The 121237-nt window shown below is 44.2% G+C and overlaps 1 protein-coding gene across 1 annotated transcript; it reads right to left on the reverse strand.

Moving 5' to 3' along the window:
• Nucleotides 1–4966: 4966 nt before the first annotated feature.
• On the reverse strand, nucleotides 4967–119384 carry LOC141106501 (NACHT, LRR and PYD domains-containing protein 3-like). The gene is made up of 14 exons (XM_073597314.1): nucleotides 118913–119384; nucleotides 113637–113947; nucleotides 85905–85945; nucleotides 84232–84519; nucleotides 82288–82329; nucleotides 66619–68323; nucleotides 62719–62826; nucleotides 57255–57425; nucleotides 48567–48734; nucleotides 29955–30122; nucleotides 23993–24163; nucleotides 21746–21910; nucleotides 7163–7224; nucleotides 4967–5981 (listed from the first exon to the last, which is right to left on the reverse strand). The coding sequence occupies exons 2-13, from the start codon at nucleotides 113762–113764 to the stop codon at nucleotides 7185–7187; spliced, it is 3195 nt and encodes a 1064-aa protein (XP_073453415.1). The 5' UTR covers nucleotides 113765–113947; nucleotides 118913–119384; the 3' UTR covers nucleotides 4967–5981; nucleotides 7163–7184.
• Between the last annotated feature and the right edge of the window lie 1853 nt (nucleotides 119385–121237).

Here is a 121237-nt window from a genome sequence, read left to right on the forward strand (position 1 = left end):
GGGCACTGCAAGCCAGCAGTGCTGATCAACCATTGTGTGTTAGCCTCTATGTGTTCTTGCTGTATTTCCTACATCTGATTCCTGTTACCGACTTTGGCGTGTTCCCGACCATCCCTGTTTGCCTGTGACCCTGAACCTTGGCATGTACTCTGTTGTCCTCATCTGCTTGTGGCCCCGACCTTGGCTTGTCCCTTACTTTCTTTGTTGTTCCAGCCTGCTGCCTCCTTCCTCTTCTCCTGTAGTCTACCGTGAGCGTGAGCTGTGAGACCCTGGGGGCCGCGACCTGGAGCCAGACTGCAGCGCAGTCCATCCTTACCATTAAAGGCTCTGGTGAACACCAGCTGGCTCTTAGACTCCGTGCCCTGGGGAATCTATGCTCTAGCTCCCAGTGGGATCTGTGTCAGTGATCCAGTAGACCTGCTTCCTGAACCTCCCAGGGTTCAATCCGCAGCAGTCAGCCGTAGTGTCCACTACCTTGCGGTGCACTCCTGATCCCAACGGTGTGCATCTGTCACCCAGCCTCTAGGTGACCTGACACTACACATATTATAACCAACAGAGATTTGTAAATTACACTAAAGATGCCCTCCAGGGAATTGCTGACCAGTTAGCCCCCACTTCCTACATGACATTCCGGGACCGGATGGCCTTAAACATGGTGCTAGCTGGGAAAGGAGATGTTTTGTAAAATCATAGGAAAAAACGGGAACCTGTTGTACATACATTCCTGATAATACTGGCCCAAATGGTAAGGTTACTTTAGCTATAAAGAAATTAGAAGATCTGTCATTGGAGTTGAAGAAGAACTCAGGTATCACAGACCCATGGGATCAATACTTTAGCTGGATGAGTGGGTGGCAGAAGGTGCTCGCCCAGATACAGGTAACGGTATTAATAATCCTGGTTCTTTTAGCCCTGATTGTATGCTGTATTCTACCTTTCGTAAAAAGTTAATGAGCAAGGCTGTAGACAATAGCACACCTACATTTCTCCACCAAGAAGAAGAGGACCCCCTTATGATGGAAGATGATAAACCCTTCACTCCCTGTCCAAAATCTCACAATCCTATAGGGTTATAGGGATAGATAGCACCTGACTGCACCTCTCCAGCTGTATTGAGGAGGGAAGTTAACAGTTGCTGCCCAATTCTATATACAGCCTAAAAGAGTTGTTGAGGAGAAGGGCCAGGCCAAAGTGGGACCTTTAGTATTAGGGACAGAAAAGAGAAAATAGTCATTTTAGGGGGGATTGTGAAGGAATGTGATGTAGATAATAATAATAATAATCTGAAAATGTCTATTTTCTTATGTGCATACATATTTTTCTCCTTACTCATTATATAAGTATACAGATTTGCTCTGTTCCTATATTTTCTCAAAATGGCGGGTACCCCCTACATCCCACACATCAGAAGAATGCGGAACTGAAGATAAAACCAAGGACAGCCAAACCTTGTTATGAAGATTCTCCATCTTCTTTTCTATCTTAACCAATGAGATGTACCTATTAGACTAACATAGCAATGACGTATTTGTGTGTATAAAACATTAGCACCGCCTTGAATAAATCAGAAGTGTAAAAAGTAACGGTGCTGAGCTTGTCTCAGAGTGTTTACTTTTATATGCATGCATATCCACACTTTCCAATTAGAGACAGCAGCAGGTTATCTGTACTCACTAAATGTCCAGGGACAGCTGGTTGCCTCCTTCCAACTTCTAAGCAACGCTATGCCAGATCTTGGATTGACAGCCCCTTCAGCCAGCTCTTTGTAGAACCAGGGTCACTCTCTCTGACTTCAGGCCCTCAGGTCGCCCACCTGAAACCGCATGGCAGCAGGTGCCTGGGAAAGGCAACGTGCCCCCCTCCCAGACTGGAACTCTCCTCTCCAGGAGAGACCCCGTGCTCAGTGTTATCAAAGAATAAATACCCTCTCCCAGCATCCATCAGGGCCACCCACCCTGGGATTGGCTGGAGTGGCATTGATATTCATGCTGTGTTCTGCAAAGCGTCCATCTATTCCCCCATAAATTCCTCTGGTTAGTCAGAGGTAAAACCAAATATCAGCTGAGCAGCCTACACTAATCAATTGCAGCTTCTCTGTTAAGCAAAGAGTTAAGTAAATTTCCCTAGCAGTTCTCCTGTTAAGCAGGGGAACAAAACTACATTATATTGCCAAAAGTATTGGGACGCCTGCCTTTGCACGCACCTGAACTTTAATGGCATCCCAGTCTTAGTCTGTAGGGTTCAATATTGAGTTGGCCCACCCTTTGTAGCTATACCAGCTTCATCTCTCCTGGGAAGGCTGTCCACAAGGTTTGGGAGTGTGTCTATGGGAATGTTTGACCATTCTTCCAGAAGTACATTTGTGAGGTCAGGCACTGATGTGGACGAGAAGGCCTGGCTCGCAGTCTCCTCTCTAATTCATCCCAAAGGTGTTCTATTGGGTTGAGGCCAGGACTCTGTGCAGGCCAGTCAAGTTCCTTCACCCCAAACTCGCTCATTCATGTCTTTATGGACCTTGCTTTGTGCAGTGGTGCGCAGTCATGTTGGAACAGGAAGGGGCCATCCCCAAACTGTTCTCACAAAGTTGGGAGCATGAAATTGTCCAAAATGTCTTGGTATGCTGACGCCTTAAGAGTTCCCTTCACTGGAACAAAGGGGCCAAGCCAAACCCCTGAAAACAACCCCACACAATAACCCCCCCCTCCACCAAATTATTTGGAGGGGTGGCTCAATACTTTTGGCAATATAGTGTGGATGAGCGAGTTTGGGGTGGAGGAATTTGACTGACCCCAACCTGATAGAACAACTTTGGGACGAATTTGAGCGGAAACTGTGGGCATTCCTCCAGCACTGAATGTATGTAATGACAAGGGGTGCAGGGTGTACTGGAAAGTCTATTGATGATGACTGCTAAAGGGGTTTATTGTTGCTGGGGGTATCTGTTGTTCAGAGAGGGGTCTATTGTTGCTAAGGGGGGTCTTCTGTTGCTGGGGGGCCAATTGTTACTGGGAGGGATTTACTGTTGAATGAAGGATCTATTGTTGCTGGGTGTTAGGAGATCAATTGTTGCTAGGGGTCTATTGTTCCTGGGGTAGATCTATTGCTGCTGTGGGATCTTTGTCACTGGAAGGGTCTATTGTCGCTGCAGGGGGTCTATTGTCACTGAGGAGTATTGTTGCTGGGGAGGAGTCTATGTTTGCTAGGGGGGGGGGGTAGCGCTTTGTCTGCGGAAAATCCGATCATGTGTACGAGGCTTTAGTTAGGCCTTGCTAGTTAATTACTTTTAAAAAAGGCATTGAACTCTGGTGCTCTTTGATCTCCCTCATGTTCAGTTAAATCTCCACTTCTTAAGCTGACCATAGACGGTTCTAATCTCAGCCAGTTCAGCAGGGATCGACCCAGATTTGAACCATGTATGGGCAGGTTGCCTGTACCCAAGTTGATCGGTCAAACAACTTGGGTGCAACTAGCCTGTCAGCTTTTTCATGTGATAATCACTGTGTGTTCTCCCGGCAGGGATGGGTCCCCCCACCAGTAGAACACAATGGCTCAATGGGAGGGATTCCCTCATCAACACTGACTCTATGGATTGGGGAATGAAGCGATTTTCTTTCCTGCAACCCGTGCAAAAATTGCTCCTTGCTGCAAAGGCTAGTTAAAGGTTGAGGTGGTTGCCATTTGTTTGTACAGTTGGTGAGATGGTGCTGGGGCACACTGGATACCATTAGCTGCCATTGTGCCCTCTCTGTGTTTCCCGTGCGTCCCTGTACCTTTAGGGAGTGGGTGGGCTTCCTCCAGGAAACCCTGACCCTAATCTATCTATTGTTATGTGCTCCAACTTGGGAGACTCTTAAAAGTATAGAGTTAGGACTGCAGTACACGGGGGGGCCTTGACGTGGCCACTACAGCTTACACATATGTTTGCAAATGTGTGCAACAAAACCCCTTGTTTTTAACATGAACTGTTAGACAGGGTAAATTTGGTTTTGTTGCAGCTGGGAATTTTTGTATGTTTTTGAAAATCATACCGACTTTAAGGCTTGGTTCACAACTAAGACAGATCTGTCTCACAGCAGGAGTCCGGTGGGTGCTGGTTCATCGTTTCAGGTCCGATTTCAGGCCAAATTTTTGGGCTGAATTCGCACCTGAAATGGACCAAAAGACGCACAGCGTTTTTCTGCAAAACGCACTGGACCTGCTGCAGAGATATGTGAACCGGCTCCATAGAGAGCCAGTCAAAATCTCCTGCTATTGCGAATTGGATGCGGAGATCCCACATCCAGTTCGCAATGGTGTGAACCCAGCCTAAAGGTTGCCTACCCCTGCCCTTTATCTTTCTTCCATTACAATATATAAAATAGGGAATCGGTAGTGTTACTCCCAAGTACTGATATGGATATTAAAGACAAAGTGTACCTTTGGCTAGTGGGTCAATACAACAGACAATTTCAAAGGGAGCGAGTGTCAAAGGTGAGTCTGTGTTAGTCAATGTCAATTTTATAAACCAAAAAATGTGTGAGAAGTGGGATTTTAAAGGTACCCCTAATATAAGAAAGAGCACTATCAACTAAAAATATACCAAATATTTATTAATACAGTTTTACAAAAAAGAGCGGTAAAATGTGAGAACAGTTTTACATTCATAGTCAAAGGTATACATCCTCAACCTAATATTGACAATGAAGGAACTGTGGTCACAAAGGGTTCAAATCATAACCACGTCCACAAAATTTCAACATGTTTCGCCAGGAAGGCTTCATCAGGAAAATGGATAAGGCTTTTCAATTATTCAACAACAATATTCACGATAAAAACAACCTCTCTATAGAGTTCTGGGGAAGTCACAGGATCCGAAGCGTCAACTGAGAGAAGGGGGGAGGAGGGGTACCCCCAGAGTTGACTCCCCCCTGTGGTCCAGATGGATGCCTGATCACCCGTAGGGAGGGATTTATGTTCTTATGGATGAAGACCATCACAGGCAAAAAGAGTGATTACAGTATCAACCCCCCGAGGAGTAGAGGAGTATTTGTATTGGGAGCTCATGAGGACTGATGGGACAATATCAATTATAAAAGAGCACCTGTACAAGAGAGGACAGGGCTACTCCATAGTTTCTTGAAAAAGTATCACATCGTTAGTATCCCCCAGCAGTCTGGGAGCTCATGCTAAACATGGACGCCGGCACCAGGAAGTGATTACCCTTTGTGGCCCATCACCTTAGGGTGTCTCTTCAGTAGCACCAATAGAAACGTGACGTAGCTTTCTACATAACGATGTGATACTTTTGTTAGAAACTATGGAGTTTGGATGTTTGGAAATACTGATCTCTACCCACTTAGCTTGTCAATTTTATAAAGTGCATATTAAAACAACATTTTAAACAATCTGAAATCAAATTGGATTTTGGTATTTTTTTTTCCTTGATGGAGAGGAAGCTGTCCCTGAAGATCTGCAGTGCAAAGATCTCCCTGCTTCATCCATTCTGTGGATATGAGCTTCCTTCACCTCTTGTGCTGCTTCTTGCATATTACCCCACCCGTCATCAGATCACCAGTCATGGGGGGGAGGCAGCTCACATGAGAAAGCAAAGTTCTGCTTTTGCAAAGATGTCCGCCACCCCAAAGAGAAAAAGCATGGAGCGAGGCATGGTCCTGGGGAAAGGTCAACTGCAAGGAGCCTACCAACGAAACTACTGACTAGTCCTTGACCCTCTCCTCCACTTTTTTAGGCATTGCTTTGACAACTTATAACCACAAAAAAGAAATTCATAACTCTGGGAGAATCCTGTGTCCATATTCTGAGCCTATATTAAGCACAAAGGCTTTTCTTTGTGAGACCGAACAGAGCTGAAACTCTGACACCAACTTCAATGCAATATATCAACTTTATGTACAAAATAATCTGCCTGAGAAAGGCTTCATTTCTTGATACAAGTCCACACAGTCAAGCAGTGATACATTTTCTTCCAGGCAGTGTATCTAAAAATGTAAATCAAACACAAGAAAGTCAATTTTTAATTTAAAAATTTATAAGCAATTTTTGTTTTGTGTGTATGTCTTTTAAAGTTCATCTCTGGTTTTGTGCAAATCTACTCAGCGGGACGAAGACATCAATAAAAAGACTTCCCCATTCGTTCCTCACATGGACAACCCCCCCCCCCCCAAAAAAAAGACTTTCCCACATCATTCAAGTTTACTTGAGTGGAAATTTTGATTTTTATGTCAAATTCTGATGGGCTGTCTTTAATTTAAAGCTGGGTTCCAGCCTGTATTAATACAAAATTAGAAGTCAGCAGCTACAAATACTGTAGCTGCTGACTCTGAATATAAGGACACGTACCTGTCCAGGGAGCCCACGATGTTGGCACCCGAAACCAACCCATCCATGAGCTTCGGGTGCAGGCACCAGCATCCTTACTAGGAAGTGAAGCCTTGTGGCTTCGCAGTTGGTTTCCTACTGCGCATGTGCGAGTCACGCTGCGCTTTCTGAATGGTCCCGCTGTGTTCTGGGATCTGTGTGTGTGTCTCTCAGAAGGCAGCGGGGGGGAAGGAGAAGGGTCCGTAAATCACGTAGGTCGCCGCAGCACCCTAACACGGAAGTGGGAGTGAGTACCTGTTTTTGACCCCGAAAGGTGCCAAATGTGGCACCGGAGGGGGGGGGCAGATAAGCGGAACTTTCACTTTTGGGTGGAACTCCGCTTTAAGGAGTAATGAGACAGAATATGACCACCACCCTTCATTCAGAGGAGATGAGAAGTGTCCCAGACGCCGCACACCTCACCCGGGCTGTATGGTTAGCAGATAAAAGCAACCTCAGCTCACTCCATCAAAACTACTCACCCAAAGCGTTTTTGCCACGTTGTCGGTCCTGCACATCACATAGAGGGGCTGGGGCTTTGCAGTAACGTAATTGCTTTGAAAACCAGGCAAAAAAAAAAAAGGAAAAAAGGAAAAAGCGATTTGTGCTTAATAGTATGCAACATGATGGAGGGCATCAAGTAGGCGTTGTAGAGCCTAAACTTCTACTTTAACATAATTTTTTTTTTATTGAATGAAATGATACGCTACTGGGGGTATTGTTTAGGGAAGGTTGGGGGGGCTGTCTTGGCCTTAAAAAATACCTCATAATAATAAAATGGTCTAATAGGTAATTTATTTACCATATCAATGGACTTTGCATCTTCACTGTGAAAAAATTATGGTTTCCGGTCCAAAATTAACTCTGAAAAAAAAACAGAAGATAACGTTTGAACATAAATGCACTAAAAAATAGTACCTTCTCTAGACTTCAGCTTTAGCATCTATGTTACAAAGAGCTAAATACCCAATTTGATATAAATATACACTGTATGTGGAAATTGTTTAACAAGACAAAGGATATGTAGTTCTGTACAGCCAGGCTTGCAATTCACACACCCCTGCTGAACATCACAGCCAGGTGACCTCCACTACAGTTACACAATACAGCTTAATCTCTGACCCCAGCCTGTTGACTGGACATTAAAGAAACATCATCGCCAAAATGATCTGGTCATTGATTTTCCCACTCCTCCTGTGAGCTCAATTCCAGAGTAAATCTGACTACATCGTGCTAAGCACCAGAGCCTCACTGGCCTACTTTACCTCTAATGCCGCGTACACACGACCGGCTTTGCCGTCGGAATAAACTCCGAAGGTTTCTCCGACGGGACTCCGACGGAATTCCGCTCAAGCGGTCTTGCATACACACGGTCAAGTCCGACCGTCCAGAACGAGGTGATGTACAACACGTACGACGGGGCTAGAAAAAGGAAGTTCAAAAGCCAGTAGCCAATAGCTTCCATCTCTTACTTGCTTCAGAGTATGCGTTGTTTTTGGTCCTTTGGAACAGCATACAGACAAGTGGTTTTCCCCATAGGAATTGGTTCAGTCGGAAATATTTAGAACATGTTCCATTTCTAGGTCCGTCAGAATGTTCGAAGAGAAAAGTCTGATGGAGGCATACACACGATCGGAATAGACGATGAAAAGCTTCCGTCTGACTTTTTCTGTCGGACATTCCGCTCGTGTGTACGCGGCTTTACAGTCTGAATAATGCTGTGGAGGACCTTTTCCTTGCGTTTTCTGTAGGTACAGCAGCCCATTCAAGGAAACCAATAAAATGTGAAGCTAACCTTAAAGTGGATGTAAAAGACATTCATGAAATCTCACCTAGGCACATATACAGTGCATCCGGAAAGTGTTCACAGCGCTTCACTTTTTCCACATTTTGTTATCTTACAGCCTTATTCCAAAATAAATTAAATTCATTATTTTCCTCAAAATTCTACAAACAATACCTCATAATGACAAAATGAAAGAAGTTTGTTTGAAATCTTTGCAAATTTATTAAAAATTAAAAAGGAAAAATATCCCATGTACATAAGTATTCACAGCCTTTGCTCAATACTTTGGCACCAATTACAGCCTCAAGTTTTTTTGAGTATGATGCTACAAGCTTGGCACACCTATTTTTGGGCAGTTTCTCCCATTCTTCTTTGCAGGACCTCACAAGCTCCATCAGGTTGGATGGGGAGCGTCGGTGCACAGCCATTTTCAGATCTCCCCTGAGATGTTCTATCGGGTTTAGGTCTGGGATCTGGCTGGGCCATTCGAGGACATTCACAGAGTTGTCCCTTAGCCACTCCTTTGTTATCTTGGCTGTGTGTTTAGGGTTGTTGTCCTGTTGGAAGATGAACCTTTGCCCCAGTCTGAGGTCCAGAGTGCTCTGGAGCAGGTTTTCATGATGCATGTCTCTGAACATTGCTGCATTCATCTTTCTCTCGATCCTGACTTGTCTCCCAGTTTCTGCCACCACCATGCTTCACTGTAGGGATGGTATTGGCCAGGTGATGAACGGTGCCTGGTTTTCTCAAGACATGACACTTGCCATTCAGGCAAAAGAGTTCAATCTTTATTTCATCAGACCAGAGAATTTTGTATCTCATGGTCTGAGAGTCATTCAGGTGCCTTTTGGCAAACTCCAGGCGGGCTGTCATGTGCCTTTTACTGAGGAGTGGCTTCCGTCTGGCCACTCTACCATACAGGCCTGATTGGTGGAGTGCTGCAGAGATGGTTGTTCTTCTTCTTGCTCTAGGAAGAGTCCTGGTGGTTCCAAACTTCTTCCATTTACGGATGATGGAGGCCACTGTGCTCATTGGGACCTTCAATGCTGCAGACATTTTTCTGTTCCCTTCCCCAGATCTGTGCCTCAATACAATCCTGTCTCGGAGGTCTACAGATAATTCCTTGGACTTCATGGCTTGGTTCATGCTCTGACATGCACTGTTAACTGTGGGACCTTATATAGACAGGTGTGTGTCTTTCCAAATCATGTCCAATCAACTGAATTTACCACAGGTGGACTCCAATCAAGTTGTGGAAACATATCAAGGATGATCAGTGGAAACAGGATGCACCTGAGCCCAGTTTTGAGTGTCATGGCAAAGGCTGTAAATACTTACGTACATGTGATTTGTTTTATTTTTAATAAATTTGCAAATATTTCAAACAAACTTCTTTCAGGTTGTCTTTATGGGGTATTGTTTGTATAATTTTGAGGAAAATAATGAATTTAATCCATTTTGGAATAAGGCTGTAACATAACAAAATGTGGAAAAAGTGAAGCGCTGTAAATACTTTCCGGATGCACATATATCTGTAGTGTTTACTTATCTCTCTCCAAAGCCCGTGTCTTTCTGCTGCTCCTTTCTTCTGTCAGCATGATAACTTCTGACAAGCTTTCAGACACAGGAGATAAAAGCAGCATGAAATTTGTGTCGGGAAGGGAGCTTAGAGACAGATAAGCAGAGAGCTTGTCTATTCACAGCACAGCTCTGCAAGTTTCTTTGTTCCTCTGCCTATGTGCAGAGGGGGGTGTGCCTTTCCTCCAATCAGCTCTCACACTGTGTAAGCCCAGACTCCCCTCGCACTGCTGAAACAGGACGAAACATTTCTAACTGGATGTGCACTTTCTAAAGAGTGTAGAAAGCTGAAGACAGCAGATATGGATGTAAAACCTATGTAGGGAGATTTGTTTCATCTCTGTGTATCATCTGAGGCTGTTCACTTCACTGGGTATAGGAGAGGGTTCACATTCACTTTAAGGTACAAGTTAAGGAAAAAACATTTTTTTTTTACATTTTGGATAGAGTGGAGATGGATTAGATGGATTAGAACACCTGTCAGGTTTTTATTAGGGCTGTGGAATCGAGGAATTAATCGTTCATTTTTTTGATTGATCAAAATTCTTTTGATCGGTACTCACCTCTCCACCGGCTTCCGGGTCTTCAGGGAGTTCCGTCGGAGATCCGGTGACGTCACGGACATCGACGTCACCGGACTCCTCCCCCCTTCCCCAAGTTCCTCCATCTGCTAACGAAGGCCTGACAAACCAGAGCTGGTTTGTCAGGACCTGAGGCAGGTGTCCTACCTGGAGAAACAGTTGAAGTCACGAGCCGTGGCTCTACATTCTGCAGCGAGAGCGATCTAGAGCTCCGGGTGGAGTGTGGACAAGGAGATGAAGGTCCAAGTCCAGGAGGTGGAGGAGAGGTGAGCAAGGTCTAACGTTGTACGGTGCTAAAAATGATTCAGGGATCTTATCCATGTACAGTTATCTTAATGCAGCAACATTTGACCCTTCAATAATCCCATGGTCATCTTAAAGTGTATCTAAAGCCCAAATAGTTGGATCCTCTTGGTGGGGAAATCAACAAAGAAAAAGGAGGAGATGGCTAAATACTTTTAAAAAGGAGACAGAATCTTTTTTAGGCTTATATGTGATGGATGGAAAAAATACCATGGCATCACTAACATAAAAACTGGGTACAACACTTGTGGGGCGGTGCAGCGGCAGTAAACACTTAGCTTCCAGTTACAGTAGCAGAACTGTATTGAAGTTGATTGAAGTTCAATAAAACACAACTACCCAATGAAACTAACTAGTGTCAGGTGATTGTATATAGTGTATACCATATTTACCACTGACTAATGCAGAGTTGCAATGCAAGGAGATCAGCTAATAGTAGTTAGGTCTGTATGTGCGTTATAATTAATCGAAATTAGTCGATTAATCGATTAAAAAAACAAAAAAACGATTAATCGAACATGAAAATTTTAATCAGTAACAGCCCTAGTTTTTATTGCTGTCCCCATTAAGGAGATTCACCCTCTCAATTTGTCCTGTTTACCATTATCATTGAAAGTGAAAGTAAAAGAAATTACCGATTTTTGGGTTGTCCCCAGGAAAGTAATAGAGGGGAAATCTTTCAATGGGGACACTAGTTCTGGTGGCCTGGGGATTCCCTTAATTTTCAGGGATTTCATCTCACTTCCTGTTTTGGCTATGGGACAGGAAGTGAAGGGAATCCTCCCCAATGGGACATATATGGCAAAAAAAAAACCCAACAGGGGTTATAACCCTTCCTTACTCTATCCAAAATGAAAAAAATAACGTTTTGCCTATAGTTCTACTTTAACTGCTTCAGCCCCGGAATATTTGGCTGCTGAATGACCGGGCCATTTTTTGTGATTCGGCACTGCGTCGCTTTGAATAACATCGTGCGACGTTGTACCCAAACAAAATTGACGTCCTTTTTTCCCACAAATAGAGCTTTCTTTTGGTGGTATTTGATCATCCCTGCAGTTTTTATTTTTTGCGCTATAAACAAAAAAAGAGCGACAATTTTGAAAAAAAAAACACAATATTTTGTACTTTTTGCTATAATAAATATCCCCATTTTTTTTTAAAAAGGCAAATTTTTCCTCAGTTAAGGGCGATATGTATTCTTCTACATATTTTTGGTAATAAAAAATCACAATAATGCGGCGCACACACGAGCGGACTTTACGACATACTTTGTCCGGCGGACTTTTCGACGAACTTCCGACGGACTTTCCGAATGAACGGACTTGCCTACACACGATCAACCAAAGTCCGAGGGATTCGTACTTGATGACGTACGACTGGACTAAAACAAGGAAGTTTATAGCCAGTAGCCAATAGCTGCCCTAGCCTCGGTTTTTGTCCGTCGGACTAGCATACAGACGAGCGGACTTTTCGACTGGACTCGAGTCCGTCGGATAGATTTGAAACATGTTTCAAATCTAAGTCCGTCAAACTTTTGATAAAACAAAGTCCGCTGGAGCCCACACACGATCGAATTGTCCAACGAAATCCGGTACGCCGGACCAAGTATGCCGTAAAGTCTGATCGTGTGTACGCGGCATAAGCGTATATTGATTGGTTTGCGTAAAAGTTATAGCGTCTACAAAATAAGGCATAGATTTATAGCATTTTTATTATTTTTTTTTTTTAACTAGTAATGGCGGCGATCTGCGATCTTTATCGTGACTGCAACATTATGGCGGACACATCGGACAATTTTGTCACATTTTTGGGACCATTGGCATTTATACAGCGATCGGTGCTATAAAAATGCATTGATTACTGTAAAAATGTCACTGGCAGTGAAGGGGTTAACACTAGGGGACGATCAAGGAGTTAACTGTGTTCCCTAGTGTGTGTTCTAACTGAAGGGGGGATGGTACTTGCTAGGGGAAGAGATAGATCGCTGTTCATACTTTGTATGAACACACGATCAGTCTCTTCTCCCCTCAGAGAACCGGGATCTCTGTGTTTACACACAGAGATCCCGGTTCTCGCCGTGTCACAAGCGTTCGCGGGAGCCCGATGGTCATCGCGACCGCCGGGCTCGGGCGATCGATCGTGACACGGCGAGAACCGGGATCTATGTGTGTAAAAACGAGCGCCCCTAGTGGCCAAAAAGGAAGCAACGTAAGATAACGGCGATTCACACAGCCAAGCCATGTTGCCACAGTACAAGTGCGGCAGCTGGTCGGCAAGTGGTAAAGGTAGAGTGAAAGCATTAGGATAAACTTAAAGGTTAGGTTAAAGCGTACTGCAAAGAAAAGTAAAACAAAGCAAATATAAGCATATATATCCCTTTTAGAGACCATGCAAGTACAGGAAAGATTTAACAAAACACTGTAGTTATTTTGTTTCGTTAAATTCGGTTTAATCGTTCAATTCGTAGTCAGGATTAATTTCATGTCTTTTTCGAATTTACAGGGTTTTTTTCGATTCAAATCGTTGGAATCAATACATTTTGAATCGGTCGAATCAAAAACTTTAGATTTTTTTTTTTTCTAATCCAAAGGGACAAAGTGAACAAACAAAAGAAAAATCTTCAAATTATTACAATGACTCTTTAAATTAGACAAGTGCACTGCCGAAAAATGTGTTCGTTTTCATTTCATTTGTTTTTTTGGGGGGTTTTTTTTTTCGTTTTTTGGGTCATTCGTTATGATCACAATTCGTAAACTCGTAAATTCGAAAATAGGAAAGAAGATCCGAAAATTCGAAAGAATAACTAACTAATATTAACTAACGATTAAATTATAGGTATTGGAATTTCAATTCAAATTTGGAATAATAAAAATACGTTTTTATTATTATCATTGTTATTTATTATTATTAATTCGTTCCGTTCCATTTGTTTAGATGCGACATTCGTTATTTCGTTCACTAACGAATACGAAACAAATATTATTAGTTAGTTATTATTTAAGATTTTTCAAATTTTCGGGTTTTCAGGTTTCCAAATTTCTGAATATTCGGAAAAATTTGTTAAACTTTTTTTTTCGGATATTATCAGATATTATTAATTTGGACATTTCCGAATGAACGAATTTGCCGAAATTCGTTAAAAAATGAATTTGTAATGAAACGACATGTCTACTTTAAACCACTTTTGGCTTAACAAAAAACAGCATTATTTCAAAATGGTACTCCAATAACACACACAGTATTTGATTTCAGAAATATGCTCACAGTTAGAATTCGACTGGAATTCAATGTAAAATTCAATTCAAATTTCAATTTGAATTTCGGAAATTCAGACAATTTCGGAAATTCAGACAAATTTTGTAAATTGGAGAATCCGGTAAATTTTGTTTATGCTATAAAAATGGGTGTGGCCATATTGTTCAGTGGGATGGGCTTAAGACCATGGTTAAACAAAACCCAGGCTTTGTGTATGTGCTGGGGGGTCACTTTGGGAGGTAGAGGACTTGTGTTAGAATGTGGGGGACAGATATATACGGGGAGAGGAGGACTAACAGCACTACAGCACTAACTTACACACTCATCCTTCCCAGAACAAATCCTCTTCCCCCAATCCCCCCTCAGAGCACAAATCCTCTCCATCCCAATCCCCCCCAGCATAAATCCTCTTACTCTTCCGGCTCAACACCCCGCCCCCCCCCCCCCCCACACACACACACACTGATACAGCTTCTGGTATGAATTCCATTCTTCCCCCAAAATCATCCCCACAGCACAAATACTCCCCTAATCTCTCCTTGTAGCACAATTTCTTTACCCCCCCCCACCTAAATTCCCCCCTAGCACAAATCCCTCCCCCCAATCTCCCCTTCCAGTATAAATCTCCCTTCCCTCAAATTCCCCCTTTCAGAAAAAATCCTTAGCCCCATATAACCACTTCCAGCACAAATCCCCCCCCTCTCACCACAAAAATTACCCCTAATCCCCCCCCAGCAAAAATCCCCCTTTTAGCACAAATGGTCACCATCTTATACCCCTCTTCCAACAGAAATCCCCCCCCCTCAGCACAAAATGCCTCCCATATCCCTCTTGCAGCATAAATCCCTCAAACCCCTTCATCTTATACAAATTCTCTTCCCCCCCTAATCATCCCCCATATCTCCCCCCTCCCAGCACAGATCACCCTCCTAGCAAAAATCCCCCTATATCCCTCCTCTCAGCATAAATCCTCCCCAAATCTCTCCTTCTTGCACAAATTATCTTACCCACCCAATCTCCCCTCTGAGCAGAAATCCTCACTCCCCCATATACCCCTTCCAGTATAAATTGCCTCCAAACCTCTCCATACATAAATTCTCATACCCCCCCAAGCCCCCCTTAGCACAAATCTCCTATTAACCCCTTCCCGTCAAATCCCCCTAAAAGCACAATACCCCCCCAAATACAAATGCACTCATCTACAAATTTTTGGAGCCTCTGTTCCCTGCCCCAAGCACAGACTTCAGTTGCACAGCCTCCCAGACAGTTCCCGGGACCTCAGCGCTGGGAGATCTCCTTCCCAGGCTCCTCCTCCTGTCCGGTCAGAACACATGTCATAGCTGAGGAGGAAACTTCCCTGTAAACAAGCAGCTGGCTGGGAGAGCTACTGGCTGCTACAGTGTCGGCGATCACTGTGCTGGAGACCCAGGGACACCCCGCAGGAGATGTAGGCAAATTCTGGGTGCTAGCGATCACCAGCACTCCCACCCCACCTAGTCCCAGCCCTGGTGATACCACACACCGCAATGCAGTATCTATTTTGCAGCCAACATCTCCCCACCGCCTGCCTGTCACAGTAACTTAATGTGACAGGCAACAAGCGATGAGATGTCGGCTGCAATACAGAGACTGGATCACGGTGTGTATTACCCCTTACACCCTACACATGCTGCTAGGCAGAAGGCAACCAGTGCCTATGCTAGTGTGCTCCCACCGGACCAGTCCCTGGAACCAAGTGCCATAACTTGTTCCGGCACTGGGCTCCAGTCCGGGACTCAGCCTCGGGATGCTGGAACTTGCATCAAATCCTGGAACATTCCCAGCGAATCCAGGACGGTTGGGAGGTATGCTTTTGGGTGGACCTTGTTCTGTCTCGGGCTGCTACCTCTCTGATGATCTCTCGGAGAACACTCCGTAGATGGCAAACGTTATTTGTTTTACGTGTCATTAACTATTGCACTAGGTGCTCCTCAATACCCACCCCAGAAATTTCCACATGATGGCACATCTAGTGGTACCTGCTGGGCTTCTAATGCCTATAAAACTTTAAGGGCTTGTTTACACTTGCTTTAAAATGTAGCATTGGACACACTTTTTTAAAGCACTATGAATGCCAATCAAAGCTCCTGTCACTAAATAAAATGTTTATCGAAGGGCTTGTTTACACTTTCTTCAAAACATGGCATCGGACACACTTTTTTAAAGCTCTCTGGATACCAATCAAAGCTCCTGTCACTTAATAAAATGGTTAGCTTACATGTTCCTGTTTACACCTTGCATTTGCTTTGCTTCAAAAATCATACCCAAGGTCCCTTTAATGGTGCTTCAAACAGGACCATTTTTAAGTGGGATACTACAGTGGGATACTGTGAGTGAAGTTGTTGCTATAGGAGACAGCCACTACAAATACCGATCACTGCAATCAGATTAAAGGCCCTTTTTCTGTATTGTTGTCTGCCTAGTTCTATTTTTGTCTGCAGAGTGTGCCAATTTGCTATTGCATTTGCCTAAGGGTGTCCTGTGCCCCAACCCTCTCTCCCACCATTCCTGTTAAGAGAAAAAAACCTCTTTGGTAATTTTTAAAAGTGACTGGCGATCAATTTTTCATCTTGCACTAAACCCAATATGGCTAGCAACCTGCACCCTGAGGAGGAATGTCAGCTCTCCCTGGCTCACCATCAGGCCCTTGGAGGTCGGGGAGACTGCTACATGTATATATATTCTGGGAACGTCTGGTGCAGACGTCACATCTAATGTGCAGTGTGGAGCAGCAGGAAGGTGAGCGGGGCCTGGACTGGAACGGAGCAAATTGCAGACGGTTCACGTGCTGTGTAACATGGGAACACTATAGAAGAAAGTGAGCGGGGATCGGAGAGAGAAGACTGAGTGGCAGAAGAATAGCAGAGCTGGGGGGCTGGAGCAGGAGAAACTAGCAGATGTCACACATGGTGAGCAGTGTGGGAACAATATAGCGGGAAGTAAGCGGGTACCGTGAGGGACCGAGAAAGGAGGATCAGCAAACCAAAAGATCAGCAGAGCTGGGGGTTACTACTGAGCAGTAACTGCCTAGTTTGCCTAGTGGTAGCACCGGCCCTGGGTACTAATAAGCTAGAGATCTGCTTATCAGGTGTATTAATGAGCTACGGATCTGTTAAGTGCGAGTACTACTGAGTGAGTTCTTCTGGACCCCTTTAAAATAAATAGAAAATCAGCACACACACAGGGCATTTACCAAGATTTATCCTAGATTGTAAGCTTTAATGAGCAGGGCCCTCTAATTCGTCCTGTTTTGAATTGCATTGTAACAGTACTCTCTGCCCTCATATTGTAAAGCCCTGCGCAAACTGTTGGCGCTATATAAATCCTGTAGAATAATAATAATTAAAGCTCCAAAAAAAAGCATCAACAGCGCATGAAAAAAGTATGTTGAAGCGGTAGGCGCTTTAATGTGTGTTAAAGTGTTACTAAACCCAGGACCCTGCATTCACTATATCTGGTCTCCCACAGTACACAACACATGGAAATGCAAGTGTCTGGTTACAGCTTGTAGGAGCAGTTTTCATTCTCCTCTGACTGTCCTATGAGGCTGCAGGACCCATGACCCTCTGTCTGGACAGTGCTGATTGGCCCTGTGCTGATCACATGCACCCCCCCCCCAAAAAAAAAAAAACTCTCTAGCAATACACACCAAACTGGGTATGTGCAACTTGTCCCCTAGCCTCTGTCTTATCAGGAGATTGAGTGGGGACTGTGGAAGAAGGGGAGGGTCAGAGAAGACAGGATCAAACAGCCTTTTTACACAATGCAGAGGATTAACCCCTTATGTTCCACAGTGAGTATAACAAGCATGGTTTACTCAGGGTCATCTTTATTATTGATTGGACCCCGGGCAAACATTTTCTTGCCCCCCCCCCCCCATGCAATTTTGCTTCCCACCTGCTCTGATATATATACACAATAAATAGCAGATAGACTCAAAATCAGTTTACTGAATCAGGTCAGACAGCGATTGTGATTGGTTGGCAGAGGTTACAGTATATCATTACCGCTTACTGACTGGTTGCTAGAGGTTACAGCACACATTACGGCTCACTGATTAGTTGCTAGAGGTTACAGCACATTATTTCTGCTTGTTGATTGGGCGCTAGAGATTACTGCACTTCATTACTGCTCACTGATTGGTCGCTAGAGGTTACAGGACATTATCTCCCCACTGCCTGCACACCATGGACTGGGGAGGTGAGGGGACCCATTAATAGACAGAAAACTCCTAGGGATCCTAGAATTCCTGGGATCATTGGCAGTGCTGGGGGGAGGGGAGGGTGTGACCAATGGCAATGCTAATTTTTTTTACCGACTGCCAATATAAAGAGAAGTTTCAACCCTGGCCACCAATAAAATAGGGGTTTACACTGACCACTAATGTAATAGAAGCATTCATAGTAACCACCAATGTAAGGAAGGATTTACACTGACCACCAATGTAAGGGGACATTCACACTGGCCACTAGTGTGAATGAAAGGATTCTACACCAAGCCCCAATGTAATAAAAAGACTTACACTGACCACCAATGTAACTGAGACATTTAGCCTGCGTTCACATTTGTGTGTGTCGGGAATACATGCAAAATTGCTTTCCTGACACCACAGAAACGTGCTGACCTTTAGCAGATACACAGCAGTGCCATCAATTGTTTATGACACCCTCACACATCTGCTGACATGTGCTGTGCAACCATGTGATTTTGAAAAAGCGTTAGGGACTTTCTTCTGCATTTCTAGCGCATAGAGCAGCCCATTGAAATGAATGGGCTGCCCTACACTTTACCCACATCTTTATCCACCCTGTCAGTACACCTAAAACCTCTGCTAACCTCTGCACCCCAAACCTCCCCCATTCTCTCCACTCCAACCCTCCACCCCTTTAACTCTACCTGCCTCCTCTGCTCATATTTGCACCCATCTTCCTTACCTCTATACATCCTCTCCCTGCTCAACTGTGCACCCCAAACTGTAATTCCTTCTCTGCACACCCCAAACTACCCTCCCCCACCAATATGCTTACCTTTGCAGAACAGGCTGATGTTAGGTTTAATGACCACAGTTGCAGGCAGGACTTTCAAGCATGCCCGTTTATCTCCCGAGTGGGCAGCATTCAGTATAGGTGATGGTGGATATGACCTCAGGGCGGTATGATATGCGTATGAATGCTGCCTTTATTTACATATCAATCCCGCCGGCTGTGGCTATTTACATATGAATGCCACTGCTATTTACATATCAATGATGGTTATTTATATATAAACAATAGGGCAGAGCTGGGCAGAATTAGTAGTAGCACTTCACACTGAGATATCGGGACACAGCACAGGACTAAAACTTTAAGGGACGGGGCAGAGGCGTAACTAGAATCTTCAGGGCCCCGATGCAAGAAACCATGAAGGGCCCCCACCAGGGGCGTTGCTGGGTCTACAAAAGATCTCGGGCTAGAGGCCATAGCAGCGAAGTAAAGAAAGTCATACACATGTATATAATATACATGTGTGTGTGTGTGTGTATATATATATATATATATATATATATATATATATATATATATATATATATATAATTGTTACATATCTGGGTGTGGATCCCCCACTTACATCAGGGTCCCCAGAGCCCCCTCATTACATCAGGGTCCCCAGGAAGCCTCTACTTACATAAGGGTCCCCAGAGAGCCTCCCCCTACATTAGGGTCCCCAGAGAGCCTTCCCTTACATCAGGATCCCCAGAGAGCCTCCCCTTACATCAGGGTCCCCAGAGAGCCTCCCTTCTTACATCAAGGTCCCCAGAGAGCCTCCCCTTACATCAGGGTCCCCAAAGAGCCCCCCCTTACACCAGGGTCCCCAGAGAGCCTCACTACTTACATTAGGGTCCTTAGAGCCCTCCTCATTACATCAGGGTCCCCAGAGAGACCCTCCTTACATTAGGGTCCCCAGAGAGCCCCACCTTACATCAGGGTCCCCAGAGAGCCCCTCCTTACATCAAGGTCCCCAGAGAGCCCCTCCTTACATCAGGGTCACCAGAAAGCCTTCCTACTTACATCAGGGTCCCAAGAGAGCCTCCCCTTACATCGGGGTCCCCAGAGTGCCCCTCCTTACATTAGGGTCACCAGAGAGCCCCTCCTTACATCCGGGTCCCCAGAGAGCCCCGCCTTACATTAAGGTCCGCAGAGAGCCCATCCTTACATCAGGGTCCCCAGAGAGCCCCCCTTACATTAGTATCCCCAGAGAGTGCCCCCCTACATTAGTGTCCCCAGAGAGCCCCCTTACATTAGTGTCCCCAGAAAACCTCCCTACTTACATTAGGGTCCCCAGAGAGCCCCTCCTTACATCAAGGTCCCCAGAGAGCCCCCCTTACATTAGTGTCCCCAGAGAGGCCCCCCCTTACATTAATGTCCCCAGAGAGGCCCCCCTTACATTAGTGTCCCCAGAGAGCCCCCCTTACATTAGTGTCCCCAGAGAGCCTCCCCTTACATCAGGGTCCCCAGAGAGCCTCCCCTTACATCAGGGTCCCCAGAGAGCCTCCCTACTTACATCAGGGTCCCCAGAGAGCCTTCCCTTTCATCGCGGTCTCCAGAGAGCCTCCCTAATTACATTAGGGTCCCCAGAGCCCCCCTCATTACATCAGGGTCCCCAGAGAGCCCCTCCTGACATCAAGGTCCCCAGAGAACCCCTACTTACATCAGGGTCCCCAGAGAGCCCCCCCTTACATTAGTGTCCCCAGAGAGGCCCCCCTTAAATTAGTGTCCCCAGAGAGCCCCCCTTACATTAGTGTCCCCAGAGAGGCCCCCCTTACATTAGTGTCCCCAGAGAAGCCCCCCTTACATTAGTGTCCCCAGAGAGCCCCCCTTAAATTAGTGTCCCCAGAGAGCCCCCCCTTACATTAGTGTCCCCAGAGAGCCCCCCCTTACATTAGTGTCCCCAGAGAGCCCCCCTTACATTAGTGTCCCCAGAGGGCACCCCCTTACATTAGTGCCCCCAGAGGACCCCCCCTTACATTAGTGCCCCCAGAGGACCCCCCCTTACATTAGTGTCCCCAGAGAGCCCCCCTTACATTAGTGTCCCCAGAGGGCCCCCTCTTACATCAGGGTCCCCAGACAGCCCTGCCCACTTCCAGGGGTTCCCAGTGTACCTGGCTGGTACCTGGGCTGGGGAGGTGGGAGGCGAAGATCGGCAGCTCTATAGTGTCCACGGGCAGTGGGATCTCCGTGAGGCTAGTAGTTCTCTTCCCCAGTGTATACAGTGGAGAGGGGGGGGAAGCCTCTGACCCGAGCATGTTTTAGTAACAGTGTACACGCAGAGCCAACGCACTTGTACACTGCTGAGTGAAACTGCTAGATGCTCGGGTCAGAGGCCCCTCCCCTCTCCACTGTGTAGACTCAGGAAGAGAAGTACAAGCCTCAGGGAGATCCCGCCGCCAGAGCTGCCGATCTTCGCCTCCCACCTCCCCCTCACTGCATTCTAAATGGACAGCCAGAGGTGCAGGGGGAGATGCCGGGTCTTGGGACCCCTCCACAGCGGCAGCACGGCAGGGCCCAGTCGCAAGTGCGACTACAGCGACCCCTATAGTGCCGCCAGTGGGACGGGGGAATTTAAACCAGGATAGTTTGCAAGTATGCGGCAGCTGCTTTGTGCCCCACAACAATGACAGGGCCCAGGGCAGCTGCCCCTTTTGCCCTGCCATAAAGATGGCCCTGGGTTTACTGCATATACAGACTGATTTTACTGTTGTGTGTTTAGTAACACTTTAAATTGAAAAAGTAAATGAACCCTAAGTTCCTTACTAAGAAATCTTATTCCAAAGTCCTTTGTATATAATTCACAGTGCCATTCTCACCTCAGTTCCAGTGTAGAAGCAGTGGGGCGCTTGAGACCCTGAAATTGCCTTTTCATGTTCCTTAGATTATCAGTGCTCAGGTGCAGCGTGGTCAGATGTAGGTTCGTTGTAATGACAGATTTCAGATCCTCATAGCAGTGTGAGGTCAGGCCACATTGCTCCAACCTGCAAAGAGGATAAAGGTCATCTGCATTGTAAAGAAATTTTCCTAAGAAATTCAGAACAGTTTCCCTAATATTTAATTTGGGTTTTTGTAGCATGTTTTACTCAGTGGCTGATCCCTTTTGGCCCATTGCTATCAAAATGACTTAAAGCCTCATTTTTATTTTTGTCAAATCTGGGAAAGAGTTAACATTTCTATATCTGTTTTATTTGTCTGTGACCCCATTGGGAAGATGTTCCCTCACTTTTGGTTCTGTTGAGAAAGTGGTTGTTACTGTGACGGGATCACAAAAACTTTTGTCGAGTTCTAACCCTTCCCTACTCTACTAAAAACAGTTTTTTTAGGGTAAAACTCCCAACAAGGTCACAGACTGCAATAAAAAAAAATTGACAAAATTCCATCCGCACCATCACCTTTAACACATTGAGGAGGGTGCACAGACAACAGTGACACCATGAGAATTCAAATAGCAGTAATAGTCAGCACGCAAGAAATTTAGAACCTTAAATCTTTACCGAGGTCTTAACTGTAATGACAACATAGCTTGAACATAAACACCGCCAATGTTTTGGAGACACTATGGTCCCCTTTCATCTGTCACCCTGAGAAAAGGGATCATAGTGTCTCTGAAACATTGGTTATTTTTATGTTTTCTTTTGTGCTTTAGCAGGATTTCTCAACCAGGGTTCCATGGATCCCTAGGGTTCCTCCAAAGGTTGCTAGGTGTTCCTTGAGCAATGAGCAATTTCTGCCTCTCAGATTAGTTCCCACTAACTCCATTGATGTTTTTAGTTATCTATAAGGGGGGATTTCTTCCCAATGACCACAAGTATAAGGAGCATTCTTCCTAATGACCATCACACTAATGTATTATGAGTTGTAGATATTGTCATTTTAAGCAGGGGTTCCCTGAGCTTGGAAAGTTATTTCAAGGGTTCCTCTGTGTTGAACAAGTTGGGAAAGGCTGTGCTACAGGATTGTTTAGTATAATTCTCCTTTAAGCTGGCCATACACTTATAGATTTATTTTGTTCAGCTGGCTGGCTGAATGAAAGAAATCTAACACGTTGTTCCATCAACACTAAATAGCTCAGATGGATGGATTTTCCACTTCAGCTGTTAGAATACCCGAATTCTTGTATCTAATTGGATGCTTTTGAAGGAAGCTGGACGGAGAGGTGCTGACAGGGCTGCCCGCTGATCAAAGTTTTGGCTGGTTCATTAGGAGTGGCCAGCTTAAAGCTCAACTCTGGAAAAATTGCAGCCCCACTGCAGGGGTTAATTACTTGTTTTGTTTAGGGTAGAGGAGAAACACCTTTACTTTCCTGATCTTCTGCTCTCTTGGCATATGGTGCTCCCCTGTGCTCTGGTGGTGGACTGTGCCTCAGTGTCAACACGTTAAATGCAGGGATATCAGGATCTTAGACCATGGGGACATGGGGAGAAGATGCTTTGGGGACAAGTCTAGCTGTGTGGAGAAGCAGGTAAGTAAATCTTCTTTTATTATTCCTCTAAATTTAAATGAGCAAATAACCCTTGCAGTGCAGGTGTAGTCCCACTGCAAGGGATACTTTTCTTTTACTTGCCTGGAGTTGGGCTTTAGGCTTTTGCATGCTACAGACCAGTCTTTCTCAACCTGTTTACCCCAAAGCAATCCTTAAAATAATTTTCAGGTCTTGGAGACCTCGGCTAAAACTGGTTCATTGGTGGTCAATGAGAAAATGCCGCTTACATTGGTGGTCAGTTAGAAGAATGCCCCCTTTACAGTGGTGGTCAGCTTGCCATTCTTACAGACAACTAAAAAGATCATTGGTGTCATGCAGTTGGACCCTGAAACTATGCAGGAACCATCAGATAGGAGGTCAGTCAGTCACAGCTCAAGGAACCCTTGGCAAACTCTGTAAGAACCCTAGTGTTCCATGGAACCATGGTTGAGAATAGCTGCTATAGACTTTATGTAAAATCTTCACACAGAATTTTGTTTATGCATAGACTTTTTATGCTTTCTGCAAAAATCCCCAGCCTGAAAGTCCTATTCCTGCAGTGTCCTGCAGCTCATTATGGAGTTTGTAGCAGATCCCTTACCATAGTTCACGCAGGGTGCAGCTTGGAGATCTCAGTTCTTCACATAGCAGTTTTATTCCAGTGTCCATCAAATTATTGAATGACAGGTCCAGCGTGATCAGAGAGTGATTGGCAGCAATAGCAGAGCGAATCTCATAACAACAGGAATAGGTCAGATTACATTTTTTCAATCTGAAGATGGTAAAATGTATAGTATATTTAATATTCACATTTATATGGCACTGCTCTAAGCTACAGCAGCTTACGGGCTGCACCAAAATGATCAGGCAGTAGGTGAAGCTCTGGACTTCTTTTCACATTTGAGACTGTCCTGTACCCCTCTTTGTATGAAGTCTATTGTCTACAAAGCACAATAGTTCAGGCTGAAATTTACAGTGATTAAAGAAGAAGTACAATCAAAGGTATTTTGTTTAGCACCCTGGTTGTAGGCAGGGTTGCTAACAAATTTATTTTGCTAGGTGGTAACTAGCCTGGCTAATTGTTAGGGGGATCCACTGACTTTTCTCTAACTCTGGATTTGATACACCTCTCTCTTCTGTCACTAGGTAGCATCATTGCCGGTGGCATTAGACTGACAAGGGTATAGTGAATTCAGACTAGGACTGGTCTCACTAGGAGTGTCTCAGCCAATTGGCAGGAGTTTCTTTGGCCCCTTGGCCTGCTGAGAGAGCCTACTAATTTGGGAGGAGTCAGGTGATCGGGGTTCTGTGCCACCCGGACAGCTGTTTGGGTGGACGTGTGTTACAAGGCTCCAGATTACTAGGCCAGAAACAAGAGCACCTGGCTGCTAGGCTGTCTGAGGCCTATCCAGGTTTGAGAAAAGCAGCGCGGGGTTGGGGCTTCAGGCCAGAAGACCAAACAAATTGCAGAGGTTCCGCCGGACCTGGAACCGAATTGTTGTCAGCCGTGAGGGAGAAACAGTTGCCATAAGGGACGACCACTCCTGTCGTCAGGGGCAAGTGAGGTTCAAGGCGAGAGGTAAAGGGGAAGCAGTCGCCACCAAGGGACAACCACTCCCGTTATCAGAGGCCAGTGTATGGAAGTCTGAAGAAGTACCAGAGCAGCCTTTTCACCAGCCTGGGACAGTGAAGAAGTGGGAAAGCTTCAGCAGAGTGTCAAGCCAGGGACCCAGCGGGTTAGCAGGGGTGAACCTTGAGGAGTATACAGCGGGTTAGCTGTGTAAGAGCTCAGGGGATCCAGTGTTGACTGGGATCTTGAAGTCTAGTGAGAGACCGGGAGCTCAGTGAGTGAAGATCTACAGTGGGATACTGTGAGATGTGAGAGAAGATCTGTAATGGGTTACCGTGAGTTATGTGTATAGATCTCTATTGACTGTTGAAAGTTCAGTTGCCATAGGAGACAGCAGTTCTACAAATACAGTTGCTGCATCCAGCTTAAAGGCCCTCCACCTGTATAGCTGTCTGCCTATTATTTTTGCCTCAGTGTGCTGTTACAGTAGTTGAGTAAAATAATGCTATGTATAGTCTAGCACTATCCTATTCTGTTTATTATCTGTGTCCCCTCCCACATTATGATGCACTTCCTTTTCCTGTTCCTTCACTGTCATGGGAGAACAGAGATGGCCACTTCTGCATAGGCTGCATGAAATCTGCTCGCATCCTGGAACACATTACCATGTTTTGACCTGCAGATACCGTCTTTCACTCATCTGCCACATTTTGTTGTCTGCTATACCTGCTGCTTGCAATAAAACCCATGCTTATGGAAGAAACGGTGTCTGGTGAGTTCAAGCTATCTGATAAAGACTGTCCACTCTGATTACCGCATATACTCAAGTATAAGCCGAGTTTTTCAGCACATTTCTTTGTGCTGAAAAAGCCCCCCTCGGCTTATACTCGAGTCTCCCTGCCTCACTGTGCCCATCTGCAGCCTCATGCACCTGATCTCCCGGCGCTGTGACATGCAGTCTAGTCGGCGGCCGTCCAGTGTAGCAAAGCCCCACCTTCTCCTCATCCTCATCCGTGATAGGCGGAACACTGACTCACTGCTGGAAATCTAAATCAGTGTTCCGTCACGGACGAAGAGGAGGCGGGACTTTGTTACACTGGACAGCCGCCGACTAGACTGCATGTCACAGCGCCAGTGTTCTGGAGATCAGGTACATGAGGCTGCAGATGGACACAGTGAGGCAGGGAGATGGACACAGTGAGGCAGGGAGATGGACACAGTGAGGCATGCAGATGAGCACAGTGAGGCATGCAGATGGGCACAGTGAGGCATGCAGATGGGCACAGTGAGGCTGCAAATGGGCACAGTGAGGCATGCAGATGGGCACAGTGAGGTTGCAAATGGGCACAGTGAGGCAGGGAGATGGGCACAGTGAGGCATGCGGATGGACACAGTGAGGCATGCAGATGAGCACAGTGAGGCATGCAGATGGGCACAGTGAGGCTGCAAATGGGCACAGTGAGGCTGCAAATGGGCACAGTGAGGCATGCAGATGGGCACAGTGAGGCATGCAGATGGGCACAGTGGGGCTGCAAATGGGCACAGTGAGGCTGCAAATGGGCACAGTGAGGCATGCAGATGAGCCTCACACCCAAGCGGTCCCACAAGTTACTTTGGCACCAAAGAGTGAGAGATCAGACCTGTCTGACTTTGCCAGATATATGATCACGCCGAGCCAGCTCCACCTCTTCTTGAACATGACGAGTGTTGGTATCTGCCTTTCTTTGGAATGTATCATCCACGTAAACCAAAGCAAATGCCTGTAGTGTTTGACTCCAGTGCCAAGCATCAAGGCGTATCCCTGAATGATGTTCTTCTTACAGGTCCTAACCTAACCAACAACCTTGTAGGAGTACTTATGAGGTTCAGAAGAGAGCCAATTGCCATAACTGCTGACATTGAACAAATGTTCCATTGCTTTATAGTAAGGAAAGACCATAGGAACTTCCTAAGGTTTCTGTGGCACAGTGACAACGACATAAACAATGAAGTGATTGAATACCGCATGAAAGTACATGTATTCGGAAACAGTCCCTCACCTGCTGTGTCAACATATGGTTTACAAAGGACTGCTCTTGATGGCAAAAAGGAGTATGGTGCAGATGCTCCACACTTCGTTGAAAGAGACTTCTACGTGGATGACGGACTCAAATCCTTACCCACAGATGAAGAAGCCATAGACCTGCTCCAAAGCACTCAAGGTATGCTTTCTGAGGCCAACCTCAGATTGCCTCAAACAGTGCTACCGTGATGAAAGACTTTCAGCCTGGCGATCATGCCACAGGATTTAAAAATTTAAATCTGATAATGGACGTCTGGGCTTACAGTGGAACTTATTTAAAGTGGATGTAAACCCGAACATTTTTTTTTTTGTTTTTGATATCATAATGTAGAGTATAGGATTTCCTATCATTTGAGCCCAGTCTTTCCAAACAGGAGTTAATCCATATCTGAGCAATCCTCTTTTATTGTTCAGTGAGATAAATCTCGACAAACTGAGAAAAACTTTGTCAAATACTCCCCCTTGCTGTGAGTGACAGGTGATTTACATATCTCGTGCTTCAGCCTAAGACACATGCAGTATTTTTTAATTCCCTCCCACTCCTTTCTTCAGCAGCTCTGCAAGGTTTGGCTGTTCCACACCTCAGCATAATTTGGCATGCTGAAGTAATGTGGTTACTTTCCTGTCTTTTCACTGGATGTTAGAGATCATAGCAGAAGTTCAGTGTTAGAAATACACAGGAGAAAATGCATATTGACAAGGGGAGTGTAGAGGTGGGCGGGGAGTCTACAGACATCACGACTCCACCCACCGAGCTCCAGACAACAGACCCACCCACAGAATCTGCAGTTTTTCGGGTCTAATAACAGACAGAGGGGAGACATTTGACAGGTAAAGATACATGCAGGAGGCATGTATATCCTTATAGATAACCCTGACAACAATCCAGAGATTCGGTTTACTGTCAAGAGTTTTGCCACTGATCTGAACCCTAACCTCTAAATTGGAGAGCTTGTTCTGCTCAAAGACCAGCAAACCCCATGGCCCATGGGGCTCATTGTAAAGACCATTCCTAGTGATGATAGTATGGTACATAAGGTAGAGGTGAAGGTTGCCAGACAAGGAACTGTAAAGACTTTCCTCAGACCTATCACAGAACTTGTTCTACTCTTGCCTTTTGGAGACTGAACATGCTTACCTGGGTTTGTTGGATCCAGTCTCTACCACTAGAAAAATGTGCCTTGAGCTTTAAGTGACACTTCTTGATGCCTTATTGTAGTTATTATTGTTGCATATATTTGCATGTTCTTTTTGTCTTTCAGGTCTTCAAGACAACTGCAAATTGCACCATTGTTTATTTGCATTGCATAACTACCGTTATAATGTAGCATAGTGGTATTTACAATACCAGACGGGAAGTGTGCTGTTACAGTAGATTAGTAAAATAATGCTATGTATAGTCTTGGTAATGTTTATATAAATGGTTATTATACTGCCATTTTGTGGTTATTTTGGTTGTAGCACTATCCCTTTCTGCTTATTATCTGTGTCCCCTCCCACATTATGATGTACTTCCTTTTCCTGTTCCTTCACTGTCTTGGGAGAACAGAGATGGCCACTTCTGTATAGGCCGCATGCAATCTGCTCGCATCCTGGAACACATTACCATGTTTTGACCTGCAGATACCATCTTTCAATTATCTGCCACATTTTGTTGTCTGCTATACCTGCTGCTTGCAATAAAATCCACGCTTATGGAAGAAACGGTGTCTGGTGAGTTCAAGCTATCTGATAAAGACTGTCCACTGTGATTATATCTGCTTATACAGGCCAGGCATAGAGGTCTCAGCAAGGGATAAGTCACTATTACAACAGTTGGAGTCAGAATACTCTGAGTCTCCAATTGCTATTGCATCTGCCTAAGGGTGTCCTGGCCCTAACCCTCTCTCCACCAGTTCTGTTTAAGAGACAATAAATCTCTTTTTCTTGCATTCAAAAAGTGACTGACGCCCATGTTTCCAACTTGTATTACACCCACCATGCCTAATAACCCACACTTCGAGGAAGGATGTCAGCTCTCCCTGATTCTGGAGGTCACCATTAGGCCTTTGGGGGTCGGAGACACCTCTACATTTTGATATACTTCTCCTATGGATCAAAAGAGTTTAGTTTGTTCTGTACTTCTGTGACAGCCTGCTGTCAGATGATGTCACAGAGCTGGTCCAGGCTTGGAAAAGATCCTGACTTTACAGTTGGGATTCACCCAGATGCCTGGACCAGCAGCTGGCTCAGCCTCTCAGCATGCTGCTGAGATCCTGCGCCGGCCCCTTCTGCCCCCTCCACAGCCCAGCACTCCAGTGAGCATTGGGGGGGGCAGAGCAGAAAGCCGGTAATTGACCATCACCGCTCTTTGCTTAGAGCGGAGGGGGAGAACTGACGATCAGCTCTCAGGGTAGGGCTGGTGGGGGACAGCTGCAGCTAGGTCCGGTTCTGCAGCCATCTGGATAAGTGTTTTTTTTTTTGGTATTCCTGAACTTCTCATTTAGTTCAAAGCAGTGACTCCTTTCCCTTCTTTCCTGAGAGCAATGCACCAGGTTTCAATTAGTGACAATATATCTGACTTTTAATTGGATATATACATAGTTTTAAATTGGGCTGATCCAGCCGAATTTCGATCCATCTATCAATCAACTTGTGTACAATCATCAGCTTGTCTGTTTTTTCGCGATCACTGCTACCAGCTAAAATGAATCATGTATTGCAAGCTATTGATATGCAATTGCCCCTTTATCCAGACCAGATCGTATGAACGCTATTTAATAATTGTTGGTGAAGACCCACTAACCTACCAATATGTTCTTGTGCTATAGGAGAAACTCATGTAAACACAAGGATAGTTAATAGAAAGTCAGTGGATATCGGACCTATGTGGAGAATGAAAATTAGGACTTCAGCTTTGTAACTATGCCACTATGTTAGCGTGAACATCACCTGAGCTCCTGTAGGGTACAGTCTGGATTTTTGAGTCCTTCACAGAGACGCCTTATCCCAATGTCCTGTAGATTATTACTTGCTAAGTCCAGGCTGATCAAAGATCGGTTTGTAATAATGGAGCACAGGTCACCGCAAGAGAATGAGGTCAGATCACATTTATTCAGTCTGCAGACATACAAAGGCCAACAATTGTAACGTCATTTTATTCTGACATATAAATAACAAAGGTATCCAACTAATGAGATTTTGGAAAAGGGTTTGCAAAGATGACCAAGATTGTATGGTTACATAGTTAGTCAGGTTAAAAAAGGACACAAATCCATGTAGTTAAACCAAAAAAACAAAAAACAAACAAACAAACATACAATCCCATATAAACAATCCTATACCCACAGTTGATCCAGAGAAAGGCAAAACCCCAGTAGGGATGAGCCGAACACCCCCCGGTTCGGTTCGCACCAAAACACCTCGAACAGGCAAAAAGTTCTAGTGAACATGCGAATCCTATTAAAGTCTATGGGACGCGAACATGAAAAGTCCTAATTTTAAAGACTTATATGCAAGTTATTACCATAAAAAGTGTATGGGGACTCGGGTACTGCCCTAGGGGACATGTATCAATGCAAAAAAATGTTGTTAAAAGATCATTATTTCAGGAGCAGTGATTTTAATGATGCCTAAAGCGAAACAATAAAAATAAAATATTCCTTTATATATCGTGCCTGGGGGATCCCCTTAGTCTGCCTGTAAAGTGGCGCATCTGTGCGATATGTAGAACATCCCGCAGCAATAATGACATTTCTAAAGGAAAAAAAATGTAATGTAAACTTGCTCGTGGCTGTAACGTATTGCCGGCTCCTGGCAATATAGATGAAAAATCAATAAAAACATTTTTAAGAGGAAACTACATGCCACAATTAAAAAATTGGTGTGGGGTCCCCCCAAAATCCATACCAAACCCTTATTATTCGAGAATGCAGCCTGGCAGGTCAGGATGGGGGGGGGGGGGGGGCGAGGGAGTGCTCCCCCCCCCTGAACCATACCAGGCCACATGTCCTCAACATTTCATTTTTATTGTTTCACTTTAAGCATCATCAAAATCACTGCTCCTGAAAAAACTATAGTTTGATATATGTCCCCTAGGGCAGTACCCGGATCCCCATACACTTTTTATGGCAATTACTTGCTTTAAGCCTTTAAAATTAGGACTTTTGATTTTTCATGTTTGTGTCTCATAGACTTTAAAAGGGTTTGCATGTTCACTAGAACTTTTTGCCTGTTCGAGGTGTTCTAGTGCCAACCGAACCGGGGGGGTGTTCGGCTCATCCCTAATAGTCACCAAGAAAACAATTGGTAACACACTACGCTGTGAAGAATTGAAATCTTGCAGCACCCGTAAGATCCCCCTGCTCAAGAAAGCACATGTACAGGCCTGTCTAAAGTTTGATAATGAACATCTGAATGATTCAGAGGAGAACTGGGTGAAAGTGTTGTGATCAGATGAGACCAAAATTGAGCTCTTTGACATCAACTCAACTTGCCATGCTGCCTATGACCCCAAGAACACCATCCCCACCATCAAACATGGAGGTGGAAATGTTATGGGGGTGTTTTTCTGCTAATGGGACAAGACAACTTCACTGCATCAAAGAAAAAATGGACGGGGCCATGTACCGTCAAATCGTGGGTTGTGGATGGATATTCCAGCATAAACACACGGCCAAGGCAACAAAGAAGTGGCTCAAGAAGAAGCATATTAAGGTCCTAGAGTGGCCTAGCCAGTCTCCAGACCTTAATCCCATAGAAAATATGTGGAGGGTGCTGAAGGTTCAAGTTACTAAATGTCAGCCTCGAAACCATAATCACTTGGAGAGGATCTGCAAAGAAGATTGGGACAAAATCCCTCCAGAGATGTGTGCAAACCTGGTGGCCAACTACAAGAAAAGTCTCACCTCTGTGATTGCCAACAAGGGTTTTGCCACCAAATACTAAGTCATGTTTTGTGAAGGGGTCAAATACTTATTTCACTCATTAAAATGCAAATCGATTTATAACTTTTTTGAAATGTGTTTTTCTGGATATTTTTGTTGTTATTATGTCTCTCACTGTAAAATAAATCTACCATTAAAATTATAGACTGATCTTTTCTTTGTCAGTGGGCAAACGTACAAAATCTGCAGGGGATCAAATCATTTTTTTCCCTCACTGTATCCCCCCCCCCTTAATCTCCTCATCTCAAGAGAGAATACATTCAGTTCCTCTAATCCAGGGGTCTACAAACTTTCTAAGGAAAGGCACAGTTTACAGTCCTTCAGACTTGGGGGGCCGGGGGGGAGAAATAGTTAGGGTCAGTGGGAGGAATATTGCCCCAGCATTGGTGTTAGTGGCAGGAATTATGCCTTGTTGTTGGTGTCAGTGGCAGAAAGAATTCCTCAAGGGTCTGACAAAGGCAAGAAAAGGGTTGCATCCATCCCCAGAGCCACAGTTTGGAGACCACTGTTCTAATCTTTCCTTATAGCTGAGCTCCTGCATGCCTCTTATCAGTTTTCCTGCACTTTCTCCAGTTCCCTGATATCCTTTTTGAGAACTGGTGCCCAAAACTGAACTGCATATTCCAGCAGTGGCGGTGCGTCCATGAGGGTGCTGTGCACCGCCCCCTCTCTCCAGCCACCCCCTCTATGACCAATGGATAGATTCATGCATAGCACAAATCTATCCATGGCCGCCGCTGCCACCCACTATTGAGGTGCCTGGCCCCTTTTCGGGCGCCGGGCGCCTGAATTACAGCGGCGGGGTTTTTTTTTTTTAAACACCTGATTAGAGCCAGGTGTGTTAGAACAGTGAATGAATATTCGCTTTTCTAACACTGAACCGCCTCTCCGCCAGTTAGGTGCTTGGGTATGTTACCCATCACCTGATTGGCTGAAACGACAGGCACTGTGATTGGACACCTGACGGGAGGAAAGGATGGGAGGAGATGCATGGATGACACTGCTCGCTGTCAACCGCTGCCCCACTGAGACAATGTAATTCCCGGCATGACGGCGAGCGGGTGGTGAGGTCACAGTGGCGGCATTCGATGGCAAAGTGGCAGCATTTGATGGGAACAGTGGCTGTGTTTGATGGCACAGTGGCAGCATTTGATGGGCACAGTGGCTGCATTTTATAGCACAGTGGCAGCACTTAATGGGCACAGTGGCAGCATTTGACGGGCACAGTGGCTGCATTTGATGGCACAGTGGCAGCATTTGATGGCACAGTGGCAGTATTTGATGGGCACAGTGGCAGCATTTGATGGTACAGTGGCAGCATTTTATGGGCACAGTGGCTGCATTTGATGGGCACCCTTCCTTCATGCCTCCTCCTCTCCATTCTGCCATAGGAAGTTAAGAAATTACCTATAAAAAAATCAAATGTAAAGGTGTTGGCGCTAAAAACATCAAGGTGACTAATACATATTGGGTGTTAAGAAAAAGCAAGTAGTGATTGAAAAAGCAAATAAATATATAAAGTCCAAGGTGACAATCCCAACGCCATAAATAAATAAATGTGAATCTTCTGGTTTGACGTTCCTTCAAAAAGTTTCACCACGAGTGCTCTTAAGTTAGATGGCAACTCACCAAAGGTGTCTGACCACTTTTTACAGTAGGTCAAAATGCACTTTGATTGAATGGACCAGAGGAATCCTAGGTAGGTATCTCTCCGCTGTGTAACCAACTCCAGATGGCGGCTTAGGATAAGGGAACAGACTCCACCAAGGACACACAAAAAGAACTCTTATGGTGTAGTAAGTTTTAATAAAAAATGTTTAAAAAGATTTTGCAGTCACATGTGACTGTGCTATGCTCAGCAGTGCACTAAGATGTCTACAGCATGTGCGGGTGGATATATCAGAAATGCGGCGGCTTGCGATCCGCGCCTCGTTCTGGATATACCAAAAGGATGTCACATAGAGGACCCAGAAGTGACGAGTCCGCGCTTCTATGTACGTTTCATCCTATTGGCGTCATCAGGAAGTGACAAACTGCCATTTCCTGTTTGCTTTTATTTATGCACAAAAGGGTGCGATTGGCTAGGCTCCCCAAACATAGAGATTGAGGACAAAAAAGGAATCTACCTCATTCTCAGATATCATCTGCCCATGCCGCACGCACCTAATAAACAATTGCAACTAACAATGATTGCTATAGATTCATAAAAACTGCTAGTTAAAAATAAAACTAGTTTAAAATGACATAGGTATCTAATATAGCATATCCCCATCACAAACATGGTTTCCTAGATTGGGTATACCATGTGTGGACAAAACACTCTCTGGCTCCCTCAAGCGGGGGAATAAAATACCATAGATTGGATTTGGAAGTAGAAATGGTGATGGTATTACGGTACAATAGAAAACAAAAATGTTTATATATAAAAAAAATTTTCAATTAAATGAAAAATGTATTATAAAAAGGGAAGGGAATAAAGGTGGGATCTAAACCCATATAACCACATAGGGTAATGCTGCAAACCAAAAATGAGGAAATTAGAGATACTGCACATTGGCAAACATATGGCATATCCACGAGGTCCCCCCTCCCACCCTAATTTCCCATTAGGCCCCAACTCGTTTAATAATCTGTGATAAAGCAATTAAAATCTATATCTAAGTTTAAGCCCTGGGGATATAGAGACTGGAGCCTATATATCCACCGGGTCTCCATTTGGGAGACTCCCTTAGTCATATCTTGACACTTCCAATAGGGATAGACTTTGTCTATCCCCCAAAATTTAAGTAGAGATGGGTCTCTATTATGCACTAGTCTGAAGTGGTTGGAGACACTGTACTTTTTAAACCCTTTTTTGATGTTATCTACGTGTTCTCCGACCCTTTTGTCCAAGGACCTGGTAGTTCGACCCATGTATTGAAGATTGCAAGGGCACATGAGAAGATATCTAACATATCTACTGTAGCAGGTGATGAGTTGTTTAATATAATACTTCCTACCTGTGACTAGGGATGAGCCGAACACCCCCCCCTGGTTCGGTTCGCACCAGAACCTGCGAACGGACCGAAAATTCGCACGAACGTTAGAACCCCATTGACGTCTATGGGACTCGAACGTTCGAAATCAAAAGTGCTCATTTTAAAGGCTAATTTGCATGGTATTGTCCTAAAAAGGGTTTGGGGACCCGGGTCCTACCCCAGGGGACTTGTATCGATGCAAAAAAAACTTTTAAAAACGGCCGTTTTTTCGAGAGCAGTGATTTTAATGATGCTTAAAGTTAAAAAAAAAGTGAAATATTCCTTTAAATATCGTACCTGAGGTGTGTCTATAGTATGCCTGTAAAGTGGCGCGTGTTTCCCGTGTTTAGAACAGTCCCTGCACAAAATGTCATTTTTAAAGGAAAAAATCTCATTTAAAACTGCTTGCGGGTTTAATGTAATGTCAGGTCCTGGCAATATGGATGAAAATCAGTGAGACAAACGGCATGGGTACCCCCCAGTCCATTACCAGGCCCTTTGGGTCTTGTATGGATATTAAGGGGAACCCCGCACCCAAATTAAAATAAGGAAAGGTGTGGGGCCACCAGGCCCTATATACTCTGAACAGCAGTATACAGGCGGTGCAAACAAGACAGGGACTGTAGGTTTGTTGTTAAGTAGAATCTGTTTGTAATTTTTAACGGGTACATTTTTAACGTGTTTAGCTTCAGCCAAAAAATCTTTTTTAAGCTTTTTGGAAAACATAGGGAAGGGTTATCACCCCTGTGACATTTGTTTTGCTGTCTTTCCTCCTCTTCAGAAGATTTCACCTCACTTTTTGTCCCAATGACAAATGTTTTTTGAAAATTTGGGGTTTTTTGTGGAACAAGGATTGGAAAACATCAGTGGAAAGGAGAAATGTTTTTCCCATATTAACTCTAATGCCGCGTACACACGGTCGGACTTTTCAGCTACAAAAGTCCAACGGACGCTGACGGACTAAAGCTGGCTGGTAATCCGATCGTGTGTGGGCTTCTCCGGACTTTCAACGTACTTTTTTAGCCTCAAATCCGACGTACTTTAGATTTGAAACATGCTTCAAATCTTTACGTCGTAACTACGACGGACCCCGAAGTCCGCTCGTCTGTATGCTAGTCCTACGGACAAAAACCCACGCTAGGGCAGCTATTGGCTACTGGCTATCAACTTCCTTATTTTAGTCCGGTGTACGTCATCACGTACGAATCCGTCGGACTTTTGTGTGGTCGTGTGTAGGCAAGTCTGTTCGTTAGAAAGTCTGCCGCAAGTCCGCCGCAAGTCCGCCGCAAGTCCGCCGAAAGTCCGCCGAAAGTCTGTCGGACAGGCTGTCGGACTTTTGTAGATGAAAAGTCCGACCGTGTGTACGCGGCATTACAGGAGAGAATTTCCCTTCCTAGGGGTAGATTTTATCTCACTTCCTGTTGTCTCCTTCCGTTTGCAAGTAGGAGTCGTTTGTAAGTTAGATGTTTGAAAGTAGTCACCTGCCCTATATACTCAGCAGAAATTTGGGCCTTAGGTGTTGTTGTGGCCACAAGACTGTAAGCCCTCACAGGGCCCTGCTGTGAAATATTAGATCAGGAATTGTAATTACATGCCCCTGTTGAACAAGGGCAGAAAAATTGGGCCTTTGGTGGTGCCACAACACTGTAAGTCCTCACTCGCTCTTGGTGGGGGCAGAAATGGGCCCTGCTGTGAAATATTAGATCAAGAATTGTAATTACATGCCCCTGTTAAACAGGGGCTGACAAATTGGGCCTTAGGCACTGGTGCCACAACACTGCAACCTCTCACAGATACTCTAGTTGGAACGCAGAAATGAGCCTTGCTGCAAAGTATTGCATCAAAAATTGTAATTACATGCCCCTGTTAAACAGGGGCTGAAAAATTGGGCCTTAGGCACTGGTGCTGGTGCCACAACACTACAACCCCTCACAGATACTCTAGTTGTAACGCAGAAACGAGCCCTGCTGCAAAGTATTGCATCAAAAATTGTAATTACACACCCCTGTTAAACAGGGGCTGAAAAATTGGGCCTTAGGCACTGGTGGTGGCGCCCAGAACCAAAAATGTTCTTACAAGCTATCAGCGTGATGATTGAGGAGGAAGAGGATAATTACTCAGGGATAGTCACTCAGCATCAGCATAGGCAGTCTTTGAAGGGATCTGAGATTTAAAAAAAAATGATTCGGTTACATCAGCATCAGGTGCTTGGTAGCTGGTGGTGATCCAAGACTGATTCATTTTTATGAAGGTCAGTCAATCGACCGAGTCGGTGGACAGACGCACCCTGTGATCTGTTACAAAGCATCCAGCAGCACTGAATGTGCGTTCCGAAAGAACGCTGGATGCAGGACAGGCCAGTAGCTCAATTGCATACTGTGCAAGCTCTGGCCAGTGATCCATCCTCAAGACCCAGTAACCCAGAGGATTTTCGGTGGGAAAGGTGTCCAAGTCAGATCTTGCCCCTAGGTATTCCTGCACCATGTAAAACAGACGCTGGCGATGGTTGCTGGAACCGATCATACCTTGGGGCTGCGGACCAAAAAATTGTCTGAACGCATCGGTCAGACGGCCACCTTCTCCACCGCTCCTTCTTTGACTGACCGAAGCCTCAGCAACACGTTGTCCAGAAACAGGAGTTTGTAACCTCCCAGTCTCTGGGAACGCGTTGCACAGACCTTTCTGCAAGGCCTCCTGAAGATGTTTCATCCTCTGCTCCCTCTGCGATGGCAAGATAAGGTCCGCAACCTTACCCTTGTAATGTGGATCAAGGAGGGTTGCCAGCCAGTATTGGTCCTTCTCCTTGATACCACGAATACGAGGATCCTTACGCAGGCTTTGCAGGATCAGGGAGGCCATGCAGCGTAGGTTTGCTGAGGCATTCGGTCCGGAGTCCTCTGGGTCATTAAGGACGACATGGTCCGCAGCCACCTCATCCCAGCCAAGTCCATGTGTTTCTTGGGACTGATCCCTTAAAGACTGCTGCTGATGCTGAGTGCCAGGCTCCACCTCCATACTGACACAATCTTCCTCCTCCTCCTCCTCCTCCTCCTCTTCCTGTGTGATCGGCGGGCACGCAGGAACACTGTCTGGATAAAGGGGGCCTTGAGAGCTAAGGAAGTCCTCCTCTTCCTGCCTCTGTTCTGCCTCAAGTGCCCTGTCCATTATTCCACGCAGCGTGTGCTCCAACAGGTGGACAAGGGGGACAGTGTCACTGATGCATGCACTGTCACTGCTCACCATCCTCGTGGCCTCCTCAAATGGTGACAGGACAGTGCATGTATCCCTGATCATGGCCCACTGGCGTGGGGAAAAAAACCAAGCTCCCCTGACCCTGTCCTGGTGCCATAGTCACACAGGTACTAATTGATGGCCCTCTGCTGCGTGTGCAGCCGCTGCAGCATGGCCAACGTTAAGTTCCACCTGGTGGGCACGTCACAGATTAGGCGGGTCTTGGGCAGGTTAAACTCCTTTTGGAGGTCCGTCAGCCGAGCACTGGCATTATATGACCGGCGGAAATGCACACAGACTTTCCTGGCCTGCCTCAGGACATCCTGTAAGCCCGGGTACCTGCCCAAGAACCGCTGCACCACCAAGTTAAGGACGTGAGCCAAACAGGGCACATGGGTCATTTGTCCCTGTCGGAGGGCAGAGAGGAGGTTGGTGCCATTGTCACAAACCACCATTCCTGCCTTAAGTTGGCGTGGCGTCAACCACCTCTGAACCTGCCCCTGCAGAGCTGACAGAACCTCTGCCCCAGTGTGGCTCCTGTCCCCCAAGCACACCAGCTCAAGCACCGCATGGCATCTTTTGGCCTGCGTACTCGCGTAGCCCCTTGAACGGCTACGGAGCACCGCTGGTTCCGAGGACAAAGCACAGGAAGAGGCCATGGAGGAAGAAGAAGAGGAGGGGGTGGAGGAGAGAGGTGTGTCACAATCATTAGCATTTTGGAGGCGTGGTGGCGGAACAACCTCCAACACTACTGCACCTTGTCCTGCATCCTTCCCAGCTGCCAGCAGAGTCACCCAATGCACCGTGAAACTTAGGTAACGTCCCTGTCCATGCCTGCTGGACCATGAGTCAGCAGTAATATGCACCTTACCGCTGACCGCCCTGTCCAGCGAGGCATGGACATTGCCTTCCACATGCCGGTAGAGAGCCGGAATCGCCTTCCGTGAGAAAAAGTGGCGTTTGGGTACCTGCCACTGAGGAACCGCACATTCCACAAACTCACGGAAGGGGGCAGAGTCTACCAATTGAAAAGGCAGCAGTTGAAGTGCTAGCAATTTTGCCAAGCTAGCATTCAAAAGCTGGGCACGTGAATGGCTGGGAGCAAACTTCTTTCGGCGGTGCAGCAGCTGGGGCAGGGAAATTTGCCTGGTACAATCTGACGTCGGTGTACCAAAAGCAGATTGCCCACAAGTACTTGGCTGTGACACACCTAATTCTACACCTTCATTCCTCTCAGTGCAGGTCTCAGAGAGGACTGAAGGTATAGTGGGGTTGGAGATCTCAGCTGATGAGGAGCAAGGAGAGGTCCTCTTTGTTCTTTGGTGTGGGTCTTTTAGATACGCTTGCCAACGAACTGCATGGCAGGTCAACATATGTCTGGTCAAGCATGTGGTACCCAAGCGGGAGATGTTTTGGCCACGCGGGATACGCTTGAGACATATGTTGCAAATAGCAGCGGTGCGATCTGATGCACTCGTCTCAAAAAAGGCCCACACCAAAGAACTTTTTGACTAACGCGCAGAGACTGCAGCGCCCTGCACATGTGGAGCTTTGGGGTGTGATGCAGTCAAGGTGGTGCCCTTAGGCTGGCCCCTGGAGGGCATCCTGCCTCGTTGGTGATGTGCCGCCTCCTCCTCCTCTCTCCTATCAGGCACCCACGTTGAGTCAGTGACCTCATCATCCCCTCCCTCCTCATCACTGGAGCAAACCTGGCAGTATGCTGCAGCAGGGGGAGCATGACTGCCAGATTGCTGTCCTTCTTGGGCACCCCCTGTGTACGTGCTCACGTTACTGCCTTCATCGAGCTCAGTATCATCATCAGAGCCTTCCAAACGCTGGGCATCCTCCTGGAGCATGTACCCAACACTGTGGTCAAACAGTTCGAGGGACTCCTCAGGAGGACATGGTGGGGCTAGGGAAGGAGTCACTGATGACATTGAGCCAAGGGAAGAGGCCGCTGCTTTGCCAGACAAAGTACCCTGGGCATGGGTGAGAGAGGATAAGGAGGATGAGGACGGCTTGGTCATCCACTCGACCAAGTCTTCCGCATGTTGCGGCTCAACACGGCCAGCTGCCGAAAAAAAGGCCAAGCGTGTCCCACGGCCACGTGCTGATGAGGATGCACCGTCTCCACGACCAGCACTAGACAAAGAGCCTGCTTGCCCTTTCTTATTGGCTTATGACTGTCTGCCTCTCCTTCTTGGCCTTCCAGACATACTAATGGCCTGTAGCTCCACTAAGCTGAAATATATATATATATATATATATATATACTGATACTGCAGCTAGCAAAATCAACTGCCTGCCTGTAGTATGAGAACACCACCAACCTTCTACAGGTAGCTTTAGCTGAACACTGTGCAGAGCTCGCAAAAAAATAACTTGTAGCTTTTTTAGCTGCCTGCGGTAGTGATAGGATCAGGAAAACACCACCAACCTTCTACAGGTAGCTTTAGCTGAACACTGTGCAGAGCTCGCAAAAAAATAACTTGTAGGTTTAGCTGGACACTGTGAGGAGGACGCACCGCACTAACTTGTAGGTTTAGCTGAACACTGTGAGGTGGACGCACCGCACTAACTTGTAGTTTTAGCTGAACACTGTGAGGTGGACGCACCACACTAACTTGTAGTTTTAGCTGAACACTGTGAGCAGGATGCACAGCACTAACTTGTAGGTTTAGCCGTACACTGTGAGCAGGACGCACTGCACTAACTTGTAGGTTTAGCTGAACACTGTGAGGTGGACGCACCACACTAACTTGTAGGTTTAGCTGAACACTGTGAGCAGGACGCACTGCACTAACTGTAAATAGTCTAGCTGCCTGACTGTGGTAGTAATAGGATCAAAAGAACACCAGCAATTTTCTTCAGGTAGCTGTAAATACTGTAACAAGACAAGCCTGCCTGTCAGTAAGAAGATAACAGGAACGGATCTAGCTGAACACTGTGAGCAGGACGCACTGCACTAACTTGTAGCTTTAGATGAACACTGTGCAGAGGTCTCACTACACTAACTTGTAAGTTTAGCTGAACACTGTGAGCAGGACGCACAGCACTAACTTGTAGTTTTAGCTGAACACTGTGAGCAGGATGCACCGCACTAACTTCTAGGTTTAGCTGAACACTGTGAGGTGGACGCACCACACTAACTTGTAGTTTTAGCTGAACACTGTGAGCAGGACGCACCGCACTAACTTGTAGGTTTAGCTGAACACTGTGAGGTGGACGCACCACACTAACTTGTAGGTTTAGCTGAACACTGTGAGGTGGACGTACCCCACTAACTTGTAGTTTTAGCTGAACACTGTGAGCAGGATGCACTGCACTAACTGTAAATAGTCTAGCTGCCTGACTGTGGTACTAATAGGATCAAAAGAACACCAGCAATTTTCTTCAGGTAGCTGTAAATACTGTAACAAGACAAGCCTGCCTGTCAGTAAGAAGATAACAGGAACGGATCTAGCTAAACTGAATACAGTGTGTATGTATATATATATATATATATATATATATATATATATATATATATATATATATATGCAACACCTGGGGTGCATATATATACACAATACACTGTAAGTGCAGCTAACTGACTGACTGTTCTGCCTAATCTATCAACTCAAATCAAATGACACTGTCTGTCTCTCTCTCTCTCTATCTATGAATGCCGGAACACACACTACACAGGGCCGCTGTGCAGGCGGCCTTATATAGTGTGGGGCGTGTGCTAAATCCCCTGAGCCATAATTGGCCAAAGCCTCCTTGGCTTTGGCCAATTACGGCTCTCTGTTCAGACGGCGCTGTGATTGGCCAAGCATGCGGGTCATAGTGCATGCTTGGCCAATCATCAGCCAGCAATGCACTGCGATGCCGCAGTGAATTATTGGCCGTGACGCGCCACACGAATCTGGCGCGAACGGCCCATATCGTTCGCAATTCGGCGAACAGACGATGTTCGAGTCGAACATGGGTTCGACTCGAACACGAAGCTCATCCCTACCTGTGACCACCGAAGAGAATTTATCTGTTTTCCTGGTTATATCTCTCACTGTTTTACATGCCTTGCACATTCTACATTTATAAAAACCTATACGGTCCAAAAAACTGAAGTTTTTTGGGGGGGGGGATGGGTGATATTTTTGGCCAACATCACCCTAAGTCCCGGTGCTCTTCTGTAAATAAATTTAGGTTTTGGTGGAAGAATTTTTTTCAATAATATAGGCCACCATTTCCGGATGGCTTGTTCTACTTCCCTATGTTGTGGCCACTGATTAGAAAAGATTTTTTCCCACTTGTTCAAAAAGATATTGGCGATACTGGGGGCATATCTAGCCCCAATCGTAACATCTTTAATTTGGTTAAGGAACTTCCCTGAATACCAAAAATAGTTATTCATCATAGCCATTTTTAAAGTTTCCACCAGATAATTTATTTGTGTAGTGGTGAATTTTGAATATTTGTTAAGAGCCCATAGGGTGGCATCCAAAGCATGCTGTTGTTTGATATTTGTGTAGAGGGATTCCACAGCTACTGTAGCCAGCAATGTGTGTTCTCCTACCTCTACATCCTTTATTGCATTGATGAGTTGCCTACTATCTTTTAGATAAGCTTTACCTTGTGTGGAAAAAGGCTGTAAAAAAGTATCTATGTATTCCCCTAATCTGGAATAGAGAGAACCTATCCCACTGACTATGGGCCTACCTGGTGGGGTGTTCTTATTTTTGTAAATCTTTGGGACCTGATAGATCACTGGGATTTTGGGAACTTTTTAGCAGATTTTAGCTTGATAGTGGGATCTCCCGATAATTTTTTGTAAGTGGATGGGTCCTGGAGAATTCTCTGCATTTTTGCAGTATATGCCTCTTGAGTAAGGATCACCAACCCCCCCCCCCCCCCCTTATATGCAGGTCTAATCACTATCCCCTTATTTTGTTCTATTTGCTTGATAGCCTCTCTAATTTGTTTCATATTTCTTTTCTTTTTGAATCTGATATCTTGAATGTCCTCCTGTACCATAACTTTTTTACATTAAGCTTCCTAGCAAATTTTTCCAAATCAATATACGTTTCAAACTTGTCCAGAAATTTAACAGGGGCAAATTTCAAACCTTCACTTAAGACTAAGAGCTCTTCCTGTGAGAAAGAGATCTCAGTAAGGTTGAATATGCCTTTTATTAGATCTCTCTTTTTCTTTTTTTGTCTAGCCCTTCTGCATCCCCTCCTCCGTGTCCTCCTTGAGGGCGGGTAGCAGGTTCGGGGTGTGCATGGCTCCCCCTTCAGTTGGGTTGTTGGTAACCTCCCCTTTGTTGGTAATCCATTGGGGCAATTTTGAATGGTTCCTTCAATTCCCTCCATTCCCCCCCTTGTGAGTGATAAGGTCTATTATAGTGTCTTCCTCTTCCCCTTCCTCTACCTCTAGGGTTTCCCCTAAAATTTCCTCTGGGTGGTCTAAATGGGAATTGGTTCCCATAATGACCTGGTGTGTGCGGGGTCATAGGTGACTGGTCCCTAAGTGGGGCATAACAAATATGAACTGGTATACTATAGCGGGGGGTTCTTGGTGAAGTATCACCCCAAAAAGCCAAAGGGGAGGATCCTCCCTTCTAATAAGATGGGTGTATGGGAATAACCTAATGAAAGGCATATTCTCTTTCTCTTTCTCACAGGAAGAGCTCTTAGTCTTAAGTGAAGGTTTGAAATTTGCCCCTGTTAAATTTCTGGACAAGTTTGAAACGTATATTGATTTGGAAAAATTTGCTAGCTAGCTTTATGTAAAAAAGTTCTTTGAGGAGCATTCAAGTAGAACTGATACAGCTATTCAATCTACTTACTCTCATACAGGACTACAAAATAAATCGGCTTTTAACTCTAAAGGTTCTTCCCACCAGTTTATTGAAGTTTTTAAACATATGGTAAAGGAGGAAAGTCAAGATATCAAATTCAAAAATAAAAGAAATATGAAACAAATTAGAGAGGCTATCAGGCAAATAGAACAAAATAAAGAGATAGTGATTAAACCTGCAGATAAAGGGGGGGGGGGGGGGGGGGATTGGTGATCCTTACTCAAGAGGCATATACTGCAGAAATGCAGAGAATTCTCCAGGACCCATCCACTTACAAATAAATATCGGGGGATCCCACTATCAAGTTAAAATCTGCACTTAGCCAATTGATTGACAAAGAGTCCAAGATAGGAATATTGAAAAAAAAGAGGCCAAATATCTCCTTCCAAAAGCTCCCAAAAATCCCAGTGATCTATCAAGTCCCAAAGATTCACAAAAATAAGAACACCCCACCAGTGAGGCCCATAGTCAGTGGGATAGGTTCTCTCTATTCGAGATTAGGGAGATACATAGATACTTTTTTACAGCCTTTTTCCACACAAGGTAAAGCTTTTCGAAAAGATAGTAGGCAACTCATCAATGCAATAAAGGATGTAGAGGTAGGGGAACACACATTGCTGGCTACAGTAGATGTGGAATTCATCTACACCAATATCAAACAACAGCATGCTTTGGATTCCACGCTATGGGCTCTTAACAAATATTCAAAATTGACAACTACACAAATAAATTATCTGGTGGAAATTTAAAAAATGGCTATGATGAATAACTATTTTTGGTATTCAGGGGAGATCCTTAACCAAATTAAAGGTGTAGGGGCTAGATATGCCCCCAGTATCGCCAATAACTTTTTGAACAAGTGGGAGGAGGAAAAAATCTTTTCTAATCAGTGGCCACAACTTAAAATGTACACAAGGTACATAGATGATATATTTATCATCTGGGAGGGGTCACAGGAGGGACTAGAAGAGTTCCTGATCTATATGAATGCGAACAAGTATAGCATCAAATTCACCAGCTCTTGGCATAAGTCGTTCATACAGTTTCTGGATTTAGACATTTTTAAGTCAGGGAACTCCCTGGGGACTGGTATATTTTTTAAAGAAACTGATCGCAATGGGTACATCTCGACCCGAAGTTGCCATCATCCCAACTGAGTAAGAGCAATACCAAAAGGACAGTTTTTAAGAATAAAACGGAAATAGAGCAGATTATCAAGCCCAAACAGACATGTTGATAGGTAGATCCCTGTAAAAAGGTTATAGCAAAGAACAACTGCTTAACACTAGGGAACAGGTGGGACAGATGGATAGAAACACCCTATTGGCACCAAAGCTAGGGATCAAGGAGGAGATCAGTTTAATCTTGCATTTGTTACAGGATTTAATTCACAGTATTGGGAAGTAGAACAAGCCATCCAGAAATGGTGGCCTATATTATTGAGAGGTCACACTTTAAAAATTCTTCCACCAAAACCTACATTCATTTACAGAAGAGCACCGGGACTTAGGGTGATGTTGGCCAAAAAACGTCACCCATCCCCCCCAAAAAATCCTTACTTTTTTGGACTGCACAGGTTTTTATAAATGTAGAAGTTGCAAAGCATGTAAAACAGTGAGAGATAGAACCAGGAAAACAGATACATTCTCTTCGTTGGTCACAGATAGGGAGTATGATATTAAAGCGGAGTTCCACCCTAAAGTGGAACTTGCACTCATCAGATTCCTCCTCCCCTCCGGTGCCACAATTGGCACCTTTCAGGGGGGAGTGGGCTGCAGATACCTGTATAATACAGGTATCTGCACCTACTTCCGGGAATACCTAGCCGCAAATGCCCGCCCCCCCTCCTGTTGTGTTCTGGGAAACACACAGTTCCCACAACACAATGGGGACCAGTGAAGACGCGCAGCTTGACTCGCGCATGCGCAGAAGGGAACCGGGCAGTGAAGCAGCAATGCTTCACTTCCTGATTCCCTGACCGAGGATGGCAGCCGAGAGATCGATCGGCTTCGGCTGCCGACATCGCTGGACCCTGGGACAGGTAAGTGTCCATTTATTAAAAGTCAGCAGCTGCAGTATTTGTAGTTGCTGGCTTTTAATATTTTTTTTTAAGGTGGAGCTCTGCTTTAAACAACTCATTACCTGTGACAGTAGATATGTCTTATATCTTCTCATGTGCCCTTGCAATCTTCAATAGATAGGTCGAACTACCAGGACCTTGGCCAAAAGGGTCGGAGAACACGTAGATAACATCAAAAAAGGGTTTAAAAAGCACAGGGTCTCCAACCACTTCAGACTAGTGCATAACCGAGACCCCTCTCTACTTAGATTTTGGGGGATAGACAAAGTCCATCACTATTGGAGGGGTCAAGATATGACTAAGGGAGTCTCCCAAATGGAGACCCGGTGGATATAGAGGCTCCAGCCTCTATATCCCCGGGGCCTATCTATAGTATTTTATTCCCCCGCTACAGGGAGCCAGAGAGTGTTTTGTCCACACATGGTATACCCAATCTAGGAAACCATGTTTGTGATGGGGGATATTTTATATTAGATAATTATGTCATTTTAAATTAGTTTTATTTTTAACTAGCGGTTTTTATGAATCTATAGCTATCATTGTTAGTTGCAATTGTTTATTAGGTGTGTGGGGCATAGGCAGATGATTTCCGGGAATGAGGTAGATTCCTTTTTTTGTCCTCAATCTCCATGTTTGGGGAGCCTAGCCAATCGCACCCTTTTGTGCATTATAAAAGCAAACAGAAAATAGCAGTTTGTCACTTCCTGATGACGCCAGTACAGTGAAACATACGTAGAAGAGCAACTCGTCGCTTCAGGGTCCTCTATGTGACATCCTTTTGGTATATCCAGAACAAGGCGCGGATCGCACGCTGCCACGATTCCGATATATCCACCTGCACATGCTGTACACACCTTAGTAATGGGCATAGCACAGTCACACGTGAGTGCAAAATCTTTTGTTATCTTTTTAAACATTTTTTATTAAAACTTACTACACCATAAGAGTTCTTTTTGTGTGTCCTTGGTGGAGTCTGTTCCCTTATCCTCAGCTGCCATCTGGAGGGGGTTACACAGCGGAGAGATACCTACCTAGGATTCCTCTGGTCCATTCAATCAGAGCGCATTTTGACCCACTGTAAAAAGTGATCAGACACCTTTGGTGAGATGCCTTCTACCTCATGAACACTCGTCGTGAAGTTTTTTTAAGGGACGTCAAACCAGAAGATCCACATTTATTTATTTATGGTGTTGGGATTGTCACCTTGGACTTTATATATTTATTGGCTTTCAATCACTACTTGCTTTTTCTTAATACTGTTCACACCAAATTTGTATTATTCACCTTGATGTTTTTAGTGCCAACACCTTTACATTTGATTTTTTATACGGTTTAGTGTTTACACTTTCTTAAAGGGGCAACTATGTTTTAAAATGTTATACTAGGTGCCATTTTCAACCCACTCATTATTACATAAGAAATTACTTAGTACCTTCAGGTATGGAGCAGCATATGACTTCCTTCAAATGACAACCTTGGTGCTTGGTGATTCACTTTAAGATCATCACAGAGGACAAGGGGCACTCTTTACATCTAAAGGAAAAGAGATTTAATCTCCAAATACGTAAAGGTTTCTTCACAGTAAAGCTGTGAAAATGTGGAATTGACTATCTCAAGAGCTACTCAGTAGCTTGCTTTAAAAAAAGGCCTGGAGTCTTTCCTAAATGTGCATAATATAACTGGATAATAACATTTATAGGTAAAGTTGATCCACGGATTATTCAATTGTGTCTTGGGTAATCCGGAAAGAATTTGTTGCAAATTGGATGATGCTTTTCTGGGTTTTTTTGCCTTCCTCTGGATCAACTGTGGGTATAGGATTGTGTATATTGGGTTGTATAATCCCCCCCCCCCTTCTATTAGTTGAACTAGATGGACTTGTGTCTTTTTTTCAACCAGACTAACTACTGTATGTAACTATATATGTGAATTGCTTAGTACTGTCATGGGGCAGACAGAGAGTCCTCATCACTATGCAAGATCCAATTGGAACTACTCAGAGCTTACACAGGGTAGCTTCTTTTTGCTCTCTTGCTCCCTTAAGAGCTGAGGAGAAGCAAAAAGAAAGGTCTTACAAATGTTACCTGAAAGGAAACCAGTAGCCAGAACCTTTAGATGGACTGGATAACAGCAGAGCAGCAGGGTTCAGTGCAGGCAGAAGGATCAGAGTCCAAGCTGAGGTTGGAATCCAGGATACAATCAGTGTAGCAGACAGCCAGTAAGCAGGACAAATGAGACAAGGAAGCTGTGAGTTGGGTGCTAGCCAGAGACAAAGGGCTTTTTTACACTAGTGGTTGTATTAGTGAGCCATGACAAGGAAAATGTAATTCCTCCATCAGTGACAGTGTAATGCTTGGACCAACTAACTTTATTTTGGAATATAAATGTTATACATAGAAACCCCAGTTCATTGGGATCTTCCTGTATGTAACGTAACATAAATCTTACCTTAGATTTTGCAAGCTGCAACGATTATGTCCAAGTGCTCGGCATAGACATTTTATTCCAGGGTCCTGCAGGTCATTACGTGACAGATCCAGGGTGATCAGAGATGGGTTTCTGATAACTGAGCAGAGGTAGCCACAGGAGGAGGATGTGAGACCACATTTCTCCAACCTTAAGAAAATGTAAAGTATATGTGAACCCAAACGAATAACATTTACTGTGCATTCATAAAGCCCTCAGACCCCCTTCACTTTTTCAATTTTGTTATGATGCAGCCTGATGCTACAGTTGTTTAAATTAATTTTTCTCATTAATCTACACTCAGTACCCCATAATGACAAAGTGAAAACAGAATTTTAGAAATGTTTGCAAATGTATCAAAAAGTAAAGACTGAAATATCACATTGGCGTAAGTATTCAGACCCTTTCCAAAAACACTTAAAATGTAGCTCAGGTGCCTCCCATTTCTCTTGATCGTTGCTGAGATGTTTCTACACCTTGATTGGAATCCACCTGTGGTAAATTACATAGATTGATTTGACATGATATGGAAAGGCACACACCTCTCAATAAAACGCCTCACAGCTGACAATGCATACTGTATCAGAGCAAAAGCAATGAGGTCAACTTAACTGCCTGCCGAGGTCAGAGACTATTAGATTATTGCAATGCACAGATCTGGGGAAGGCTACAAGCAAAATCTGCTGCACTGAAGGTTCCCAAGAGTACAGTGGCCTCCAAAATTCCCAAATTGAAGAAGTTTGGCAAAACCAACAATCGGGGGAGAAGGGCCTTAGTAAGAGAGATGACCAAGAACTCGGTGGTCACTGACTGAGCTACAGCGATCCTGTATGGAGATGGGGCAAAGTTCCAGACGGACAACCATCACTGCATCCATCCACTGATCTGGGCTTTATGGCAGAGTGGCTAGATGGAAGCTTCTCAGTGCAAAACACATGAAAGTCTGCTTGGAGTTTGCAAAAAAGCACCTGAAGGACTCAGACTGTGAGAAACAAGACTCTCTGGTCTGATGAAACCCAGATTGATCTGTTTACCCTAATTTCTAAACTTTATATCTGGAGGAAATCAGGCACCGCTCGTCACCTACCCAATACCATCTCAACAGTGAAGCATGGTGGTGGCAGCTTCATGCTGTGGGGGTGTTTTTTAGCAGCAGGGACTGGGAGACTGATCAGAGTTGAGGGATGGCTGAATGGAGCAATGTACAGAGATATTCTCAATGAAAACCTGTTCCACAGTGCTCAGGACCTCAGACTGGGCCGAAGGTTTACCTTCCAACATGACAACGATCCTAAGCACACAGCAAAGACAACATGACTTGAACCCTATTAAACATCTCTGGAGAGACCTGAAATTGGCTGTCCATCAATGGTTCCCATCCAACCTGACTGAGCTTGAGAGGACTTGCAAAGAAGAATCCAGAAATCCTCCAATCCAAGTGTGCAAAGCTTGTCGCGTCATACCCAAAAGTCATAGGCGTGCGCACAGGGTGTGCCAGGTGTGCCTGGGCACACCCTAATCACCTCGTGTGGTGCAGATTCCCCCTGTTTAGACCCCTGATATTTCACCAAAGCCTCCTAATGGGGTTCCTAAAAAATTGTAAAAAGAATTTTAAAAAATTATAAAAACTACTGACACCAAACTATGCCCTACTGACACCATCTATTGCTCTACGGACACCGTCTATTGCTCTACTGACACCGTCTATTGCTCTACTGACACCGTTAGTATATATACACATGCACATGTACACATATGTGTTTGAGCTTTGGGGTGCACACCCTAATGCAATAGGCTGCGCATACCTATGCCAAAAGTACTCAAGGCTGTAATTGCTGTCAAAGGTGCTGCAAGTAGCAGGCTGCAACATAACAAAACTGAAAAAAGTGAAAGGGCTCTGAAAACTTTATGAATGCACTGTACTTTTCTAAAGTATTGTGTTTCATAAACAATTGCTATTTTTTTTATATAAAATACTTGTTTTCATTTTTGTCCTAATTATTCATTGCACTCCAGTGATGGCCGCAGGGCATTTCTCAGTGCAGGTTTCCTAATGGTGACAATGCCTGTATAATATTTGTTTAAAGACAGCTTATGGTATCAATTGCAAGCCATGTGATAGAATGACAACATAGGAGCAAATCTAGGAGAAATGGCAAGAGCATGGTTGTCTGATCAACGACTTTCAATGGCAAAATTAACAGGTATTATTAAAACACCGAGATACCCCTCCCCAAATTTCCCCTTTTCAGTCTACCTCATCCCCCCTCCTTCTCTACCCTGACTTACCCATAGCGTGGAATGGAATGGTCCAGACAAATCACCCCCTTTAAATCACTCTGTCTGAGAACTGAACCCCTAAATCACCTGATTTCCCACACCTACACGCTACTATTTTCTGATCAGAACCCCAAACTTAACTGGGCTAGCCACAAATGGGAACGGGAACTCTCCATTGACCTAACGAACCAAGAATGGGAAAACATATACACATGTATGCACAAGGGAACGGTTAATGTTCACACACAAGAGAACGCCTTCAAAAGATTTTCAAGATGGTATAGGACCCCCCCTTAGATTACAACACATCTACCCCTCCCTCCTCCACATTGCTGGAGATGTGAGACAGACATAGGCTCACTTCTCCATATCTGGTGGACATGTCAGAAACTACAACCTTTCTGGAAGGAGGTCCACCAACTCACCAACCAAATAACCACTTACAAGCTAGACTACTCACCAGCCCAGTTTTTGCTACACCACTCCACAATCCCGAAAATGGCCTACCTCTGCTCCCTAGCCATGCATATGATTAATGCGGCAGAAATGTGCATCCCAGCCAAATGGCACTCCCCAGAACCACTGTCTACGACTGAATGGTTCAGACGAATACAAAAAAACGTGGAAATGGAGGAACTGATACATCAAGCAAAGGACACACCCTCTAAATATTGTAAATCGCGGTCCTGCTGGATACACTTTACTACGACAGATGAATATAAAAGAGCCATATCTTGAATGGTCCCCGAAAGCTGCGGTAGGAAATCGAGAACACCGCGATACCCCTCCCCAAATTTCCCCTTTTCAGTCTACCTCATCCCCCCTCCTTCCCTACCCTGATTTAGCATTAGCATAACACTTCAGTACAGGGACACAGCCAGAGACACCCTTCCAGGATCTCCCGGCACCCACTTTTCTTGCCCCTCCCCCGGCTTATCCACACTTTTTTTTTTTAGCATGCTATACCTAGATGGAGGGTCCCCACACCCGAACTTAGACACCGAATCTATCATCCCTCCACCCTTCCGTGTTATCTATGACCAATAACTGACAGAATACATGCCTAATGATTCCCTATGTACCGTATGCATATTGTCAATCGTAACAGGCCTTGTTATCTCATATAAGTTTTGTACATTTCTCTGCACAAACCTACTATGTAATCTGTTCACTCTGTTTTTTTCTATATACTTGCCACTGCAGCTGCGTCCGTGATTTTGCACTTACCTGTTGTGTTACGCATACTTTCAATAAAAATTTGGTGAAAAAAAGAAATCACACACCGGAACACAGAGAGAATAAAATGACAGTGGTTCTACAGTAACCCATCTTGCCTTTCCAAAAGTGACAAATAAAGATTTGTCTTTATATACACTTTATGTTAAGTTTACATAAATTACATAATCTGGTGTAGTCATAGATCTGATGTAGTCTGGTTTTAACTCATTTAAGTAGTGTTCTCAGGGTTTGTGCTCAAAAATAATCTTATCTTTTATGTCTTCCCTCTGTGTTGCTGTAAAATATAGGGAGGGTTACATTGCTGTTCTCTCCTTCTAAAAATGCAGGTTACCCGACTGTCATGCTGATCCAAAGGCTTCAATAGATTAATTGCCATTAACTCAGAACAGGTCTGCAGTTCAGGGGATTCTGAATTTACTTTGACTTAACCACATCAGCTCCGGAAAGGTTTTACCCCCCCCCCTCATGACCAGGCCATTTTTTGCAATACAGCACTGCGGAAAGGTTTTACCCCCCCCCATGACCAGGCCACTTTTTGCAATACAGCACTGCGCAAATGTAACGGACAATTGCGCGGTCGTGCGACACTGTACCCAAATAAACTTTGTGTCCTTTTTTTCCCACAAATAGAGCTTTCTTTTGGTGGTATTTGATCACCTCTGCGGTTTTTATTTTTTGCGATATAAACAAAAAGAGACAATTTTGGAAAAAAAAACAATATTTCTTACTTTCTGATATATAACATATCCAATAAAATTTTTTTAAAAAATCTAATTTTTTCATCAATTTAGGCCAATATGTCTTCTGTTACATGTTTTTGGTAAAAAAAAAAATCCCAAGAAGCGTATATTGATTGGTTTTTGCAAAAGTTATAGCGTCTACAAACTATGGGATAGATTTATGGATTTTTATTTCTTTTGTTTTGTTTTTGCTGGGGATTTTTAGCGGGACTGCGGTGGACAAATCTGACACTGACACTTTTTGGGGATCAGTGACACCAATACAGTGATCAGTGCTAATAAAAATGCACTGTCACTGTATAAATGACACTGGCAGGGAAGGGGTTAACATCAGGGGCAATCAAAGGGTTATCTGTGTTCCCTGGGTGTGCTTTCTTACTGTGTGGGGGATGGACTGACTGGAGGAAGAGATGCATCCGTGTTCCTGATTAGCAGGAATCACAGATCTCTCTCTCCCTCGCTGACAAAATGATGGTCTGCCTTGTTTACATAGGCAGACTGCCGTTCTGTCATTCCCCTAACCAGCATACGGCAGCAGTCCATTCACAGCGAGAGTGCAGCTCCGACGGCACGTGCGCGCCCCAGAGCTGATCCAAGGAATCACGTACAGGTACGTGATTTTGCACTAAAGGGCCTCCCTGCTGCAGTATATGTACGTGGGGAGGTCCTTAAGCGGTTAAAGTAGAACTTTAGTCAGAAAATTAGGTCCTGCTAGGTGACTTCAGGCTGGCCACTTTTTGCCTTTTTGCAAATAACGGTGTATACTGTTTAAAATCCAGCAATACACTGTCTCACCCCGCTCTGCACATGCTCAGTTGCTCCCAATTTTAGGCATTTTTAGTCACTGCTGAGTTTATTGAGGCCGATCTGCTGACAGCCTTAAGGCAGAATGAAGCCCTCCTATCCTTTATAGCCAAGGAAGCTGCTTCTGTTTGATCTGCAACTGTCATGGTGCTGCACATGTGATCAGTTATGACATCAGCCATTTGCTGGTTTGACAGTTTGGTTGAGGCCACAAGCAAATGTGACAGCTATCAGTCCTGGCATTCCATGAATGTAACTGTTTTTTGAAACTGTTAAATGGATGGGTTTACTTCCGTTTTATGATTTACTGATGTTCAGGAACTCTGGGCTTCAGCAAAATGGCAGCCTTCAGCAAAAAGAAACAGGAGCTATGCTGCAGGCAATTTACTTCATATGTAAGTTTGTGTCTCCGGCGCAAAATTAAATTAACTAGTAAATGAGTGTGTTTGTTTAAATTTGTGTGCTGGGTCTGCCGCAATCATAAATTCCCTACCAATGGTATGGGATGTGCAATACGTTATTTTAGTGGATGACTGCCCCAACCTTTAACCAAATGGCACCCAAAAAATACCAATAACAGTGAATATTAATTTAAAGTGGGACGGAAAGTATTCAGACCCCCTTAAATTTTTCACTCTTTGTTATATTGCAGCCATTTGCTAAAATCATTTAAGTTCATTTTTTTCCCTCATTAATGTACACACAACACCCCATATTGACAGAAAAACACAGAATTGTTGACATTTTTGCAGATTTATTAAAAAAGAAAAACTGAAATATCACATGGTCCTAAGTATTCAGACCCTTTGCTCAGTATTTAGTAGAAGCACCCTTTTGATTTAATACAGCCATGAGTCTTTTTGGGAAAGATGCAACAAGTTTTTCACACCTGGATTTGGGGATCCTCTGCCATTCCTCCTTGCAGATCCTCTCCAGTTCTGTCAGGTTGGATGGTAAACATTGGTGGACGGCCATTTTTAGGTCTCTCAAGAGATGCTCAATTGGGTTTAAGTCAGGGCTCTGGCTGGGCCATTCAAGAACAGTCACGGAGTTGTTGTGAAGCCACTCTTTCATTATTTTAGCTGTGTGCTTAGGGTCATTGTCTTGTTGGAAGGTAAACCTTCGGCCCAGTCTGAGGTCCTGAGCACTCTGAAGAAGGTTTTCGTCCAGGATATCCCTGCACTTGGCCGCATTCATCTTTCCTTTGATAGCAACCAGTCGTCCTGTCCCTGCAGCTGAAAAACACCCCCACAGCATGATGCTGCCACCACCATGCTTCACTGTTGGGACTGTATTGGAAGGTGATGAGCAGTGCCTGTTTTTCTCCATACATACCACTTAGATTTAAGGCCAAAAGTTCTATCTTGGTCTCATCAGACCAGAGAATCTTATTTCTCACCATCTTGGAGTCCTTCGGGTGTTTTTTTAGCAAACTCCATGAGGGCTTTCATGTGTCTTGCACTGAGGAGAGGCTTCCGTCGGGCCACTCTGCCATAAAGCCCCGACTGGTGGAGGGCTGCAGTGATGGTTGACTTTCTACAACTTTCTCCCATCCCCCGAATGCATCTCTGGAGCTCAGCCACAGTGATCTTTGGGTTCTTCTTTACCTCTCCCACCAAGGCTCTTCTCCCCTGATAGCTCAGTTTGGTCAGACGGCCAGCTCTAGGAAGGGTTCTGGTCGTCCCAAACGTCTTCCATTTAAGGATTATGGAGACCACTGTGCTCTCAGGAACCTTAAGTGCAGCAGACGTTTTTTGTAACCTTGGCCAGATCTGTGCCTTGCCACAATTCTGTCTCTGAGCTCTTCAGGCAGTTCCTTTGACCTCATGATTCTCATGCACTGTGAGCTGTTAGGTCTTATATAGACAGGTGTGTGGCTTTCCTAATCAAGTCCAATCGGTATAATCAAACACAGCTGATGATCAGAAGAAATGGACAGCACCTGAGTTAAATATATGAGTGTCACAGCAAAGGGTCTGATATTTCAGTTTTTCTTTTTTAATAAATCTGCAAAAATGTCAACAATTCTGTGTTTTTCTGTCAATATGGGGTGCTGTGTGTACATTAATGAGGAAAAAAATGAACTTAAATGATTTTAGCAAATGGCTACAATATAACAGAGAGTGAAAAATTTAAGGGGTGCTGAATACTTTCCGTCCCCACTGTACATCCTATAGTATGAATTTGGTAAAAATAAAAATAATATAAAATAGAAATTTAAGCCATGAAAAAAACTGTGAACTATATATGCAGAAAAAAACAAAGAACAAAACAGAAGATTCAGTGGATCCAAAAAGTATATATATATATATATATATATATATATATATACAGTAAAGAAAGTCCCCATGCTCTTCTTCAAAAATGGGTGATTAAACCCTCCTGAACAAATCACGATGCCGTGTTTAAACTTCCACCAAATCCGTGACGCACTACCACCTTCCAAAATGGGCACTCACCAGAGATCATTATTAAAAAAGCCTGGATCAGCCACTCCTCATCAGAATTTATCAGAGTATGTCTGGGTTTTCCAACCGGTATCTCAGTATTCATTCCATGATGTTTCCACTTAATGGGTATCTTAAAAACTCATAGGAAACAAACGGCCATAAAGCTTCCTGAAGACGCATGATTGGATGCGAAACGCGTAGAGGCTTCTGGGTACCACCAACGTCACCTCCTGTCCTGGACCCGCATGAGAATGAAGCTTGAAACGCACACTGGTTCCTATACACGGACCGGCGAGCACAGGCCCTAAATAGATCGCTGGAAGTACTCAATGCCGGTCTTTAAGCACCATACTTGTGAGTGCAATATTTTATATATATTTTTAACTAAATAAAGTACAAGAATGTTGCGCAATGAAGGTCGTTTGTTTCCTATGAGTTTTTAAGATACTCATTAAGTGGAAATATCATGGAATGATTACTGAGATACCGGATGCAAAAAATACATTCTGATGAGGAGTGGCTGATCCAGGCTTTTTTAATATTGATCTCTGGTGAGTGCCCATTTTGGAAGGTGGTAGTGCGTCACGGATTTGGTGGAAGTTTAAACACGGCATAGTGATTTGTTCAGGAGGGTTTAATCACCCATTTTTGAAGAAGAGCATGGGGACTTTCTTTACTCTATATATACAGTATATATATTTTCTCTATATACTTTTTGGATACACTGAATCTTTTGTTTTGTTTTTTGTTTTTTCTGTATATATAGTTCACAGTTTTTTCATGGCTTAAATTTCTAGTTTACTATATTATTTTATTATTACTGAATTCATACTATAGGATGTAAATTAATATTCACTGTTATAGGTATTTTTTCGGTAGGATCTGGTTAAAGGTTGTCGCAGTCATCCACTAAAATTAACGTCATTTACTTCATACACTCATTTTGATAATATTTCATAATTATTAATGTGGAATGTATGTTCCTTGCTAAAGAACATTTGTTTTATCAAGTTGTTATGGGTAAAGTTCTGCTTTAACTGTCCATATGCTTGTACTTGGTCTGTGGTTTTGAAAGCACTGACCCCAGAGACAGCAACACAACTACCATGGTCACAATTGCAGCACAGGTTTTGTTTCAGTAACAAAATAATTCTCACTTCAGCTCTTGTATGGTGCAGCTCCGACGTCTCAGTGCCACATACAAAATATTTATTCCAGAGTCAAGTAGGTTATTCCCTGACAGGTCAATTCTGATCAGCGATCGATTTGTGGAGATAACAGAGAGGAGTTCTTCACAACATGATGAGGTCAGACCACATTTCCTCATCCTAAAGAGAAGAAGACAGCCATCGGTGAGCAGATGAACCCAAAAAACAGTGGTATGCAGCAATACAATTACACTTTATTTTTATTAATTAACTTTTTATACATACACTATATCACCAAAAGTACTGGGACACCCGCTTTTACACACACATGAACTTGAATGACATCCCAGTGTTAGTCCATAGGGTTTAATATTGAGTTGGTCCACCCTTTGCAGCTATAACAACTTCAACTCTTCTGGGAAGGCTGTCCACAATGTTTAGGAGTGTGTCTATGGGAATGTTTGACCATTCTTCCAGGAGGACATTTGTGAGGTCAGGCACTGATATTGGACAAGAAGGCCTGGCTCGAAGTCTCCGCTCTAATTCATCCCAAAGGTGTTCTATTGAGTTGAGGTCAGGACTTTGTGCAGACCAGTCAAGTTCCTCCACCCAAACTCGCTCATCCATGTCTTTATGGACCTTGTTTTTTGCACTGGTGTGCAGTCATGTTGGAACAGGAAGGGGCCACCCCCAAACTGTTCCCATGAAGTTGGGAGCATGAAATTGTGAAAAATGTCTTGGTATGCTGACGCCTTAAGAGAGCCATTCACTGGAACTAAGGGGTCAAGCCCAACCCCTGAAAAACAACCCCACACCATAATTCCCCCTCCACAAAATGATTTGGACCAGTGCACAAAGCAAGGTCCATAAAGACATTGATGAGTGAGTTTGGGGTGGAGGAACACTGGGCGCAGGTGGCGCACTCTGTGATCACAGTGTCTGGAGGACACTGCTGATCACAGATTGAGGTAAAGAGCCAATCAGCATCTCTTTACTATGTGGTCAGCTGTGTCCAATCACAGCTGATTACTGATGTAACTAAAAGCCAGTTATCAGCACTCCTTTCCTCATGCTGACAACATGAGGCGAGCAAAAGAGAGCCAATAAATGGCTTCTCTAAAAGGGACATGTACACTGATAATCAGGGCACTGATTATCTGTGTCCTGATTATCAGTGCAGTCCAAATAGTGCTCACCAGTGCTGCCAATAGGTGCCCACCTGTGCTGCTAATGTGTGCCCACCAATGCTGTCAAGCAGTTCCCACCAGTACTGCCAATCAGTGCCCATTAGTGCAGCCCATCAATGCCACCTATCAGTGCCCATCAGTTCCACCTATCAGTGCCTCCTCATTAGTGCCCACCAGTGCTGCCTCATCAGTGCAGCCTATCAGTGCCCATCAGTGCAAACTCATCAGTGCACATAAGTGAAGGAGAAAAATGACATGTTTCCAAAATTTTATAACAAACTACTAAAAAGTTGTTGTTTTTTTATTGATTTAGCAAAAAATGAAAAACCCAATGGTGGGATGGCCCAAATGATATCATCTGTGATTTTCTAAAACATTGCAATGATAACCCGCATGATTTATCTTTTACCCATGTCCTTGATTTTGAAAAACTCGCGTTCCTTGACTTGGAATTATATCACATCAAAGATGACATTCACACCGGAAATTATTATAAACCCACAGCCGGAAATTCGTTATTATATTACAAAAGCTGTCACTATGGAAAATGGACAAACAACATCTCAAAAGGACAGTTTTGCCGACTCCGGCGCAACTGTACGAGACTACCTCTACAGGGCATGTTCCAATGCAAAAAATTACTTTGTAATGCCCCGTACACACGGTCGGACTTTGTTCGAACATTCCGACAACAAAATCCTAGGATTTTTTCCGACGGATGTTGGCTCAAACTTGTCTTGCATACACACGGTCACACAAAGTTGTCGGAAAATCCGATCGTTCTAAACGCGGTGACGTAAAACACGTACGTCGGGACTATAAACGGGGCAGTGGCCAATAGCTTTCATCTCTTTATTTATTCTGAGCATGCGTGGCATTTTGTCCGTTGGATTTGTGTACACACGATCGGAATTTCCGACAACGGATTTTGTTGTCGGAAAATTTTATCTCCTGCTCTCCAACTTTGTGTGTCGGAAAATCCGATGGAAAATGTCAGATGGAGCCCACACACGGTCGGAATTTCCGACAACACGCTGCGATCGGACATTTTCCATCGGAAAATCCGACCGTGTGTACGGGGCATCAGACTTGTGCTTTCATCCAACATAGCAAAAAACATTTTTTCCACGAAGAGAAAATCATATAAGCTTGATGATTTCTATAATTGTTACTCTGACCATGTGGTGTATTGTCTGAGTTGTCCTTGCAGCCTACTTTACGTAGGACGCACCATCCGTCCACTCCGACAAAGATTTGGTGAGCTTTGGAGAAAGGTGGAAGAAGGTAAAGACAAACACAGTGTCCCCCCGCCACTTTTTTGAACACCACAACAAATCCACCACAGGCCTAGAGGTATGGATTATAGAGCAGATGCTTAAAAATCTCTCAGAAGCTGAGAGATTTCATAGACTCTGCAAACGTGAAACTTTCTGGATCTACTCTTTAGATACCCTTTCGCCTGGGGGGATTAACGAAGAATTAGAAGCGTCTACCATTTTATGAGTCTTTGGTTTTTGGCTTTTATATACTTCTCTATTCTTTTCCTCAGGTGGTAATACACATTTCTGTCTGTTCATGATGGAACAAATATATGATGGCTTGGGTGGTGGGCGGTTCCCTCTAGGAGTAAGTAACCACCTAGTCACATTGATAAGTATTCATATTGGACCATATACATTGTAAAACACATATGATTGCCATCTACAGTTTGTTTTATTCCTCATCCACTTTTTCCATACATTTTTTATAATATGCTGTACTATTTATCTAGATCTGAACCTATAGCCGCACAGCTATACCACCTACTTAGGAGCAAATAGGTGTACAGACAGACTGCTCCTATCCTTTCACTATCCTAGCAGCTCTAACTTGTCCGCCCGTTAGTGCCATCCATAGCCCTATCCCTAGCTATACAGCTGAGTTTTTTCAAACTGTTATATATTATAAGATTAATTAAAATATTAAAAATATAAAATATAAAAATAAAAGATATATATATATATATATATATATATATATATATATATATATATATATATATATATATCTTTTATTTTTATATTTTATATTTTTAATATTTTAGTCAATCTTATAATATATAACAGTTTGAAAAAATATATATATATAGTGCTCATAAGTTTACATACCCTGGCAGAATTTATGATTTCTCTGCCATTTTTCAGAGAATATGAATGATAACACAAAAACTTTTCTTTCACTTATGGTTAGTGTTTGGCTGAAGCCATTTGTTATCAATCAACTGTGTTTACTTTTTTAAAATCATAATCCCAACAGAAACTACCCTGATCAAAAGTTTACATACCCCAGTTCTTAAAACCGTGTATTTATCAATGACAGCTTGAAGTCTTTTGTGGTATTTGTGGATGAGGCTCTTTATCTTCTCAGATGGTAAAGCTGCCCATTCCTCTTGGCAAAAAGCCTCCAGTTCCTGTAAATTATTGGGCTATCTTGCATGTACTGCACATTTGAGATCTCCCCAGAGTGGCTCAATGATATTGAGGTCAGGAGACTGAGATGACCACTCCAGAACCTTCACTTTATTCTGCTGTAGCCAATGACAGGTCGATTTGACCTTGTGTTTTGGATCATTGTCATGTTGGAATGTCCAAGTACGTCCCATGCGCAGCTTCCTGGCTGATGAATGCAAATGTTCCTCCGGTATTTTTTTGATAATATACTACATTCATCTTATCATTAATTTTGACCAAATTTCCTGTGCCTTTGTAACTCAAAGCATCAGCTGTCCACCTCCGTGTTTCACAGTAGGAATGGTGTACCTTTCATCATCGGCCTTGTTGACGCCTCTCCAAATGTAGCATTTATGGTTGTGGCCAAAAAACTCAATTTTGGTCTTATCACTCCAAATGACTTTGTGCCAGAAGGTTTGAGGCTTGTCTCTGTGCTGTTTGGCATATTGTAAGCGGGATACTTTGTGGCATTTGCGCAGTAATGGCTTTCTTCTGGTGACTCGACCATGCAGCCCATCTTTCTTCAAGTGCCTCCTTATTGTGCATCTTGAAACAGCCACACCACATGTTTTCAGAGAGAGAGAGAGTCCTGTATTTCACCTGAAGTTATTTGTGGGTTCTTTGTATCCCGAACAATTTTCCTAGCTAAAACCTTAGTTGGTCTACCTGACCGTGGTTTGGTTTCAACAGAACCCCTCATTTTCCACTTCTTGATTAGAGTTTGAACACTGCTGATTGGCATTCTCAATTCATTGGATATCTTTTTATATCCCTTTCCTGTTTTATACAGTTCAACTACCTTTTCCCGCAGATCCTTTGACAATTCTTTTGCTTTCCCCATGACTCAGAATCCAGAAACATCAGTGCAGCACTGGATGAAAGATGCAAGGGTCTGTCAGGAGTCCACAAACTCACTGACCTTTTATACACACACACACACTAATTACAAGCAAACAGATCACAGGTGAGGATGGGTACCTTTAATAGCCATTAAAACCCCTTTGTGTCAACTTGTGTGCATGTTATCAGGCCAAAATCACCAGGGTATGTAAACTTTTGATCAGGGTCATTTGGGTAGTTTCTGTCGTGATTATGATTTATAAAGAGTAAACACAGTTGATTGATAATAATTGGCTTCCAAACACTAACCATGAGTGAAAAAAAATGTTTTTGTGTTATCATTCATATTCTCCGAAAAATGGCCAAGAAATTCTGCCAGGGTATGTAAACTTATGAGCACAACTATATATATATTCACATTTATTATCCAAATTTTTATATCTATTTTTACTCCTATTTATTATTCTATGCATTTGCACTATTTATTTATATTCATATTTATCTCTATATATTGATTAGTTATCATTCTTTATAAAATCTATTTATTCATGATTATGATTGAATTGAATTGCACTAATACGGCTACAATCAAATCAAGTATGATTGAATTAGAAAATTCATATAGTTCTGCATATATATATATATATATATATATATATATATATATATATATATATATATATATATATACACACACACACACACACACACACACACATGTATGTGATTATATATTTTTTAAATTGTATTGTAGAGCATGTTGTATAATGTATTATTGTGTTATAATCTTAATAAGCACTAAAGCATCTAAATGGAGAGATTAGCACTCTCTCCACTAGATGGCAGTGTAATATAAATATATATAAATATATATAGAGTTGCCCTGAGCCAAGTATTCTAAGTACTCTACATAAGAACCTACATCCACCTTTATCCCATGTTCTCCATTATACTTACACAAGTGTTTTTATTCCACAATGGGATGTAAAAAGATTGGAGATGCTGGATTTGTCTCTGCTTTTTTGTTCATTATCCTCTTGGTCAGGAAAGCTGCAATAAATAAACCTTAAAAAAAACATATCTGTAAAAAATTCTGGGAAGAAACATAACAAGCATCACATCATAACAAACAGTACAGCTCATGGCCATCTATCATTGAGACAGTCATAGCATTTTCAATATGGGCGGCACAGTGGTGTAGTGGATAGCACTTTCGCCTAGCAGTAAGAAGGGTCGCTGGTTCGAATCCCAACCACGACACTACCTGCCTGGAGTTTGCATGTTCTCCCTGTGCCTGTGTGGGTTTCCTCCGGGTACTCTGGTTTCCTCGCACACTCCAAAGACATGCTGGTAGGTTAATTGGATTCTGTCTAATTTGTCCCTAGTATGTATGAATGTGAGTTAGGGACCTTAGATTGTAAGCTCCTTGAGGGTAGGGACTGATGTGAATGTACAATGTATATGTAAAGCGCTGCGTAAATTGACAGTGCTATATAAGTACCTGAAATAAATATCCTAGGCTCCAATGTTCCAATAGTAGCAAATAGTCTTGGCACTTGCTTAAAGCGGTAGTAAACCACTGTAATAAAAAACTTTCTGGGGGTAAAACAAAGGCACCACTCTAAGTGCAGTAAGACTCAAAATGTTTAATAAAAAGCGGTACTCACAAGGGTACAATGTAAACAAGCATATTGGCAGAAAACTGCCGGATATCCTGGGAGTGTGTCTGATCTGGTGCTGGATGGAACCTCTTGTATGTCCAGGTTTTTGGTCTACACAGCACCAGCAGTGTTTTTAACATGCCCCCCAATCGGTTTCTCATTGCTTTCACTTCAATACATTTCTTTGATCCTAGTTGTTTGTTTTTTTAGATTGTATTATGCAATTCATCCTTTCTTTGGTATCTGATATTTTAATGTCATGTTTTTAATTGTTGTGCCATGCTATGAGCGATCGCAATACTACCTAATGCATTGAGCGCTTTTTTAACCTATCAGCGCTGTCCACTGGCTGTATAAGCCCTGTCCTATCACAGCCCACGTTAGGCCTGAGGAAGGAGTATAGCTACGCAAACGCGTCGCCTACTCGTTCCTGATTCCGGAAGTGACTTCATCCCCCTGGTTGTCAGCGTGCGTTCCAACGACAGGAAGTGTCGGCATCCATCGGCGCAGCCTGTTCACCGGAGACCACCGCCATCCAGCACCCGGATCAGACACACTCCCAGGTTATCGGGCAGTTTTCTGCCAATATGCTTGTTTACATTGTACCTTTGTGAGTACCGCTTTTACAGCTTTTTATTAAACATTTTAAGTCTTACTGCACTTAGAGTGGCGCCTTTGTTTTATCCCCAGAGTGCCCAGAAGATTCCTTCTTTTTCTTCAACGGGGCTGCCTTCTATAGTTGCTATTTCCCCATGAACTGTATGGACATTATCAGAACCAATATGGACATTATTACAGTCAATGTCTTATATTTTTTACACTTTACCATCCCTTACTATTTACCAACTTGTATACTAGCTCCCCACTGAGAAAAACAGGGCTGGGGGTTTACACTGTGTTGGGCTCAGCGCTCACTCTATTCTTATATAATAAAAAACTTTCCCCTGCAAAATAATATGCATATTATAATATTCATCGCATATTAGCACATTATAAAATACTTACGTTGAAACGAAGCCATCCACTGAGAAGGCTTCCATCTTCCCCTGGTCATCCTTCCGGGTTTGTGGACTCCGGCTGTGTGAGAGGCCGGAGCCATAGTGACATCACTCCCACGCATGCGTGCGGGAGCCCTAGGTTACGGCATGGTGCTCTAAAGGTCCAGCACAGTGTGACGTCACCGGCTACATCCAGGGTGAATATCTCCTAAACGTACACCGTTTAGGAGATATTAATTTTACCTACAGGTAAGACTTATCATTGGCTTACCTGTAGGTAAAAATCACAAAGTGGATTTTACTACCGCTTTAAAAGTAGACAATAACATCAGCTAGAGATGAGTGGAGTGATTTTGCTAAAACTGATTTTACAGCGAAGAAATCACAGGCTATGCTTTATTTCAATGCATTGTTTTGTTTTATGATGGCCAGTGGTGTCACGCTCAACCTTCTGGACCTTTATTGTATTTCTTTTGAGAATTCACTAGAGCAGGCATCATTAAATGATGAACCGAGTGAAAGTTTTATCTGGACCACCAGCCAACCAATCCTGAGCAAAGGTTATACCCTTCCTCTGCAGTAAATGGTTGTTAGGACTGACAGTATTGTAATAATAGTATTATAGTATTGTAATAAGCAATGATATCATGTGCATGCCATATGATGTGCAACCTCACAGGAGAATGGAAGAGGAACATCCTCCATCCAGATCTGCATCTTGCTCTGCTTCCCAGCTCCCGCTCTGCCTGCCTGTCACTAAAAGGTACAAGGGTACTCTGATGGGGACACCTGATGTAAGGGGGCCACTCTTATGGGGACACCTGACTTAATGGGATACCTTATATATTTTGGCACTCTGACGAGAGGGCATTCACATATAAGGACTCGAAGGCTGTTAAAATCTCTACATGTTTCACTTGGAAAGCTTCATTAGGAGTGCACCTAATACGTTGGCAGTAAGAAAACCTATGTTAGAATACATGAATAATCGAATCCAACCGAAAAAACAAACTAATATTTGATACATAGCTATTTACAGCTGGTATATATACTGTATATACAAAAGGTGTAGACTTGTGGTCAGCAAAACGAGGAAGGGGTCAGTATGGCCAAGTCCATCCCACAAACTTTATTTTGTTTTCAGCTGTTGCCTTACTTCACAGTCTAGCCTTTTATTTATCCTGGCATAAATATTTTTGTATATTTTATGTATGCTTTTGCTTCTTTTTCCAGTCCCTGGGCTCTTTATAACCATGCTGATACAATTTTGGAGACATTTGGGTTTCTTCTGAGCACCCTGACAGCAGTAAGATTGCCCTGTTCCCCAGCATTTTGTTTTATATCCTTTTTGGGTCACACAGTGGTTCCCCTATATTCCTACACATATAAAAGTTTTTTTTTTCACAATTGTCTCTTGCTGGTTGCTTCATATGGTGTGTGGGCTCTTTCTACCTTCCTGTATATTGTAGTATAAGAGTATGCTCAATGATTTTACCAGTCTGCTCAATGATTTTATTCTAGATTTATGTCCTGAGTGGGGTAACACCCCTCTTTATACCTGTGCCTACCATCTGTGGTGGTTCGCGGGATGGACTTGGCCATACTGACCCATTCCTTGTTTTGCTGATCACAAGTATCCACCTTTTTACATATACCAGCTGTGAGTAACTATGTATCAAATAATAGTGTGTTTGTTAGGTTGGATTTGACTATTCATGTATTCTAACATATATTTTCTTACTACCGACGCCTAAAGTGTTCTCCTGATGAAGCTTTCCAAGTGAAACACGTAGAGATTTTCACAGCCTTCTAGTCCTCATATGGGGATACTTATGATATTTACTGTATAATATGATGTGGCCTGAAGGCTGCCATACTTGTTTTTAATGATTCTTGCATTTTAACATTCTTCTGATGTTTTGTATGGAATAAAGTTGTAACCTTGTTATAAATACTTTTTTATGATATATATATATTACATTCATGGGGTGTTGAGCACCGTTTAAAATTCCACACTTTATTTTTCTTTCCTCTTTACTATTGGTGATTAAGGGGTGTGGTGCTCTATTTGCCCAGCCAAGCCAATTTTATTCTAATTGAGACCTGATGTAAGTTTGCTTCTCATTTCTTTGGCTTCTGAGAGGTTAAAAACTCATTGACCTTTCTATAGATTTCTAAGTGACATGATAAGTACTCACCAAAGCTTTGAGTATTTCTGAAGAGGTGCAGCTAGAATTGATTGCGCCTTTGGCCTTATCACACATCGAGTAAGTTTAATCTTATGCTTGATTAAGCTGTTTTTTAAACAGTATGATAACGTTCTGTAATCCATATCGCTGAGCCTGTATTCATAGTCACGTGACTTAATGTCAATGTTGGGGAAAAGAGACATAACCCTTTCAACCCAGTTGCCATCTTGTGTTTCATACAAGAGTCTGAATATTTTACAAGAATGAGAAAAGCCAATGTTTCTAAGCCACATTTCTAGAACAGACTTTTCATTGAACGATATCGGACAACCTAGACATTTTCTTGTCAGGTGAATATCACCAGCGAGACCGAACAAGAACTGTACTGTTAGGTCCAGGTGAGGATTTGCTTCTGATGTCTTCAGCAATTGGCTGACAGTGGTACATTTATCGGCAGTACAAACAAGTTGTCTTTCAGAGTCATCAACCAGCACATAGTACAGAGCAGCAAAGAACTCCTGGACGCTCAGATGGATGAAGCTGTAGCAGGTTTTAATATCAACATCCTGGACAAAAATGTTCTGGATCAAAAATGCAGACTCTTCGTCTGATAAAGAAAGCCCATGTCTTTGAACATCTTCTTCTTCAAACAAGATCTTCTGATCCCAAACTCCTTCATTAGCCAATGCACATAACTTTTTGACACAGGTAATTACCTGATTGGATCCTGTAGTGTGATACTTTATTAAACTTTTCAGGTAGAGGAGGTAAATAGATGTAGTTGTATTGCAATTATTTACCACATCAACCCCCTTTTCAATTTTCTGTTTTATTATAGTACATACGATCCAGCATGTTATTGGGACAGCACACATGGTGAAGATGGTGTCATTGTCCATAATAATACTGAGAGCCAAGTTTGCTTGATAGCTGTCTTTAAAGAAATTGTAGCAGAATTTTTGGCGGTCATTCCCTGTGAACCCCAGAATTTCCACATAACGAGGGCGTCTAATAAGTTCCCGAAGATTCATCAGTGAGAATGGTCTTGTGGTGATGATTATTGAACAGTCTCTGAGTACTCTTTTTCTAAGTAAACTGTTTAGAAGGATTTTTATTGGAACCTCTTGGAAAGGATCTTCACAGATCGAAGTTTTCTTCTCTATGGAACATGCCAACTCATCAAAGCCATCAATCACAAACAGAAGTTCTTCAGGCTTTCTGAATATTGACATAACAAGGCCTTGTTCATAATCTAAATGACAAACTTGGCAAAGAAGCTTGGCTAGGCTTATGTTTGTGGTGATGGTGTTAAGTTCTCTACAGTTCAGATAAAACATAAAGTTAAACTTTTCTTTCCACAGATCTCCAGAGGCCCAGTCAAGCATGATCTTATGGGAGGTCATGGTTTTACCAATACCTGCTGGACCTTGCAGAACAACAATCTTGGGGACAACCCTATGTTCATCAGGGGAAAACAAAAGGTTGATATCAGTTGGGGAATACTCATGAGAAGATCTGTTGTCCATTATTTGTAGGTGTCTTCTTCCAGAAGACCGGATTTCATGTTCTCTCGCCACTTCGTTACGATGTTGCTTTATAATCAACAGTCTGGTGTATCTACTCTGTAAACTAACCACCTCTCCTAAGCGAGCATTTCTTTCCTCGAAAGTTGAATAATTATTCTTTAGGAGATGCATATAATCTTCTCTGCATTCTGCATAAGATAAGAATGTTAAAATGTCACACATACAAAGTTAAAGTGAAAGTCCAACCTAAAACTTAAATTCTCCCCTGTAATCATTAACTACTTCAGCCCCGGAAGGTTTTACCCCCTTCATGACCAGGCCAGTTTTCGCGATACAGCACTACGTTACTTTAGCTGACAATTGTGCAGTCACGCAACGCTGTACCCAAATAAAATTCGAAAATCGAATTTCTTCATCAATTTAGGCCAATATTTATTCTGCTACATATTTTTGGTAAAAAAAAACCCCAATAAGCTTATATTGATTGGTTTGCGCAAAAGTTATAGCGTCTACAAAATAGGGGATAGATTTATGGCATTTTTATTTATTTATTTATTTTACTTGTAATGGTGGCAATCAGTGATTTTTAGCGGGACTGGGACATTGTGGCCGACAGATTGGACACCTAACTGACATTTTTGACACATTTTTTTGGGAAACAGTAACATTATTACAGTGATCAGTGCTAAAAATATGCAACTGACATTGTACTAATGACACTGGCAGGGAAGGGGTTAACATCAGGGGCGATCAAGGGGATAAATGTGTTCCCTCTGTGTGTTTCCAACTGTGTGGGGGAAGGGCTGCCTGGGACAACACACAGATCCATCTTCCTGCACAGCAGAAAGACAGGATCTGTGTGTCATCCCCTGTCAGAATGGAGATCTGCCTTGTTTACACGGGCAGATCCCCGTTCTGTCTCTGCGGGTAATGATTGAGGGTGGCCGGAGGACATCGACAGCTCCCCCGCTGGCCAATTGTAGTGCGCGCACCTCCAGCAGAGCGTGCGCCCACGAAAGCTAGTGCACAAATCCCTGAATCCTGCCCGGGGGTGGGGGGGGGGGAGTGGGCTGGAAGGTGCACATATACAGTATAGCTGTGCTGGGCTTTACATGAAGCATGCTCACGGTCTACAATGATCATAGTACAGGCAACCACAATAAGGCTCTGTTTCGACTAGTATGACTTGTCATGCGACTTTGGACACATAAAGTCGCATGACAAGTCACAGCCCATAGATTTTAATGGTACCCATTCCCATCTATGCGTCTTTGAAAATCAGTGACTTTGAAAAGGTACCTGCACTACTTTGATGCAACTTTTAAGTCGCATCAAAGTCACACTCCAAAGTCGCACTTTAGCCTTAGGCTACAGTTTCCACTAGTGCAACTCCAAAGCTGTGCAATTTATAGTGCGACTTTGAGTGCAGCTTTGATCCAACTTTACACTCTGGATCAAAGTCGCATCAAAAGTTGCATCAAAGTAGTGCAGGCACCTTTTCAAAGTTGTTGATTTTCAAAGTCGCATAGATAGGAACATTTGCCATTGAAATCAATGGGCTGTGACTTGTGATGTGACTTTATGTGTCCAAAGTATCATGACAAGTCCCACTAGTGGAAACGAAGCCGTAAACTCATTACTCACATGTAATGAGCAATAGAAATGGATCTGTATCCTTCCAAACTTTCATAAATGATCCTTTGTATCCCATTTCTTTCATATTTCTTCCCCAGCTCCCTCCGCCATTCACAGCAGCTGGTGTGTGCCACACCATGCACACAGTGCCCATCACAGTGTCCATCACAGTGCCACACCATGCACACAGTGCCATCACAGTGTCCATCCCAGTGCCACACCATGCACACAGTGCCATCACAGTGTCCATCCCACTGCCGCACTATGCACACAGTGCCATCACAATGTCCATCACAGTGCCACACCATGCACACAGTGCCATCACAGTGTCCATCACAGTGCCACACCATGCACACAGTGCCCATCAGTGCCATTACAGTGCCACACCATGCACACAGTGCCCATCAGCTCCATCACAGTGCCACACCATGCACACAGTGCCCATTAGTGCCATCACAGTGCCACACCATGCACACAGTGCCCATTAGTGCCATCACAGTGCCACACCATGCACACAGTGCCCATCACACTGCCTCACTATGCACACAGTACCCATCAGTGCCATCACCGTGCCACACCATGCACACAGTGCCCATCAGTGCCATCACAGTGCCACACCATGCACACAGTGCCATCACAGTGCCACACCATGCACATAGTGCCCATCAGTGCCCATCAGTGCCATCACAGTGCCACATCATGCACACAGTGCCCATCAGTGCAATGCAGACACAACCACCTGGTTCTACACTGTAAAAAATCTGCAGCATGTTGCATTGTACTCTACATTACAGTTTCTAACAAACAGAACATACTTCCAAAGCCTGCCCCCCCTTCTCTCTCTCTCTCTCTCTCTCTCTCTCAGGAGAAGCTGCTGGCCAAAACAAGTCTATGAAGACAGGAGGAGATCATGTTCTTTGAAGGATAGTAGGGATGGGGGTGGGGCTGGGCAGGTCTAGGTATGCCTGTCTAAGAACCACCAACAACCTTTTCAGGAAGTGACAGACAGGTTAGAAAATTCAGGTAAAGGGAGAGAGCATTGTTGGTGATGTGGTGTTTTTTTCTAACATCCTAGAGAATAAAATGGCGGTCATTGCAATACTTTCTGTCACACCATATTTGCGCAGCGGTCTTACAAGCGCACTTTTTTTGAAAAAAATACACTTTTTTTGAATAAAAAAAAAAGGACAACAGTAAAGTTAACCCAATTTTTTTTATATTGTGAAAGATAATGTTACGCTGAGTAAAATGATACCCAACATGTCACGCTTCAAAATTGGTGACAAACTTTTACCCTTAAAAATCTTTATAGGCGACGTATGTTGTGGTCGTTCAGGTGCTTATCTAATAGTTTTTTTAAACTATTGATGCCCCCCGCTGAGACCACCGCCTGTGGAAGGGAATTCCACATCCTTGCCGCTCTTACAGTAAAGAACCCTCTACTTAGTTTAAGGTTAAACCTCTTTTCTTCTAATTTTAATGAGTGGCCACGAGTCTTGTTAAACTCCCTTTCGGGGGGGAAAAGTTTTATCCCTATTGTGGGGTCACCAGTACGGTATTTGTAAATTGAAATCATGTCCCTTCTCAAGCGTCTCTTATCCAGAAAGAATAAGTTCAGTGCTTGCAACCTTTCCTCATAACTAATATCCTCCAGACTCTTTATTAGTTGTGTTGCCATTCTCTGTACTCGCTCCATTTCTAGTACATCCTTCCTGAGGACTGGTGCCCAGAACTGGAGAGCATATTCTAGGTGCAGCCAGACCAGAGTCTTGTAGAGCGGGAGAATTATTGTTTTATCTCTGGAGTTGATCCCCTTTTTAATGCATGCCAATATTCTGTTTGCTTTGTTAGCAGCAGCTTGGCATTGCATGCCATTGCTGAGCCTATCATCTACTAGGATCCCCAGGTCTTTTTTCATCCTTGATTCCCCTAGAGCAGGGGTCTCAAACTGGCGGCCCTCCAGCTGTTGTGGAACTACAAGCTATGAGGCATTGGAAGGCTGACAGTTACAAGTATGACTCCCCACAGGCAGAGGCATGATGGGATTTGTAGTTTCACAACAGCTGGAGGGCTGGACAGTTTGAGACCCCTGCCCTACAGGTTCTCCTCCCAGTGAGTAGATTGCATTCATATTTTTGCCACCCAAATGCATTATTTTGCGTTTTTCCACATTAAACTTCATTTGCCATGTAGTTGCCCAGCCCATTAACTTGTTCAGATCTACTTGCAAGGTTTCACACCTTGCGGAGAAGTTATTGCCCTGCTTACCTTAGTATCATCCGCAATTACAGAGATTGAACTGTTTACCCCAACCTCCAGGTCATTTATGAATAAATTAAATAGGATTGGTCCCAGCACAGAACCCTGGGGGACCCCACTTTCCACCCCTGACACTTCTGAGTACTCCCCATTTATCACCACCCTTTGAACTCACCCTTGTAGCCAGTTTTCAATCCATGTACTCACCCTATGGTCCATGCCAACGGACCTTACTTTGTACAGGTAACGTTTATGGGGAACCGTATCAAATGCTTTTGCAAAATCCAGATACACCACGTCTACGGGCCTCCCTTTATCTAGAGGGCAGCTCACCTCCTCATACAAGGTTAATAGATTGGTTTGGCAAGAACGATTCTTCATGAATCCATGCTGATTACTGCTAATGATACAGTTCTCGTTACTAGAATCTTGTATATAGTCCCTTATCATCCCCTCCAAGAGCTTGCATATTATTGATGTTAGGATAACTGGTCTGTAATTCCCAGGGATGTATTCACGAGGACCTGTCATGAGGATACACACTGCAGTTTTGGTTACTGAAGCCCCCCGATTCCCTCGTGAAGACTGAGGAGAAGAATAAATTCAGGCTCTCTGCCTGGGAAACACAGACAACGCTGGTCTGTAAGAGCAAAAAGATGGACATGAGGACGTAAAGTCTGACACGGAGGGAGGGGCCTGAGTGCGTCAGCTGGTGCACAAGCGAGCGCCGTCCTGGGGTGAGCTTTAGCGGACGTAGAGAAGGAGAGGGAGAGGAGAAGCTCTATGGCCGCGGATGACACCCCCAATGACCGTGTCGGAACCCGCACACTCGGACGCCGCACGCTCGCAGGACAGTAGGTGATTCCGCTGGGCTGTATTGAGCGGCGGCATGTGGGGATTGTGACCATCATATTCCCCTCCCCCTAACCCCGTCCTCCCACTTGCCCTTCCCCGACACACGTGGCTCTCCCTGGACCTACGGAGAACAGTAGGCAGATCTTCACTGCATGGAAGTGAAAAGGCTCCGCAACAAAGGCAGGCTGAATCCCCGGAGGGTGCTGGTAAGCGCGGAACCGAAAGGAGAGGTGGGCTACCAAACATTAGGGAGATAAGTACAGCGCTGAGCTAAAATCAGAAAAAACACTAAAATAGCAGCTAACACACCTATAGACTCAAGTTAGGGGATAACAGCAAAAATAAAAGTGTAGCGCTATATATTGTGCAGACATATTAATCAAAAAAATCCATAAGTGTATACAGACAGTAAGTAGAACCTTATCACACCTTATATGACCAAAAATGTGAAATGCAGAGTAAAGTAACACTGTGTTAATCAGCGAAACAGTTAAGGTGAAACATTAAATAGTACATTTAATTAGCAATTATAAGCAATAACTTAAATTTGAAAAAACGTAAAGGTTCGGCAAATCAGCCACCTAATTTACACAAAGAAAAAAGTCCACAATATAATTTTGTAGAAAAAATTGTGAAAGAAAAAAACCACCACCAAAAGTCAATGGGGGTTGCACGCTGAGATGGTTTCTTAACTGTTTCGCTGATTAACACAGTGTTACTTTACTCTGCATTTCACATTTTTGGTCATATAAGGTGTGATAAGGTTCTACTTACTGTCTGTATACACTTATGGATTTTTTTGATTAATATGTCTGCACAATATATAGGGCTACCAAACATTGAAGGGCAGAAAAAGCAGGTACCCCATATGGGACTATAAAGCTAAACTTAAATCAGCTACTGTACATGAAGGTATCCGCTGGCGGCGGTCTGTTTTTTTCTTTTGCATAAGAAGTAACATTTGGTAGAATGACGGGGTATATATGTGTACAGGAAAATTCACTTGCAAAAGCGCATGGAATGTAAGAACAGACTGTTGTAAACTTCAGAGGAGCTGTGAAGTGCCCTGAGCACATAGTTGCTTTTTGAGGATCAAAGTTAATAAGCCCTGCAGAGTTAAGAAACTAAGGACTGTATAGTACATCAAGCAGGGCTTTGTGACTAGTGACTAACACACTTGAGAGATCTATTATTGGAGCATTGATTGATTGGTTAAGAGTTGTGGTGTGTATATATACTACCTCATCCTGTGGATAAATACACAAGATAAGCATACAACACCAGTGCAGTTTATCTCTCTTAAGTTACTATAAGTGAACCTATCAAACATTAACCCCTTCAGAGCCTGTATAGGTTCAGGGAAGGATACAAAATACAAACAATTACCTCTTTGTTGCTATATCTGCTCTGTTAGAGTAGAATCAGAGCATAAAGGCATACTCAATACAGCGTCAGAAAGTTAGAGAAGCCCTGCCAACCCCCCCCCCTTTTTTTTTTCCCTTGTTCCCTCCCCTCATGGCTATCTCCTTTCCTCTTCTGGTTACGAGGAGAAGGGGGGGAGACTGGAACGTAGTAAAACTGGGGAAACAGATAAGAGGGAGAAAGAAAAGAGGTACTATGAGTAAAGCCACAACTAAATCTGTAAGGGAGGGTTCTTAGAACCCCGAAAGACAAAGCAACAGGTAGTTCGATAAAACAGTATATGTCTCAGGGAGCCAGCCCGAAGAACACTGAGCTGGAGAAGCGAGGGCCAGGCAAAGAGGATAAGAAAAGGAAAACAGAGGGAAAAACAGGAGAAACATCAGATCAATCAAGAGATGACCTTACAACAGAGGGTGAAGTGGAAACAAGCAGAGTAGACGAACATAGAATTGATGCCCAGTTGCTCACAAAAGAAGAAATGTTGGGGATGTTTTTGAAGCTAGAAAATTCAATAAAAGCTGATATAAATCTGTTGAGAGTTGACCTGGTAAACCTATTGGCAAGGGTGGAGACGACGGAAGAGAGAACCGACAAACAAGCACAGGAACTTCGTAATTTAAAGGAGCAAATTAAAATAACACAAGGAAACCAGATGAAAATCCTCTATAGACTAGAGGATCAAGAAAACCGAAACAGAAGGCAAAATCTAAGAATTCGTTCGGTCCCAGAGAAAAGAGGAGAAGACTTGAGAAGAATTATTTGTTCAATACTTGGCCCTTTGTTGGATAAAGGGGTAGACGAGTTTCCAAGGATAGAGAGGATTCATCGAGTTGGAAAACCAAACAACACAGAGGCAGACAGACCGCGGGACATAATAGTAAGATTTCGATTTTTTTAAGAAAAAGCTGAGATCTGGATGAAGATGAGAGGAAAAGCTCCTTTACAATACGAAGGTCGTGAATTACAAATTTTTGCTGAACTGGCGCCAGATACACTGACAAGAAGGAGACTCTTGAAACCTTTGCTGGAGCAGATGAGAGCACAGAATATAAAATATAGCTGGGTGTTTCCAGCATGCTTAATAGGCTTTAAAGAAGGAAGATCAGCCAGGCTAAGATTCCCTGAAGAATTGGTGCAATTTTGCAACAAGCTAGATTTACAGGTGCCAGAGCTACCGGGCTGGACTGATGAAGTACCAGAATTATAGTAGAAAGAGGATAATGAATAGGATGATAGCCTAAATTACCGTATTTATCGGCGTATAACACGCGCCGGCGTATAACACGCACCCCAAGTTTAGGAGGGAATTTTAAGGAAAAAAACTTTTAGGAGTAAAGTTTAAGGAAGAAAAACTTACATTAAAATGCCCATCAATGCAGTGTTATTGGTGTCCATCTGCAGCCTTGTCAGTGTCAGTGCAGCCTTGCTCCAGTGTCTATTGCAGCCTTGTCAGTGCAGCTTTGCCCCAGTGCAGAATTGTCAGTGTAGCCTTGTAAGTGCAGCTTTGTCCCAGTGCAGAATTGTCAGTGCAGCCTTGTCAGTGCAGCTTTGCCCCAGTGCAGAATTGTCAGTGCAGCCTTGTCAGTGCAGCTTTGCCCCAGTGCAGAATTGTCAGTGCAGCCTTGCCCCAGTGTCCATTGCAGCCTTGTCAGTGCAGCTTTGCCCCAGTGCAGCCATGTCAGTGCAGCCTTGTCAGTGCAGCCATGTCAGTGCAGCCTTGTCAGTGCAACCATGTCAGTGAAGCTTTGCCCCAGTGCAGCTTTGCCCCAGTGCAGCCTTGCCCCAGTGTAGCCTTGCCCCAGTGCAGCTTTGCCCCAGTGCAGCCTTGTGGGATCGCCGCGATCCCTGCCGACATACACAGCCGTGTGTAAATTCAAATATGGCGCCGAGACTGCAGGGACTCAGCGGAGCCGAGATACACATACCCGAGTATCCTCGGCTTTTCTCTGCACCACTTACAGTCCCGCCCAGTCCCGCCCTATGCTGGACATCACACAGGTCCAATGGTGGGACTGGGTGGGACTGTAAGCGGCGCCGAGAAAAGCCGAGGACTCTCGGGTATGTGTATCTCGGCTCCGCCGAGTCCCTGCAGTCTCGGCGCCATATTTGAATTTACACACGGCTGTGTATATCGGCAGCGATCGCGGCAATTGCCGTGATCGCGCTGATCATACAAAATTGGCGGGGATCGGCCTATAACACGCACCCACAATTTCCCCCTGATTTTCAGGGGAAAAAAGTGCGTGTTATATGCAGATAAATACGGTAATAACAGTAGAAAATATTCGGGGGTTGTTTTGGGGGGGTGGGGGGTGGGGGGAGGGAGCGAGTGGTCGAGGGGGGTCGAGATAGGTCGACCCAGGTTTGGAGCTCACTGAGTGGCCGGTTTCCCACCCCAACACCCCACACTTAAATCTGGTGGGGGGGGAGGGGGAGACGACCCACTCAGAGCCTCACCTCGAGAAAAGAAATTTGATGAAGGTAATGGAATCCAGGACCTTCAGCGATCTAGTGGCCCATTGGGGGTCAGGTAGGGAGGAGGGAGGGGAGGAGGGAGGGGAGGAGGGAGGGAGGTTGCAGGGGGCGAGGGGAGACACCTCATGTAGTATACACAAAAATATAGAAAAATCACATGAAGACAGGAAAAAAGAGATGACAACAATAAATTTTATGACCTATAACGTAAGGGGATTAAACACTCCCACTAAGAGACATAAGATTTTAAAAGAACTAAAGAGGTACGGGGCAGAGGTGGTTTTTCTCCAAGAGACCCATCTATCATATGAATCAATGTGAAACTGCACTCTAATAATTTTCTGACATGGTACTATGGAGATTCAATTACAAAGAGAGCAAGGGGGGTGGCAATAGGGTTCGTGAAAGAAATTAGGTTTAAAATGGAGGGGAGGATGACCAATCCAGAAGGAAGATTCTTCTTCCTAAAAGGCAAATTAAGCGAAATGGAATGCACACTGGCAAACATCTATGCCCCAATAGGAACCCGATAAAATATCTTAGAAATATCCTGGAGAAATTGATGGACTTCAAGAGAGGTCAGGTGATTTTAATGGGAGATCTGAATTTTTGTATGGAACCAGGGGTAGACAGTACGTCCTGGGTACAGGGGACAACGTACAACTTAAAATGATAAAACAAAAATTGTATAAGTGTCAGTTGGTTGACATATGGAGGATTCAACATCCCAAAGTGCAAGACTATACGTTTTACTCCCCTGTACATGGGACTTACTCAAGGATAGACTATATACTGGTTGACCATAGAGCCCTAGAATAGGTAATAGACACTAGCATAGAAATATCTACGTTATTGGACCATGCCCCTGTGAAAATTAAAATGACAGTACCCGGAAATGTTAGACAACCCTTCGCTTGGCGCTTAAATGAAGATCTACTCCGAGATGAGGTAGGATCAGGAATTGTGGAAAAGGAATTAGAAAATTACTTTGCACGGAATGATACAGAAGAGATATCGGGATCTACCCTATGGGAGGCTCATAAAGCCTATATTAGGGGGATCCTGATAGATCTAGGAGCAAGGGAAAAAAAGAAAAGATTAGGGAAAATTAAAAATTTAATTGAAGAAATATCTAGAATCGAACAAGAACATAAAAAACATCAGGGTCACCATTTAGCGTTGTATCAAAGATTACTAAGCAAAAGGGATGAGTTAAAGGATCTCTTGAGACAAGAGACAAAAAAAAACATTTAATAGAATAGCTAAAGAAAGATACCAGTGGGGGAATAAAACTAGTAAATACTTAGCCAGAATGCTGCAAAAGAAAAAATCCATAAATTATATAGAAAAATTCAAACGAAGAGAGGGGAGATGGTCCATACAACAAAAGAAATAGCGGAAACATTTAAAGACTGCTATAAGGAGTTATATTCAGTAGATCAGTGGGGAGGGCAGTTAGGGGAGAAAAGGGAGAAGATAAGCGATTTTTTAAAAAGGGCCAGACTACCAAAGATTACTGAAAATATGAAGGAGTCACTAGAGAACCCTATAACCGAGGAAGAAATAAATAAAGCATAGTCATATTCGGCCCCGGGGAATAGCCTTGGCCCACATGGGTTTACAATGTTTTATTATAAAAAATTTTAAGAAATCTTAACTCCAAAGTTATGTCGATATATGAATGGCCTGGGAATTGAATTCAATATGAGTAGGGAGGCCCTGTCAGCAACAATTACAGTAATCCCAAAGGAGGGGAAGGATGGTATGTTGTGTTCCAGTTATAGGCCAATATCGCTGATAAATGCAGACACAAAACTGTATGCTAAAGTATTGGCAGGACGGATAAAGGGTTTGATGAACACACTGGTTCACCCTGACCAGGTTGGATTCACTCCAAAAAGGGAGGGAAGGGACAAAGGGGTGAGAATGTTGCTCCTTCTCCAGAGGATAAAAGAAAGTGGGCCCCCAGGTCTACTCCTGTCAACGGAAAAGGCTTTCGACAGGGTAGACTGGGGGTACAGACACTAGAAATTATGGGAATTGGGCCTAGAATGATCAGGTGGATTAAAACACTATACCATCACCCTTCCGCAACTATAAAAATAAACGGGACTCCGTTCCTCCCCTTTGAGATGAAAAATAGGACGAGACAGGGCTGCCCCTTGTCCCCCCTATTATTTGTGCTTTCTCTAGAGCCACTACTTGCCACGATATGAAACAACCCGGACATAAGTGGATTTAAGGTGGGAGAGGATGGACATAAACTAGCAGCTTTTGCGGATGATGTTTTATTCTATATAGCTAATCCTAGGATAACAATGCCCAGTGTGTTAAAGATTTTGAAACAATACGGTGAACTATCAAAATTTAAAATAAATTTAGCTAAATCCGAAATCTTAAACATAAATGTAAGTAAGCTAGAAGAACAGATGTTGAAAAAGGAATTCAAATTCTCTTGGAGGAAAGAACTAAAGTACCTGGGAATAAAACTAGCCAATACAATGAATAAGATTTACAAAATAAATTTGATACCCCATTGGATGAAATTAAAACTGAAAGTAAAAGACTTATAAGCAGGCCTCTATCATGGATAGGACGTATCAATACTGTAAAAGTGGTTCTCCTGCCAAAGATAACTTACAAGTTCCAGATGCTGCCAGTGGCATTGCCTCAATCGTACCTTAGAAAGTTAAAATCTATAATCATGAATTTTATATGGAAAAATAAGAAACCTTGAGTCTCCTTTGCAATACTAAAGCAGGAAAAAAAAGAGGAGGGATGGCAGTCCCCGACATTCAAGTTTACTATAAAGCTGTAATACTGTCGAGAGTCACTGAATGGGTTAGGGAAAAAAATGAAAAAAGATGGGTTAACATAGAAAAATCACTCTGTAAAGCACAATTGCGAAAAATAATCTGGAACCCGCCACATTTTAGATCACTTGATGAAAACACCCACATATTGACATGTAATGTTTTAAAAATTTGGGACACGATGTATAAACAACAAGGATAAAACTAGTAAATACCAAAAGGGTAAATCAGCAGAATGTTGGCGAGGATGCAAGACAGTAGGAACAATGGCCCACCTATGGTGGGACTGCCCTAAAATTAAAGAATTCTGGCGAAAGATCTTATTTTTCATAAAAGAAATTACCAAAAAAGAAATAGCTGAAGATCCATGGACAGTATTGCTGCATGGAGGGGAAGGAGGGGTAAAACAATATAAAGAGTCATTAATACCTCACCTATTAAACGCAGCAAAAAAAATGGCAAGAAACAGAAAGCCCACTAATATGGGAATGGATTGACTCAGTAGAAGAAACATATAATATGGAACGTTTGAGATACAGTATAGAAGAGAATAGCGGATGGGCCATAGATAAGTGGGAGTGTTGGAAAGAGTTTAAAAAAACATGGAGCTATGCGGAAGGATTAAGAGCATAAATCTATAGCGGGGATAGGAATAAGATCAAATATAGCAACGGGAAATCTAAAGAAGAACATAGGTGTAAAGGCAGAGGTGGGGAGGGGAGGGGATGAAGTGGGGATATTAAGTTTAAAATTTTGTTTCACAATGATGTATAACTCTTTTTGTAAGATATATTGCATACATTTTATAAGCGTAATAGTTATTTGCTACTATGATGTGAAAATGAGAAGGGACAAAAATGAACTGTAAAAGTGAATTAAGTCTCTCAAAAGAGTTTGCTGAAGTGGCAAGAAAAAAAAAAAAGAATAAATTCAATACCTTCGCTATCTTACCATCCTTTGTAACCAGATTCCCTTCTTCATTCTTTATGGGGCCAATATGGTCTGTCCTCCCTCTTTTACCGTTTATATACTTAAAGAATTTCTTGGGATTTTTTTTGCTCTCCTCTGCTATGTGTCTTTCGTGTTCTATCTTAGCCGCCCTAATTGCACCCTTACATTTCTTGTTGCATTCTTTGTAAAATTTGAATGCGGATGATGATCCCTCAGCCTTGTATTTTTTGAAGGCCTTCTCCTTTGCTTTTATATGCATTTTTACATTGGAGTTAATCCACCCAGGACTTTTATTCGCCCTTTTAAATTTATTTCCCAATGGGATCCACTGGCTAATGCCCTTATTTAATATGCTCTTAAAGCAAACCCATCTCTCCTCCGTGTTCTTTGTTCCTAAGATTTTATCCCAATTAATATCTTCTAACAAGGTTCGTAGTTTAGGGAAGTTGACTCTTTTGAAAATCAGTGTCTTTCTATTCCCCTTATGTTTCCTATAAGGGGAAACCAAAGAGTAATTATATTGTCTGTGACACAATGGTAAGAATTCACTTACTATCTCAGAGACACAACAGCAATTTTGGGCCACCACGTTTACTAATGTAGCACTCCCTAGCATTGCTAGAGTGCTAGAACTAGGGTTTTTTGTACAGAGTAGGTACATTGTTAGGCTGGTATGACTTACAGGCAGCATCTCTGAGAGCTCCCCATACTTCTAGAAACATGCAGAAGCTTCTAGATGGATGGGAGTGGATGGGAGGAGGAGCTGTCTACAGTATTCTGAGGGCCCTGACCAACCCCCAACAGATGGGTTGGCAGGAGGCAGGCCCCCTCAAATACTCTGGGTCAGCCCAGCTGGTGCAGTGGAGTTCAAGTGGAAGATGGAGTTGGAGTGTTAGGCTGCCAGAGGCCTTTGAGAGTAACCCCCTAGTCTGGGGGGGACGGGGGGGACTCAGGTCTGGGCTCGGGTGTGGAAGGGACCCTTCATGACACACAGGGGGATCCTGAGCAGGAGGCATGGGAACAAGTAGAGGACAGCAGGAGAACACTGCCGGGCAAATCTCCAGGGAGAAAGACAGCCAGGCAGGAAGACTGGTGAGTGTTACAGTCCGAGGACTGAGAGGCATGCCTGAAGGGACTGGGTGGAAGCAGTTTGGGATGGATGCAGAGTCAGTCTGTGAGGACTGTGGAGAAGTAGCCAGGAGGGCTAGTCAAAGGGGCAGCTGCAGCCAGGAGGGCTAGTCAAAGGGGCAGCTGCAGCCAGGCGGGCTGGCAGTGCCTGAAGTGGTGGTATTGGGAGCAGTAGCCACAGATAGGACAGCTAAGCACTGAGACCTCTTTTTCTGCTACCCAGCCAAAGGGGCCCACGGTCCCTGCCGCCTGCAAAGGGCATCTGCTACAGATCTGACTGAGCCTGTGTTGGATCATCTTTACAATGCTAGAGGTACTGGTGGTAGAAGAGGAGAAGTGTATATATTGTGGATGTATATAGTTGTGTCCCTGAAGAATTCTATGTTGATCAAGTGGGCATCCCATAAACACCCTATCCCCATTCATTTCAATCCCACTAATAAAACACAAAAACAAAGCTACAGGGACTGATTCCTGACTCCCGTGTGTGGAAAATTTGTGTGCCTGCCCGTGCACGGTAGGAGATACCCATATTCACCAGCGGCTCCTACGGGGGTAGTGTTACACAAAAAATAGGGCTGTACACATAGAAAAAAATGAAATGAATCTCATACCTTTTAAACATTCGTCTGATGATATTCGAAGAAGCTGCATGTCTGAAAAGGTAAAAACATATTCCTGAATCATATGCATCACCCACAGAAAGACTCTAAATAGAATTTATAAATAGTAATCATTTCCTTTACCAGTTCCCAAAAAAACTTTAAAGAAGAAATACCATTAAACATTTTTACTGTTGCCCAGAAACCAAGTGTAGATAACACTTGGTCCAATTCAGAATTTAAGTAGCGTGGGCCCCCCATCCAACAACGCTGCTAGAAAGGAGAGAGATTTGTGATTGATAGTTCTGGTGTCTGACAGCAGAGGTCGCTATGGAGACCAGTGCTGCCAGTCAACAACAAAAAAAGTCGCACAGCCTGCGGCACCATGTGTCTATCAGCTTACCGATGGCAGAGCTGCAGCATTATGTGAATGTTCAGGCTTATAAATGAGTGATTAGCGTAGTTGGACTATGCTATACACTGCACCAATCTTGATCATTCATTCATAAAAGTGAAAGCTCACACAGCCGGTCATGTTGCATGATCCATTGGCTGGGCTGTGTATATGTAAAAGCTGCCACACACAGAGCTGCAGCACTGAGCAATCTATCACTATTAGGAATAAACAAATGCACGCTCAAACATAATGCTAACGGATCAATCAGAGCTGCCGCTTTCTGTAATGTACCTGCAGCTGCTATTACTTCATACACTATATTACCAAAAGTATTGTGACGCCTGCCTTTACACGCACATGAGCTTTAATGCCATCCCAGTCTTAGTCCGTAGGGTTCAATATTGAGTTGTCCCACCCTTTGCAGCTATAACAGCTTTAACTCTTCTGGGAAGGCTGTCCACAAGGTTTAGGAGTGTGTCTATGGGAATGTTGAACCATTCTTCCAGAAGCTCATTTGTGAGGTCAGGCACTGATGTTGGGCAAGAAGGCCTGGCTCGTAGTCTCCAATCAAATTAATCCCAAAGGTGTTCTATTGGGTGCCACGCATGCTCAGAATAAATAAAGAGATGAAAGCTATTGGCCACTGCCCCGTTTATAGTCCCGACATACGTGTTTTACGTCACCGCGTTCAGAATGATCGGATTTTTCGACAACTTTGTGTGACCGTGTGTATGCAAGACAAGTTTGAGCCAACATCCGTCGGAAAAAATCCTAGGATTTTGTTGTCGGAATGTCCGAACAAAGTCCGATCGTGTGTACGGGGCATTACAGTGTTTTTTTTTATGTTTTTTAAACTGTTTTATATTTCACTTTTACAAATAAGCATTTAATGTCAAAGGATCCCCAGAGCACTGTAGGTTATCTAAAGACGTCACAGTGGTAGTTATCTCCTCAATAAGCCTACCCTCTCTTTCCAGGCACATCCAGGAGTTCTAAACCTTCTTTATCTCCTTATGGGTGTAAGCATTTGCCAGGGTAGGCCAAAACCTGCATAAAGAGAAGGTTGCCCCTTGTTTTCATGGTCAACTTCACAACACATCTGACTTTCTTTTTGTCTTTCACCTCCAGTCACTCACTATGACAAATTTTTGGTTGATTCAGTAGCTTCAGTATTTTTAGAGACTATGGCCTGGAGCAAGTATGGAGATTACAAGCCTCAATTTCCCTCTAAACAACCTAATCTGTAACCATGACCGAGGTTAGAGACTCATAAAGTAGTCAACCTGCTAGATCATTATGACAGCCTGTGTACTAGCATTTTCATAAAAATGTCAGGGAGAGGAGCCACCATATTTATCTTATTATAGGTTTCCTTTTAAATGTTCCTTTTATGGCCTCGATGTTGTGTTTCCTGTTGAGTTCTGCAGAAAAATGTTTGAGTAATGGTTGTTCCTAAGAACACTTTTTGAACAGCTGGACTGTGCATGCAGGACTGGTTATGGTCTAATATATGTAGACAGCTTTAGTCTATAATGTGGTTGTAGATTCTATAATCTTACCAGTTTGAACGTGTTCCACTAGTCTGTTTGCAATGCCCTTGAGTCCAATGGCTTTGAGAACTTGTACAGTCACCTCTAGAGCTGTTCTATCTCCATAAAAATCTATGAGAATGTCCTTTACAGCAACACAGTCTTCATGTTCCAGACGTCCACGTGGTACACGCTTTCCACCCTGGTAAGAGAAATCTGATAACTTGTTCTTAAATCGTTTAAAATCTTGATTTGTGAGATCCTCAAGTGTATATACCAGGACATCCCCAGGAGTAGTATCTTCCTGAGCCTCAGAGCCTGAAGAATATCAAAAAGAGTTTGGTACAATGTACAAAAGAGAGATAGTTGGGAGCTACAGATATTTCGAAAAAAAAAAAAAAGTTACCCTCAATAAACGTCAGTTTTGGGCAGGTTGAGTTGACCATTGATCTATTATATCTTTTGGGGCTAAAGGTATATCCAGGATTGTTGTGGCCACTGGAGTCCCAGGTATGCAAGAGGTTAATGGGGATTTACCTCAACAATAATTTCAAAGAACAAATATCTGTACGTGCAATAATTCAAATCTAGAAACCAGTTAATGGCTTGTGTCCAACTATGCCTATCTCTGACCTAGTCGCTGTTCACTCTAGGATACCAAGCTGATACTCCTAGAATTGTGATATTCAGAAGCTAAGGTCCTTTCATGTGTTTTATTTAATTTATTTTTAATAAATACTAAAGACTGGACTAAACTATTGGAAGTTTGAGGTCCTCCCTCTGCACCGGAGGTATGATCGCCTCAGTTTAACATCCTAGATAAGGGGTCTCCAAACTTTCTAAACAAAAAGGGCCAGTGGGAGTGGAAAATGCCACAGACATAGTGCCCCATCATTGGGGTCAGTAGAAAGAATAGTGCCCCATCATTGATATAAGTGGGAGGAATAGTGCCCCATCATTTATATCAGTGGGAGGAATAGTGTCCTGAAATTGGAGTCAGTGGGAGGAATAGTGTCCCAACACTGGTGTCAGTGAAAAAAAAGTGTCCCAACATTGGCATCAATTTTGCCCCAACACTGGTGTCAGTGGGAGGAATGGTGCCCCATCGATGGTATCAGTAGGAGGAAAAATACCCCATCATTAGTGTTAGTGGGAGTAATAATGTTCTATAGTTTATATAAATGGGAGGAACTATGCCCCAATGTTGGTGTTAGTGGAAGGAATGGAGCCTTATTGTTGGTGTTGATGTTAGTGGAAGGAGTAGTGCCTCATATTAGCGGGAGGAATAGTTTCCTAGGGGCCGGAAAAAGACAAATAAAGGAACTGCGGGCTGTTGTTTGGAGACCTGTGTCCTAGAGTGAAGTTTAAAGTATCAATCTTAATAGAGGGTCCCAGAAGAGCCTAAGGGGAGTAGTTGGGTGGAAGGTGTCCAGAGATTGAGCTGAAGCGATATTTGACCATCAGTTTCGAGTTGAGACTTAACAAACATGTATTAACCAGCTCTTAACCAGGTGGTCATTTTATGGTGAGTGGCTGTCCTTTAGTTTTGTAGAGAGTTCTCATTAGAAAATACACTGTGGTCTTATGGTGTAATGTGGCCTCTGCATAGTAGTACTACTATTACTGCTACTTCTTTGAGTGATACTGTATTTAAAACATATCAACATTTTAAAAATAAATTATTCTTATAACAAAATTCTCACCTCCTGGAGCTGAAGCTGCCATGGTCACCACTTCATAGTCACTAAAAGAGATATACCAGTATTTAAAGAATACATTCACTATGAGTCATCTTTCCATGAAAAATCAAACATCTGATAAAAAAGAAGATTGAAAAATAAATCTATATTTGAAGTTGGCTAGTTACTAAAATGGGAGCAGACAGAATCTGGAGCAGTGGTGCATCTTTAGCTTGTTTAGTTAAGCTTTAAAAATGAAAAATAGAAGTTGATTGTTTGCCATATACATTTTTGCTCCAGTTTCTGGCATTTCCAGTCTTGGTAAATTTTACTCTAAGACTCGGTCAACCTATGGTACTGTACTGTACTGATATTTCAATGCACTTACCTAGAACACTGGAGACTTTCGAGCTATGAAACGTTGGAGATAGGCCTGAGTGCCCTAGGGCTGAACTAAACCTGAAGGTAACAGTCTGTAACCGGTTGCTTTGGGGGATCCCCCTACTGACCATCCTTCCATGGTAACTCACCCCCTTCGGCTAGTGTTTGCTCGCCTCCAGCTTCTCTGTAGTGCTATGTTAGAATGCAGGCTGCTGTCCTGCCCAATTTGCTGATTTCTCAGCAGATATATGCCTTGGGACTGGAGCGCTCAGTTCAGCTGCTTACGGGCCTCAGGGGAGTGTCACTGGTTCCCTTCTCTGGATGGACATGAGGGAACGGTAGCTGCTGGTGGGATGCAGCTCTCCTTGCCCTACTTGAGCCTCATGGAACTCTGACGTGCTCGCCCAGACGGGTCCCCTATATGGTGCTATGTTTGATTACCCTGATGCCACTGGGAGATGCGGGATATGTGAGGGGATGGGTACAGGCAGGGCTTTTTTTCAGCAGGAACTTGGGGGAACGCAGTTCCGGCACCTACAGAACTGAATGGCAAGGCGTGTTGGGGTGTGCTGGAGAGTCTATTGATGCTGGCTGTTGAGGAATCTATTTTTGCTGGAGGGGATCTATTTTTGGGGAGGAAGAGGGTCTACTGTTGCTGGGGAGGACTTCTGTTGCTGTTGGGGGATCTATTTTTGCTAGGTGTGAGTCTTATGTTGCAGGGGGGGTCAATTATTGCTGGGAGGAATCTACTGTTGAGGGAGGGGTCTTTGTAGCTGGGTGCTGGAAGGTCTATTGATGCTAGCTGCTGGGGAATCTATTGTTGCTGGATGGAATCTTTTTTTTCAAGGGGGTATATTGTTGCTGATGGGGGATCCATTGTTGCTGGGGGTGGGTCTTATGTTGCAGGGGGTCAATCGTTGCTGGGTGGGATCTACTGTTGTGTGAGGGGGTCTAATGTTGCTGGCTGCTGAAGGGTCAATTGATGCTGGCTGTTGGGTATGCATTGTTGCTGGAGGGGATCTGTCTATCGCTGGGCTAGATCTATTGCTAGATCTATTTTATTGCCTTTCTAGTTATCATTAACATACTCCATATAAAATACTTGGTTCTGTATTCTCTAAAAGGGGCAGTACTGGGAGGTGGGTAAGGGTTGGACCCAAGGAACGAGGTGAGTAGGGGGCAGGGTCAAGGGGTGACTCAGAAGGCGGGGGGGGTGGGGGTTCCTGCACCTTCCCTCTGAGAAAAAAAGCCCTGGGTACAGGGAAGTTCCTAACTAGTTAATACATCTAGTTGTATAGGTGTATCTCTATATATATATTTTTTTTTTCATTATTCTCCATTTATGTTTTATTAAGCACTAGATGTAACTAAGTTTGTGCCTTTAGCATGGTCTAAGTGTACGGAAGTAGAAAACATACAAAGGTATGATGTTCATACTGTGATCCCTCTACTGAATGTTGCCTCCAGGAAATACAAACCGCAGAGCGGTATGCTCCCACTATTAGGAACTGTGTCCTTGGTGTGCTACCTGTTACGCACTGCCCCCATAGGAGACTTTCCTACAGCTTAGATACTTATGTTTATTGTTGGGTTAGGTTTGGGTACTCAAACACTCCATGGTTCTTCGGTTATCGGGGTGTGGGGGGATGGGAGTTATTTTTGCTTTTTTGTTTGTTTATTTTTCCTTTTTCTTCTTTTTTCCTCGGACAAACATATGACAGCAGATGTACTGCTCAGATGTTGGTTATCTATGCTTTGCTGATTAACTTCTTCTTTTCAGGATGGGTTTGTGCTGTTCACATTTTGGCTGGTGTATCATTCCCTCCGGGTCTAAGACATAGGGGCTTCCCCGATACTTATTCCTGCAGTTTCACGTTATGGCTCCGATAAAGGTCCTCTTGTGGAATGTCAGGGGGCTTAATAATATGATCAAACGCTCGTTGGTTTTCGACTATTTAAAGAAATATGTCCCCCATACTCTAGGAGACTCTTCTGATGGGGTGTATGATCATGGGTCTCAAAAAACCCTGGGTGGGCTACCATTACCATGCTACCCATTCGGGCTATGCTCGAGGGGTTAGCATCTTGATCCATAAATCCCTCAGCTTTCGAACTCCTCAATGTTAAATTGAACCCGGAGAGCTTTACGAGTTCCTGGATCGGGTGTAGTTTCCTGTTCTTACCCCTTTGGCATGGGAATGATTGGATGGCCCGATCACATTAGAGGAGGTTCAGCAGGCATTGGTTTCCTTGCAATCAGGTAAGACCACGGGAATAGATGGATTCCCGCACAAATTCTATAAACAATATATGGAGGAGGTGGCACCTAGGATGCACACTATGCTTACAAAAACTTTACAGGAGGGCATTCTCCCCCCCTCCATGGCCCAGGCAATCATAGTTGTTTTTCCCAAGCCCGGAAAAGACCCCCAACTCTGCTCGTCGTACTGACCTATCTCTCTGCTCAATTCCGATGCCAAAGTATTGACTAAGATTCTCGCCAAGCGTCTAACTGAGGTGATACTTACCTTAGTTCACGAAGACCAATCGGGATTCATGCCGGGTAAGGGGACAGACAGTAACCTTCAGGGACTGTATACGGTGTTGACCTCTGGGGATGGGGATGACCGGACCGCGGTGGTGGCCTCCCTGGATGCGGAAAAAGCTTTTGATTCGGTGGAATGGGAATACCTATGGGAGGTCCTCCGCAGATTTGGGTTCGGGTCCGTCTTCATCTCCTGGGTCGAAGCTGTGTACAGATCTCCGACAGCCAGGGTGCATACCGGTACCATTCTCTCCCCTTCCTTTTCTCTTTATAGGGGGACTAGACAGGGGTATCCCCTCTCCCCGGGGCTTTTTGCTCTAGCAGTTGAACCCATGGCCATCCTACTGTGCTCTACACCTGAGGTCCAGGGTATAACTATAGGTCCCCTTCAAGAAAAGGTGTCGTACGCTGACAACACCGTATTATAACTCAGAGAAGACGGGGTCTCCCTACGGGCTGCCCTGTCGATCATCAACAGATTTGGATGGTTCTTGGCAATCTGCATTAACTGGAGGAAGTCCATTCTTTTTCTGCTCCATTTGGGGGATGATCTTCTGCCGCCAGATGTGCAGCTTCGGAGGATCTCACAGTTCAGATACCTAGGGGTTGAAATCCATCGAGACCTAAAGCAATTCATCACCCTTAAATTAAACCCAGTAGTTTCCCAGTTGTCCCAGCGCTGTGGTACCTGGAAGTCTCTTCCCCTCACTCCTGTAGGCCGAGTCAATTTTGTTAAGATGTCAGTCCTGCCTAAGTTTACCTACCTCCTTAGACAGACTCCTGTACCCATACCTAATATATTCTATAAGAGACTGGATAGCATTAATACTTAATTCCTTTGGAATGGGACTGTTCCTAGAATAGCAAAAACGACCCTGCAACTACCTGTCACGTTAGGTAGCCTGGCCCTACCTTGTTTCATCAAATACTACTGGGCAGTGGTCCTAGTTACTGTTAAATGGTGGTTGTCTGAGTTGCCTGCCAACCCTGCTTCTACTCTTGAAGCGGCGCTGCTCGGTTCCTACTATGAATTGAGGAATTGAATCCCCAGGGTCCCCGATGTAACTCACATGTGACCCCCTCCATGCGTGTGACCCTTAAGGTATGGGATGCTCTTCGCCTGAACGTTGAAAAACTGAATACCTGGTCTCCCTGGAAATCCCTGTCTACCTCACTTCCACTCTATCCCAGATCCGGTCCTATGGGCCAGACATGGGATTACGACTTTGGAAGACATAGTGGTTCAGGGACAGTTGACTACCTTTGATGCTCTTAAGAGGGGAATGGCTTTCCAAACCACATGTTCTTTAGATATCTCCAACTACGCCACACTTTTTGCTCTCAGTTTTCTTCCCCTGTACTATTAGAGATGTCTGACTTAGAGGATGTGCTCCGGTCTTCAGAAGGCAGGAGAACACTTTCTACCCTCTATAAAATACTAGCCACTCTCAACACATCTAAGGTCTCTCAACTGTTTACACTTTGGCAGCGGGATATCACAGAATGAGTAGATGATGACTGGGAGGAGGGCATCCAACAGTATCTTCCCCTGATGATTTTGGTAGGAAATATATTTACCCAACTTAAATTTCTACACCGTGCCTATTACTGCTCAGCATGCTTGGCGAGAATCTACCCTAACTGTACAGCGATATGCCCTAAATGTGGCTCGGATGATGCCGATTTCTTCCATGTAGTTTAGTCCTGCCCCAGACTGAAAGAATTTTGGAAGAAGGTACTGGACGACATTAATCTTATTGGGATAATTAAAGTCCTACATAGCCCTATTCCCCTCCTCCTAGGCATATGTAATTTCCTTGAGGCCCCTCAGAGAAAAAAAAACTCTTTGTCTTCTACACAACATTCTACACTAGGAAGGCAGTTCTCCTCCAGTGGAACCAGGCCCAGCCACCTACCAGACAGCTCTGGAAGTCTTTAGTGAATACAGCACTGCTGCTCTACAAACTGACATATCTAGGAAGGAACTGCCCAAAGAAATTCGATAAAATATGGGCCGCATGGGTGGAGGTGAGGCAGCTGACCCTTAAATAGAGTTTGGAGGTTCCCTTACCACTACTATTTACCCCCTAGTTCTATACAAGATTGGTCAAGTTTGAGAGGTGAAAGCGTTCATTATTTACGTATTGGCTACTCTCCTCTCGCAAGGGGGGTAGGATTCTTCTGTTTCCCCACCCCCCTTTTTCTTTAATGCACTCCACTATGCCCTTTATGATATATACCTCCTTGGATATGATATACTAGCCACAGGCTGAAATTTAGCTAACTGATATGTTTGCTGTATTTTTATATATCTGTAATGATTGTAACCCTAATATTCAACATCTGTCTGTATTTTTTTTTGTCTGTTTTGTAAAATCTAAATAAATTTTATGTTTATGTGTAAAAAAAAATGTAATTAATCCGTAAAATCTGATTAAAAATGCCATAAATCTATTCCCTATTTTGTAGACGCTATAACTTTTACGCAAACCAATCAATATACGCTTATTACGATTTTTTTTTAACCAAAAAAATGTAGCAGAATACATATTGGCCTAAACTAATGAAGACATTTTTTTTTGGGGGGGGGGGGGATATTTATTATAGCAAAAAGTAAAAAATATTGTGTTTTTTTTCAAACCTGTCACTCTTTTTTGTTTATAGCGCAAAAAATAAAAACCGCAGAGGTGATCAAATACCACCAAAAGAAAGCTCTATTTGTGGGAAAAAAAGGGCATCAATTTTGTTTGGGTACAGCGTCGCATGACCGCGCAATTGTCAGTTAAAATAACACAGTGCCGTATCGCAAAAAATGGCCTGGTCATTAAGGGGCAAATCTTCCGCTGCTGAAGTGGTTAATCAGGGCTGGGCAAGGCAAGTCCCTCTCAGGCTCCCATGTCTCATACAACTTGTTATGTGTGACAGTGTACTTACTCCTGCAGACAATGCTGCTATGGGGAACTCACTGGTGGCAGAATGGACAGGGTGAGGGTCAATGCCAAACCTCCAGAACATGGACACAGTGGCAGGCAGGCTGCAACACCTCAGGCAGCGGTAGATGCTTTGCAGGTGGACTGTGGACAGCTGCTCAGCTCAAACTCAGGCACAGGCAGCTCTCTTCAGACGTGCTCCCTTCCCTCAGGCTCTGAGCCATGCTGAAGAAGATAAAAGAGGTGGGTTGGTGGAGGTGGAGCCTCTGACTTCAATGGTTGCTAGACGCCGGGCGGCAGGCGATTCTAGCAAACAGTGCAGCGCACAGCCGACCAGGATCGGCCCTGCTCCTGCTGACTGATCTGATCTCCTCCTGACAGGTAGTGTACAGCCGGGCGACTACTAAGGTATGGGCATAGGCGTGCGCAGACTGTTGCTTTAGGGTGTGTACCCCAAAGCTCAAACACACATGCTTGTGTATATATACTATATTGTCAAAAGTATTGGGACGTCTGCCTTTACACGCACGTGAACTTTAATGGCATCCCAGTCTTAATCCGTAGGGTTCAATATTGAGTCGGCTCACCCTTTGCAGCAATAACAGCTTCAACTCTTCTAGGAAGGCTGTCCACAAGGTTTAGGAGTGTGTCTAGGAGAATGTTTGACCATTCTTCTAGAAGCGCATTTGTGAGGTCAGGAACTGATGTTGGATGAGAAGGCCTCGCAGTCTGCACTCTAATTCATCCCAAAGGTGTTGTATCAGGTTGAGGTCAGGGCTCTGTGTAGGCCAGCAAGTTCCTCCACCCCAAACTTGCTCATCCATGTCTTTATGGACCTTGCTTTGTGCACTGGTCCAAATCATTTGGTGGAGGGGGGATTATGGTGTGGGGTTGTTTTTCAGGGGTTGGGGTTGGCCCCTTAGTTCCAGTGAAGGGAACCCTTATGCCGCGTACACACGATCGGACATTCCAACAACAAAACTGTGGATTTTTTTGTATACATGTATACATATATTGTATATATGTACTTGTCTTGCATACACATGGTCGCATAAATGTTGTCAGAAATTCCAAACGTCAAGAACACGTACAAGATGTACGACGAGACGAGAAAAATTAAGTTCAATTGCCAGTGCGGCTCTTCTGCTCGATTCCGAGCATGCATGGAATTTTGTGCGTCGGAATTGTCTACACATGCTCAGAATTTACGACAATGGATTTTGTTGTCGGAAAATTTGAGATCCAGCTCTCAAATTTTTGTTGTCGGAAATTCCGACAGCAAATGTCCGATGTAGCATACACACGGTCGGAATTCCCAACAACAAGCTCACATCGAACATTTGTTCTCGGAAATTCCGAACCTGTGTACGCGGTATTAAGGCGTCAGCATACCAAGACATTTTGGACAATTTCATGCTCCCAAGTTTGTGGGATCAGTTTGGGGAAGGCCCTTTCCTGTTCCAACATGACTGCGCACCAGTGCACAAAGCAAGGTCAATAAAGACATGGACTTAGCAAGGGTGGTGCAAAATGTACTTCAAGTGCAAAAATTCACATTATAATAGTAAATAAAACATATAAAATTAAGTGTAACTATCTAAAAAAATTAAAATTCCAAAGTGCTATAATGGTGTGAACCTCCCAACTAAAAAGTTGTTGCAGTTAAGGTTAATCTGTATAGCCAATATCTATAGGAGGGGTTTCCACCATCCCTGATAAGTTTCATTTTATTCAGTATGTCTTATTTTCAGTTTGTGTATTATATGTGAAGTTGCGTATCAGAGACCGGTGTTGTTGTAATATTGAAGCCTATTGAGATTTCCATACATTAGAGGATTCCACCATTGTTGTTAAGTTATTGATCAGTAAGTTAGTGCTGCACTTTTTTTTTTTTTTTGTGGTATGGGAACAGATAACAGTGCTTAGCGGCAGGCCCTTTACTAACACTTTTTTTTTTATTTTACCTCCAGCAGTTTATTGCAAATAGTAGGGGGTTACCTATTATACTAAAGATCGGCATGTGGAATTAATAAACATCAATAGGTTTCAGTTGTGCCCCACCAGGCCGGCCCCCTATGGACAATGTGCCTGGCTGCTGAGTTAATCACCCCATTACTGCACTCAGTGCACTGATTGGCACTGTTTGGCACCATTGACAGGCAGCAATGATTGGCACTGATAGGCAGCACTGATTTGCACTAATAGGCAGCACTGATCGGCCCTGATAGGCAGCACTGATTGGCAGCACTGATGGGCACTAATTGGCAGCACTGATGGGCATTGATAGGCAGCACTGATAGTCAGCACTGATGGGTGCTGATAGGTGGCACTCATGGGCATTGATTGGCAGCACTGATAGTCAGCACTGATATGTGGCACTGATTGGAAGCACTCGCACTGATTGGCGGCACTGATTGGAACCGGTAGGTGGCACTGATTGGAAACACTGATTGGCACTGATAGGTGGCATTGGTTGGCACTGATATTAGGCAGCACTGATTGGCACTGACAGGTGGCACTGATTGGAAGCACTGATTGGCACTGACAGGTGGCACCGATTGTAAACACTGATTAGCACTGACTGGCAATGACAGGTGGCACTGATTGGCACCGACAGATGGCACTAATTGGAAGCACTGATTGGCACTGACAGGTGGCACTGATTGGAAACATTGATTGGCATTGACAGGTGGCACTGATTGGCACTGACAGATGGCACTGATTGGAAGCACTGATTGGCACTGACAGGTGGCACTGATTGGAAACATTGATTGGCACTGACAGGTGGCACTGATTGGAAACATTGATTGGCATTGACAGGTGGCACTGTTTGGCACTGACAGGTGGCACAAATTGGAAACACTAGCACTGACAGGAGGCACTGATTGGCACTGACAGATGGCACTGATTGATAGCACTGATTGGCACTGACAGGTGGCACTGATTGGTAACACTGATTGGCACTGACAGGTGGCACTGACAGAGGAGAGGGAGTTTCACACTGAGCTGATATTGACGCTTAATGAAACTGACATGTAATATAACTGCATGCAGAGACAGACCAGCTGTCAAAATTCAGCGGTGGGTGGGACCCAGAAGCTATCAAACACCAGCCAATGATTGGGCTGCTTAAGAAAGGGGGCGGGCCACATACATGTAGCGGCCCGCCCAGACGCCATCCCATTGGCTGTTGTTTGATAGCTGCTGGATCCCGGGTCCCACCCACCCCTGACATCAACGCTCAATTTTGACAGCTGGTCTCTCTCTGCATGCAGTTACATTGCATGTCAGTATCACACACTCAGCGGCTCTGGCAAGCGTCAATATCAGCTCAGTGTGAAACTGTCTCACACGGACTGCACAATCATTGGATGCAGCCTTTCATAGCAGTCCCACAGGCAGATCTCGGGAGGCAGCCGGCAAAGGTGACCATACGGGTACAACTTGTCACTGCCGCCCATCTTAAAATGCCGCCTTGGACCATGGGGCCGGCCCTGGCGTCGGTTTAAAGGTTCTGCTACTGTTAAGCTGTTCTTTTTCTGGATCCAAGGAGTCTGTAAGTGATCTGCTACTGGTATTTGAGACCCCCTAACCGTTTCTCCTATTACCTCCTTTCAAGTTCTGCATTAAAGCTTTGAAAATATCAAAAGTGACTGGTGCCCAATTTCTGTTCAAAACTCCCCATTATAGCCATGGACTCAGCCCTGGAGTAAATGCTAGCTCGTCCCCTGCCCCTGGAGGTTACTCCCTGCCTTCAGTAGACACAGGGGGCGCTACATACATGTAAAACATATGTAGGGAGATTTGTTTAATCTCTGTGTATCATCTGAGGCTGTTCACACCACTGGGTATACTGTATGTGAAGGTCTACATCCACTTTAAGTCAAAAAAGGGTCCAGTGCTTTGTTTTTATGTTTTATTGAGGGGAATAAACTTGGATGGGGATAGGGGTATTATGGTATGCCCACTTAACTTTTCAGCATAAGAACTCTTCAGGGACACAACTATATACAGTCCATATATACACTCCTCTCCTGCCTCCTGCACAAATCTTGCTTCCAGGTCACACAGGTCCAGCTAGAACACTGTTTGGGGAATCTGACAAGGCACTCAACCAGATCTAGCAAAAGCCCTTTACAGGCAGGGACCATGGGCCCCTTTCTACACATCAAAGGGGCCCATGGTCCCTGCCTGTAAAGGGACCATGGGCCCCTTTTTCTACACATCAAAGGGGCCCATGGTCCCTTTACAGGCAGGGACCATGGGCCCCTTTGATGTGTAGAAAAAGTCTCAGTGTCCCAGCTACCTTCCTGTGGCACTGCCAGCCCACCTGGCTGCAGCCGCCCCTTTTCACTAGCCCTCCTGGCTACTCTTCCACAGTCCTCTCAGACTAATTCTGCATCCATCCCAGACTGTTCTTCTGACCCAGTCCTCTCAGGCTGCCTCTCAATCCTCCTGACTGTAACACTCACTAGCCAGCTGGCTGTCTTCTCACTGGAGATCTCCCAGAGGTGCTCACTGGCTCCTGCTGACCTCACACCTGCTCCCATGTCACCAGTCAGGACAACTCTGTGTGTTTTAAAGAGGGTCCCTTCCGCACCCAAGATCTCAGACCCGAGGTCACCCACATCCATCAGTGGCTAATTCCGGGGTAAGTGCTACACAAACTGTCTCTTCATTTTTCAAGAACTGTCTGTAAATTTTTAGTTGCTTAAAGTGGTTGTAAATCCTGCAAAACAAAAAAAGATGTAGCACCCTGGAGTTTAGGCAGGGATGCTCCTCACAAATTTACTTGCCAGGAGTAGTTATCCTGGTCGATTGTTAGAGATCCATTGATTTCTCCCTAGGTTAGGTCTTGTTGCACTTTTCTCTTCTACCACTAGGTGGCCGGGTACTTGGTGGTATTAGATATGAGAAGGGCAACCCAAGGTCAGGTTATGGGTATATGGGGTATCTCAGCCAATGGGCAGGGTTTTTCTCTTGGCCTGCTGGGAGCACCTATATATTTGGGTGCTGTCAGGGGATCTATGTCCTGTGGCACCTGCACGCTGTCAGGGTGGATGTGTGTCGTGTGTCGTGTGCCCCGGGCTGCTAGGCCGGAGATTGGGCCTATCCCGGGGGCGTCTGGCTGCTAGGCTGTGTGAGGGCCTATCCAGAAGCAAGAGAGCAGCCCAGGGTTGGAATTGTGGCTTGCAGTCCAACCAGAAATGACGATTCTGCCAGCTGGAGAACCTGTCAGTGGTCGTAGGTAGAAGGGAAGCTGTCGCCACAAAGGGACCGAACCACCTTATTACCAGGGACTGCAGTGAGTAACTGAAGCAAGTACCCTCCGGTACATTCAAGAAGTGTCTGGCGCCCAAGGACTTTGTCCACCTTGCACCCACTATGCCTCACAACCCACCATATTCAGAAGGATGTCAGCTATCTCTGGCCCTGGAGGTTCTCATTAGACTGAAGGAGGCCAGAGACCTTGCTACAAAAACATTGCATACTAGCTCATTATGAAATACTTACCTTAGAACTATGCTGTTGCAGCGGTCCCCGTACACATGTCTCTGGAATGTTACTGGCGGGTTCGCAGGCTCCGGCGCTGTGATTGGCCGGAGCCGCAACGACGCGCAAAATAAAGATGAACGCCTAAAACTTGGTGTGTATTGGTTGTGTACAGCCGACACACCAAGCTTTAGGCGTTCATCTTTATTTTTATGCCGTGAGTTTATGGATTTTATACAATAAAACCTCCTAAAGGATTTTATACTATGTGAAGCCTCTTGGTCTCTTTCTTGGTACCAAACTTTATTCCTACCTGACGGGTGACACTGGTAGTGTGGAGCAGTGCTGACACGTGGATAAAGGCCCCGGCTGGGTGTTAAGCCATAGGCGTATATTGAACCCCTATAACAAGGGGTCACCAGGAGTCGGTATGCAGTCTCTACAGCTGGTGGTGGATTCACGGTGTGTTTGGTGATGGAGGATGGAACATGTCACCATTAAGATCGTTTACTTCACTTATCACTATTGTGGACAATCTTTGCATTTTCTCAGATCAGATCACTAAGATCGTTTAATTTTACACATCACTATTGTGGACAATTTTTGTATTTTTGCACCCCTCTTAGATCATTAATACCACTGACTAAAGGTGTCTCTCAACTTATTATACCTCATGTGGATATTAAGGTTGTTTGCATATTTTTCATTCACCTATTGATTAATGATTTGTCATTTACTAAGCACGATTTTTACCATTTTCTGGATATTGATATTAGTTTGTTTAACCTGGTCCGGACCGCCCCAGGTACATTTACTGCAGCAGGGTGGCCAGGGTGGGCAAAAATCACGTACCTGTATGTGATTCCGTGGACACTGTTTAGGGGGCCACTCCCACTGTGATTGGACACATCGGGCGCCAATCAGTGGGTTCCGCGGCCGCGATGGCCGCTGCGACCCGCCGATTGTTCACAGGAGAGTGGGATCAGCGGTGTTTCAGCCAAGCTAAATAATAATAATACGTTTTTATTATTATTTATTATTATTAATTTGTTACATTTCATTCATTTAGATGCAGTATGCATTTTTTCAGATAATTTGCAACTTTTGAAAAATTCGTATTCGTTATGTTCACTAGCAGCCAAATTTGAAAGGAAATTCCAATACCTATAATTTAATAGTTAGCAATAGTTATTATTAGTTAGTTATTTCGAAATTCAGAATTTTAGAATTTTCAGATTTTTCTGCTTATTTTCAGATTTTCGAATTTCAGATTTTCGTTCTTTAGAATGTTCGAATTTCGGATTTACGATTTTTCTAATTTTTGTAAAAATTTGTTAAGACTGGTTTTCGTGAATTCGAATATTTCCGAATGTCGAATTTCGACGAAAAACTAATTTGTAACAAAACGAATTGCACATGTCTTTGAAAAACTAGCAGCTCTAATGCACGATAAATTCAACAGGTTTACAAATATTTGGAACCCTTGGATAAGTAACTACCTATGGAGAAATACGGGTGACTCAGTCTGGTCACTTTGACTATCCATGTTTCACTATTCGAGGTTTGATCTATGTCGGGGTCCAATTCTTACTTAGTCCTAACCCTTCGTCTTGTATCTTTCCTCTAATTCTTTACTCTTTTGCATTCTCTTCTTCTTTGTTCTTTGCCCAATCCCATAGATGATGCATCCTATTAGGTGTGCTTCATTACTATGAAACAAATTGAGAGATTCATTGTCATACTGGACAATTAGAACGTTAGAACATTAGATTGATCTCCAGTTTTGTTACCACTATGATTCTTTATGGGTTATTTCACCCTTCAAAACAGCTCAGCGAATGGAATTGACTACTATTTGACAGTTTTTTCTGTATAGTGACCTGACGCTGTAATGGATCGATCTTCCATCACATCCCTTGTAACCTTAAAGCGGAGTTCGAACGACGTATAGCACTTTTTATAAAAAATCCTTCCATTAGCAGCATAGTCTTCTAATGTGGCACTCATTTGTCTTCTAATTTTCTGCGCTATAGTTTAGATTATATATAAAAACTTACCTTATATTTCCACTTCTTGTAGGTTTCCATCTTGCTTGTGGGCAGACGAAGCCCACGGGGATATTCTTCCAGGATATGGTGCTGCTGAATAACCAGCATGTACCGCGCATGCGCAGTATGGACACATGGCAGCGCTGGAAACGCGATGCTAGCCCTCGGCGCTGCCCACAGACTCCTGGGAAATAATGACAAGCATCTCCCAGGAGCACTAGTGAGCACAGGCGCTGAGGGAAATGACATCAGGCGCCGTGGAGAGGAAGTGGCAGAATACAAGGGACCCCATAGCAACAGTGCTGCAGGGGTGAGTAAAAAAAAAAAAAAAAAAAAATTATAGAATAATTGGACACAGCGGGAGCCAATCAGTGGGTCTGGCGACCGAAATGGCCGCCGATCACCTGCGATTGTTCACAGGAGAGACGGAACGGTGGTCTGTGAGGGAGGAAAATGGAGATCTTGTGTTTCTGCTAAGAAACACGGATCTCTGTTTTCCTCCTGTCACAGCATTCCCCCCACAGTTAGAAAGCACTCCCTAGGAGCACACTTAACCCTTTGATTGCCCCTGGTGTTAACCCCTTCCCTGCCAGTGTCAGTTATACAGTGACAGTGCATTTTTTTTAGCACTGATCACGGTATTGGTGTCACTGGTCCCCAAAAAGTGTCACTAATGCCGCGTACACACAATCGGACATTCCGAAAACAAAATCCTGGTTATTCCTGACGGATGTTGGCTCAAACTTGTCTTGCATACACACGGTCACACAAATGTTGTCGGAAATTCCGAAGGTCAAGAACACGGTGACGTACAACACGTACGACGAGCGGAGAAAAATGAAGTACAATAGCCAGTGCGGCTCTTCTGCTTGATTCTGAGCATGCGTGGAATTTTTTGCATCGAAATTGTGTACACACGATCGGAATTTTAGACAACGGATTTTGTTGTCGGAAAATTTGAGAACCAGCTCTCAAATTTTTGTTGTCGGAAATTCCGACAAAAAATGTCCGATGGAGCCTACACATGGTCAGAATTTCCAATAACAAGCTCCCATCGAACATTTGTTGTCGCAATGTCCGATCGTGTGTACGCGGCATAAGTGTCAGATTTGTCTGCCGCAATGTCCCAGTCCCGCTAAAAATCACTGATCGTTGCTATTACCAGTAAAATTAATAAAAAAAAAAAAGTCCATAAATCCATCCAATATTTTGTAGACACAGATAACTTTTGTGCTAACCAATCAACATACCCCTGGGGTTTTTTTTTACCAAAAACATGAAGCAGAATACATATTGGCCTAAACTGATAAGGAAATGTGATTTTTTTACATTTTTTTTATTGGATACATTTTATAGCAGTAAGTAAAAAATATATATATTTTTTTCTAAATTGTCTGTCTTTTTTTGTTTATAGCGCAAAAAATAAGAAAACGTAAATGTGATCAAATACCACCAAAAGAAAGCTCTATTTGTGGGGAAAAAAAGGACATCAATTTTATTTGGGTACAGCGTCGCACGCCCGCGCAATAGTCAGTTAAACAACACAGTGCTGTATCGCAAAAAATGGCCTGGTCAGGAAGGGGGTAAAACCTTCCGGAGCTGAAGTACCGGTAGTTAATAAAAACTTAATATAATGCAAAAACAAACAAAAAACTTTTCAAAGTAGAATAATTTTGGAATTGTTGGTTGTATTGTGAAGATTGGAATACAAACTATTAATAAACCTGAAGTTGTATTATTATTATTATTTTTATTTGTATCATTATTATTTAAAAAATATTGTATTTCATAATTGTAGCATCACCCCGGTAGGAGTTGCAGATGTCAGGGTTCCCCACTGCTGCATAGCCAGTCACACAGAATTTCCTTCTTGCATTCAGTCCTTTGGCTTGTTTCTGTTATTTTTAGGGGATGATAACTTGGATGGGGTGGTTAGGGATTATGGAATGCCCAACTTGAAAAATGTCCAACGAACACAACCATGGACAACTTCCTCTCTATTTACAGATTCCTCTTCTACCTTCCTCCTGCACAAACTTGGTTCCTTTGTACAGCTCTTAATAGGTTCATTCTCTTGGGAACTAATAGTCCCTTGTTAGCTCAGCAACAGCCCATTACAGGCTAGAAACTCTCAGTCCCTTGGCAAAGTAGCACATGTGGAGTGAACAGCATCTCCCACCACCCTCTGTCTCCCCTGTAGACGCTGATCCCAGTTCCAGCTAGCCCTCCTGGCTGTCACCAGCCCACCTGTCCACTTCTACTTCCCAGTCCTCTTGACTGACAAACACACATAGAGATTCCCCAGGGCAAGGTTGGATGAAGACTTGTCACACCGCTGTCTTCAAGAGATACCTGCTACAGTTGGCAGTCTCTCCCCTCGTCTTTCCCTGGACCGTGCTGATCTACTCACTGTCTCTCCTTGCTCTCTCTGCTGTCTCTCCGTTTAGGGTCCCTCCAACTGCTTCCTGTGGTAGGATCCTTCCAGGCCAGGCTCCTAAGTTCCCTGCCAGGCCCATTTCCTGGGGATTGGCTAAGGACCTCTAAATATTCAAGGCAACCCCTCCTAGCTTCTGTCCACTAACTTCTAGAAAGTTCTCCAACATTCTAGAAACAGGGGGAGGCACCAGAGAGCTGCCAGAATGAGTCATCCAGTCCTAGCCTCTAATAACCCTGATCCAGATTCCATGCCTCAGGTTTATCCTTGGGCCAAATAAATGCGCCTGTACTACCACTAGTAGCCCACTAGAGGTTGCTACATAATTATAATTTTTAAAGCCTAGGGCTTTCTTTGAATATTTACACTGGTTCATCTAGGATTGACATAAGTATATATGTGCAATGCCTGGTCGGTCGCTGTGGTAGTTGGAAATAACTGTAGTAGGCACCACTACTACTACTGATCACCAATAGCTTCCGGGTCCTGCTGCATAGTGACTACGGGGGGTAAAAAGCTTGCTCGGCACAGGCACAAGCATTCTCTGAATGAATGCAAAGCGTTCTCTGATTGGATTAGGTGACACTCCTCTCCATTTCGTCTAATCAGAGAATGATTTCTATTCATTCACTCAAAATGCAAAGCATTCACTGAATGGTGCCCGTGCCAAGCAATTGACCTCCCAGTTCACTATGCAGGACAGCTGCTCAGCACAGGACCTGGAAGCTAGTGGCAAACAGTGTTGTAACAGTGCCTACTACAGTGATTTTCAGCTACCACAGGCATTGGCCAGGTATGGAAAATGCCCACTTACCAATGGAAATGGACCAATGGAACAAAGCAAATAAAACCATATCTAAGCTTTAATAATATTAGAACGTTAGTAATAATAATAATAATAATAATAATGATAGTAATGATAATAATAATAGTAATATTGGCACAGTAAATCTCATTGGATTTCTGGCAGGGTTTTTTTCACTTGATAACAAATACTAAAGTGCATTCGATTAATTTTATTTTTACTTTTTGTTTTTTATTTTTTTTTTTTTTCATCATTTTTTTTTTTTTTTTTTTTGTTATTATCTGGCTCTCCTACAAGGGGGAGGTTTGGTGTGGTGATGGTTCCCAGATCACTGACCCTATGGTTAAAAAAATAGAATTGAAACTGTATATAGCATAAATCACATACATTGTTGTTATATCATCAAATATCATATAATTTAAGGGATTTAGATTGATAGCAGAGCAGCCATTGGCTCCTGCTGCTGTCAATCAAATCCAATGACACGAGCGCCAGGGCCGAGTCCTGCATTCGGCCTCTATGGATTCGGGAACGTGCCCGCAAGGTAACCGTTATCAGATGTGGGGAGGAGCCGCGAGAGCTGCCGGGGGACCCCAGAAGAGCAGGTTCAGGGCCACCCTGTGCAAAACGAGCTGCACAGTGAAGGAAAGTATGATATGTTTGTAATTTTTTTTTTTTTTTAAATTATTGCCTTTACAATCACTTTAAAGAGGACCTCTAGGCTCCCCCCCAAAAAATTAAAAGTCAGCAGCTACAAATACTGTAGCTGCTGACTTTGAGGCTGGATTCAAACTATTGCCAATTGGATGCGGATGCCAATTTTGGTTAATTTCAGGTCCGCATTCAGCCCTAAAAACGGGCTGAAATCGGACCTTAAACAGTGAACGGGGACACACCGGACCCCTGCTGTGAAGTGCATGCGAAGATAGTGTGAACCCAGCCAAAATATTAGGGCACTTACCTGTCCAGGGATCCAGCGGTGTCCTCACCTGAGCTGATTTTTCAATTGGCTATTGGGTGCTGGTGCCACCATCTTGACTAAGGGAATATGGCAGTGAAGCCTTGAAGCTTCACAGCCGGTTTCCTACTGGGCATGCGAATGGGCCAGGGAGGGGAGGGGGATGAACTGAGCCGTAATTGAGGGTGGGTACTTGTCAAAACCAAGTACCAGCTCCCTCTCAAAAGGTGCCAAATGTGGTAGTGGAGGGGGTGAGGAGGCAGACAAGCGGAGCTTCACCTTTTAGGCAGGGCTCCGCTTTAAGGTGGTTTTATTTATAAAGTTTCACAGAGCCTGAGGAAGTGGGATATTTGGAACCCATGAAATGTGTCATAGAATGACTGTTGAGAACACTGAACCAACATGCTCTTTTGTCCCACTGCTGAACCCCCTTCTCATCTCTTCCACCACTGTACCTCCCTGCACATCTGCCCCACCACTCCTCACATTTTTGTAAATATTTTATTATATATTTTCATGTGACAACACTGAAGAAATGACACTTTGCTACAATGTAAAGTAGTGAGTGTACAGCTTGTATAACAGTGTAAATTTGCTGTCCCCTTAAAATAACTCAACACACAGCCATTATTGTCAAAACCGCTGCCAACAAAAGTGAGTACACCCCTAAGTGAAAATGTCCAAATTGAGCCCAATTAGCCATTTTCCCTCCGAGGTGTCATGTAACTTGTTAGTGTTACAAGGTCTCAGGTGTGAATGGGGAGCAGGTGTGTTAAATTTGGGGTTATCGCTCTCACTCTCTCATACTGGTCACTGGAAGTTCAACATAGCACCTCATGGCAAAGAACTCTCTGAGGATCTGAAAAAGAGAATTGTTGCTCTACATAGAGATGGCCTAGGCTATACGAACATTGCCAAGACCCTGAAACTGAGCTGCAGCATGGAGGCCAAGACCATACAGCGGTTTAACAGGACAGGTTCCACACAGAACAGGCCTCGCCATGGTCGACCAAAGAAGTTGAGTGCACATGCTCAGCGTCATATCCAGAGGTCTGTCTTTGGGAAATAGACGTATAAGTGCTGCCAGCATTGCTGCAGAGCTTGAAGGGGTAGGGGGTCAGCCTGTCAGTGCTCAGACCATACGCTGCACACTGCGTGAAATTGGTCTGCATGTCTGTCGTCCCAGAAGGAAGCCTCTTCTAAACATGATGCACAAGAAAGCCTGCAAACAGTTTGCTGAAGACAAGCAGACTAAGGACATGGATTACTGGAACCACGTCCTGTGGTCTGATGAGACCAAGATAAACTTATTTGGTTCAGATGGTGTCAAGCGCGTGTGGTGGTAACCAGGCGAGGAGTACAAAGACAAGTGTGTCTTGCCTATAGTCAAGCATGGTGGTGGGAGTGTCATGGTCTGGGGCTGCATAAGTGCTGCCGGGACTGGGGAGCTACAGTTCACTGAGGGAACCATGAACGCCAACATGTACTGTGATATACTGAAGCAGAGCATGATCCCCTCCCTTCGGAGACTGGGCGGCAGGACAGTATTCCAACATGATAATGACCCCCAACACACCTCCAAGACAACCACTGCCTTGCTAAAGAAGCTGAGGGTAAAGGTGATGGACTGGCCAAGCATGTCTCCAGATCTAAACCCTATTGAGCATCTGTGGGGCATCCTCAAATGAAGGTGGAGGAGCGCAAGGTCTCTAACATCCACCAGCTCTGTGATGTCATCATGGAGGAGTGGAAGAGGACTCCAGTGACAACCTGTGAAGCTCTGGTGAACTCCATGCCCAAGAGGGTTAAGGCAGTGCTGGAAAATAATGATGGCCACACAAAACATTGACACTTTGGGCCCAATTTGGACATTTTCACTTAACCACTTGACAACTGGGCACTTAAACCCCCCTCGTGACCAGACCAATTTTCAGGTTTCAGCGCTCTCACACTTTGAATGACAATTACTCAGTCATGTAATACTGTACCCAAATGAATTTTTTGTCCTTTTTTTCATACAAATAGAGCTTTATTTTGGTGGTATTTGATCACCTCTGGGTTTTTTATTTTTTGCGCTATAAATGAAAAAAGACCGAAAATTTTGAAAAAAAACGCATTTTCTTTGTTTCTGTGATAAAATTTTGCAAATTAGTAATTTTTCTTCATAAATTTTGGCCACAATTTATACTGCTACATATCTTTGGTAAAAAATAACCCAAATTAGTGGATATTATTTGGTCTTTGTGAAAGTTAGAGAGTCTACAAGTTATGGTGCAAATCATAAAAAATTGATCACATCTGAAGTACTGGTGGCCTATCTCATTTCTTGCCACCCGAACAAGTCAGGAAAGTACAAATACCCCCCAAATGACCCCTTTTTTGAAAGTAGACATTCTAAGGTATTTAGTAAGATGCATGGTGAGGTTTTTGATGTTGTCATTTTTTCCCACAATTCTTTGCAAAATGAAGATATTTTTTTTTTTTTTTCCCCCCACAAAATTGTCATTGTAATAGGTTATTTCTCTCACATGGCATGTGTATACCACAAATGACACCCCAAAATACATTCTGCTACTCCTCCTGAGTATTACGATACCACATGTGTGGGACTTTTTCACAGCCTGGCCACATAGAGAGGCCCAACATGCAGGGAGCGCCATCACGTGTTCTAGGAGCATAAATTACATATCTGACTTGTTGACTACCTATTACACCTTTGAAGGCCCTGGAGAACCAGGACAATGACATGTGACACTGACGTGGCACTGATGACAAATGGCACCGATACGTGGCACTGATGACAGATGGCACTGATACGTGGCACTGACACTGATGTGGCACTGATGACAGATGGCACTAATACATGGCACCGATACGTGGCACTGATGACAAATGGCACTGATACGTGGCACTGATGACAGATGGCACTGATACGTGGCACTGACACTGATGTGGCACTAATACGTGGCACTGACAGATGGCACTAATACGTGGCACTGATGACACGTGACACTGATGACAGATGGCACTAATATGTGGCACTGATGACATGGCGCTGATGACAAATGGCACTGATGACAGATGGCACTAATATGTGGCACTGATGACACGTGGCACTGATGAAAGATGGCACTAATACATGGCACTGACAGATGGCACTAATACGTGGCACTGATGACACTGATGACAGATGGCACTGATACGTGGCACTGATGACACTGATGACAGATGGCACTGATACGTGGCACTGATGGCACGTGACACTGACAGGTGGCACTGATAGCAAATGGCACTATGTGGCACTGATGACAGATGGCACTTATACATGGCACTGGGGACATATGGCACTGGGGACAGATGGCAGGGTCAGATGGCAGGGACAGATGGCAGGACAGATGGCAGGGGCAGATGGCAGGGGCAGATGGCAGGGGCAGATGGCAGGACAGTTGGCAGGGGCAGATGGCAGGACAGATAACAGTGGGGACACTTTTATTTTATTTTTTTTACACTTACCGCCGCAGCGGTTCCGCTCTCCCTCCTCACACGCTGTCTCTGTGTGAGGAGGGAGAGCCGGCGATGAGAGATGATCTCATATGTTTATATATGAGATCCTCTCTCATTGGTAGAGCGATCGCACTGTAAACGGCCGCTGTCATTGGCCGTTTACGGCGATCTGTGACTGGCTGTGTCCGAGGGACACGGCCAGCACAAAACTTCCGCGATGCGTGCCCGCGGGAGCGCGCAATGCGGAAGTAAACAGGAGGACATCCAGGGACGCCCTCCCGGCAATTGGAGTCGGCGCTGTAGCCGTCTTTCGGCTATAGCGCGGGCGCCTAGTGGTTAAGGGTGTACTCACTTTTGTTGCCAGCGGTTTACACATTAATAGCTGTGTTGAGTTATTTTAAGGGACAGCAAATTTACACTGTTATACAAGCTGTACACTCACTACTTTACATTGTAGCAAAGTGTCATTTCTTCAGTGTTGTCACATGAAAAGATAGAATAAAATATTTACAAAAATGTAAGAGGTGTACTCACTTTTGTGAGATACTGTAGTTACATAGTAGGCGAGGTTGAAAACAGACACAAATCCATCAAGTCCAACCTATGTGTGTGATTATATGTCAGTATTACATTGTATATCCCTGTGTGTTGTGGTCGTTCCTGCTCTTCTGTCCCACCTCTGAACCCCTCCTGCTCATTTTCCCCACCACTGTACCCTCATCTCATCTATGATATGCGTGATATGCAGAGTGGTGAAAGGAAGCAGAGATGAGACACATCTATCTCTCCTGGCACACTCATCCTGCTGATCCACCTCTCGCATCCAGCCCACGTGTGCTTGTATGTGTTGTCATATACTAGAATCTGGAATGGATGCGCAATGATGAGCTCAGGTCAGGGGCGTTTTCTGAAAGCAGTGGGCCTGTGTGCAGGATCCTAAGTTGGGCCCCTGCGACTGAGAAAAAGTGTGGCGCTCTTTTACAATGTGTGGGGGCACAGTGCCTCCCCCTCAGTGCAGGTGCGGCGTGAGTAATTCTGAAATTGGAATGCATTAGTGTCTCACTGACACTTCCCTGCGCTGCTCTGCTGATGGGGAGGGAGTCGAGTGCTGGCAAAAGAGGCTTCATGTGCCGCTTGCGGCACCCGTGGCGGGGGTTGCCTACCACTGTCTTAACACATTTGAATAAACTGGTGAATTTTAACATTGGTGTACAGTGATAGAAAAAAGTATTTGATCCTCTGCTGATTTTGTACATTTGCCCACTGACAAAGAAATGATCAGTCTATAATTTTAATGGTAGGTTTATTTCAACAGTGAGAGACAAAATGACAACAAAAATATCCAAAAAAAAACACATTTCAAAAAAGTTATAAATTGATTTGAAATTTAATGAGTGAAATAAGTATTTGATCCTCTATCAATCAGCAAGATCTCTGGCTCCCAGGCGTCATCTATTCAGAAGGTAACAAGCGGAGATTGGAGCACTCTCTCAGGTAACATACAGGTAACAAGCTCCTAATCTCAGATTGTTACCTGTATAAAAGACACCTGTCCACAGAGGTAATCAATCCAATCTCTGCACCATGGCCAAGACCACAAAGCTGTCCAAGGATGTCAGGGACAAGATTGTAGACCTACATAAGGGCTGGAATGGGCTACAAGACCATCACCAAGCAGCTTGGTGAGAGGGTGACAGTTGTAGTGATTAATTGCAAATGGAAGAAACACAACCTTCTTGCAGCAGATATGGTTACTAGAAAAAATATTTCCTTGTCAAAAAAGGACCAAGGGAATATGTTGTATCGGCCCAAAAAAGGCTGTTTTGTAATGCCGACAAAACTAAATTCAAGTCCCAAGGGTTCAGGGGTTACCTAACTGGAGATTAAGCCAAGTTACCCCCTGAATAAAGTTATGGACCAAAGAATGCAAAGCAAGTGGTCGTTGAAATAATACGGCCGAGACCTGTCCTTAGAAAGCACTCAAGGCCAACTTTATTTCTCACCCCATGTGCGGAAAAGATCAAGGACTCTACCTAGACTTATTTCCTGGGATGCAGCTCCTGGTTTCACACCAGGAAACATATGTTTCCCAGACTCCATAATATATAACCATGGAGGCTGGCTCTGCATAAACCAAGGTAGAAAACCACCGAACCTGACAGCCCACGCTTTTTCAGAGAGTGGGCCTCAATAGCCAAACAGTTAAATTTATCGTTTGTAAAATAGGATGGAACTTCGGACCCTGCGAGAGAAGGTCTGGCCGCGAAGGTAGGGTCCATGGATTCCCTACTGCCATCTCTACGATCTCCCAAGATTTCCTGGACCCCGCTGGGGTTACAAGAATCAATGACTTCCCTTCCTGCTTGATCCTGTGAAGAAGTTGTGGATGCAGGCAGAATAGGAGGGAATCCACAAATTAGTAATAACCGATTCCACAGGAATAGCAAGGCATCCGTTGCGCATGCTAGCGGATCCTTTGTTCTTGACACAAAGTTGTCAATCTTATTTGTTGATCCTGGACACAAACATATCTATGTCTGGGATTCCCCATCCTTGACATATTGACAGGAAGATATCGGGTGAAGGAACCATTCTCCCAGGAAAAACTAATGGCGACTCAAGTAGTCCCACTGCCAATTTTCTTATTCCTAGAATGAAAACTGCCGATAGGCAAAGTACATTGTTTTCTTCCCAAGATAGGATAAGCTTCACCTTTCTCTGGGCCACACAACTTCTTGTGCCCCCTTGGTGATTAATATATAGGCCATTGCTGTGGCATAAACGGATTGACTCCTAGCAGGACAATAACTTAAACTGAACGTTCAGGCCTCAGAATCAAGTGTTCTGCCTGAATTTTTAAAATGTTAATGGGCAAGGCCATTTCTGATCTAGGCTACTTCTCTTGGACAGCTGCCTCTTTCAGGACTGTCCCCCAACCTAAACAAAAAAAGGTTGGCATATGTTGATACTATTTCCCAGGTAACTGAAGAAGGATTTTCCCCTTTGCAGATTTTTGGATGTTAACCATAAACTGAGGCTCCGGTGCCCTTAGCCTACAGCACCTGGTATTTCCAAGTGGTCTTTAATCCAGGTACTAACCAGGCCCGACCCTGGGTGATGTGGCCGTAGGCTTTGGAGTCAGACACATTGGGAATATAGAGTTTGAATTCTCTGTTTCAAGCCGATAGGATACTGCTTTGCAGCAGTCTAGAACAAGACTAAGCATAAAAAACGGCCTCAAATGAAGCCACCATCTTTCCCAACAACCTCACGCAAAGTCGAATAGGAGAAAAATATCTTGCTTCGACTACCTAGATCAGACCATTATGGGACTGATCTTAGCCTGGGTTACGAACACCCTTTTCTGGGTGTACCTATGATCAGACCCAAGTATCTTCTTCATCTTTTAAAGAAGATTCCTCCTAAGCTGAGATATTCCAGGTAGTCGAATGTGGTGAACATACTTTTGGTCTAAGCAGGCTACCGACTGGTCTAACAAGAACAGATCGACTAGGTAAACCATAATCGTTACACCTTAGGCCCTCAACCTAGCTAGAAAAAGAGCCAGAACCTTGTACTCGAGGTGTAGCAGCTAGATCGTAAAGCAGAGCTACACACTGAAAAAGAAGATTTTCCACTTTGAAAGAAAATATTACTAGTGAGTGAGGAAATAGGTATATGGAGATTTGCATCTTCATGTAAAAAGGGAGAGATTATATTCAGCAATTGAATTTTAGATTTTTGAGATCTAGAATGTCCATTTGGATTTAACCAAATCCCAATCTCTGCTCTTACATGGGGCCACCATGAACACTTTTTGCCAAATATGGTCCAATGCTAGAGAGAAAGATTTTTTTTTCCCTGGATCCTTAGGAACATTTGATCTAAGAAAATGAAGAGACGGAAACTCTTGGAACTCCAGTTTGTACGTTGGAGCTATTGAGGAAGTCCCCCATTCGTCTTGACATTCCTTCTGCCAGATCCCTGAGAACTGTAGAAGAATTCTCTTTATTGAGTAAGCGGGGGCATCTCCTCATAAGGAGGCTACAGTATCTTGTAGGCTTTCTCTCTCATGACCTCTTTTGCTCCTGGGGTTAACCCTGAGGATTACCCTTTGAACCTGACGGCGGAGGCCGTCGTGACTGCATGGAGGCTGATGCCCCTAGCACAGAAGAAGAAACTTTGAAATAAAAAACACAATTAGTCCTTCATTTAAAAGTCAAAAGGGGTATCTTTCTTTAGAAATTCTTTGTATATATCCAAAATATCCTCAGATAGCTGTCTTACCACAAAAAGGAAGACTAGCTTCTTGCATGACGCTTAGCAAAGGCGCAATCTGTCATAGCAACTATTGCAAACATAAAGCTGCCTACTGGACCTGCTGAGCAGGATACCTTAACCACTTGCTTACAGGGCACTTAAACCCCCCCTCCTATCCAGACCAATTTTTAGCTTTCAGCGCTGACGCACTTTGAATGACAATTGCGCGGTCATACAACACTGTACCCAAATGAAATTTTTATCATTTTTTTCCCACAAATAGAGCTTTCTTTTGGTGGTATTTGATCACCTCTGCGGTTTTTATTTTTTGTTAAAAAAATTTAAAAAGACCGAATTTTAAAAAAAAAAAATTTTTTTTTTTTATATTTTGTTATAAAATTTCTAAAAAGGGTAATTTTTCTCCTTCATTGATGTATGCTGATGAGGCGGCACCAATGGGCACTGATAGGTGGCAGTGATGGGCACTGATGGGTGGCAGTGATGGGCACTGATTGGTGGCAATAATGGGCACTGATCTTGTACACTGCTAGGTGGCACTGATTGGCACCACTGGTGGGCATTGATAGGTGGCACTTGTAGGCATTGATAGGTGGCACTTATGGGCATTGATACGTGGCACTGGTGGGCACTGTGATTTAGCAATGTCAGGTGGCACTGGCAGGGGGTACTTGTGGCACAATTGAGGCATTATTGCCTCCTCCTCTTCGGGACCGATGTCCCTTGCTGGTGAGCCGGTGATCATTTTTTTTTTCTCCTCGCACTGTCAGTGCGAGGAGAAAAAAAAACCGATCACAGAGCTTTTGTTTTGATCATGTGATCAGCTGTCATTGGCTGACAGCTGATCACATGGTAAGGGGCCGGGACCGGCCCCTTACTTGGATCGGTGATCACCCGAGTCTCAGTGACTCGGTGATCACAGGGCGCACGCAGGGCACGTGCACAGGGGAGGCCGTCATATGACGGCCTCCCGGGAATTCAGGTCCGCGCTGTAGTCGTCATTCGGCTATAGCGCGGATGTCAAGCGGTTAAACACCTGTTAAAACTGGTTTCTCAATGATTAACCAATTACTGTCAACGCAGGCTGAGCCACTCAACCTGCCAGAGAAAAAAGTGGGTTTTTTTTGTTTTTTTTTTTAATAGGAATTTCAACCTTTTATTTATTGGATCCCTAAGTATTTGAGTAATGTCTGTCGGACAAGTTGAACTCATTCACAAAGAATATAGTAGCGTTAATTGCTGGTATACCCCGCTTAGTGAATTTTCTCTACCATAGGATAAAGTATGAAAACTTTTTAGAATGGAAAATAATGCTTATCTGGGTGATCCTCCAGATACAAAAAACATTTCCCAACAAAGAATGGACAGGAAAAAACATGCACAGCTTGAGGAGGCTTTAGCAAACCCAAACACTCAGTTAAGGGTACATGTGGAACAGATCATTCAGCAAGAAATTGTACCATCAATCTTACAGATTGTGAAAGCTGACCCTCCCGCAATTGACACCTCAGAAGAGGAGTCATCGGCCTCACCACGGTCCCCTGAGGGAATCGTCTTCTCCTGCCCCTAGTTCCTCAGTCTGAGGGTCTAGGAAAATGGAAGAGAACCTGTCGCATCTTGACCACACTGGGATGCTATTAACCACTCTGGGATGCGATTAAAGTCACTAAACTTCTTTTAAAAACCTACCATTGCTGAGGAAAAAAGTAAAATGAACAGGGGCTGCAGTGTTGAAAACAGTTGCAAACATTTCATGGCCCCGATGCTCACTCTGACCAGCCACCCCCTCTCAGGGGAGGATGCCATTTGAAGAGTAGGCTTTCCAGAGCTTGAGGGAGACCCTTTTAGCTCCTTTTTGGGGGTGTTTCAACCCCCCCCTTCTGAATATAGCCCGATGCACAAAGCAGAGGTACTACCAGAAGAAATCGCATTCATTGTTTGAGCAATAGTCAGCCACTGCTGCTGCTATTAATGCTCAGCCTGATGCAATAGTAAATGTGTTCAAAAAGAATGCTTGTGTCACCAACCTCTTACATGCCCCTCTACGCTCTTGTGTCCCTCCGCAGCTTGCAGCAATAACACTAATGTTTTTAAAAACACACTTTCCTGCGCTGGGCGTTGAAGGACGCCAACGCTGTGCTAAGCCCCGCCCCCCTCCTCTCTTTAAAAAAAAAGAAGAGTTTTCCCGCTCGAGCGCGGGCTCTGATCCTATGGGATCTTACAGAGAGGGGAGAAAATGGCGAGGAGAGTCTGGAAGCCGCCGAGTAGTGCGGCGTGCCGTTCTTTTTTTTTTTTTTTTTAGTGCTTCTTCCTCTTGAAGAGGGGTAGCAAATGGTACAGGTGGGGGGTGTCTGGTGGGAGGAAAACCCCCCAGACTTACCGAAGGTCTGCTGCCGGCTGGAGGAAATGGAAGCTGTTGCTCCGGACACATCGTGAGCTCTCTGAGGAAGCGTGAGAAGGTGTCTGCTCTATACAGCCCCCACTGGTGACACATAAGCATGATAACATTTACTAACTTAAAAAGGAGACATTCATAAGAGAATTCAAAAATTTCTTAGAGAAAAAACTCAACTTACCTTTCCCGCCGAGTTTTCTGTGGTAAAACCAACAGATCCAATCTTCACCCTACACGGTGGGTTCCGTTAAACCTTCAGGAGCTGGGGATCCTCGAGGAAACCCACAATCCTGGACCTGTAATAGCACCACCACCAGTAAAACTTTATGGCCTTACTACCAAAAAGTACTGAATCCCGGGGTCCAGCTATCTAAAAATAGAAGTGTTTACAAAACCTTGTTTCTTCGGAAAGGAGGCCCGGGTACCATTCAATTTGGCCTAAAAGACACTTTGAATGGATCCGACTGCATGGCTAGCCCCAGCAAGGATTGCTCCAGTGGAGCTCAGCACAGCACATCTTTACTCGTGACCAACACCTTAGACACTGGCGAAAAAACTGAGATACTCCCAGTAGTGGGAGGGGTTATATAGGGAGTGCACTTTTTATCTTAGGGCGTGCCAGTGTCCATCACCTGAAGGTGGCCTATAACCAGGCCCGGATTTACTCCCTTTGCCGCCCCAAGGCCGGGTCCTTCATGCCGCCTCCCCCCCCCCCCCCCACCCCCACACACACACACACACCACGTCCTTTATCGATGACTTCTACAATAGATCAATTAAAAACATATCTCCACACACGAGAACACTGAAAATAACTGGCTTTAATTGTACAGACTAAAAATACTTCAGGGTAAGCGCGCGAGGGGTAAGGATTTTTCGCAGGCAATTTTTCAAGGCAATGGCTGGTGTTAGTGCTTCAATCATCCTCGGCACCATGGTTGTTATGGTGTCAGGATGATTGAAAAACATTACTTCTATCATTACATTGTAATATAAACTGAAATAGTTCAACTCACCATTATGCAGAATCATTGGGAGCCCTGAGCGTGTCACTTGCCACCATCTCTTGTCACTTGCCACGCTGCCTGCCACCAGATGGGGATGTCCCTTGCCACGCTGCCTGCCACCAGATGGGGATGTCACTTGCCACCATGCCTGCCACCAGATGGGGATGTCACTTGCCACGCTGCCTGCCACCACATGGGGATGTCACTTGCCACCATGCCTGCCACCACATGGGGATGTCACTTGCCACCATGCCTGCCACCACATGGGGATGTCACTTGCTACACTGCCTGCCACCAGATGGGGATGTCCCTTGCCACGCTGCCTGCCGCCAGATGGGGATGTCACTTGCCACGCTGCCTGCCACCACATGGGGATGTCACTTGCCACCATGCCTGCCACCACATGGGGATGTCACTTGCCACCATGCCTGCCACCACATGGGGATGTCCCTTGCCACCAGATGGGGATGTCCCTTGCCACCAGATGGGGATGTCACTTGCCACCATGCCTGCCACCAGATGGGGATGTCACTTGCCACGCTGCCTGCCACCAGATGGGGATGTCACTTGCCACCATGCCTGCCACCAGATGGGGATGTCACTTGCCACCATGCCTGCCACCAGATGGGGATGTCACTTGCCACGCTGCCTGCCACCAGATGGGGATGTCACTTGCCACCATGCCTGCCACCAGATGGGGATGTCACTTGCCACGCTGCCTGCCACCAGATGAGGATGTCCCTTGCCACGCTGCCTGCCACCACATGGGGATGTCCCTTACCACCATGCCTGCCACCACATGGGGATGTCCCTTGCCACCACATGGGGATGTCACTTGCCACCAGATTGGGATGTCCCTTGCCATGCTGCCTGCCATCAGAAGGAGGAGGGCGGAACAGCGGTGCGGGCAATGAGAGATGTCATCTTTCTCCCACGCCGCCGCACCGCTGACACTACAAGCTACTCTCAATTTTTTTAAAAATGGCGCCGAGCGGCGCAATCACGCTACTGCGCATGCGCCGCCCGGCCGAGCGCTTACGAATTTTCCCGAGCCCGGCCGGCTTTGGAACAGCGCATGCGCAGTTGCGTGGTCGGCTCGCGGCCATCTTTTCTATGGGCACTGGTGCCCATAATAGACTTTAATGGCCAGCACGAAAGGGGGGGCGGCCGCGAAGTCGCTGCAGGAGCGGCGCCGCCCCTACACCACTGCCGCCCCGAGGCCTGGCCTTGGTGGCCTTGTGGTAAATCCGGCCCTGCCTATAACCCACATAGTAACTACTATGGCTGGGTGTCCCGTGATGTACGATAAGAAATAAAGCTCTTTGGCATTAACTCAACTCGCCATGTTTGGAGGAGGAGGAGGAGTGCTACCTATGACCCCAAGAACACTATCCCCACTGTCAAACATAGAGGTGGAAACATTATGCTTTGGGGATGTTTTTCTGCTAAGGGGACAGGGCAACTTCACAGCATCAAAGGGACGATGGACGGGCCATGTACCGTCAAATCTTGGATGAGAACCTCCTTCCCTCAGACAGGGCCTTGAAAACGGGTCGTGGATGGGTTTTCCAGCAGGACAATAACCCAAAACACACAGCCAAGGCAACAAAGGAGTGGCTCAAGAAGAAGCAGATTAAGGTCCTGGAGTGGCCTAGCCATTCTCCAGACCTTAATCCCATAATAGAAAATACCTGGCGGGAGCTGAAGGTTCGAGTTACCAAATGCCAGCCTCAAAACCTTAGATTGCTCTGTATTTGGCTCCATCCATCTTCCCATCAACTCTGACCATCTTCCCTGTCCCTGCTGAAGAAAAGCATCCCCACAACATGATGCTTCCACCACTATGTTTCACGGTGGGGATGGTGTGTTCAGGGTGATGTGCAGAGTTTTCCACCACACATAGCGTTTTGCTTTTAAGCCAAAAAGATCAATTTTGGTCTCATCTGACCAGAGCACCTTCTTCCACATGTTTGCTGTGTCTCCCACATGGCTTCTCGCAAACTGCAAACAGGACTTCTTATGGCTTTCTTCCAACAATGACTTTCTTCTTGCCACGCTTTCATAAAGGCCAGATTTGTGGAGTGCACGACTAATAGTTGTCCTGTGGACAGATTCTCCCACCTGAGCTGTTGATCTCTGCAGCTTCTCCAGAGTTACCATGGGCCTCTTGGCTGCTTCACTGATTAATGCTCTCCTTGCCCAGCCTGTCAGTTTAGGTGGACGGCCCTGTCTTGGTAGGTTTGCAGTTGTGCCATACTCTTTCCATTTTCGAATGATGGCTTGAACAGTGCTCCGTAAGATGTTCAAAGCTTGGGAGATTTTTTTTATAACCTAACCCTGCTTTAAACTTCTCCACAACTTTATCCCTATCCTGTCTGGTGTGTTCCTTGGCCTTAAGGCCCCTTTCACATGAGGCGGACTCCGTTTCTACGGAGCCCGCCTCGGTCCGCCGGCTCAGCGGGAGATCAGTTTTCGTCAGATCTCACCTGATCCGATCGCCAGCGACGGACCTGGACGTAGACCCATCCGTCTGCTTTTAGCGGATCGGACGGGGTCGGATGTCAGCGGACATGTCTCCGCTGACATCCGACGCTCCATAGACTAACATGGAGCGCCCGTTCAGGTCCGCCGTCAAAACTGACAGGTGGACCTGAACAGTCCAACCATGTGAAAGGGGGCTAATGATGCTGTTTGTTCACTAAGGTTCTCTAACTAACCACTAAGGGCTTCACAGAACAGCTGTATTTATACTGAGATTAAATTACACACAGGTGGACTCTATTTACTAATTAGGTGACTTCTGAAGGCAATTGGTTCCACTAGATTTTAGTTAGTGGTATTAGAGTAGAGGGGGCTGTTTACAAATGCATGCCACACTTTTCAGATATTTATTTGTAAAAAAAAAAAATTTGAAAACCATTTATCATTTTCCTTCTACTTCACAATTATGTGCCACTTTGTGTTGGTCTATCACATAAAATCCCAATAAAATACATTTACGTTTTTGGTTGTAACCTGACAAAACGTGGAAAATTTCAAGGGGTATAAATACTTTTTTAAGGCACTGTAAATGAACCAATGAAAAGTGAAATATTATACCGTGTTGTCCCTTTAAGCAATGAACAGCAGCCAGCACAGCAAACAAACAATTGCAAAATAAAACATAACAAAATGGAAGTGCAGCGCTGCACTTCCATTTTGTTACTGTAAATGAACCAGCATTCTAATATGTGTAAACTGCAATGATTTTGTACACTTATGCCCCGTACACACAATCGGACTTTCCGACAACAAAACCGTGGATTTTTGTTCGAAGGTTGTTGGCTCTAACTTGTCTTGCATACACACGGTCACTCAAATGTTGGCCAACAATTACGAACGTGGGAACGTGGTGATGTACAAGACGTACGACGAGCCGATAAAAAGGAAGTTCAATAGTCATGTGATATCTCCATTACGAACGCTAGTTTTACAAGACTGAGCGCTTCCGGCTTGTACTTGATTCCGAGAATGCGTGAACTTTTATGCAACGGACTTGGAATCATAAATCCCCGAAACATCAACATCCGGATGTTGACGACATCATGTCCGGTTTGAGGTGAAACGCACGCCAAGCCTTTGGAGAGAGTGGCGGGGTGGATTTGTAATAAACGCAGGCTGATTGAGCTGGTGTTGGTCTGGGCACAATAAAATGTAAGTCCTAAAGACTGGCTGTATTTTACTTATTGATTTTAATAAACGTACTACACTACCATCACCTTTTGGGGATTTATGATTAATTTCAGTTTGAAAATTGTATTGACTGGTAATATACAGTGCCAGCAGGGATTGCTATTCCAGGGGGGGAAACCAAAGTCCCATGGCAAATTTAGGATGATGATATAAAGGTGATTTTATTATTTTGCTCATGTAAAAAATGCTCATTAGTAGCTCTCCATTATCTAGCTAGCCTCCAAAGCCTCATACACACTGGCCGTTTAGCCCCGATGCATGAGGCTCCGGTGTTTAGCTGAGGCTGGAGGACACAGGAACACCTTCCAACCCTGCTGCCGGCAGCCTGTCAGACTCTATGGGAGGCCCGACAGCTGCTAAGGCTGGAAGGTGCAGGTCGGTGTACTTCTGTTTAGAGCAGTATGTGGCCAAGGTCCAATGCCCAGAATGCAGACTGCTTGTGCTCAGGGACGAATATTCTTCCCTGAACAAAGGTAGTCAGGATAGCCACTAGGGTATTAAGAGAAAGAAAAAAAACCCCACCTCACAACTGATAACCCTCACTAATCCAGTTTCTTGATCTCCAGTTCTCTTAATCTCCGTTGCTCCAAAAGTACTTAGACCAAAGACTGTAATGGAGAAAACGGTCTATGTTCTTCTGATACATCTACCGGTCATATTTGTTTCTCTCAGGCTTCACCTTGACTACTATAATCCTCCTCCTTCCACACCTTCTTTAGACGACCTAAACTTGCTCTGTAAAGGACAAGTCCAGGCAACAAGTGAAGTCATTTCTTTGTTGTAATGCTTCCAGGAACTAAGTACATTTTTACTGTAATTGCTCAGAATTTCAACTAAATTTATTTTCTTCATGATGACAGCTACAGTATCTCACAAAAGTGAGTAAATAATTTATTTTATCTTTTCATGTGACAACAATGAAGAAATGACACTTTGCTACAATGTAAAGTAGTGAGTGTACAGCTTGTATAACAGTGTAAATTTGTTGTCCCCTCAAAATAACTCAACACACAGCCATTAATGTCTGAACCGCTGGCAACAAACGTGAGTACACCCCTAAGTGAAAATTAGCTATTTTCCCTCCCCGGTGTCATGTGACTCATTAGTGTTACAAGGTCTCAGGTGTGAATGGGGATGGGAATGGTTCAACATGGCACATTATGGCAAAGAACTCTCTGAGGATCTGAAAAAAAAGAATTGTTGCTCTACATAAAGATGGCAAACCTTGGCACCCTAGATGTTTCAGAACTACATTTCCCCTGAAGCTCATGCACTCTGCAGTGTAGCTGAGCATCATGGGAAATGTAGTTCCAACACATCTGGGGTGCCAAGGTTTGTCATCACTGGCCTAGGCTATAAGGAGATTGCCAAGACCCTGAAACTGAGCTGCAGCATGGTGGCCAAGACCATACAGTGGTTTAACAGGACAGGTTCCACTCGGAACAGGCCTCGCCATGGTCGACCAAAGAAGTTGAGTGCACATGCTCAGTGTCGAATCCAGAGGTTGCCTTTGGGAAATGGACGTATGAGTGTTGCCAGAATTGCTGCAGAGATTAAAGGGGTGGGGGGCTCAGCCTGTCAGTGCTCAGACCATACGTCGCACACTGCATCAAATTGGTCTGCATGGCTGTCATCCGAGAAGGAAGCCTCTTCTAAAGATGATGCACAAGAAAGCCTGCAAACAGTTTGCTGAAGACAAGCAGACTAAGGACATGGATTACTGAAACCATGTCCTGTGGTCTGATGAGACCACAATGAACTTATTTGGTTCAGATGATGTCAAGGGTGTGTGGTAGCAACCAGGTGTGGAGTACAAAGTGTGTCTTGCCTACAGTCAAGCATGGTGGTGGGAGTATACATGTATACATATACATACACACACACACACACACACACACACACACACACACACACACTCACACACTATCTCACTAAAGTGAGTACACCCCTCACATTTTTGTAAATATTTTATTATATCTTTTCATGTGACAATACTGTCCCTTCAAAATAACTCAACACACAGCCATTAATGTCTAAATCGCTAGCAACAAAAGTGAGTACACCCCTAAGTGAAAATGTCCAAATTGGGCCCAAAGTGTCAATATTTTGTGTGGCCACCATTATTTTCCAGCACTGCCTTAACCCTCTTGGGCATGGAGTTCACCAGAGCTTCACAGGTTGCCACTGGAGTCCTCTTCCACTCCTCTATGATGATATCACGGAGCTGGTGGATGTTAGAAACCTTGCGCTCCTCCACCTTCCATTTGAGGATGCCCCACAGATGCTCAATAGGGTTTAGGTCTGGAGACATGCTTGGCCAGTCCATCACCTTTGCCCTCAGCTTCTTTAGCAAGGCAGTGGTCGTCTTGGAGGTGTGTTTGGGGTTGTTATCATGTTGGAATACTGCCCTGCGGCCCAGTTTCCGAAGGGAGGGGATCACGCTCTGCTTCAGTATGTCACAGTACATGTTGGCATTCATGGTTCCCTCAATGAACTGTAGCTCCCCAGTGCCGGCAGCACTCATGCAGCCCCAGACCATGACACTCCCACCACCATGCTTAATTTATAGGCAAGACACACTTGTCTCACCTGGTTGCCGCCACACACGCTTGACACCATCTGAACCAAATAAGTTTATCTTGGTCTCATCAGACCACAGGACATGGTTCCAGTAATCCGATTTGTTAGTCTGCATATCTTCTGGGATTGCCCTAGTATACAGAAATATTGGAAGGATATTTTGATGTGTATACAGGAGGTGACTACTATCTTTTTAAGTCCCTTTATAGGACTTTGCATGCTCGGGTTGGTGGATGATTTGGCCCCTACAACAGCTATACGAACCTT

Source organism: Aquarana catesbeiana, linkage group LG08 (genome assembly GCF_042186555.1).
Source record: "Aquarana catesbeiana isolate 2022-GZ linkage group LG08, ASM4218655v1, whole genome shotgun sequence".
In the NCBI taxonomy this organism is placed as follows: Eukaryota; Metazoa; Chordata; class Amphibia; order Anura; family Ranidae; genus Aquarana; species Aquarana catesbeiana.

Coding starts and splice junctions, on each gene's coding strand:
- LOC141106501 (XM_073597314.1), bottom strand. CDS start 113,764: ATGTTATCATGCTTATGTGTCACCAGTGGGGGCTGTATAGAGCAGACA. Junction 48,735..57,254: donor TGCACCATACAAGAGCTGAA/GTGAGAATTATT, acceptor CATTTTCTTAAG/GTTGGAGAAATGTGGTCTCA. Junction 7,225..21,745: donor GCTTCTACACTGGAACTGAG/GTGAGAATGGCA, acceptor TTTTTTTTTCAG/AGTTAATTTTGGACCGGAAA.